Raw genomic sequence first — 144,179 nt, 5'->3', positions numbered from 1 at the left:
GTGCAAATGTCTCCTTAAAATGTTGATTTCAATTCCTTTGGATATGTAGCCATAGATGGGATTACTGAATGAGATGGTTGCTCTGTTTTCAGAATTTGAGGCAAGTCCATTCTGTCTTCCATAATGGCTATACAAATGAATAGTTCCATCAACAGCCTATAAGAGGCTGCTTTCTTGGGACTCACCCTGTGACTTTATCTTTTCCAGTTGGTAACTGATAACCTAATGAGTATGTAATGATGCATAATTCTCTATACAGATGCAGCCAAAATTTGAATATGTCATTAGTTGAAACACAGAAACTGTCTTTTACTTTGTATTTTTGATATTTTTACTAAGCATAATTTACATACACATGCACAAATGTCTATATTGTAATATATATTACATTAAATAAATATACTTTATATACATTTAGTTTTAATTCATTGGAGACAACCTTACTTATTCTTCAATTGCCAACTTTTCATCCTGTGGACTCTTTGTTTCCCTTAGTATGACCTGATTTTTCTTACTTATACTCACTTATTTTTTTATGTTATAATACTTGATACATTAATTTATCCTGGACATTTTCTTTATTGGGTTATAACTCACATGAAATAAAATGCAGCCATTCCATTGATAATAATATAGAATGCTTCTGAATTTCCCAAAAATGCTTCCTCTGTTTTTTCTAGGAAAAGCTATCATCTATCTCCCAGCTAAGTCAATGTGTGCTTTTTTTCTGTTACTGTAGAGCTGGATACTGTTTTTAAAATTTAAAAAGAAATAATAAAATTTAAGAACATTTGTGTTTGGATTTCATATTTATGAAATTTATTCCTATTGTATCACATAAGAAATTGTATGTTCATCTTTTGCTTATTATTTGAATTGTTCTCAGCTTGAGGTTACTCTGAAAAAAAAGAACCTGTTACAGACATTTTTGTACAAATCTGTATGCAGAAGCTTGTTTGCATTGGTCTTGTGAAAAAACAAAGTAGTAGAATTGAAAATAAATGCAAGCCCACACTTAGCTTTATAACAAACTACCAAATATTTGTCAAAATGACTGGATTAGTTTAAACCTCAACCACCAACATTTGAAAGCTCCAAGTACTCTCCAACTGTACATTTTCTAAATTCTAGCACTTTATGCTTAATATCACTTTCATGTAATTCTTTAGTTGTGTGTAATTATAATCTTTGTATTCCCTTGATAAATAACAATTGTCATCATTGATAATTATTTTCATGTTGATTATGTTTCTATGTGGTTAGTGAATATATGTATGTATATATGTATATATACATATATATGTATATATAATCAATTATATATATCATATATCATCAATTATGATATATATCATGAATTGTTAAATGTCAATCAAAATTACTATTTTTAAATTGGGTTATTTGTCTAATGACTAATAAGAGGCTTGTTAATTAATTGTTTTTCTGTTGTTATTTCGTTTTGTTTTTGTTGCTTTTATTCTAGAGAAAAGTCTTCTATCAGGCACATGTATTGTCACGTATTGTCAGTATTTGTTCTCATTTAAAACAACTTGGAACAGTATGGTCAGGCAGGGACACAGCTAAAGGAGATGCCTTATTTTCATTTCTATTTCTGTGACAAAATAACTTGACAAAAGCAATTTAGAAAGATGGAGCTTATTTTGCTCAGTATCAAGTTACAGTTCATAATATTGAGGAAGTTCATAGTAACAGAAATTTGATGGAGGTGGTCCTATCACACCCATATTTAGGAAGTGGAAGCAATGAATGCATTTGTTTGGGGGTTCAGCCTACTTTCTTCACACATATAATTTAGGGTCCATTGACTAGGCAGTGATGCCACCTACAGTGGGAAGATCTTACCTTCTGCTAGTTAGGATTTTGTCAATTTGATATAAGCTATGGTCATCTAGAAAAAGAGAAGATCAACTGAGAAAATGCCTCCATATATCACTGGCCTGAAAGGTAATCTGAAGGAGTATTTCTTGATTAATGATTAATGTTAGAGCGGCCGGCCATTGTGGACAGTGACATACCTATGCAGGTGGTTCTAGGGTGCATAAAAGATCAAGATAATTTTTTCATGGAACACAAGCTATCACAGAACATTTCTTCATGGATTCTGCATTAGTACTTGTCTGGGGTTCTTGCTTTGAGTTTCTGCCATGACGTTTCATTGTGATGGTAATCTATAAGATGAAACAGCAACAACATCATCATCGACAACAACAAAACCAACAACAAAACAACATTAAAAATCCAACACTCCCCTGGACTAGTTGTTATTGTTCATTATTATTCACTGTATTTATTACAACAGTGGGAAACAAAATAGGGCATATGTAAATTTACCTAAACAAGATAATATCACAACCTAATGCAGGCACTAATCTCATGGAGTCTCCCTTGGAAGGTGAGTCTACACTGTGTCAAGCTGAATACTAAAAGTATTCCTCACAAAAGCATACACTGATTATGATGAACCAAAGTCATGATCTGTAAGTCTTTTCACAAATGCTGAGTTTTAAAATCTGATAATTACTTTATAACCAGGAAGTGTTTGTGTGCTCATTAGTTCAGATGTTCTGGATCCTCTCTTAGCAACTCAGTTAATAACTGCATCTTGGCAAGCCTTGCAATGATATAACACAGGGCTCTAGTTCAAGTCCTTTGGGGTAGCCTATACTCATTCTTCACTATCACAAGGCTTTTTGATATAAATGTGTTGGCTCAGAGATGAAGGAAGAGTCTCCTTAGGGCTTGGGATATTATTTTGCTTTTTTATTTCAGAAGATTCAAAATATGAGAGATTTATTTGAGGAACTGAATCTATATCATATTGGTGGTCCCTTTTCTTCAGATGATCAGAGAATAGTGACACTACAGAAAGGATTCAAGTATCTGACCATTTAACACTATTATATCATTTTTGCCAAGTGAACAAAGATGATGTTCAAGCCACACACAGTTTATTTCCATGTCAGAGTAGTATGGCAATTTTTTTAAGCTAAAATTTTTTAGTCGAATCAGGATGCTAATATAGGAAAGAAAAAAGATAAAATCAAAAGTTAATAAAAAGATACCACATGCTAATTATGACAATAACAATACTAATGGACATGGGGAATGTGCTTGCTTGGTGTCACTGTATATTTCAAACTGAGACATTGTTGTATATTTGGCAGCTACAGTAAGAACTATTATTAAGACATTAATTATTAAGATGTTAATAATGTCATTATGTAGATATTATTCCTCTTAACCTTACCCTACCCCTGTTCAAAAATAGGAATTGAGTAATATTATAATTTTAATGTTACACATCAGGAATACGAGGCTCATCAAGGACCCACACCACATTTTTACAAATGAAGAATCAAGCTCCAGTGCTTAATTGGTATTCATTAATATCCAAAAATTGAGGGTATGGTTAACTGCCTCTTTAAAATTATTTTTCATTTATGTGTTAGTTGGAAGCCCTTTTGAACAAAATATTGGTCATGCTATTTTTTTAAAAGTTCTATGTGCATATCTACAAAACAAAACTCAGCTTTCCTGGGTTTGGAAGAGCCTCATGAGCTAAATCCCAGACACTTCTTTTAGCTTCTTTCTCAAATTTATTTCATTGATTCATCCCTCCATGCAGCAAACAATGGTAGAAAAGCTCTTAGATTTCATCATTGTTTAGAGAAGGACATAGAAAAATACACAGGGTATCTTTGTCTTCATGTCATTGACATTTGCTTATATATCAAGGAAACTGAGAAAGAAAAAGGAAGGAAGGAAGGAAGGAAGGAAGGAAGGAAGGAAGGAAGGAAGGAAGGAAGGAAGGAAGGAAACTTACATTTCATGGATAAGAGAATGCTTTGGTCTAAAGCTCTACCCTAATACCAAAGCTAGAATCATAAACATGGAATGTCCTCATTGATATCTGTTGAATGAAAAACTGGATATAGGTTAACTCTGTGCTACACTGGAACTAGAGAACTTGACACAGAAACTCACACATAGTTAGGAAAGGCCTCCTTGGATAAGGTGACAATAAGAAGGTTCTAACACCCTTTCTAAATTTCAGCCACTTATAACCTCTTTCAATTTAACAAAGATAAAACATCTATTTGAGCCCAGGGCTATTAAATATACTATTCATTTAACTAATGAATTATTTTTCTCACTAGCAGAGGTTGTGGTTTTGACTTAAATCATTAGATATTAAACCTATATTTCAACTCCTTGAAAATCTTATGACTATTTCTACCCTCTGAATGAGACTATGCATGCTGAACTTTGTATATTTAGCTTTGTAATATGTTTATGTTGAAATTTTTTTATTGTATCTCTAACCTAATACAGAAAGCTTTGCTGTCCACAGCTATGGCAAGTTTTTGTAACTAATGTATTCCATGACTCTGTGTCAGCTCAAACTAAAGTTGCAGTTGGTCTCTTGGAGCAGCCCTATGCTTTTCACAATACATTATTAATTAGTGGGATCTTCCCACCCAATTGCCTTGCTCAGACAAGTAACATCTTTTAAATTTTTTGACTCTTTTGGTACGTGGCCACCAGCTGGATCATGGATAACATACCAGAAGCTACATCCTTAAAGAAAACTAACTATCCTTCCCCGTGCACCTATACATTACCAATAGCTTCTCATCTGGAGTTGGAGACTAATGCCTATCTTCCTTCTCCCTACTGGCCCTTCGTCTTTAGCTTGTTTGAGACTTGTGCATGCTGTTTATTTAGTAGTGTACTTATTTATATCTAGCTTTGCTATAAGCTGTTTCTGACTTTGGTCAAATAAATGTCAGTTGTCATAAGTGCCTAAAAACAAAACTGCCACATCAATGGATTTAGAATTGATATTTCAGCCTTGGTGGTGAAAAGACTTCATCAATCTTCCCAGATGCATTTGGACCAGTTCGTTCATGAAGAAATTTTTCCTTTGTGAGTTTAAGATTATTCTATTTTTAAAAAGCACATTTCCTCCCATAAAGACATAAAAATTTACAGGCAATATCTAGGGACTGACACACCTCTAGAGCTGTTTAATGGATAGGTCTCGACCTTTCTACATAAAAGGCAAAGGGAACTTGTTTTTGAAAATCAGAGTCTTTAAAGAAGGAAGAAACTTTTAGAATGTGAAGGACATGATGTTGTCTTTCTGTTCTGATGGATAGTAAATCTTTCATGGACAGAACAGGTGAAGGGCGTATATACAGTCAGCCTAGCTTCATACCTCCAAGTGATGGGTGAAAGATAAAATAATATAGCTGTGTAAGATAGAAGGGATTCTCCTGATTCAGTTAGAGGAACAGGTAAAACAGTGCATGTTGAGGCTGAGAGAGCATCCTATAGGACCTGCTCAGAGTTGAGTCTGTGAGGATGAATTGCTTTGACTGCTGACCCAGTTGTCACATCACACTATATCTATTCATCCAGGCATAACGCAAAATAACAGTGTGAGTTTAAACTGGTCTGAAGTACATGAGAACCTGACACTACATTTACTAATGGTGATGATTTACAGTGTCACGTCTAACTGTGTTTTAGTCCCTGTAGCACCATTTATATTCATCTTCTTAGCATAAGATCAGAGAAGAGGTTTGTAACTAGAACTTAAAGTATTTTTTTTTTTTTTTTGTATTTGCCTTTGGTTGGAATTTTTAAAGTGGCTTTTCTCTGAGGAACATGAGAAGAAATGCACTTTTTATTAAGATTTTTGGGAAATAATTGCATTATTGGAACACAATCTTTTAAAGTCAGCACTTTGTCTCCAATTACCAGTGAGTGCAATGAATGGTTCCTCTGGCTTGTCATTTCTGCTCTGTAGGCACTTAAAATAATCCTTTGTAACTTTTCTGGTTAAAGAAGATTTTATTGCTGGCAAACATATTTCTGGAAATGGATGTTTCATCCAAACAAAGAACACAGTAAACATGCTGGCTGGAAATTATACTATTTTAAAATCAAGAAAAAATCAAAACAAAACAAAAAACTTTCTAGCACCTAGACACTCAGGGTGTTGTGAAAAGCTATATGTAAACCTCTTACCATAAAAAATTCCTAAAATGTTTAACATATATAAAAATAATTTAAATTGAGTCACTATACAGTATGGGGAGACAATGTCCCAAGTAGACATCTTATGCCACCGAGTAAAACCTCCAGTGCCAAGGGTTGCTTACATCTTGTTGAATGATTGGCCGTAGAGGTTCCATTGACCAAACCATCCTCAAAACACCACAGGCTATTGCCAAACAAAGAAAAATCACACTGGTTCCCAACTACAAGCTTTACCCCTGCTGACTAGCTTTCATGATGTTGGAAGGTACTTTATGCATTACTGGAGGAAAAAAACCCTATGACCTACAAGAGGAGGCACGACCGTAAGATATGCTATTCCAATAGTGGTACAAATGTTTGGGAGTGACCACTTTTTAAATTCGTTTTCTATAAGATAGAGCCCATACCTGACACTGCTAAATTGTCCAAGAACCTGAGAGTAGATAATTCCTGATCCCAAGGGGAAGGTCTACTACTGTTTTTCTACTATGAACATAGCAGTAAATGACTCCTATGGATGTATTTCTATATTCATCATTAAACTCTCAAAAGATAAGCTTTTATTATGGAAGTGGTAAATCTGCCCAATCTAGGCTTGCAGATTATATTCACAATTATTGAGTTGTGTTTTCTTTGACCGGTCATATTCAGATTGGGGATTTAAATATATCCCACTACATATTATAGTAGATAATAATTAACATAAACCAATAGGTAGATAATATGCAGAGCTTAAGAGACTGTGGACCATTCAGCACTAAATGAGATGTCTTTAAATAACCTAAAGAGGTTGACTGTGGAGTAAACTCTATGTTGAGACAATATTTTTTTCTCTTGAATCTAATCTTTTCAATGAAGGAATGCCCCCAAGAGAAATCTCTTTGTTGTAAGTCTTAATGTTTTATTTATTAAAAATTATTTTACTTTGAAGGGTTTATTCTTTAATATATAATGCCAGACATTTGTCAATTTAAATAACATTGAAGGTTAAGTACTAGGAAGACCAACATTTCAGGTAAAATCCAATTAATGATATACAGAATAATTTCTCTTTCTTCTTAACATACCTAATAATTTAAAGCAACGACTATATTCAGTTCTGTGTCAAATAGAGTTGAAGGTAAAGATGAAATTATTTGTTTATCAGATGGATGATTTTAACAATGGCAACATTCACAGCATTTCCCAGGAAATGTCTAAGTAATCACAAATATCTTTAAGACTAGATAAAGGGAAAAAAAGCACAAGTTCAAGTAATATTCTCTGAGAAAAACTAGATTCATTATCACTGTAATAAGCTGTAATGGTGAGAAGGAGAAAAATAAATCGTGAAAAAGGAAAACAAATTTCCACTAAAGTCTTGAAAAGTCTGAGAAACAAATTCTTCCCTGGATCCCCCCATAAAGAATGAAAGGTCAGGTAACCCCTTGATTTTAGTCCAGTGAGATATATATTTAGAGCTGGAAAAGAAATCAGAGTGTGATTCTGGAAGTTAAAGGCACAATCAAGAATAAAGGAAGAGGTAGAAGAAAGAAGTGATTAGGGAGTGGGTTATCAAACTAGAGGAAATGAAGACACCTATGTACTATGGTTCAGTAATTATACTGCAAGCTAATTTAAAGAGGCACATTTTATTTTTCATGTGAAAAGCAAGTGGTTTTTATTTTTTTTTACATTTTTAATGTTCTCTAAATAACTTAGCACATGCTTACAATGAATTTTGCTTCCTCTAATCAATGTCCTTCTTTCTCCATATCATTCTGGATTTGTTCATCCCATCCTTATCTACAGTTTTCTTTCTAACACTCATGTATTTTCATTTTGCCTTGTGACCCATTGAGCTTAACAAGGAATGAAGCACATTTTAAACAGGAGTTTGAATCGAAGTATCTTAGATGGACTATGCTGCTCCTACAAGAACAGTGGCATTAAATCTAGGTGCTAGGGACAAGATAACTCCATAATTATTTAGGAATTCTTCAGAGGCACCTAAACAACACGAGCTGCTAACATTGCTCTTAGTTGTTCACCATAATTAGATGGCAAGAAATTATTATCAGGAGATACTACAGGCTCTAGTTACTGGACAGAGAGAATCAATCTTGAACTTGCTAGGAAAGTCCCTCCCCACTGACATTCTTTCATAGCACTTGAGAGTGCTATGAAGGTTGCTAGGGGGGAAAAGTCATCAATGACCAGACCCTGCCTGCTACAGTATTGACTTGCCAGGCAAGATTCAACCACTGGTGCAATAATTGCATAGCTGTTATAGAGGTAACCACTGGCTTTCTGGTTAGAGTCCTGCTCCACAGGAAGAATTTTTATGACTGAAACAATAAACCTAGTCAAAATTGTGTGTCTGGGGAGCTCATGAGCCCTATGAACAAATTTATAGTATTCTTTTGCTAATGTGTAATGTCAAACTGTCTTCTAAGTATTTATATTTTTACCGATAGATGTGTGCTTGTCTTATGGTTTGGTCAGAGAAGCTATTTTTATATTGTATAATGGTTATTCCAGAAATTTGTAATGGATCAAAGTGCTGAGAATAAATAAATGTAAGTGCTCAGATGGAGAGGTTGTCTACATCTATCTCCCCCATCTAAACCTTAAGAAACATCAGTGGAGAGGGAGCAGAAAGACTCAGACAGAGGGTCAGAGAAGAGCTGTGAAATGCTATCATGCGGACACAACATAGCTGTTGGGATCAAGCACAGGATCAAACAGCTCAAAATTTCAGCATACATGGGTGTGAGGTATATTGCTATGTCAACCTTACATGGGCTGGAAGATCAGACTCAGAGACCTAGGGTAGAACCAAACAGAACTAGAAAAATAGAAGCAAGCAAGCAAGCAAGCAGAAGAAATAAACAAAAGAAAGAAAAATCAGTGAAATGATTCCTAATGATATTCTGCATTACTCATAGATTGTTATATATATATATATGTATATATATACATATATATATACATATATATACTATACACACATATGTGTGTGATATATATATACATATATATACTATACACACATATGTATATATATATATATAGTAATTATCAGAGTGGCTTCCTTCAGTTATAGAGACCCACAACCAGACATTATGTGGAGTCAAAATTGGAGGTCTGCCTCAGGTCCCTCCCCTGGAACTCCATAAATCCCATGGAAAATGGGAGAAAAGACTAAAAGATGCTGAGGAGATGGAGGACAACAGGAGAAGATGGCCCACAATTTTCTTAAGGGAAACTGCAGAAGGTGACTGGATCTTGGAAAAAGGGGGGTGTGGTGCTGGAAGGAGTGGAGGGAGAGAAAATTATGGTCAGGATATATTGTATGAGAGAAGAATATTTTCAATAAAAATATAAAGAATAAAAGATCAGGCTCTAGGCAAGCCTGGAGCCATTTTCTTAATTAGTTATTGATGATAAAAGACCTACCCCATGTGGGTTGCATCATCCCTGGGCTGGTGGTCCTGGGTTTTATAAAAAGCAGGCTAGAAAGCCATGTTAAATAAACCTATAAGCAGCACTATTCATGGCCTATAAATTAGCTCTTATCTCCAGGTTTCTACTCTGATTTCCTGTTCTGATTTCTTTCAATGATGGGCTATGATGTAGAAATGTAAGGCAAATAAATTCTTTCTTCTCTTAGTTGCTTTTAGTTATGGTGTTTTAACCCTAAGACAATTGGAGAAGGCTGTTTGAGTTGAGGATTATTGGCAGTTTATGGATGCTAATGAGGAAAGAATCATTTTTATTTGGGAGTTTAGCCACTGGTAGCATGCCTACATCTCAATTGATGGCTTTATATCTCTGTACATACAGGTAACTCTAAACGGTCTTCATGGATTATTTTGGAGTGTTAAGAAGGAAACATGCTGGGATTCTGAGGTTTCTAGGGAGAAGTACTGTGTTTTGAATGTGACAAAAATATGTTGTATAGATGTATGATTTTCTCAAAGAATAAATAAAATATTATATAATAAAAAGCTAAATAATTTGGATTGCTAGAGCCATTGTGTGGTAAGTCTGAAGAGCAGTAATAAGAAACTATTATAACAAGCAATAATTATAATTCTATCCTTGTTGTGTAAAGCTTGTTTACAGATGACTAATTTATAGATATACTTTCACACCTTGCCAGATACTTGGGGATACTCAGTATTCTCAACTTCAGTGGATGAAGCAATGGTACAGGGACTAGAACTACAGACACAAAGTGAAGGTAGTTTGAACCCAGTAAATAGTAAATAGTAAAAAATAGAAGCAAATGACTGTATAATAGACACCTGTCAAGTTAGGGCTGTCAGAGTTTGCTTGCAGATAGGACAGGATACAGGGAATAGACAAAATGAACGTGAATATAATTTTAATGTTTTATTTTTATTTTATATACATGGATATTTTGCTAGCATGTATATCTCTGTATTACATGTATGCAGCACTCACAGAAGCCAGAAAATGGTGATGGTTTCCTAGGGAACAGAGTCATAAACTGGGTTAGGCCATCTCCCATCAATCACCAATTTAAAAAAATGCCTTATAACTGGACCTCTTGGAAGCATTTTCACAACTGAGGTTCTCTCCTTTCAAATAACTCTAGTTTGTTTGTAAAGTTGACCTAGGATTAGCCAGCACACTATTTTAAATCAGTTTCAGGGATCACACATGTGAGAATGTGTGTACATACACACATATTTATAGTAAAAACAGATTGGCATATTTATATGGAAATGTACATCTGAATAAAAACAAATAAGCACTGTGACTCACACAAAAAAATAAAGTAACAAAATGCATATCATTAACATATAAGTTCAGAGATTTAATGAAAGGCTACATATTTTCAAATAGATAGCATACATATATATGTCAAAGGATGCCCCTAGTTGTGGCAATGAATAAAGCAAAGTTTATCTGGACTTTGCAAGTTTCTTTTGGAGACCACTGAGAACCACTGCTATTCATACATTAGAGCTTCTATTCTCATTTCTTTAGTCCCTGCCACTTTGGAAGCTTATATTGATGGCAGATGAAAATCCTTGGAGTTCACAGTGATAGTTTTCTATCAGGAAAGGTGAGAGTCATCAGTAGGAAGTCAGCAGCCTTTGTTCTAGGCAGATGGGAGAACCATCCTTTTTGTAGTTGAAGTGCCTTCACTGATAGCTTGATTGGCACCATTTTCTATCAGGGTATCTCTGCAGCACTTCTCCCAGAAACTAGCTCTACCATCCCTCAGGGTAGAATACAAATCCACTGGCTTGAAGTTTTTAGGCAAATGTCTAGACTCAGAAGTGCCTAATTAACTTTGTTTGCTTGGTATCTCTCTGCCTGGAGGACCAGAAACAGAAGCAATTTTGCAGACCAAAAAACTAATCTCCTAGCTAAGTAATTAGAGCTACCACAGTGGTACCCCACCCCATCAGCCACTCGGGTGGAACAAACTGACGACACAGCAGTCTTAAGAATCCTTGTCCATTGGCTTCTGCAAAGAATACAATGTAAAATAAAAATTAGAAGCAGATGCATCAGTAAGCATTTAGGCTCTGCAAAACTAGAAATCAAAGAAATCTGCTTATAAGCATAGAATATTGGATATAATGATGATAGTAAATTATGATGGATGTAATGGCAGTTATTCAGTTTACTTTGAAACTACCCATTGAGTCCCTCTTACATTGTTCTGTTCTTAGTTTTTAGTAATATTGTATTGTAATAAGGGAGCAAAGCAGCAAGCAGATACCTCGTGAAAAGATAAATACTAACATGAAAATCTAAGCAGGGAAGAGAGACATAAAATGTTGAAGTCATTGATGTTTTAATCAGGAACAAAATAGAAGCTAAGAAATAGCATCCCAGCCACAAGGAAAAAAATCCCATAGGATCATGAATTTATCAGTAGCAGACAAAATAGTGTGGTGCAGGAGTAGGGTTGGAGGGATGGTACATGGGCAAGAAGCATAAGAAGCTGAAATGTTACCAAGCAAATGGAAGGTCAGATGTGTTACACTTGAATCTCTTGCCACTCCATAGCAGAAACTTTGGCTTTCGTGCTGAGAAACATAGAAGTCAACACAAAATACTGAGCAGAGGCATGACTTAAGCAGACTTACATATTTATCATATGGTTATCATTGTTATATTTAGAATAGCTTATACCCAGGGAAGGAATAAAAGGAAGGAGGTGAGTATAGTGGAACATAGTGGAGCACGAGTCTTTGTGGTATGGTGAGGCATCTTTGGATATGTGCCCAAGAGTGGTATACCTGGGTCTTCAGGTAGCTCTATTTCCAAATTTCTGAGAAAACACAAGTTTGATTCCCAGAGTAGCTGTACCTGTTTGCAATCCTACCAGCAATGGAAGAGTGTTCCTTGCCAGTATATGATGTCATTCTGATTGGTGTAAAGTGGAATCTCAAAGTCCTTTTGACTTACATTTTCCAGATGACTAAGGACTTTGAACACTTCTTTAAGTGCATCTCAGCCATTCGAGATTCCTCTGTTGTGAATTCATTGTTTCATTCTGTATTTCATTTTTAAATTGAGTTATTTGGGGTTTTGGCGGTTACCTTCTTGAGTTCTTTATACATTTTGGATATTAGCCCTCTATTGGATGTGGGGTTAGTGAAGAATTTTTTCCCAATCTGTAGGCTGCCAATTTGTGCTATTGACTATGTCTTTCACCCTACAGAAGCTTTGCAGTTTCATGAGGTCCCATTTTTCAATTGTTGGTCTTAGAGCCTGAGTCATGGAGTTCTGTTCAGGAAATTTCCTCTAGGTCAATGAGTTCATGTTTTTTTCCCACTTTCTTCTTCTATTTGATTAAATACATCTGGTTTTATGTGAAGGTCCTTGATTCACTTAAATGGGAGCTTTGTGCAAAGTAATAAATATGGGTCTATTTTCATTTTTCTACATACAGACTACCAGTTAGACCAGCACCATTTATTTCAGAGGCGTTCTTTTTTCATTCTATTTCATTCTATTCCATTGATCAACCTGTCTGTTTCTGTACCAATACACTATTTTATCACTATTGCTTTGTAGTACAGCTTGAGGTCAAAGATTGTGATTCCTCCAGAAGTTCTTTTATTGTTAAGAATTATTTTTGCTATCCTGGGTTTTTGTTTTTTCATATGAAACTGAGAATTGCTCTTTCTATGTCTGTGAAGAATTATGTCAAAATTTTGATGGAGATTGCATTGACTCTGCAGATCGCTTTTTGTAGGACGGTCATTTTTACTGTGCTAATTCTATTGATCCATGAGCATGGGAGATATTTCCATATTCTGAAGTCTTCTTTTATTTCTTTCTTAAAAGACTTAAAGTTCTTGTCATGCTGATCTTTCACTTGTGTGAAAGAGTTACACCAAGATATTTTATAATATTTGTGAGTATTGTGAAGAGTGTTGTTTCCCTAATTTTTTCTCAATCCATTTATCATTTATATAAGGAAAGACTACTGATTTGTTTGAGTTAATATATCCTGCCACTTGGCTGAAGTTGTTTATCAGCAGTAGAAGTACTCTGGTAGATTTTGGGGTTTCTCATATCCATAGATAGTGATACCTTGAGTTGTTCCTTTCCAATTTGTATCCTCTTGATCTCCTTTTATTGTCTTATTGCTCTAGTTAGAACTTTGAGTACTATATCGGATAGATACAGAGAGAGTGGTCAGCTTTGTCTTGTCCTTGATTTTAGTGGAATTGCTTCAAGTATCTCTCCATTTAATTTGATATTGGCTGTTGGTTTGCTGTATATTGTTTTTTATTATGTTTAAGTATGGGTCTTGAATTCCTGATCTCTTCAATACATTTAACATAAAGGGGTGGTGTATTTTGTCAAATGCTTTTTAGCATCTAATGAGATGATTATGTAATTTTTTCTTTCAGTTTTTTTATATGTTGGGTTGTTAGTGGATTTTCATATAGTGAACCGTCCCTGAATCTCTTGGATGAAGCCTATTTGATTGTGGTGAATGATGGTTTTGATGTGTTCTTGGATTCAGCTTGTTAGAGTTTTGTTGCATCTTTTTGCATTAATATTCATAAGTGAAATTGGTCTGAAGTTCTCTTTCTATGTTGGGTCTTTGTGTGATTTAGGTGTCAGAGTAGCTGTGCTTCCTAGAATGAGTTAGACAATGTTCCTTCTGTTTCCATGTGCTCCACTATGTTCATAGTGGCCATATTTGTAATAGCCAGAAGCTAAAAACAACTCAGATGTCTTTCAAATGAAGAATGGATACAGAAAAATTGGTTAATTTACACAATGGAATACTATTCAGCTATTAAGAACAAAGATATCATGAGTTTTGTTCGCAAACTGATGGAATTAGAAAATAATCATCCTGAGGGAGGTAACCCAGACCCAAAAGGACATGCATGGTATGTACTCACTGATAAGTGGATATTAGCCAAAATTACAGAATACCTAGGATACAACCCACACATTTTAAGAAGTTTAACAAGCAGAAAATCCCAAGTGAGGATGCTTCAATCCCTCTTAGAAGGGAGAATAAAATAATCCTGGGAGGCAGAGGGATGGGGGACCTGTGTGAAAAGCAGGGAGCCAGAGAGGGAATGGGGAACAGGATTAAGTGTCAGTTGGAGTTGGGAGAGAGGCCCAAAGGGCCAACAAAATGAATGGAAATATGTAGCCTTGAGGGTGGAAGGTGGGGTGATCCTCTAGAAAGTACCAGAGACCTGGGAAGTGAGAGACTCTCAGGATGCGAAGGGAGTTACCTTTGATGAAATGCCAAGACTGGGGAGAGGGAACTCAGTGAGTACACACTCCAGTAGATAGACAAGGCTTCAAGTGGAGGGATAATGTTACCAACTCACCATTAAAATTTCTGACCCTGAATTATTCCTGTCTAAAAGAACTACAGGGACAAAAATGGAGAAAAGACTGAGGGAAGGGCAGTCCAATGATAGGCACAGTCTGGGATCCATCTCATGGAGAAGCACTTATTACAGTATTACAAATAGTATGGTGTGCTTACAGACAGGAGCCTAGCATGGCAGTTTTCTGAGAGGTTCTACCAGCAGCTGATTGAGACAGATGCAGATACTTACAGTCGAGCATTGGACTGAAGTTGGGGATGCCTAATGTTGAATTAAAGGAAGAATGGAAGAAGCTGAAGAGAAGAGAGACTGCATAGAAAAACCAGCAGTATCAACTAACCAGAGAGACCCCTAGGATCTCCCAGACACTGAGCCACCAACCAGGCAGCATGTAGGAGGTGGTCTGAGGCCCCTGATACATATATAGCAGAGGAGGTCTTCTTCCACTGGTCTGTCCTCAGTGGAAGAAGAGGAACATAATCCTTCATACCCCAGGGAGGGGGGAGGTTTGTGGTGGGAGCATCTTCTTGGAGACAGGTGGGAGGGGGAATGGAAAAGGAACTGTGGGTGGGTAGATGGGGAGAGAGGAACGGCTAGATTGTAAATAAATAAAATATTAATAAAGTTTTACAAAAAATGTAAGGAGACAAATTGTGTTTGTTCTGGAATACCAGGAGTGATGTGTTTGTTCTTGGCTTGAATGAGACTGGAAGCAATTAGGATCATAGGAGATAAGTAAATTGTGCATAGATTTTTTTTCAGGTAAATTAACAAGGGCAGAATGTAGGGTTTAGATGAAATCGAGATAAACTTTAAAAGTAGAATCCTGGACATTCCATTTGTTAAATGAGGGCTAATACAGAATATGTTTTAGAGAAATAACAAAGCAGACTTTGTTTTGGACATTTAAATAAAAACAAAATGCCAAGTAGGAAGCAACATAAGTAATGCACAGTGCAATGGAGAAGGCCAAGCTGGAGAAAGGTTTGTGAGTCATAAGCATAGAGATAATAATGACAAATTACTAGGTTCTATGCTCAGTCTGCTTAAGTTAGGCTCAAACTACAGAGTGTCAGGTCATTGCCACTGTATTTAAGTTCTGAACAAATTAAGAACCTGAAACAAAAATACAAGGCATAGAGTCAGTTCTTCCAATAAATTAATGACATCATAAAAGAGCAATGTGGTAATTATACATTCAAAACAGTTAAGAGACCTAACAGTCAAATATATAGATACTATTTAGAACCTGAATACAGTAAAAGCATTATTAGAAACAATAAGAGAATTTTTAAAAATAAATATTTAGGGATCTGTGCAAGTATTATAGATTTTGATGTTTTTTGGAATATATATATATATATATATATATATATATATATATGTGCATTTATGTATACATGCAAACACAAATACATAGAAATTATTCAGACTGTATATCTGGTTAATTGAAAATTGAAATCAGTGCAAATAAAGTGATAATATGACTTAAATTGTATTTTTAAATATTTTCAATTATTTGAGTGAGGGACTCAGAAACAGATAGATCCCTGGTAGTCAGGCAGGCAGGGAAATAAACAAGGTAGATTACTGTACATTAATATACATTCTCTCCCTAAGACAAAGGCTTGGTGGGTAACTTTTCCTAAGGTAGGGAACTCTCCATCAGGACTTTAAAATTTCCCTCCCAAAAAAGGCTCCTACGGTGGGAACAAAACAACCTGTCATTTTCTAGATTATCCAGTTCCTTGTGATAGGCCAAGTGAACCCTAATTCCAAGGGAGATTAAAAAAACATAAAAATATAGGAAAGTTACAACATTTAGGAAACACTCAGACATCAAACCTTTCCATTTAGGAAGCTTGTTTCTTTATGAGTATCTTTTTACTCTCCCTCCCTCCTTCCCTCTCTCCTTCCCTCCCTCCTTCCCTCCCTCATTCCCTCCCTCCATCCCTCCCTTCCTCCCTCCATTCTTCTTTCTTCATTTTGCCCCTCTACACATTCTGTGGATACATGAATGTAAACTTTTGCTTCAATAAAATTTGGCCTGACCAAGTGCTGAGACTTCACTTTTCCTGCTATTTAAATAAACTAGGGGAGAAAAAAAATATTCATTGCTGCAACCCTAGATGACTTCATCATCATGACAAAAGCTGACAACTATAAAGGATGAGTTACCAGAGCATAGAAGCCTTCCAATCCATTTTCTTTACTTCATTGTATGTTTGTAAATTTCTACAACAGTAAAGGCCATGCTAAAATGTAATCTACTTGTAAACAGGTGTTTTAATTTGTTTGTTTATAAATGCCTGCCAGGTATGACTACCGTATTTCAGTTACTTAATAAATATTCAAAACTGTCAAATGAAGTAAAAACACTACTCAAGAGAAATGAAAAGCTTGTAGGCATCTTGCACACCACCTTACTACTGATTTGTAATACATCCCGGCAAAGTATTGGTTAAAATTCAGACAGCTGTGGCATATTGTATATCATTCACTTGTACCATCCTTGTATAGCATTTCCAATGCTATAGTATAATCTCTATTATTCACATGACTTAGGTAAGTGATTGACCAAGTTCACACAGCTAGAGACAGATGGCAAGAAGCTCACCATGTCTTGATGCCCAGTTTTTTTCCACTTTTACATCTTGAACAATTCTGATAATATACTGTTCTTTTGCCAACCCAATCCAGAAAATTCCACTTTAGAACAAGTGATTCTAAAGAAATACTTTAATGTTCCATAATATTTCTTCCTATAAATTACATATTGATTCATTCTTGCTATGAAGTTTCTGCTGCTGGTCGGGGTTCAGGAAGTAACACATATACCATATGAACATCGATCATATGGCATGAGTTTCTTCTTAGGACAGGATCTTTATGGAAAAAAATATGTTTAGGAGTTCAAAAGGTAAGGATGGTGACAATACTATATCTGGTTAGCTAGACAAAATATTATCAGCTGACTTCTAAGCTGACTGGTCCTAAGTGAGAAAACAGAACATGAGCTATGAATAATTATTTCTGGGAAGTGGAATCTGAGAACCTGAACTTAGTTTCACCTTATGAACAAAATGGAGACTAAATACAAAATGGCTACAGTTATGTTAAAACGAGCAGGCCTCAAAGGACAGTGCAAGTCAATGATGTGCAATATGCTACAGTGGTCTTCAGTCTATCCAATAATGTTGGAAGATCAGAAACAGCAAAATGATTTGACCACTGTCATTAGTCTGGTTGTGATACTCTAGCATATGATCTAGTTTAAAAATGGCTATTTTCATGACATAAGCTTTAAATTGCCAACTGGTCTATGCAGGGCAGAAAGAGAGGTCAACTGCCTCTTAAAAGGTTGATTCTGCAGAACAGAAATACCAACACAACCAGGAATACAGAATCTTTTGAGCAGGGTTTGGTATAATATTTTCAGAATACAGTGCAAAATATGAGGGTCTTTGTCCAGAATGTAGACAAATGGTGCCATTTAAAGTGTTAAAATGTAGACACTTTGTATTACGTAATTTCTTTCTCATATTCTCTAAGTGGTTTTCCCTATTGTTTAAGGTCATTATAAGGAAAATGATTAAAAACTATCAGTATAAAATGTTCTATTTAATTTCAAAAGTGATAATTTAAATGCAAATATCAGAGCACTTATTTCATTTCCAGACTCATAAGATTATATAATTTTCTTTTTTGAATGCCCCCTTCATGTAGATCTGGAGAGGCAAACATAGGAAAGACGGAAGAATGCTGAAAGTAGCCAGATCTTATGGAAGATGCCAGGACTCATGATACAGGATGCAAAGGCAGGCCAGTCATGAGTTCATGACCATATGGTGGTACGTAGTGAGACAATAATTTAAAACAAAATAAAACAGAATTCTGGAAACTGAAATGTAATTTCTGCAAACCCACAGTTACGTGGTCCCAAAGACATTTTCTCTGAGGCACAAGAACGCTCATGATCTGTGGCACAAGAACACTTACTGGTACACAGTCCAAAAGATCCCTGCCAGTGCCTGGGGTCTTGTTCCTCAGGTGAAACATTATTGTGTACTTCAGGTTCTCAAACTGTTGATTTTCTACTCTCCTTCAGCTGTGAGACTGAATGTGGTTTTCCAGTGAAGGGCACATTTGGAGGCAGTTAAATCAATCATTTCTCCTTTCTGCAGATATATTGGACTGAACTATGGTTAAATAAGAAAATCCTAAGGATGTTGACACCAGCAGTTAGGTCTTACCACCTAGATTGTGCAGAAGCATGATAGTCAAGATAAGTTACCACTGGGTCACCCATCAACCAATTCTGTCAATCCAGGGTTGTAACAGACATCACCTGCCATATCCTGAAACAATGATGTTCTGGTTACCCAGTAGGATGTTACCCATGGCAGCACTCAGGCCCTTGACAGGAGGAGTTGATAGTATACTTGAGGTTAGAGAACAGACACCTAATATCCATTTTTGAAGAATCTGTAAATATGGAGTTTGCTGAGTAGGCTTCAGTCCCTCCATGAAGTTGTCTCACCAACTTTATTTAGAAAACACTAACTCAAAGGTGAAAGTTTTATAAATTTATAGTACTCATTAATATACAACCCATTCATGACAGAGCAATTTTTTTTAATCTCACTGGAAGATGAAGCTTACAGTAGGCTCATATTCCTAGTTCAACAAAGTCCAAGTAAATCAAATGGTCAAAAACTAAAAGCTGATTGTGGCAGCATGGAAAGCAGAAGCTGTTGTTCACTCAATTTCAAACTTCTACTCACCACTGGATCATGAAGTGCCCAGGTATATATAAATTAATGTGGGAAATGAAATCCTATAATTACAGATATTACCTCAAAATTTAATTGGTCTATAGAGTCATTCTGACTGATAAAAAATATTTGAAACATGAGGGGTGTATAATTTTGTGTTTAGGCTTTTTCAAGTATTTCCTCTAAAAGAATTGAAAATCAGGAATTCCCACTTTCCCCCACTCAGATAGGATCCCTGTTTCTATGATACAACATTATTATCAACAGCAAGTTTAGGAGAAAAATTTTGATTTAGCTTATACTTCCATATCATAGTCTATCATTGAAAGACATTAGAACAGAAACTCAAATAGGGAAGGAAGTTAGAAGCAGGAGCCACAAAGGAGTGTTGCTTATTGGCTTGTTCATCATGCCTTGCTCTGTTTTTCTTATAAAATCCAGAAAATCATCCCATTAATAGCACCAATTACTGTGGACTGGAATCACACACATTGCTCACTAATTTAAAAACTGTCGTACAGCTGAATTGTGGGACTGTGAAAGGGTAGCTTGGTTTCTGGTAGAGCACTGGCTAAAGATGGCCGGAGATCCAATTGGCGTTCATACCTACAGGGATGGCGTACATTTCACCACACTCCCAGACTCAAAGCTTCTAACATGTGGCCAAGACATCCATTGATCTGCACCTTTCAGTCACGGTAGAGCAACGCCCCTACAGCCCCTACTAAACAGAGGTTTGTGTCACCCATCATAGGTAGAGGGCATGACTCCAAGCCTCAACCTTAAGAGATCTCCATATTAATGAGATACCTAAAAGCCAGAAGGTGTAGCCAATTAAGCATTCCTTCCCAGATCCTCCTTCCTCCTCCCCACCTATTTAACTCAGGTCTGCCCTGAGAAATGGGGGGATGGGAGGGTACAACCAGATTCGTCCACTTTCCACCATGACAATAAGCCTTTTAAAACCATGGACTTCCTCCTGTCTTTGGGGCCTCACTGTGGGGAACCCTGGAGAAGGCCTTTGACTACAGAGCCGGTGCTTAATCTTCCACTAGAAGACTTCTCTACATTCCCACCATGGAGGCCTGCCAACTCAACCAAGCTAGCCAACCCAGCCAATCGAGTGCCATAACCAAAAGTATCCTACCCGTGGGCGCTGCCAGAGCTTCTCCCTCACCCCTCTCAGCTGTGGGCTGATCCAGCCCATATGCCCTCATGTCTCAGCTCTTCTACGGATCCCAGTGGTGTCAGGGAGCCCAAGGAGAGAGACCACTGGTCACCCAGTCAGCCACATTGGCCCAGAGACCCCCACTCAGGAACTCTAACCCTGCGGGACTTCAGCCTGAGACCTCTCAATGCTCCGGTGGAACCCCACAACTTCTCACATCTCAGCATGAAGTGAACTCAGACAAATTTTCATGCTTTTGCTTCCCAGAGCCGTGATTCCAGCCACCTGGGGTGGCAGATACACGGTAACCACAACAGCCCAAAAGGACCCAAGCCCATGCATGTGTGCTAACAGCCCCGCACTGAATCTTATGGAGACAATATTTTTTCAATTGATGTTCCTTTCTTTCAGATCACCTCAGTTTATGTGCATCTGACAAACTAGCCAAGACACCTACTTACCTGGGAGTACATTGGAAGATGGAATTTACTGGCCATCTCTGTTTTAGTCACTGTTCTACAATGATAGGTAGCATCACAGCATGAAAGCAGACATGGTTTTAGAGAAGAAGGTGAGAGTTCTACATCTGGATCTGCAGGCAATAGAAACAGAGACACGGGGCTTGGCTTAGCCATCCCTCATCATGGTGACTTACTTTCTCCAACTCATAACCCTTTAGAATGAACAGGATTCTGATTGATGAGCCTATGGAGACTATTCTTCAAGCCATAGCAATCTCCTACAGGTGGGCACCTCTCTTATTCCTCATTCCCTTGATTATCTCAAATCTTCATGTGACTCTTTTATGTATTATCATTTTTGTTCTTCATCACTAAGGTAACTATAATACTCAACAGGGCATATTCACATGCAACATATACCATATATTTGTGTTAGAATGGCTTGGTGTTCATTGGATATTCCACTTTTAGATAAACAGTAATTTTTGTTTTAACCTGTGGGAATTCTGTACATTTCCCGATTTGGAAACAGCAGTGTAGATATTGTGCATCTCAGATAAGATTGAATGACTTTTTGTTCTCAGTCATTCATACTTTCTTTAAATGTTATTGCCCATTTATCTGGGCATTTATATGAAGATGTGTATATGTATGTATGTAAGGAGAATAAAACATAACACCTAATAGCCAAGCTGTGGAAGAGTGTAAGAACAGTTTTTATTTTATTGAAATGGCTTCATGATTTTTTTTCTAAATAACTGCATAGTTGCTGCTTCTAGTATCAATAGTGTATCGGGCATACTACCAAACTGTTAGAAAGAAAAGTAATTTCTCTGCTCACATTAGTATGAAGTAAGACAGTGTGATCCATTGATCTGCCTAGCAAGCTTTGTGGTAACTCACTCAGTCATTTGTTCCTGTGACTTCATGGAGGAATGTGTCTGTTGATTGCAACAGGACGTAAGTAAATGTTGGACATGGACTTTTGCTTCAATTCTTTGAACAGGATGAGAGTCTTCACCTTAGTGATTGAGAAGGGCCAACTTCATACTACTTGCTAAGTTATTTCTTATGTTAAAAATGGAAATTGAAGCATTGAATTTAGAGAATAAAAAATTTTTTAAAGTTTTACATTTAATAATTTAACCATGAAAATGTCAACTTAGTATAAAGGGGCTTTTCTCTGATCAACACTGAATTTTTTTTAATATTAAGTCATAATGTCCCATCACTTCTGAGACCTTATAAAGTAGTCAGCAAACTTATGAACATAACTCACAATAAATATGAGAAACAGATTATCACACTACATTGGAGGATTGAAAAGCATGATTTGTATTATTACAAACCAACCCAAAGTGATCTGAAAGTTCAGATGGCTATGAAGCAATCTACAAGAAAGCCTGTTCACCCAGCACCCTGCTGTCTTATCATCATGACTTCTGATTTGACTGTCTTCTGGGGCTGTCACCCTGAAGCACCAGTCCATCAAATCCCTCCAATTATCGTTACAAGGATACAATTGGCAGTCATTTATTTTGCCAACCTTCACTTGTCTGGTTAGCTTGATTAATAGCATAAAGAAAATAAGACAAATTGTTATTAATGCATCACCATGTTCCCAGACACAGCATTCAGTCCATACAGCTTTGTATCTAATCTCTACAAGGTTGGCAACAAAATAAATCTTAAGCTTCTAAGAGTTATGGGTTGGCTTCTCTGAAATTTAATCTTTTTTGTTTTGTTTTATTAAACATGGTGAGGCAAGAGAGGATATGCTTTGGTTCAATCATTGAGAACTTCATTAAACCAAGATACTAAAAACAGCTGAAGAGTTGGGTGAAGCACTCCATCAGTATTCATGAGATGCCACAATCACAGGAATGAGATTGATTTTGTGTTGCTGCAGCTGCTTGGTTGATGGTCTTTCTGACTGTTGTAAGGTTACAAGAGTGAACTAATTCTATGTCCACTAAGCCAGTTTGCCATCCATGTTGTTAACCCAAAACTCAGAGCCCTCCAAACAGCTGGTAAGCAAGCTCAGTGCTTACATAACCCTCACCAGGCATCTGCTATGCTTTGTAAAATAAAAAGTGCACACACTTTTATTGTAGGTTGAGGATTCCGAACTGGAAGGGGTCCCACAATGCCATATCTTCTGGGGAAAACTAAAAGTTAATAGCTAATTATTTGAAGTGGATTGACTGTTATCACTCCTGAGTTTTTCCTAAGTCATAATTTCCATACTTTCTTTATAAGTCTTACAATGTTCCTGAAAAGAAGAACTAGAAAAAATTTTATTAGTAGATGTTAAGACATACTCATTCATGCCAAGATTTATGAGTACAAGACATACTACCCAAATTTGATCCACAGATATTTTTGATTTTGTTGCTTGCAAAAGAATGTATTTCAACTCATTTTATAAATGTCAGAAGGTTTCACATACCCACATGCATGCATATGTATATATTTAGAGATGGATGGATAGATTCAAATTTTAGCATCTCTTAAATAAGTTTTTGGATAAATTCAAATAAGTTTAAGAATCTGGACAGATGGGATTTACATTCCTGGATGGCTATCAACTACTCAGAACTGAAGGGTAGGTTCTACTTAAGCCTGAGGAGGGTGTTCCTCTTCAACAAAACTCTCTTGTCCTGGTGCTAAGACTGTATCAACTGTCACATAAATGTAAAATTACGCTAGAATACCTTTTCATCTTATGAAAAATATATTACAGACTTATATATAGAAACATATATTATATAACATATATGTATAATACATATGATGAAGAACATGCTTGGATGTTAGTGACACTGGTATTTATTCTATAACATGTGTTGAGAACTTACTTTGTTCCAGCTATTGACTATGATGAAGATGTCCTGATCCTGTGAGAGCAATACATACATTGGTGATCCTCTATTCCATCACTGTTGATATACAAAGCTCACTAAAGGGAAACAGAAATATTTTTAGAAATGGGAGAACTGGAAGCTTCACAGAAGAGTTTTATTTCAATAAAATGATTGAAGAGTAAGATTAGAAAGAACATTTTGTGTACACAAAAAGTTAAGTGTAGAGATAAATTTTGAACCTGTTATTTGTGGTTCTTCTGTAGAACACTGAAGGGAAGATTGAACAGTGATTTGTTGCCATCCAACTTTTGAGTGTTATGCTTAACAAGTTGTGAGTCACTATCAGTAATTATCAGAGTAATTACTTTTGCTAATATCTGAAATTCCTATGATTCTATATGTATTCATTTTCATATCTTACTGTGGTTTCCAAGAATTTTTCTCTCCTGAATAATATTTTTGTGTTTAAAAGTATTCATTTGGATAAAGTTCTTTCAAGATAATCTAATTTTATTTAACATTTTCAGGGTAGACCTATTTTTAATGTTTTAAATACTTTTTGAGTGTCCATGGTTCTGTGAAAAAAGAGTGTCATTGGTCTTCCTATATTATTATCCTAATGACTCAGATTATGGCATTAGTAACCTTTGGCCACAGTGTGAAACCAAGTAATATTTAAGCCATCTAGAATAGACTTACTATGAATGGAAAGGACTGAGTAGAGTGCTCGGAACTAACAGAAAATTAATGTTGGTAGTTATAGAATATTTAAATTACAAATGTACCAGTTCTCCAATAATATTCAGATTGAAATGATCTCCTTAATCATAACACCCTAGCCCTTTGACTAAGATCAACTGTCTAAATCATATCTATTATCTTTTGACTCAGCTTACTAACATTTTAGATACCCTCTAGTTTATAGATGTATTAAATTCATTAATAGCAAGAGAGAAATGCCAGATATTATGGAAACATATAACAGAAGATGACCTGTGTGGGAAAGTTTCAGACAGACTTTAAAAAGAAACAGTGATACTGAGAATAAGCCATATGGATCTGTGTTTTCTAAGCTAAGACAGAAAAGTATTCCAATCAGAAAGAATTTATATCAGACCCCTTGTTCAGAAGAAAAGTCAACACCTCCATGTGCTTATTTAAAGAAAAATCAATAAAGGAAGTCTTCTAAAAACAGTCATGGGAGTAGCTAAAATCAGGACTAGAGCATAAATTGCTTTTAAGTACCAATGAAGAATAAATGGGCCAGACAAAATAATTTAAGTATGTTATATCTCCGGTTTTGTTTTATTAGTAACATGTTTTTATACTATATATTTGCAATTCTTTTATTGCTGTGATAAAATACCATGACCAAGGTAACTTGTGAAAAAGGTTTAGGGGACTATAGCTTTAGAGGGAAAGTCAACAACCATCATGGTGGGGAATGAGGCCATTGGGAGGTAGACATGATATAGTGCTAAAGCAGAAAATATGAGTTTTTATATTATTCACAAGTAAGAGAGAGAGAGAGAGAGAGAGAGAGAGAGAGAGAGAGAGAGAGAGAGAGAGAGAGAGAGAGAGAATGATCTGGGCTTTAGAAAGCTTAAAGCCCACCCTTCAAGGCATATTTCTTTCAATAAGAACACACCTCTTAATTCTTCCTAAACCATTCTACCCACTAGAAATCAAGTATTTAGACCACTGGAGTGGAATAAGTATGATACCCATAAGTACATGTGTTTGAATGCTTAGTTATTAGAGAGTGGTACAACTTGGAAGGGATTACAGGAGGTGGGATTGAAGTTTCAAGGGCCCAAGCCAGACCTCACAACTCTCTCCCCATCCATTTCTGCTGCCTTCAGATTCAGACAGGGAACTTTCAGCTATTTCTCCAATAACATGTCTATCTGTGTGCTCCCATGTTTCCTATCATACAGATAATAAACTAAAACTCTAAAACTGTAAGCAAGCACTCACCTAAATGCTTCATTTATAAGCATTGCCATGATTATAATGTCCCATCATAGAAACAGAACACTGATTAAAGCAGACATATTGACTCAACATATTAAGTTATATCAAGAATAATTGGAATTGGAGAAATGGCTCAGATGAGTCTTTCAGAGGATAAGAGTTCAAGTACCAATACTGACATTTAGGCATTAACAACAATCTGAAACTCCAATGCCATAGGATGGGAAACCCTCTTTTGAACTCTATAGTCAAGCCCCCCAACCTTAACACACACACACACACACACACACACACACACACACACACACACACGTGCTTATACTACCCCAGCACACACCTGACACTGCTAGATTGACAAAGAACTTGAGATAGGTATGTTATGGTCCCCAAAGTAAAGCCTAATACTATTATTCTGCTAAATAAAGGTAGCAATAAAGTGATTCCTAAAGATACATCAGTACATTCACTGATAAGTACATCAGTCATCCTTCATCAAATAGGCTTCTTCTTTGGATAGACTAACAAACAGTTCTGCAAGTAGAAAATATAGAGAAGAGATTTGAGAATGCTTACCTTAAAATAGGGTATATTCATTATACTCCTTCTCTAGAGGCTCCAGGATCTATGTGGACGAAGAGAAAAAAAATTATATAGAGCAAGAGATGGTAGAAGATTTCAAGGAAACAGTGGCATCTAGACACAATAGGATTGATAACACATAGGAACTGACAAAGTTTTGGGAATACACACAAGACCTACACAAATTCAAATCAGATAAAACCCCAACAAATCCTAAGCATAACCAAGAAATTATTAGGAATTGATACCTGCTGGGAAAGTCTAAACCAGTTTGCTTTAATGAAGTTTCAGTGGGTATATCACCTCCACTCTATTACAGGCCCCATGTGTTCAACATAGAATAGATCCTATAGTTTGTGAGTGTGTTCCTATATGCCTATGTGACTTTTCCTCTCTGACTCTCTATCTTTGCCTCTGTCTCTGTCTGTCTTTCTGTGTCTGTCTTTCTCTCACTTGCTCGCTCACTCGCTCTAGCACTCATTCTCACTCTTGCTCTTGGTGTGTGTGTGTGTGTGTGTGTGTGTGTGTGTGTGTGTGTGTCTTGTTTTGGTAATTTTGTCATATTGCTTTCTGGGGGTTTTCGACCTTTGTTTTCTGTTTTGTGGCTTTATTTTGAGGGATATAACAACATAAATCTGGGTGGTTATGGAATTGGTGACAATCTGGGAGAACTTGGGAAAAGAATAAAGAATATGACTTAGACATATCGTATGTTAAATATTATGTGAACATAGATAAAACCTTTTCATGCTATTAAGGATTAAACTTAGAGACACATGTATGCTAAGTAAGCACTCTATACTTGAATTATACCATCATCCCTCCTGGTTTTATAAAATTTATTTGCAGCAGAATCTCACTTAGGCCTGATTGGCCTTGAATTCATTCTGTAACCCAGACAGGCCTGGATCATTTAATCCTTTTACCTGAGCATCCTTTGCAGCTTTGATTACAGGCTTATGCCAACAACCATACTTTTCTTTTTAAAATTGTTTTTGTAATTTATTTTAGTTACAGGTATGAAAAATTGTTACCAAAGAAAGAGAGATTTATATTATGCCTGAACCTGACCATGTGTATCTTAGACTTTCATAACTAACTGGCTTTGGTGAAGAATTTGGGAGATTTTAGATATTTGAAAATGCTAGATAGGAAAGTCTGGACTAAGATAAGTTAATGGGTGATTTTGTTGGGAATTCAGAAGATTAAAATACCAATTAGAATGTGGAAAATAAAGATTGTGCTCATAATAGGAATTCAAAATCTGCTGAGAGTTAGACTGACGACCATACAGGCTACATTCTGGCCAAACATTCATGTTTGTTCATATGTCAGAAGATTAAGTTTAAAGATGATACAGAGATTTCATGGAGAAAATTTTAAGACAGGAAATATTCAAGATCACTATGGCTATTGTTGGCTGTTTTAGCTAAATTGACAGTAATAATTATGAGCACAATGGGAAACAGAATAACTTGGAAAAAAGTCAGTACAGCCAAGAAGAAAGTGTGTTGAAACTGTAAACAAGGAAGGTAACATTGTTCAAGAAATTTGAGCTATTAGTAAGAAACAGCGTCTCTGAAGACTCATCTTTGACTCATAGAAGATAGAGAAATCAGATTACCAATGACCTAGATGTTTCATCCTTTATGGCTAGCCTTTAATAGTACTAGAAGATGGTATACATACTATCAGAGGAGAAAGTAGTCACGAATCACCCATCTGTGATTTCTACTATAATAATAGCTATAATAATGACTAGCTTAGCAAGACATACCCACCAGTGAGTTTGTCCTGTAAATGTCATTAGAGTAACCAGTGACATTTTCATTTCATCTAAGGCTATTTCTAGAAGATGAAACTCCTACCACTACTATCATGGCCAAGAACCTATGTCTAGGCAGATGACAGTCCCTAGGGCAAGCCATTACCAACACTGTCTGCTAAATGAGCAGCATTAGAAGTGGAAGGACTGGGGATGAGAAAATAAAGAAGGTAGAAAGCCGGGACCAGCTAACTTGAACTAGCTGATGACTTTTTCCAAGAAAGTTTATTAAGAAGTTCAGCATCATATGTACAGTTTTCCTGAAAGAATAAGTAGTACAGCGTCAGCAAAAACTATCATATAATTTAGCAAAGTCAGCAGGAAGCTAATCAAGCAATGTTGCACAAGAACACAGGATATCCCAAATGCATCAGAGAATAGGAACACAGCAGTCTTGGAACACGTTAAATCCAGTCTATTTAGGAGGAAAAGCCAAGTTCCCAGAAATGGAAACCTTAACTTCTTCAAGGCCCAGGCCCTTGACCTAGAACAGACCTTGCCAATTATGCTCCTGGGAGAGAAAAGATAACTAGGTTCCTTTTGTTCTTTTTTAAGGGTCTCTGAGAAAGCCCTGAATCAGCCTAGCTTTCAACACATCTGTCAATGCTCATAGGAGATATTTCCTTGTAAATATGTCGATTGATGGTGATCAAAATAGAGAACCCCAACTAATCACAGTGCAGTGCATAAGAGACTATGGGAGGCTCAACCCTAAATGAGAAACCTATGTCACACCTCTTTTTTTCAAGACACAGGGATCACTGCAGAAGAGAATGCTGAAAGATTATAATAGACAGACATGCTGGATGACAATAGGAAAGCAGTAGTTTCTGGGTAGAATGGGACAGTTTCACATATGAACTCACAGTTGCAGTAACACCAGGCATAAGACCTGTGCAGGCTCAAGGTGGGCAAAATTACAGCATATGTAAAGAGAAAGAGTGTGGTTTCCCACCCAAAGCTAAGGAGATACTGGCAGCTGAAAGCTGCTGGGAGAGGAGAAGTTTTCTTAAATTATGTGACCCCTTATGGGTGATTAAATCTTTGTAGTGGGCACACATCGAATAGTATCTCAATGACACAAATTGGACAATTTTTAAAAAATAAGGGCCACAAATTTTGCTGGAAGTTAAGGGGAATATGTATTTGGGAAGAGTTTGTGGAAGAGGATAAATATGATCAGAATACATAACATGAAATACTCAGAAAATTAAGTTTTTTAAAGTGAAAAAAAAAGAAAACCTAAGTAGTTCATACTTGGAGGGTAGGAAAATGTTTTTTAGGGTATCCTTGAAATTAGACAGACCTAAATTTTATAAACTCTTTGAAAGCTTTACCCTTGATTTAATAAAAAGCACTTATGTGGCTTTCTGTTCATACAGAATTGTCCAGGGAAGCATTTCCTGGCTTTAGTTGCCATGGGATTCATTAGCCTCTGGTAGTATGGGCCCAGATACTGCTCAAGAAGCTGAAAAAGGGTTGGCATCATCAACATAATGCTGATTCTGCATATGTGAAAAATGTACATCATTAGGCTTTTTACCAAGATCTCAAAGAAAGTCTTCAAAAGCAAGACACTGTGTAGTATGCCCTCATTTCTTTAGGTAGGACTCGACAATGCAGGAAGCAATGAGTTTGAAACCAAATCTCCAGTGGAGACCCAGGATATGTAAGATGCCAGGGTCACGTGGCATATATGCAATGAAAGCAAGAGACAACCAGCATAATCGAGATGTCATGTAGGCTACAGCCAGGAAGGACACAGAGTTAGGGTTAGCCAATTGAATTGAAGTTCATATCAAAAATCATGTCCCAGATGTTAGACATGGAACTCAGTGTTTCCCTGACAAGTTTCAGTCTTATTTTATTCTGAACTTTTCTCGTCCCCCCAAACCCCATATTCTTTTCTTCCGGAATTGTAACGCTTACTTTGTGCTTTTCTATAATGTAAGCAAGTAAATTATATTTTCTTTTCAAACATAATTATTTAATAGCTAAGAATTTGACTTAAATCCTAGAACAGACTTAGACTTTTGAAATATGGTGAAACAGTTAATTCTGTTGAGACTTTTGGAAAATAAAGTAAATTAATTTTGCATTATGAGATAGTGTGACTCTGTGGGAACCTGGAGTAGGTTATTACTTAAATAAGAAATGCCACATTATATTCATATTTTCAGTACTTGGCCCTAATTTATGCTGTTATTTTGGGAGGCTATGAAAACCTTAGGAAACAAAATCTAGCTATAGAAAGTGGCTTCTATGTGTGGAACCTTGATGGTATTTAATCTTTGTGACTTAATTCTTCTTCTCCTGTCCTCTAAAACCAGAAGAAGCTTGTCTATAAGACCACATAGTACTGCAATCATGATGTTCTGTTCAGGAACATAGAAGCAACAAACATGAAGGGATTTCACTGAAGCCAAAATCCTCAATAAACTCATTGTTCTTTATGTCCCTTCTGTAAGTATTTGCTCACAATGATGAAAAACCAAGTAATACATCCATGAAACCAAATGTAGGGCAGAAACAGTTCACAGCATCATTAGATTTCATGCACATTATACAAATTAGCTTTTGATTATATATTAATCAGATTATTCAGTGAGTTCAACTGGCATCAGAGTTACATCAAACAGAATAGAAAATTGAAAATAAATCATTCACTGCCATATTTCTTAAACTCAGCCATAATGTTAACTGAATATTTGCTTGGCTACAAAATATTTGACCATTTGCAAAAAAAAAAAAAAAGTATTTAAACATTGACCAGTGTATTTATTATGTTTGCCCCCATTTAGTTTACATTATGTAGTTCCTGCTGTGGTGCATAGCATTTTCTGGCAATATCCAATCCTCTATTTTTGCTCTATAATTATATTTTAAAGTTAATTAATTTGGAACATGTCCGGCTATTAATAAGGCACCTGTATAGACATTTGCCTGATCCAGTAGTGGGCACAATTTAAGCATCAATAAACCACCAAATAAACCATTAATCAGTGTGTTACCTGTCATTTTAAAATATTTTGGAATTTATTCCTTTAAAAAACAAAATGTTTTAGAGTCTACCTAAGGCATTTGCTGTTCTCTTTCATGATAATTTTAATTATATTTTGGCTCTACATCTTTTATATTTAATCATATTTTATAGGGTTTAATTACAAATCCATATGTATTTGATATGAATTGCCTGCTTGATATTTTTCAGTGACAACTACATTTTGTTCAGTGAAAAATATACATGAATAAAAATTGCAAGAGACTAACTTATTGTATATGATGATTAATTGAATTTTAAGCTTATATGCATTTTTGATGAATGATTTCGCATAGAAAAATGGCTTGAATTATATAACAGGGCACAATTATTCATTTTAATAGGTTTGCACAAAAAGCATATCACCATTATAATAGATTAACTGTGAAAACATGGATTTTTATTCCACTTTCATTCATTTTTTAAGTTTGACAAACTTTCTTCTAAGAACTTGATAGAAAAAAAAACTGTCCCAATACTACTGGGTTCTGAGGTTGGTTTTACCTAATGTTAGGCAAAAAAATTAATTATTTTAAATATGTTTATCTCTATTTTTGATTACTGTTATAAAGTGTAGACACTTGACACAAAATTAGAAATAAACTATCCTTCCATATCTTAAAGTTACATACTTATCAAATTACTGCTATGGTCTATCTACAGAAACACATAACCAAAAATGTTACAAAGAGCTGAATAAAATTTTTGTTATAGTCAACTTCAGGACCTGAAGGTATCTGAAAAACACACAAAAAATAATGTTAATGAAGTACATGTACAGTTACTTTGGGAAGAAGATATAAAAACAAGAGGATAATTTAGCAGGTATATTACTCACTTTTGTAGCATTGAGATGAAATACTAATAAAAATATCTTATATGAGAAATTGGGCTCATATTTTCCAAGAGTTTTCTGTTATTGTTATACAATACCATCATTAAGACAATTTACAGAAAAAAAAGTTTATTTTGGCCTATGATTCCAAAAACGTGAAGACAACGATAATAGGAAAAGCGTGTCAGTAGGTGGCAGGCAGGGTGGCAAAAACAGGAAACCAAGAGCTTGCATATTGAACAACAAGCACAAAACAGACAGATGGAGAGAGAGTGAGAGAGAGAGAGAGAGAGAGAGAGAGAGAGAGAGAGAGAGAGAGAGAGAGATGAAAATAGAGCTAAGCTGCTAAACCTCACAACTAACTACCAGTAACATGCTTCTACCAGCAAGGTCACATACCCTAAACCCCAAAGAGAGTCACTAATTAGGTACTATGTGTTCACCTGTCAGAGGTTTGGGGGAACCTATATTTCATCCAAACTTACTACACTATCTGTTATGTTTTTCTTTTTATCTAAAATTTTAGAATATAGGACACCTCCAGATACGGGAGTAGAACTACTGTTGTTGAGATTTCTTCACTTGCTCCCAATGTGAGCTGCATGCAATAAGAATCTGTTTAACACCCAAAAGACTGATCTCATTCTATTGTCTGCAGAATGCTGCATCTAGATAATGCAATCTACTTCTCAGGTCTATGGTATAAGGACTACCTAAGGACAAAAACAAACTACTGAAATGATCTATGTATTTATTTTCTATTTAAATCCCTTTGATTGGATTTTTTTCATTAGTTCTTAGAGAAGTTTTGACTTTCTACTGAATGAAATTTTTCATAGACCAAGTATACCAATCAACTCCTTAAAACTCTGAGTGAGATAAAATTGTGGTGTTGGCCTTTGGAACTAATACAAAGAGAATGAAATTTAGAGCCTGTGTTATAATTCAACAACATGCCTGACAAAAAAAGGTAAACACAGGAACCACCTAAATGAGGTTAAAGCCCATGTCATTTATTTATTTTTAAACTCTATCATCTATTGGTCTTATAGATTTCACAACTTAAAATCCTCTTAAATAGTTTATAGTAAATGTGTTGAACACAGGAATAAGAATGGAATTAGAATGCAAGAGGCATTCAACCGAGTTCTCTAATATTTTTTTTCCATAAATCAAAGCTTTGAGCTGAGGAAAGCTTGTATAGTTTGTTGACTGAGTAGAGTTGTGAAATGTGGAAACTTGAAGGCTTGAAAGAAAGACTCAGTGGTTATTTGAGTGAGAAGGTTCTCCATAGGTCCATATATTAGAATGCCTACTACCAACTTGGTAGGACTGTTTAAGAAGGATTAGAAGGCATTGCCTTGTTGGAGGGAATGTGTCACTAATGGTATGCTTTAAGATTTAAAAAACCCATTTCAGGCTAAAAGTCTTTCTTTGACTCCTTCTTGCAGATAGAATTTGAGCTCTCAGCTACTGTCCAGGGACATGTTTGCCTGCCTGACAGCAGCCATGCTCCTACCTCTTCTTTGTGGTGGTCATGGCCACACTATTTGAAACTATATATAAGCAACCAATTAAATATGTTGTATGTAACTTACTTTGATCATGGGATCTCTCATCAGAGTCAATAGAACAAGAACTAAGGCAAATGAAAAGCTTAGACAGAGGTGCATTTAAATGCTAAGCCTGTTTCCTTCAGAAGTATTATTTTAAAAACATAAATCCACAATTTCAGTTTCTCTAATTTCCAACTCTGAAAGTTTAGGTTAAATAACTATAAAATTATTATGAAAGTTCACCAAACACTTATGATGCAAATTAATTTTTAAACACTAAATATCAGAGAGATTTCAAAGCAGATATAGACTTTATGTCTATAGGAAAAATAAAGTTTATTTGAGTTAGGGTAGAATTTTACTTCAACCAAAGAAAATGTGTATTTTCAATCACTAACCAAAATTGTAGAACCATAAAGACCAGTAATAAGACAAATGATTCTCATCTACTCTCATGGAAAAACAGCACAGACATATATACCACTAAGCTTTCAAATAACCCTACAAAATGAAATTCTCATCTGCAAGTCTTCATAGAACACAAAAGCTATTTTAGCTGTAATTTTCAGGGACTGTCCCAATATATTGTTTTAGTTAACATCATTACCACAAACAACTCATGGAAGAACAGGTTTGTTTGGCTCATACTTCCACATCTGTATTCCATCATTAAAGTAAGTCAGGACAGGAACTCAAATAGAGTGACAATCTGGAGACAGGAGCTGACACAGAGGCCATGGAAGGCTGCTGCTTACTGGTTTGTTCCTCATAGGTTGCTCAGCCTGCTTTCTTATAGAATCCAGGACCACCAACCCAGAGTTGGCACCACCCCCAATAGGCTGGACCCTTCCTCATCAATCCCTAATTTAGAAAATTTTCTACAGGTTATTCTACAACTCAATCTTGTGAAGGCATTTTCTTGAGATTCCCTCTCTCAGATGACTTTAGTTTATACCAAGTTGGCATAAAATTATGCAGCACGTTATAACCCTATTTATAAACAAAATGATCCTTGACTAGAGCAAAGGATAAATTTTAGGAAGAAGGGAAGATGATCCTTTTTGTGGTTTTGTTCCTTGATTCAAACATAACATGTGAGATTTCTGCTCTTTTCAGTTAATGGACTCCAAGTTTAGGATTGTGTGAGGAATGAACACACTTTGGCAAATATTGATGGTACTATTTTATTCTTCAGTGTCCTTAGGAATTTCTACAGGAATTAACTGTGCTTTAGCAATTATTCCTTAACCCCTTTCATTTTCTCTCAGAATGGATGGAGGATACAGAGTTCATGTTCAGCTAAGGACTTCATTCTGAATAAGACCTCAGCACTGGGGTTCTACTGTTAACTTATAATAATTCAGGTCAGTGGAAATTTTCTCCTATCCCCTCTGTGAATAAAGCAGTTCTTGAACAATTGTGCAGACTAAAGAGAAAGAGGTTGATCTAATAGGTTTATCCTTAGCAAACTTTCCACTTGGTAGCATCAGTTACATGGTCAATCCACAAGATTCCCTATTACAGACAATTCTTTTCTCTCTTCTGCCAATTTGATTGTTATTATACATTGTTTTCCAAGCTGGCTTTCTCCATTTGTTTAAATGCTTTCTTGAAATGTCTGAATTCCTAAGGTTATATGTGCAGTGTTAAGTTAGAATTACTCTAGATATGTTAATTTTACATGATTATGGTTAAATATACCACTGTGCATTTCAGCAATATTTAAACTTATTAGCTGAATGCTTATGTGCACATGACAATCATTATTAGCTAGATCTTAATTATACCATAATCACTGAGTCTGAGAAACCTAATTACAGAATCAGAGAAATCAAAGACTGAAGGGAAAGATGCCAAAATGGCTGGATTCATTTTATAAAAATAAAATTTTAGTTTATTTTAGTGTGTGTGTGTGTGTGTGTGTGTGTGTGTGTGTGTGTATGAGTTGATATATGTGAAGGCATTCATGCCCATATGCGAGACCAGAAGCTAGAAGATGGCATTGTGTATCTTATTTTAGCACTCTTCCTTTGTTCACTTGAGACTGTCTCTCAGTAAATCTGGAACTAGGTCTGTAAGCAGCAAGTCCCAGGAATCCTCCTATTACTGCCCCTATTGCCTCAGAATTACAGGTGTTCCAGGCCTTTTCTTTCTTTGTGTGTTTGGGGAGGGGGGTTAGTATTTTTTAACTTCGTTCTTTCCTTTAATAAGTAAGTATTCATGATACAAATAATGTTGTGTATAAACTTACAATGAAAATCAGATATTAAAAACATATTTCATGTTAGAAAACCATGTTCTAAGATTAAGAGATCAAAGAAATACCTCCCTCTTCTTAATACTGTTTCTCAAACTGTCTACCACCCTGATTGCTCACAATGAACATGCACTTCGAGGCCTTTGGATTTTCTACAGATGGACTTGTCTAAGCACATATTTGTCATTGTTTCCTCTGCTGGTCATTGTGTTGAGGAGACATCTACACTGCTACCTACAAATCCTTGATATCTCTTTCTCAGTGCTATTTAGCATTTGATTGTGGGACTGAAATGGCCCCTTTTGATGCTTTAGTTCCTCTCTTAAGGTGTTCCACATTGAGGTGACAGGGTGTTAATTAAAGTGACCCTTGAACTTCAATTTTTGTCTCCTTAGCAGTGCAACCTATAAGAAAACATCAGAGTGTTTTAACAGGAGTTTAACAGTAGTGTTCTTTCTGGTTTCTTATCTGCTGCTTCAGCTCATGTTTCTGATGCCATGAGCTTGAAGTGTCACAGGTGGTTAGCCAGCTTCCTCTCCAATAAGTTCTACTATTGATGTACCCCAAACTTGGTCTTTTCCTTTAGTTCCAAGAATGATTAGAGTATCCACTGGTTTCTCACATTTTTTATGGTAGTCTACATATTGACTATTAATGCAAGTGCTAGGGCTTTTAACCTAGATCCTCATGCTTATGCAATAAGCATCTATGCTTTTTAATGTTTTCTAAAGGAACAAGACATTCATTCATGATGGAATGAATATAGATAGATAGATAAATAGATAGATAGATAGATAGATAGATAGATAGATAGATAGATAGTCTATATGTATATATATTCTATATGTAGTATATATATATATATGATGTACATATATATCATTCGTATACTAACATTGTGTATGTATGTGTGTGAGAGAAAGAGAAATTGAGAGAAAGAGGTCGAGAGAGAGAAAAAGAAAGGTCGAGAGAGAGAGAGAGAGAGAGAGAGAGAGAGAGAGAGAGAGAGAGTTAGGATTACTCTTTTAGTGCAATAAACTACCATGACTAAAGCAAATTGGAAAAGAAAAGATTTATTTATCTTAGATTTCCACCAAGAAGGAAGTCAGGATAGGAACTCAAACAGGAGAGGAACTTAGAGGTAGTAGTTTGTACGGAGGTGATGTGGCTGCATCATCATGGCTTGTTCAGCCTACACTGGTGTAGGACCTATGAATCTAGAAATGGAATCAGCCACAATGAATGGTCCCCCTTCTCCCACTGCTTTGTCATCAATCACTAAGAAAATGCCTTACAGCCAAATCATATGGAATCATTTTCTCTATTTAGCTTCTCTCTTTTTATCCAATAACTCAAGCTTGTGTCAAGCTGACATAAAACTAGCCACCAATATATGTATATTAAAATATATTTATTACAATGGCTTATGGGTTAGCAGTCTGTCTAATCTTTAAAGAAAAAGCCAAGAATTCAGTAGTTGTTTAGTCCATGAGATGGTTTCAGCTAGTCTTCAGTGCACATTGAAATCCTGAAGAAGGATCCCAGCAAAGAAATGCCTCGTTTCTTTGGATAGATGAACTTGCCAAAGAAGTTGAGGGCAAATCAGGCAAAAAGAAAAAGCTACTGTCATCCATGTCCTTTTTATGTAGACTGCCATCAGAATGTGTGACTCTTATATGAGGTGGATCTTCTCACATCAAATGATCTGTGGGAGAAACTCTCACAGCTGTCACCAGCTGCATAGGTTTTAGTTGATTCCAAATGTATTCAAGTTGATAACCAAGATTAGTCATTACACTATTCATACCTATTGAACTATCTGTTCTATTTAAACATTATTTATTATTGATCTGAACAAATTTATAAACTATTCTACTCTTTTTTTTGTTCCTAGAAGACACACAAAAGTATAGATACTTCACCAATGTTGATTGACTGAGAACTACAGCAACTATTCTGTCAGATGAGCCATGAGACTTCTCATGTAACTCTCTTTAACAACAACAACAAAACATTCTAATTTTATTCAGTAAGTATAGATGGTTTCATGCTTTGTTTGACTACATGACAGCTAGGCAGGATAATGCATGCCAACCTGACAGTTATCTTGCAGGTATTCTGATGTTATCAGCAGTTCCTTAAGTAGTCATCAATGCATTCATCATTATAGTCAACGTGCATTCTAAGACCCTTCTTTAGAAAGCCAGAATCAGCTTGTATTAAATGTAATAAAGGAAGAGAAAAGGATAATATGTTGTTTAAAGGAACCCGGACACATAAGCAAGGTGGCTGAATTCATCGAGTTTGAAACCACTGAAAGATCTAGAAATGGTCTTTTCCAAGAGAGTGAACAAAATTCATTGTACTGACTACAGAAATTTGTAATTTATTAGAGCAAAAAGATTAGGTCAAAATAGAGCAGACAGCATACTGGGAACATATGACTTTAAACTTTGTCTAATTTCAAAGAGAAATTGGGGTTTTAAATGGGGCATTGAACATAGAGATATTTATTTTCATTAATACATATAGTAAATATAGTTTGAATGTCAATTTGCCATTATAAAGGTGAAATTCAGCTAATTTTATATATATTTATAATTTTATTACTACAATCACCATATACAGTAGCTTCAGTTCTTAGAAGCCCCATGGTTCTTTGAATTGTAAAGTAGATATATAAGCAATCATTGGGATATTGTCAGTGACTCTTGCTTCTCTCATTTAGCATAATGTACTTGATCTCCATCCATATTTCTGACTGTGTTCATAATTTGTTTCTTTTTATTACTGAGGTCAACCTTTATCTGTGTGGAATCATGCTCTAGGACATATCTACTCTTGAGTCTTCCACAGTTTTTTTATTTCAAGTATAAGGAAGAATGATAGATATTGATATATATTTTTCCACAAATTCAGATTTTTATTTCCCTATATTAAATACCTAGAAGTAAGATTACTATGTCACTTGTTGTGTGTACTGTAATTGTAGAAGGAATTTCTGAACAAAATGGCCACACTATTAGCTAGTCTTACTTGCAAATTGGGAATTCCACTCTATCCCACTGCTTTGTCTTTGGGGGACAGCTGTTTTTCATATATATTTTATATTTGTGGTTCTAGTTGCTGAAAGGAAAGTGACAGTAATGGGCAGTAGTAAAAGACAGGAGAGCAAAACGTACTATGGTATAGACTTCAGCTGTTGAGGTAAATGACGATACTGATATCAATGTAGGTCTCACCAGGCACAATATGAACTGTAATATTCTTTGAATATGATTTTCAGCTGTTGAGGATTAAATACAGGGAAGATGATTTGCTGTGGAATTAGAGATGATGTGTAAGGGAAGAAATTGACAAATCCAGAGCAATGTGATAAGATGTGGTGCCTCATATTTTAAATGAGATTCATCCATACAGAAATTGTGAAAGGAAACCTAGAGGTTTTAGTCATATTATTTAGTGTTACTATTTAACCTGAAAGATGTAAATTAATCTACTGAATACATCAAAAACTAATCAATTAGATATACCAATCTGTTAGAATTGTGATATTAACATTTGAGAGTTAAATGTCTTTATGGTATGTAAAAGGATATGTATGGAATGATGTTCCCTAGAAAGGTGTCAAGATAAGTGAGCCTCTGTCATGTGACATCAGCATGTCACATAAGCATGGAACTTAGGAAGAGAAAGAGGAACCAGCATCGTGGCAAAGGTAGAAAATGGCCAATGAGATTAGAGATTTTAAAAAGTCAACTTCACAACACAGTTTATTTTGCTACAGAGTATTGTCTATTACCTGATATGTGAATAAAATATATACAAATAAAATTGACCAAAGTTTATGGTTCTCAATAATTGTTAAGCTTGGTAAAAGATAATCACCCTCTTCCTTCATATTTTTAATAGATTGTATTACTTCAAGTATAGATGGAAAAGTGTTTTCTACTACAAGATGAAACAAAATATATAAGCCCAAATTTGCTTGTACCAAGTTGGAAAACAATCATTAAATTGAGAACTAAATGAGTGTGGGGTTGTAGTTAGTGCATGGGCATGGGTCCTGTTGGGCTGAGTTGTGGGTCTGGGTGTCTGTTGCCCCAGGTGGCTGAAACTGCAGCTCAGAGGGCAAAAGCACTGGAATTTGACTGAGTTCACTTCATGCAGTGCTGCAGCAGTGCTGCGTTCATGCTGGGCTATGGGAAGCCACAGAGCTCCTCTCTGGGCATGGCGAGATCCCAGTCTGAGGTCTCACTTGGGCCAGAGCTCTTGCACTGGGGACAGGGTGGGAGGGGATTGACTGGTCTCAGACCCTTGGGCTCCCAGGCACTGCTGAGTGGCCATGGAAGAGTTGAGATGAGGTGTATGTTCTAGAGCAACCTGCAGCTAAAAGGAGAAAGGGGGGAAAGCTCTAGCAGTGACAGTAGAGACTCTTGGTCATGGTGACTCATGACTCTCTTGGCTGGGTCATGGCTGGCTCAGCTAGCTCCACTTGGGTTGGTGGCCTCTCCTGGCTGGAACATAAAGAAGTCCTTTAAGAGGGAATTAGACAGGAGCTCAGTAGTTGAAGACCTTCTCCATGGTCCCCCACAACAGGCCCCAAAGAAAAGTGGTAGTCCATGGTTTTAAAAGGTTTACTGTCGTGGCAGAAAGTAGATGAAGCTGTACCCTGAGTTCTCAGGGCAGGCCTGAGATTAAATACCTTTTGCTAGTAGGTCTAGGAAAGAATGCTTAATTGGCTATGCCCTTTGGCCTTTAAGTATCTCATGAATATGGAGATGTCTTGAGGCTCTGTGGCCTGTAGTTATGCCTTCTACCTGTGGAGGGGCTAGTAGGGGCGTTGTGCTACATGCCTGAAAGGTGCAAACTGATGGAGGCTTTCAGCCTCATATCAGGAGCCTGGAGTCTGGGAGCGTGGTAAAATATATCGCTGTCTTTTACAGGGAAAGCTGTGAGGTCTCCAACCTGCTGGGTCTCTGGCCATCTCTTGTTGGAACCTGGTCCTGCAGATGTCCCACGGCAATCTCCCAATCTCCCGGCTGGTGGCATGGCGTGAGTGGGGAGGGGGGGATTGCCTGCCCCTGCCGCTGCTTCTGGCATCTGTCTTGCTGGCTAATCTTCTCAAGGTGTTGCCCCTGCTACTCCATGCTGAACTGGTCCAGGCTCGGGCCAGGCCGATAAGGAGCCAGACTAGCTGACAGAAAGGCATCCAGGCATTCCAGGCAGGCTCCAGGGAGAACCAGTGGGTTGTCAAGCGGTATAGCTCTTTGTTTTGCCGGGGAATGTGGCTGTGAAGCGGTAAAGGGCAGAAGCTGAGAGCGCCAGGGGGCCAGGAACAGAGCCAAATGCTCTACTGTCCCTCAAAGGGTCTCCGGGGTTTGAAGCTCCTTCAACCAGACACCTGGTTGTCTCTCAGCTCAGTGCCCTACAATCTCTAGCCAGTGCTTGACCAGAACCATGTTGTCCTTTCAAAGCCCATTGCCCCACATATGAGGAGGTTGAGTGTGTAGTGAACACCTGACAGGAGAAATCTTCTTATCCATGTTAGATGTTTTCAGTACATTTACAAGGGTTTAAAAATGAAAGTATGTATAGGAGGTGGCTCAGCTCAGTGACTAAAATCTCAGCATCAGAACCAAGCAGGTTGGATTTGAATGCTCTATTCATTCCTTCTAGAGTCTTAATATAGCAGCAAGTTAATATTCCTATTCTATATTCTGATTCTATCACTCTTATGCTCAGACTCAGCTTCGACAAAAAAAAAAAAAAAAAAAAAAAAAAACCCTCCATTTTCTTCCTGACACCCTAGCCATCTGAAAGACTCCATTCCATTATCTTCAGTGAGTTTCACCTTTTACCCACTTTGCCAGTGGTAAATGAGCAGAATGTACCCCTTTAAGGTATCTGCATCGCTTATAACTCAAGTTCACCTAAGTCATTGTTCAAAACTTCTATCTCAGACATTCTACCCCAACCTCTTCTGTATCACAGCAATCTTCTCTTTTACACTGTCTTATTTTGCTCGGTATTTTCCATTGGCATACTACAAAGATACTTTTATCTATATTTGTTCATGATAATTCCTCTAATTATTTATTTGATATGTGATACCATTGATACAATAAATTATGTCTACCTTATATAATGCTGAAAGGCAGTAATTATTGGATGAATGTAGATTGAGTGAGTTGAATGGTGTATATCAATCACATACATCTAGATTTTATGAGAATATTACTAATGGTCCCATGGCTATTAGCAATTTTATTGCTGTTAATATTTAGTACAATTTTTAAATATTAATAATAATAAAATTCTGAGGCATCAGTGTACCAATCTAGTTTTTTCCAAAAGTGTGGTCATTAAACTGTTTTATTGAACTTCCTGGAAGCATGGAGGCAGAGCATCTTAGAGACACAGGAGAGCTGTGAAGCTGAGATCTGTACCTTCACTGCAGCCTGATTCATATTTAGATGCAGCTGTTACTAAAAGTCAAATTAATCTCTATATTGCATGATATTAGCTTGCAAAACATAGATATTATTTGTATAAATCTTCCAGAAAAATGAGTTGTCTTTCAATAGGAAGTTGAAGTGGAGGAACACATAAACTATTGACCATTAAGCTGGGCCTCTTAAGGCTTTTCTCTCAGTTCACCTATTTAGAGGTTCATACATCATGTTCTTCTCTCCTGGATCATAACATTCAACTGCACTGATTCAAAAATAATATACTCACAAAATAAATATAATTAATAAAATGGTGATATTTATAATGTTCTAAGACCTCTACTAATCACTTTTAATTGATATTTTTAATCTTGTAATTTCTCTCTGGAATATAATCTTGCCTCTCTCCTACAATAAGTCCTAAATATCTAGCACCTAGTGTAATGATTTACTACTTCTACCTCTGCACAGGAACTACAGAACCATAGACTTCACTAGACACATAAGGGACACACTCACATGGTAAGAATGTCCAGTCCCACTAGTAGTCCCATTTGCTTTCCTCTGTACCAATAACTGTATATAACAGATGTTACACCCAGACAGCTGAGTACAGAACTGGATCCATCACACTGAGAACTGCCCCTTAATCAGCAAAGCCTGATGGATCTCACCATGTGCCCTCCAAGGGTGATTTCCATCTACTCATCCACCAGCATCTCTCTTCTGCTTGTTCAGCAATACATTTCATTTAACCTCTAGTCCAGAGTAAATAATATTATTCTAAAACATAAAGAAATTAATAAACAAGTAAAGTGGAAATAGAATTCTTAAATATGGGATATAAATCTACCAAGAGAATTTGTTGTTTAGAAGCTGGCCAACTAATAACTAGGTGAAGTTCTATTTGAAAGGCTTTGGTGGTTAGTTTAATGACTAAAGGCTATTAGATTATAGTTACTCAGATATCAACAAGTACCTATGTAGTGGTAATTCAGTGCCATCAGGCGGGAGGCAAAACTAGACATTAATATAATGTCCTAGTGATAGACAACTGTGGTTGAAACACAGATAGTAGCATGTGACATACAAAGAAGTGCAGGGCTGGCATGACTAATTTACAGCTGCGTCTAATAGGTTTTGCTATGGCTGAGCTTGGAGGTTCTGGTAGTAGGGAGAGGTGAAGAGGAATGATCTGATTTTAAAATGGATTACTACTGATTTGACTAAGAATGATTACTTTTGACTATGAAATCCCATGAAAGTTTCAGACAAGTAATACTAGCTAAATTTATTCATCATTTACTTTCCTCTATTCTACCCACCTTCTCTTCTTCCTGTTCTCATCACCTACCCTCCTCTTCCTCTCTTGTGCTCTCTTCTCCCCTTCCTTCTCCTCTCCTCTTCTCTCCCCTCCTCTTTTCTCCCATTCACTTATACTTTTTCCTTTTCTGTTTCTTCTCTTCCACCCCTTTCCTTTCCCTTCCCCTTTCTTCTTTCCCTTCCCTTCCTTTTTCTTTCCTTTAAACTCTCTTCTTTTCAACTGGCATTAAATTTTTAAAATTACTCTCAATGTGTTCTGATTTTGAGGAACTTGAAAAACATCCCATTAGACTTGGGATTTTATATTTGAATTTTTATCAGGACAAGACATAAGTATCAACATTGCACATGTATTTTTTTGTATGTAACCTTTGACCTTGTTTTTCTTCAACTGTCAAAGACAATGCCTAGTTATCAATTTAATATGATATATTACAGATGAGAAGTGTCAAGACAGGGTTGGTATCTTTCTGGAATGTCTATCATATGACAGCTGCATAGATAACAAACACTTAAGCTCATTCACAGGGTAACATAGGGCCAAAAGAAGCTCTTCTGCTCACAAAAATTTTGTAAAAAGACAGCTATACCAGAATAGTAGATATTTATTATTAATGTCACCAAAAACATGCCATTCTCACAGGATACCTCCACACAAAAGCACAAAGGACCTCTGCTAACAGTAAGAAACTAATTGTGAAAAGATCAAATAAGGTGTCCAAATTTCAGTATTTTAAGATTTACTTTCTAATATTGTGGTCTAATGATACAAATTAAAAATTATTTACAAAGATTAGAATGGCAATAATACTTAGACAAATTATTCATGGCAAATGAGTAACACAACTATGTCTTATGGGTCAGTAAATGTCCACAAATACACAAAGGACCATATACCTCTGCCTAGCCTAAAAATAATGTCTCCAAGAAACAAGTACTGATCATACGTTCTCCCTTAACTTCATGACAGTATGCATCCCATGTAATTTTTACTTATAGCATTGTGAAACTTTTATATTCTATATTTTAAATGTCATGTAATAACCATTCCCTCATACATAAGTTGTATAAAATACTGATATATTAAGAGTAATGCCTTAAGTTTAAAAAGTGTATTCAGTTTTAACTGATCTTCGCATTCTTAATTACTTTGGGAATGTTTATCTTGAACTTTGCCATGGATGGTGATCTTCTTCTTTAGAGATTGTATAACTGATCACTGCACCCAGGAAAGAACTTGAGAAAAGTAAAAATTCATAGTTACTCACATTTATTTTCTTTTCTCTGGTGTCTTGATCTTTACCAAATCCCTGTCGAAATTTTGAAAAAGAATCTAACAGAAGCAAATCTAATTACCATGTTCCCCGTTCATCATGCATCACAGCTTTGGTGATCCAGAATGTCTTAAGAATTTACAAAACATTGGTTAATTTCAGTTTCAGCTGAAAATACTTTAAATTTACCATGTGCTGTGGATAATTTAAATGAAGACTGACCATTCCTCAATCTGTAGGTTTTAAATTAACATGGTGAGTATTTCTTGTTTATTAAATATATTGTGGTAAATTGATATTTTCTGGAAATGTGAGTCTAGGAGAAAAGAAGACTAATTCAGGATTGACCTTTGATTAATTTCCAAAAGTCCATTCTTCATAAACTTGGCTGTTTCTAGGCTTCTTATTCTGGATCTTTTGGACTGTATTTTCTGATCTTTCCAGACAGGACGGTAAGTCACCATTCTGTGTCTTTTATTTGGATTATGGTAGAAAAGATGAATATTGACTAACCAGAGAGCGAGTCCTCTATGTAAGATCACTGGTCCTTCCACTTACAAGGACGGGAAAAAATAAAGAGAAACAAAGAAACTCAAAATCATATATTTAATACCAAATCCTTAGAGTCCAGTGAGTGGGAAAAATTTTCAGATACATACTACCCAAATCAATCTATTTGTCATTATATGTTTATTGAACTAAACACTCACCCCCATAGAATTAAATATGTAAAGTTGCACTATATCCATAAACCTGTCTCTTTCCTGCTGTAAGAACTTCTGTGCTTTATGTGCTATTTGTCTGTGCCTTCTATAAGTGTAGTATACTGAACAGTCTGCATTTTCAAAGCACATTTCCAGATTTATAAAGACCAACTACTCCTGCACACCCTTAAGGTGCATCTGTAAAATATTTAAAAGCATTAAATGGAAGACTTTATCTTTTCCAGAGTAGGGAGAAATGAGACCAGTAGAGTTGTACAAAGAACAAAACTCAATACTTGTTTTTAAAGCTGAGTGATCATGCTAATAACATGATATTCATGCTTATTCAAGTGCTTGGAACATGCTTGGGACTTTTCTAGTCATATTTCATTAAAATACTAAAGATATTGCTATAAGATAGGTCTCTACTTCTGCTCTACCAACAAGTAGCTGAAAAATCATGTTTAAAGTATATGCCAATAATAAGGTCTTGGTGAATTTCAAATCATTTGGTCTCATGGATGTTTAACTTTGCCTATGAATACTATTCATATATTAAAATTGTCATTTGAGGAAGACACAGTTTTTAGAGACTATACAGTTGGGTATGGAAATACCCTACATACTACAGTCTCTCATATGCATTGTTATGCATTGATTTATGTAATCTTGATAGAGTATTTAAACTGTAAGAATAATAATTCCTAAAAGGAGATAAAAATGAGCACCAGTGGAGACAATTGGTAAAGTTGCTTAGGAGACATGGTTTGAATTAAAACTCAGGGGAATATGATTCTTGTGTCTATTCATTTGTTCTACTATGCTAATCTAGTTAGCATTGGGAATTCTTCATTTTTCATAAAGTAGATTTTCTCACATACAAAAATATTTAAACTGACTATTTAAAAAGTAATTAGAGAAGAGAAAGCCAAAATGATTAAGCAGGAAGAAATTGATTTGGATTTGAAACCCACTATGGTAAATATTTGAAACATATCTAAGGATAGATATAAGTTGGGTAGAATAGGATGATTTTTATCTGATTTATTACTGAGGTTTCTCTTTGCAGTTGTTGTCTACAAACATATTTTGGAAACAGCTAAATAGTGTAAACTTAAGAAGAATACCCACAAACTACAAACTGGAAGGCGGTCAGCTCAGGGTATAGTACACATGAGGCCATACGTTTGTATGAAATATGGAGAGGACAATGTTTGTTCTTGGCCTTATCCAAAGTATAGTATGGTCATAAAGAAGTCTTGTCTGGAACATAGACTGTCAAATTACATGTACAAATGGGGACTGGTATTTATTTTTTTTATTTTCAAGTTAACAGTTAACAGTGTGTTTTATATCTTAAAAGCATTGGAAAATGTAATGAAGAAGCAGGGCAAAAACTACTTGTGACCCAGAAAGCCCAAAATATTTACTGTCTGGCTGTTTTGTTTTGTTTTATAAATCATTTTTTAAAATCTCTTACACGGCTTCATTGCAACATTTCTGTTTTGTCCTTTCAATTAATTGGACAGTTATTGGTTTGTCACCGCACTCCAAACAACTTCTTTAATGTTGCATCTTTCTTTTCAAGCAAGTCAACATAGCCAGTGAAGAGTTCAGAACTACAATCAGACCAAAAGCAATAGTGTAGTTTCCACAAGAGAGGATTGTGAAAAGGGCTCAAGGTGGGGACCATGTTACTTAATGGATCTGCTTTATTATAAAGAATTCTGTGCCAAAATTGCAAATAGGACATCAGGTCTTTCTTAAATAGAAATAATTACATGACTATGTAAAATATGTCAAATGCTCCACACAGTGATAAACACATCTGTGGGGGTGAGGCAAGATTGGTTTTATAAGAATGGTGAACATGTGACAACAGACAACAGACAACAGACACTGGCCAAGTCTGAGAGATAAAAGTAGCCTATCTAAGGTGTAATCTTGCAAAAGACAAGGGAGAAAAAAGTCAGGATTGAACAAAAGTCTTCAAAGTAAAATAAATATGTGATAGCAGGGTAGAGTAAATAGAGTGGAGAGAAAATAAGACAGTCAGGGCAGGTGGCATCAGACCATGTACAGAACTGATAAATCTGAGCTGAATCAAAGGAGAGTTCCCAGAAAAGCTTGCATCTACAAGAGTACCCATCGAACAGGAATGTCCTTGGCCTAGTAACTCCCCATACAATTTGTCTTAATTAGTGTTGAATGCTGTGAACAAACAAAATGATCAAGGCAACTCTGGTAATGACAACATTTAATTGGGGCTGGTTCAGAGGTTCAGTTCATTATCATCAAGGTGGGGACACAGCAACATCCAAACAGGCATGGTATAGGCATCTTCATCTGAAGGTTTCTAGAAGAAGACTGGCTTACAGGCAGCTAGGAGGAGGGTCTTAAAACCCCACATCCAAAGTGACACACCTACTCCATCAAGTCCACCACCTTCTTTAACAGGGCCACACCTTCTAACAGTGTCACTCCCTGGGCTGAGCATATACAAACCATCACAGAAAGTTCCCGGGAAAGTTTGCATCTACAAAAGAGTCCCCACCAAACAGGATGTCTGTATCCTAGTAACTCCCCATACAGTCATTGATAGGTCCTTTTGAAAGAGAAGGTTTTCCCACTCAATGTCATGGCACATCCTGAGGGTGTTACTCATAACTCTAAATGCAGAATTCTTCATAGGAATCCTTGAGTGGATACAGGGTGAAAATTTGAAACAGAAGGTAAGAAATATTTGCATTTAAATATCATTTTTCTGATCAAATAGACAATAAGTTATTCTTTCCTTTGGGAATGTTGTTCAGTTTCCAAAAGGCTCTAACATGAAACTCTGAAATGAAACACATCTGGTCCTCAATATCCTACAAATCAATGAATTGATCATATTATTTTTTTCATATAGAAGAAAAAAATTTTGACATTGTTATTGGGACCATAATTGCATAGAAGAAGAAACTCACATAGACTCTACCTATATACACTTTCATCTCATGTCATGCAATTAAAAAAACCCAAAGATGAGTCACAGGTTGATATGATAAAATAACTTAAAAGTACTAAGCCAAATAGAAGGAGAGACATCACATATTTCCTCTTTATTAAGAATGTTAATTTTACTCTAGTTTCACAGGATAAGTAAGATATAGCTTGTCTCTACTGGTTCAACCTCCAATCATTTATCCCCTGATTCTGTGCTATTCCCAAAGTAGCAAATATGGGTGTGCCAAATTTTTCATCATATTATTTCATTCTTTTCCTACAAGTTCTTAATTCACTACTACTATATACAATGACCATCATCTCCTGTCCCCCACAATCCCCTAGACTCTATCTATGCCACAGAAACTTTTATATATGTTCTTCTCTGCCTTGAGGACTCATCTTCCACTATGCACCAATTTTACTTTCTGTTGTAAGACAATTTTAAACTTATGAAGATAGTATCAAGACTAAATATCAATTAGCTTCTCCTGGTATCAATTTATTATAAAACTGATTCTATAGTAAAACTAAAACATCTATACTGAGAAATTGTACAGAGGACTTGCAGATTTACCTAGTTGTTACTGGCTTATTTATTGAGACCTCTCATCTCCTGTTTCAATATACAGTCTAGCTTACAGTACTTCATTTAATTGTTGTGTTTTCTTAGGCTCCTTCAATTTTTAATAATTTTTTTGCAAGTCTTCTAGGAGTCTGGGAGCTTGAATACACTCCTAGATGATTCATGTCTTCCAGTGTGAAATATGTATAATATGTATTATTTTATAAGATGTAATTTAGCACCAGTGCCTGGTCCTTTTGACTGGGGCAGAAACTTAGCTGATCTGCTCCTGTGAAGACAACATATCCTGAGCCATCCTAGACAAGCCACTGCACACAGAACAGCAGACACCATACCCTGAGCCATTCTAGAGGAGTCACTCCACTCAGACAAGTGAACACCTAGTGGCTCAGCTCCTGTGAAGACACCATATCCTGAACCATCCTAGAGAAACCACTACACTCAGAGCAGCAGGATTTCAGGATCCCAGAGGCAGCCTGAGTTCCAGGAGTTCTTCCACCCAGGAGCTTAGGATCACAGGATCACAGAGACATCTGGGCACTGAGGAGTTCTGACACAAGCAAGATAACTGGAAAGACAGACTCTAGTCAGACACAGTGAGTGCAGATAACACTAGAGTTAACCAGATGGCAAAAGGCAAGCTCAAGAACATAAGCAACAGAAACCAAAGCTACTTGGCATCATCAGAACCCAGTTCTCCTACCATAGCAAGCCCTGGACGCTCCATCACACCGGATAAGCAAGATTCAGACTTAAAATCACTTCTCATGATGATGATACAGGACTTTAAGAAGGACATAAATAAATCCCGTAAAGAAGTACAGGAGAGCACAGGTAAACATGTAGAAGCTCTTAATGAAGATGTAATTTAGCAACTTATAGTTTTTAGTTTCTTGCTAAAACTATCTCATAGAAATATTTTCCAGGCATTTTATCTAAAATTCCTCCAAAAACATTCTCACATTTATATCTGTTTTATTTTTATCTACTTATAAAGATCAAATACTCGGTCTCTTCATTACTTTTTGTTGTCATTCTTCTCTTTAAAATGTCTATTCAATGAAGCAGAGATTTTTATATAACTTTCTTTGTTTATTAAATTTCTAGAAAACCACTGTTTATATAGAAGATCCCCAGTAAAGTTTTCTAGAAAAAAAATCAGAGTTTCAACTGGGTGTTTTGTTTCTTTTAAGGATACCAAAATAGGGGCTTACCTCAATATTTGAGATACTATCTAGTGGCCTTAATTCCAAAGATATTAGACTTATTCAGACAGTAGACATGATAGGGTTTCATGCAATCTCTCCACATGGTTATCAATTTTCTCTCTCTGGCCAGTTGGAACTATTATTTAAAATATATCATTCTTACTGAGATATGCATGTCCAAATTTATATGCTTGGATTTTTCTATTCCTTCTTTTAACAATTGATGAAATTATGGAAATGAACACCTCTTAGACTTTATGACTACTGTGGTTTGCTCAGTCAAACGGATTTCAGATGCAGAAACATTTTACCCTCAAATAGGGCCTTTCAAAATTATTCCCTGACATTTTCCCTCATGCAAGTGCAAATGCCTTCTGATTCATGGAGATTTGAAGCACATTAAAAACTCAGGCTGTTCTCAATTATGCTAGACTTGCTATGCCATTGGCAAATTTTACAAGACTATTTTTTGCTCATCTTTTTTTTAATCCCACTTTTAGGCCCAAAAATAGTATTAGAATTTCTACTCAAAGTGAGAAAAAGGTGAAATAAGTAATAGGTGAAACTTGAATCTAGTAGTTTTATTATTGCTGCCTATTGAAGAAGATATTAGAAAAGAGTGAGCCAGGGGACTTGAAAATTACTTAGGATCTCATTGTCTGGAACATGAAGAAAGAGTGATATGGAAAGACATGAAAAATGCTAGATTCTAATATTCAGAATCCATCTAACTTCCTAGAGCCTAATTTCATGTCAATTTACTAACTCATGAGTTCATTTAGCAGTCATTTTATCCTTACTCCTGGGAAGAGAATACAAACTTGGTGACAAAATCCATATCCTCAATGGTATCAAAGGTAGGTATACAGAAACCCACACAGAACTCACTTTACAGCTTAATACGTTCTGTAAAATAGAAATGGGAAGAAACACAGAGAGTGGAATCTGGAGACATGAGAAGGCTTTTCTGATGAGTGGTATTAATATCTGAGATAAGACATAAAAACAGAAACATCAGATAGGTGAAGGGAGCCAATGAATAACATAGGAGGCATTTAGAACAAATCAACTTATTTTAACAGATGTACTGCCATAGTTCATAGTACTAGACTGAAATGTATAAAACAGAATAGTAACAGAAAAGGACATAATTTGTTCTCACAAAGCTGATATTCTAACTGAGAAGAAGAACATTAAGTAATAACTTTCAAAATTAATTGTAATATAGCATCTTAGTTTTATTTGTGTTGCTGTAATTGAAAATCTTGGCCAATGAAACTTAAGTGAGAAAGGATTTAGCTGACTCACAATTCCAGATTATAGTCTATCATTGAAGGAATTTAAAGGTGCTAGTTACATTGCACATATAGTCAAGAATAGTGAGTAACGCACACAAGAGAGTGCTCAGCTCACTTTTTTTGTTCTATAATCCAGAATCCTTTGCCTATGGAATGTTGTGATCCACAGTCTGCTGGTGTTCCTTTATTAAAGATAATCCCCAACAGAGATGCCTACCCAATGCCAATATAATCTAGGCAATCTCTTTGAAACTTCCCTTTTGAGTCATTATAGATTGTGTTAAGTAAGTTGACAATTAGAACTTAACACTCGCATACCATTCTGATAAAAGGTGTATAGGAGTGTGTAGTTGTTAGTTGATTTAAAGGGTGTAAAGAAGTGACTGAGATTCAGAAATATTTAGGGTACGAAAATGCCATATATCCAATGCATATTGAAAGAAACCATTCTATGTAACTTGCTTTGGGTATGCATTTATAGGTCTATGATTGTGAGTTCAGCTGTGAATTTTCTGAATGTGAAGTATTTGTGAGATACATATTCTGTTTGAAGTAGGAACTTAAAGATGTATGTCTTCTCCGTAGAAAAGGAAGATCCAAAAGAAAATATGAACATTGAGGTATTGAAGGTTGTTACTTCTCAAGAAAAAAATATAAGATGAAAAGTAAACCAAGTTTTGGACTGGAATTGAACAACATGAATATTGAACAGTTATGCAAATGTTCTTAAAAAGAATCAGAAAAAGTATTCTGAAATATAGATGCAAAAGTATATTAAAAAAATACCAGGACAAGTAAAAAACCTTGTTTTGCCAAGAAACAGGTTACCATCATTAGAGATGGCAAAATACCTGTTGGGAATAAATAAACGTCCTAAGTTTCTGTCACAGAATCAGTCTAATCATGCACCTGGGCTGGGCATGAGATTGAAGAGAACACAAAACCAGATATTGAACAACAGGATGCTGATCATGTTGATGAAACACATTACAACATGATGATCTTCACGGGAATTTGGTACTGATATAAACATACATATATGAATTGACGAACTACACTTGAAATTCCAGAAGTAAACTAATAGGCTTTTCAGGGCATTCTATTTAAAACAGGTTCCCCAGAGTTCAATAATGCACATTTTAACTATAAATTAAGTAGTTTTAAAAGTCATCTCCATTTGACTATCCATTGTTTTTGTTGTCAGAGAAATAGTAGCAGTTTTTATTTTTATATATGTTTGCTTCTTGCATTTACATGAACAAATGTAATGTTGAAATTGTTTGTTACACCTCCTTGTTAAACTTTCAGACTTTGGGCAAATCCCTGGTTTCTTACTAATGAGGTTAATTTATGCTATCTTTCTTTGTGCTTATTTAGACGAGCTGACACTTTGCTTATTGTATTAATCTTTTCAAAGAATCAGTTTTAGGTTCTCAAAATCTGTTTTTATGGTTTCCTATTTTGATGGTTTGATTTCTGAATCCATATTTTCATTTCTTCAATTCATGTTTATTTCCCACCTTTTTCTGTAGTCTTAAAATTTTTAACCTTTTTCTAAGAAAATTTCCAACTGTCATTTAAACTCATAATTTTTCATATACTATTTCCCATGCATCGTTTCATTTTGTTCTTCCTACCTCATGTTGAAAGGTGGGGCAAGGTTGCAGCTCTTCTTTCCTTATAAATGGGCAGACCCAGTCTGACAGTGGTTAAAGGTCTACTCATAATTGGACTAGACCATCTACTAATTCATAAGACCAAGGGTTGAACCTAAGCCTTTTGATGTTAATCATCTTTTTATCACCTGAATCTGCCTCTCTGCAAAGTCACTTCACATCTTCAGGTGAGCTAGTCATTTTGATATTCACTCTTGATGATCCTTACAAAACAGTGCAGAGACAGTGGACATCCATGGAGTCTGTGCCATCTATTGTGTCTGCAATTGAAACTATACATGTGTCTCTAGAGAGAAGTCAGAGAGAAGACTGGGGCTTGCTTGTCTTTTCCTCTGGTGAACAATTTGTTCCACAGAACTCAAAATGTAAGGACACATTACACAATTGGGATTATACACTCCACAACATGAGAACCTTAAACAAAGAAGGGTAAAGGAAAGACTTTTGATAACACAACATGCACACAGAGGAACAATGACAATCCTTGTCACAATTCTAGATCTATGCAGCTTCAACTAGCATTATTTTAAAATTAAGATCTTTTCCATTCTACGAGACTGATTAAACCAAATCTTTTGACTTCTAAACAATATTGTAGTAACTTGTCTAAATTTTAAAATATCCCAACATTGAAATTTTGCAAGATTTTGAAAATTTTGGATAATAGAAACATAAAATACTTTCCTTGAGCAAAAATGTCCCTAAAACCAGATGGTTTTACAAATGGGATTTGTTTTATAAATGGTATTTGGTTTTTTTCCATGTCTGTATGTGAAACCCAGAACAGTAATCCATGTGGAACCTTTCAACCAAATTGTATGTACACATTTATGACTCCCTACTTTTAAATATTATAGGCATATACATAGTCATATACTTAGAAATAATTTTGCTTTTCAAAATTGAGATTTAAGAAATTGACAATATTCTTCTTAAGTTTCTTTTTGTCAGTGGATATGAGATAAAAAAAAAAACTGTTTTTCTAAAAATTGAGTGCTCTGAGAACAAATGGAATTAGCTATTAGGAGGCAACCTCTTAACTCTACACAGCAAATGACTTGACTCTTCAGATTTTGCCAGTTCAGATATCCCCTCAGTTCCTTCACTTAGTTATTCCTAGAAAGGCTGAAAGCAATGTCTTAAATTCTTCCTTGGAAATAAACCATAACTTCTTACTTCAAATAAGGCACTGATGGGAGAACAAAGAAATCATTCTATCTAAGATGTCTAAGTGACATAATGAGTCTATTAGAGTTATTTGCAGGACCATGAGTAAGCATATTATATGAGTAACAATGAAAGTTTACCTACTGGTTGATAGACTTGAAAGAAGCATTTATCACCAACTACCCCTCATAGGGATTATGACTCACAGTAATTTAATCTCCAGTCTTCCTGAATAATTTGGAGTCAACTCCATTGAGAAGACTCCCATCCCCAGTAATTTTCTATGCTTTGAGAGGCTTTGTGAATTCTGTAATTGTCACAATTTCCTGAGCCTTTTAAATTTTGTTGGCTCTTTAATCTTCTGGTCCTTCCTTATCCTTGCAAAAGGGAATATTTCAATTTAAATAAACCAAACATTAACAGAATAGGAGATAAATTGAATTGCTTTACAGTATAGTTTTAATTTATTAAAATATATTTAAAATTAACATGTACACGCATATATTTACTTTTTGTTAATTTTGATTAGTAACATTTATTACTATCTGTAAAATGTAGCAAGTACACATATTTATATGTACATCTGTTATATGTATATGTGAGATTAAGGGAATGTTTTATTTTCAACCTTTCTTTTTTGGTTAATTTATTTATTTATATATACACCTTATATCCCAATCGTTGCACCCTCCCTCCTCTCCTTCAAGTCCCACCACCTTGACCTTCTCTAAATAGGGGGAGCCCTATCCATAACCACCATCACCCCACCTGTCTCAAGTACCAACCTATCCTAGAACATCAAGTCACATCAGGACTAAGCACGTTTTCTCCCATTGAGGTCAGACAAATCATCCAGGTCAGGGGAAAGAAATCCAAAGACAGGCAACAGAGTCTGAGTCAGCCTCTGCTCCAATTGTTAGGGTACCCACATGACAATCAAGCTGCACACCTGCTACTTATGTGTGGAAGGGCTAGGTCCAGACTACACATGCTCTTTGGTTGGTGTTTCAGTCTCTGTGAGCCCAGGCTATTTGATTCTGTGGATCTTCTTGGGGGTATTCTTGACCCCTCTGACTCCCTTACCTCTTCATCAAGACTGTTTCCTCAAGTCTTTCCCCTATCTCTTCCATAAGACTCCCTGAGCTCTGCCTAATGTGTGACTGTGGGTCTCTGCATCTGTTTTCATCAGTTGATGGTTGATGGATGAAACCTTTCAGATGGCACTTATGCTAAATTACTTTCTGCATATATATTAGAGTATCATTAATAGTATCAGGGATTGTGTCTCTCTTATGGGGTGGGTCTGAAGTTGAGGCAGTCATTTAGTGGCCTTTATCTCAATCTCTGCCCCATCTTTATCTCTGAACATCTTATGGGCAGGGCAAATATTGAGTTGAAAGTTTTGTATGTGGTTGATGTTTTCATCTCTACAATGGAAGTCCTGCCTGGCCACAGGAGGTAGCCACTTCAGGCTTCATATTCCTGCCTGCATTCTTATATCCTACTGGGATCCTCCCCAGCCCAAGTCTCTGGCTTGTACCACAAATGTCCCCAACACAGACCTCCCTTTTTTCTTCAAGCACTTTTAACTGGTATCCTCTCTCTTCCCACACCTTATCTCCATATTCTCCTCCACATCCCCTCTTGTACTCAGCTTCCTCTCTCCATTCAATTCTTATGTCTATTTTATTTCCTCTTCTCAGTGAGACTCAATAATCCTTTCTTATTCCCTCCTTGTTACTTGCCTTCTTTGGGCCTGTGAATTGTAGAATGGTAATCCTGTACTTTATGCCTATTATTCACTTATAAATGAGTACATACCATCCCTGTTTTCATGTAAAAGGATGCAGATAAATCCTTATCACCCTGCACAAAATTCAAGTTCAAGTAGATCAAAGATCTCAATATAAAACCAGATACACTGAATCTAATAAAAGAGAAAGTAGAAAAGAGCTTTAAATTTATAAACACAGGGGGGAAGTTTCCTAAACAGAACTCTAATGGCTCAGGCACTAGGATCAACAATTAATAAATAGGACCTCATGAAACTGAAAAGCTTCTTTAAGCCAAAAGACAATGTCAATAGGACAAAACTGCGGCATACAGAATGGGAAAAAATCTTCTACAGCCCTAATTCAGATAGAGGGCTAACACCCAAAATGTATAAAGAATTCAAGAAATTTAACACCAATTTACCAAATAACCCAAATAAAAATGGGGTACAGAGCTAAACAGAATTCTCAATAGAGGAATCTCAAATGGCCAAGAAGCACTTAAAGAAAGATTGAATGCCCTTTGTCATCAAAAAAATGCAAATCAATTCTACACTGATATTTCATCTTATACCAGTCAGAATGGCTAAGTAAAAACTCAAGTGATAGCACATGCTGGCAATAATGTAGAGCTAGAGGCACACTCCTCCATTGCTAGCGGAAATGCAAACTTGTACAACCACTAAAGAAAGCAATTTGGTGGTTTCTCAGAAAATCAGGACTAGTTCTACTTCAAGACCCAGCATACCACTCCTGGGCATATAGCCAAAAGATGCTCTACTATACCACAAAAACACATGCTCCACTACATTCATAGAAACTTTATTCATGATAGCCAGAAACTGAAACAACCCAGATGCTTCTCAACTGAATACGGGCTATAGAAAATACGATACATTTACACAGTGGAATACTACTCAGCTATTAAGAACAAAGACATCATGAAATTTGTAGGCAAATAGATGGAAACTAGAAAATATCATTGTGAGTGAAATAACACAGACCCAGAAAGACATGTATAGTATATATTTGCTTAGTTTCCATTTTTTAATGATAACAATTTTCCTATTTTTGACAATAAAAATAGTCTTTTATATAGGATGAAATCTATTTTTCATTTAAAAACAAATCAGTAGAAGATTCAAATCTGAATCAGGTTTCTAAGTCAGGAGATAGTAAAAGAAAAGAACGATTTTCACAGCCTACATTAAACTGTGTTGAAATGGCAGGTAAAAAGGCGAAAGGCCTCTGGAATTAAGTGCTTTTTGTTCAGTCAGGACTCAAAGCAAGGTGTAAGTTTTCCTAAACCTCTGCCCTGAAGTCAGGTTATGCAAGGATTTTATATTGAGTTCACACCTGAGAACACTAGAATTTCTATAATCTAAGCACACCGTGGAGTGTGTATTTCTGGTTTCTTTGTAGACTCAGTTGTGTGATGTTTTTCTGGAAGTTATCTTATGAGAGGATGTTTTGCAGATACTAGAAAGAACAAGTGATGTTTAGAAAGAGTATAAGTATAATCAAACAGACAGTGAACGATGCTCTTGCATTTATTCTCTTTGCAATGCCTTCTTGGTGTTCACTGATTTCACTTTTAGTAGAGACCCATGCCAAGGTACTTCTTGTTCTGGCTGCTTCTTGCCACTTCTATGTACACCTGCTGATTCAGTGGAGCCTTGTGATTTTGTCTGGATCTGCTGCTACTAATTTATGTTTAGTGTTTGCTGCTTGGATTGGACAGCAGTTACCAGTTCATATTTGATATTTTAGACTGGACTGATGATACCCTGACAATGAATATTAAAATCACCCCCAAAGAACTACTTCTAAACAGGTCCACAACCCCTTGTTCTATTAGCTATTTTTCCTATACCATTGGTTGTTAAGCTAGATGGGAGGTTGAAGCATTTAAGAACCCTTATTAAAGTAGGTTTTGAAAAATCTAAGCCTACAAGTGGCACCTCAAGTGAGGCACCATTTTATAGATGTTAGCTCCTACTTCTTCCTCCTTGCACCGTGCTCCCAGGAATAAGACTCAGATTAAAAATACATTTATAATTACCTCGGCCATATAGCTAGGCTTGTCTCTGATTAGAATCATAACTTAAGATAACCCATTTATTTCAATTTATGTTCTGCCACATGACTGGTTACCTGTGTTCAGGTACCATGCATCGATCTCTTCACATCAACATGGGCAGGTCTTCCTGTGCCTGGCTCTATGCTCAAATTCTTTCTGCTTCCTGGATGTTTCACTTTTCATTTCCTGCCTAAGCCATAGGCCATAGACTTTTTAATTGACAACTGATGCATGCATACAATACACAAAATATTTTGTCGGCATACTGCCTCTGGATTTGAGAAGAAAATAAGAAGCTGTTAGGCCATCTGTCTCTTGGGAATGGCTGTCAATCAGCATCTATTGTCATAAGCACTGGAGCATCTTTCAGGCTCACTGGAACTTTCCTCCAAAGAGCACTGCAATTGTTTCTCAGTTCACAGTAGACTTCTTGCTAAGATGATTTTTTTCTGTGTGAAACCATCCTAGAACCAACCTTTGTTGCGTCTCATGTACTGCCAAATTTTCTCACATGAGGATGCAATTTTGTTGGAAATAGTTTGAAAATGTATTTGAAAAAAGAATACTATGATGCTTTACAGACTCTAAAACATTCAGATTAAATTATAATTAGTTAATTCATTTCAATTAACCTTAACAAATATTCTTTGAGAAACTACAGTGTATATGCACGTTCAGACCTGTTGAGGGACATGAAGCAATGATACCTTGTCTCTGAAGCTCCTACCCCTTATTGTTACCCAGATTAAATTTTTTGAGAACCCTGGGTTACAGAATTGTTAGTTATTTTATCATTACAAGAAATTTTCATTTTTCTCATCTAGCAAATACTCATTTCAATATCCCTTGAAACAACTCTGTTAGGTTTGCATGTTTGATGAAATGTCTGGAGGTATTGGTGCTGAGGGAACATTACCTCAGAAGAATTAGTAGTGATGGAACTCAGACTGGTTGATGCAATCCAACACTTTCTATCATTTTAAATTTTTTCATACTATACAACTTGATTATATTCTTTCATCTCTCTCTAAATCCTTCCAAGTGCACTTCCCTATGCACACAAGATCATGTTCTTTTTCTCTTTCAAAACAAAAACAAAACAACAGAATATCAATTAATAAATAAACAAACAAGCAAACAAACAAATGCTAAGGACCAGCCTCAGCTTGAAGAGGGGTTCTGAGGAAAGGGTGTCTGACAGCAGTAAAGTAAATGACTTGAAATCAAATTGTGGGTACAAGTTGATGGGCTTATATTCTGCTTGAGACAGCTTTTCAGATGGATTTTCCTATGTTTTGCCCAAGACAGAGCTTTCTCTTGCTATTCTAAAAACTCTGTGTAGCTCATCTTTTACAGAACAAAAGCATAGTTTTTTATTTACATATCGAATTCACTCATTTATTTTAGGTTCTTGAGCATCTCTTAAGTCAGCATTCCATGACCTTAGCCCCTTGACTCTTAGGAAAAGGACAGAAAGTAGGTGTTTTGTTTTGTTTTGTTTTGTTTTGTTTTAACATTGCAAAAGAATTCAGAGCTCTGCCTGCCTCTGTAAACTTAACTGGGAGGAATCTTGTCCTGAGATTACTATTCTGACTATGCCTGGACCAGGCTGACCTTGAACTCAGGAATCTGCCTGTCTTTGTGTATTTCTGACAAGCTCTCTCAAAGTGCAGCTGCCTCTGTTCTTTCAGATCTGTGAAATTTCTCCTAAAATTCAAATTGCATCCTTATATTTTGCATAGTTGAGAAACTATATATTTGTGAACTCATGTTTTTAGAGTTCTTTCCCACAGCCTTGAGGGCTGTTCTGAAGGTTTTGGAGTTTACCATTTTGCTAAGATATTAGCCACACCCTCACCTCCCAGATTTATGCTATTTCTAATTATCAGGGAATCATTAACTTTGGCCAGGAAAACATTTCCTGATAACCTTGGCAGGGAGAACATTTCCTGAAGGGGAAACATGACATTTATATACATATATGCATATATATATATATAAGCCAATATGTGTGTGTATAACTTATGCCAATAGCAATCTTTGACATTTGGTAAAGATTGGTATCTTTACCAATCAATAATTGGTAACTTATGCCAATAGCAATCTTTGACAGTTGGTAAAGACCAACACCCTGCTGGCTCTGGTTCAAAAATATAAACCATGTCATCCCAAAACATAATAACAATAGAAAAGTACACAAAAATATGAGGTATATTTTGTGTTGGTTAACTATTATTGAGTATGAGACCTGCTCTGAAGTATGGTTGATTTACCTAGTGTCACTTCTTTAGATAAAACTGATTTTCTCTCTTACAGTTGGTATCAATTGCAAATAGCTTCTTGGTTAACTAGTGAGACTTTTTTCTCATTTTGTTTCCTCTGTAAAGAGATTTTATCTCACTTGAGTTTGTGCAGGTTTTGTGCATATTATCACAGTCTCTTTGAGTTTATATGTACGTCAGCCCTGCTGTATCTGGAAAATATTATTTTTTTGGAATATTCCACCACTCTGACTTTTAGAATCTTCCTACCTTCTTTTACCATAGAGCTTTGAGCTTTGAGGAGAGGGTTTGATTTAGGCAACTTATTTAGAGCTAAGTGCTTCAAGGTCTCCTACTCTTGGCAAATTTGAGTCTTCATCTTAATGAGTATCTACTGCAAGTTAAAACTTCTCTGATGTGGACTGATCAATGCCCTTATCTATGGCTATTGTAATATGTCACTAGTAGTCATTTTTTTCTACATGAGCATGGTGTCTTCTTCAGTGTTTTAAAGTTTTCATTATGCAAAAGTTTCACTTCCTTGTGGGGGAAGTTATTTCAAGTTATTATTGAGGCTATTACAATACTATTATTATAGTACTATTTTATGATTTGTTTCTCAGTACACATACCATTTGTATATAGAATAACTACTGATTTGGTGTGCCTTTATTTTGTAACCTGCCACTTTGTTGAAAATGTTTGCTTTGAGAATTCAAAAAAAGTTAGTCAAAAGGAGGTAACCCATGAAGCAAGTAGGCATATTCCTAGGGCTTCTTAGTGGTGGTTATTTGCAGAATATCATGTTGGCAGAAGTACATCTTTCAAAGCCTGAATGAGTGTTTTCACTCACTCCATAGGGTGGTGTACACTCTGGTTTTTCTGGCTATGGAAAAATGTCAAGCTGATCCATTCCTTCTTTTTCCACACATCCTCTAATCTGTGCAGCACAATGTTTCCAATTTTCTCACATTATTCAGAGGAAGAGAATATCATCACGAAATAGGTTCTGAGCTTCTTGCAACTGCAGTGTGTTAATGTTTCTTCAGTAACAACTTCAACAAAAAAGGGAACACGATGTGACTGTGCTAACAAATGCATTCTGTGAAGGCACCAGATAGAAAAATAAGAAACTGCATATAAGCACAGAAGCAGATGTTGCCAGGACAGCTGTGCTATTTAGCTTTATAGAGAACCCCTTGCATAGAATGTTATTCACAGTGTTGCTGATGAATGTATAGAACTTATTAGATTTATAATTTTGCAACTTCTCATACAACTGCCAATGTGTATAGAAAAAAATTTATATCCATTTGTGAGAGTGACACTTCTCACAAATGCACTCACTGAGTCCTCTATTTATATACAGTTTTATCTATTTTCCTACTTTGATAATACTATAATGAATATTCTTTCATATAAATCTTTATACATTTTCTACTTATTTACTTCAGATAAGTACCCTGAATGAAAATCAATGGATAAAAATCCATTTACATCTAAAATTGATACATATTTCTTTTCTCCTACTTAAGTGATCAACAGCCTGTACTGCCTGTACTAGAAATATATATATATATATATATATATATATATATATATATATATATATATGGCTGACTTTGTTTTCCTTGTAAATATCATGGCCAAGTTTGTCCCTTCAAAGCAACCCTTTGTTAGCATGTGTCCCCATGCTTGTGTAAATGGCTTCTAGTGTGGAAACACTATCTAAATTGAAGCCATAATAAAATTGGGCTTTTAGCATGATACCATTTTTCTATCTTTCCTTGGAAGGACTAAGATCTGGGATAAGTGATATAGAAGAAAGAGAATATCATTCTGTTATCTGATTATAAAATTGCTCCTCAGGATCTGCAAGCTGTGTCTCTTTCTGTGTGTGTGCTGAGGTCAGAGTGAAGTGAGATCCTGGATTGTGGACAGAGTATAGTATTTCTTACATCAGCCCTTTGCATCTTCTAACTTGCTTTAGGTAGAGAGATATATGTGTTTCTGAGCCAGTCTTTTTGAGTTGACTTTTTCAAACCATATGGTAGATCACATGTGCGACAGTAATTCTCAGAGTTTTCACCAGGAAGAAGAATGCTGAGTGTGACAGCAGGAAGACACACATGCCTGAATTCTAGAGGAAATTCCCTGGAAATGTGGATTGTGGGTGGAGCCCTGAGAAACTTAGCAGTACCTATAAATACATGGATTTCACATCTTCTTGCCAAAACCCTGATTAGGGAAGATTTCTGGTACCAGAATTTTTGTTTATTTCTGTTCCAAAGCTTCCTCCAGTTATCAAAAGGCTAACCACAAGAATATTAACTTCTTGTTGACCAATTATTATATATTATGTATGTATAATATAGTGTTATATAGGGAAAAGTAGGTAGAGACATGGGAGAGTAAGGAACAAAATGGAATATGAGGATCAGCTAACACTAATGACTATTTTAAAAGTTATATAAAATCACTGTGCTAGAATTATTACATTTATTGTTTTACAAAATACTGAGAGGAAACTCAGAAGAGAGATTTATTAGCCTTACTTTAAACATGGTATAATGGAGAAATACTTTTTTCATATCCGTGCAACAAAAAAAAAAAAAAAAAAAAAAAAAAAAAAAAAAAAGAAAAAGGACTGAAGCTTGAGCCTACTTGAATACAAAAAAAAAAAAAAAAAAAAAAAAAAAAAAAAAAAAAAAAAAAAAAAAAAAAGAATGGACTCTCAAATAATCATCATGCCACACACATCAAAGCCTTATTTTGGGATTAGGTAGAATTATATTCACTACAATGTATGCTCTAATTCCTCACATTCAAATGGATACTTATTTAAGCATTCCTTAATGCTTAGTGAGTTTTTCATCTGTTACTTTTAAAAAGGAAGCCGCCTCAACAAATATGCGCTTTAATAATCTAGTCCCCAGCATTATTTTAAGACAAAGTCTCACATACCTCAGACTAACCTTGAGCTTGCTATGTAGCTGAGGCTGGTCTGAACTCCTGATCTTCTTGGCCTCCACATCCAAAGTACAAAAACTATAAGCAAGCACCACCCTTCCTGGATAGCATTTTCCTTCTTTGTATGTCAGTTTTAACGCAATGCACATTGATTTTACACTTGTAGATTTAACTGAATGCTGAATTTTACAAAAACATTTTTGCTAATCTATTGATCCCTATTCACTAGTCTTAATGTTGTTCAGAAATGGACATATTTCCAGTGACTACATTCACTTGTAACTTCATACATTAAGGTGATGCCTCAATTGAATGCATTATTGGAGAAATATAATACCCCCAAAGTATTTACCAGCTGAAGCTTTGATCCCATTCAAATAAAGTCCGAGAAGGAGTAGGAGACATCACCTTTGTTCCAGCAGGGCAGTACACATGCACAAACTAGACCACACAGTGCAAATCATCGGCAAAATTATGTTCTTATTTCTTCTATTGATGGTGAGTTGTTTGTTTTTATTTTAGGGTTTTTAAAACATTTAAAACGTTGATATAGGTCAATCTTTGCTCTTAGTGACCCATGGAATGATAAAAACAAAAATATCCACCACTTTCACATTATATTTTTCTGACCTGTTTGGATTACTAAACCAATGAATAAGAATTTCATGTCAAGCATTTCAAATGTTTTATGGCTCAATTCACAAATATTGACATTAAGAGTAAAATGTTGTGTTTGCAGAACACTTCTAATATGTTACACCTGTCATATAGCATTTACACAATTCCTTCTACCTTTGCTCAAACCCCTAAGAATTATGAGTACTATTACTGTTTATGTATGACTCTTACAAGGCTTGGAAAGCAGAGTAACCTGCCCATGGTGACCAAGACTGAATGGATATGTAAGCAATAGATCCAAGACTTGAGGCAAATTGATATAACTACAAACTTAGCTATGTTTTTAGTCACATAACATTCCACATGGAGTGGATTGGTGTGGAGACTATGCTTTTCCAAATGAGCTAGTTTACAATGTGTGCTCTCTTGTAGCTTTCCATGCCCAGAGAACATGCAATTTTCATACAACATGTTTTATATTTCTTTCTTACTAATAGAAATAGTAGTTTTTTCTCTCATCAAATATATTCTGCATTCTCTCTCTCTCTCTCTCTCTCTCTCTCTCTCTCTCTCTCTCTCTCTGTCTCTCTCTCTCTCTCTCTGTGTGTGTGTGTGTGTATGTATGTATGTATGTATGTATTTACCATCATCCATAAACAATCATTTTCAAGATCATTTCAAGAGTACCTTGAAAATCACTTCTGACTCCAAATACTCCTTGCTTTACTTTGCTTTCTATTGCCGTGATAAACACCATTACCAAAAGTAACTTGGGGGAAAAGGGGTTTATGTTGGCTTATAGCTTCCACTATATCATGAAGTAAGTTGGAGAAAGAACTCAAGGCAGAAACTGAAACAGAGACCATGAAGGAATGATATTTACTAGATTTTTCTTCATGGCTTGCTCAGATTGCTGTCTTATATATTGAGATCCACCTGCCCACTGGTAGTGCCAGGCTTTCCCATATCAAACAAAATCAAGAAAATGTTCCAGGGACTTACAGGCTCATATCATAGAAGCATCTTCTCAATTGAACTCTTCTCTTCCAAAAGTATTCTAGTGTGTGACAAGTTGTGGGAAAGTAACTGGAACACATTCCCAGGCAAAATTTTCAAAGCATGGCTTTTGCTGAGATTTTTAGTGTCTTTCACTTCCAAAGTTCTCTGATTATCACTCAACATTAACCATTCCCTTGGCTCTCATAGATAGGTAACTCATCATGAATGTTTCATTCAAGACAAGTATTCATACTCCATCCTTTTTATACCTTATGTTTTTTCTTTTAGTTTATTTATTTATTTATTTATTTATTTATTTGGTTTTTCAAGACAAGGTTTCTCTGTGTAGCCCTGGATGTCCTGGAACTCACTCGGTAGACCAGGCTGGCCTCAAACTCAGAAATCCGCCTGCCTCTACCTCTGCCTCCCAAGTGCTAGGATTAAAGGCATGTGCCACCACCACCTGGCTGTTTATTTTTTAAAATAGAATCTACTACTATGTATTCTCTTTGTGGTCTGACATATTCCTATTGATGTTGATTACCTTTGGAAAATAACTCAAAACCCTATATGCATTTATATGATAATTATGAATGTGTAATGCCAATTGAGCTTCTCCTGGAGCCTCTGCCTTTATGATGATCTCAATTTCCCAATCTCCCATTAAAATGTTTGCATTCTCTTAACCACTGCTTCATTATCAAACACAGGAATAATTAATTTGTTTTATTGAAATGGGTTGTAGGGAATTAAAATGTTTTGGCCCAGTGGTACTGGGGTTCAAGAAGAGAATAAATTTTGGTTGTATTTTCACTTCCTGTCTCTTTCTCTGTAAAATAAGGAAAAAACAAAGGAAGATTGGCTGAGAAGAGTTTATAAAAAGTTTTCTTATGAATGAATATGTAATTTTCATGTGTGATGTGAAGAGCACTATAAATTGACAAGTTGCCCACCCTTTACAGATTTATTTAGTTTTTGTTTTATTTATTCAAGACAGGGTTTCTTTGTGTACCTATGGTTGTCCCAGAACTCTCCCTGCAGACCAGGCTGGCCTCAAACTCAGAGATCTGCCTGTCCCTGCCTTCAGAATGCTGGGATTACAGATGTGGGCCACCACTACTTGGTCAGATTTGATTTAATTTGATTTTGTGTGTAGGAATGTTTCGCTTCCATGTATATGTGTGTACCATGGGTATACCTGGTACCCACAAGGGCCAGAAGAGAACATCAGAACCCCTAAAAGAAGAGTTACAGGGACAATTGTGACCTACCTTGTGGGTGTATGGAACTGAACCTGGGTCCTTGGTAAGACTGGCAGATGTTCTTACCACTGTCCAGTCCCATGTGGCACATTTTTAGCAGGAAATAAAACATTGCTGATTAGCAGCACCACTACCAACAACACAGCTTAGTGACAAAAGCCACTACAGAGTCTACCATCTATCCAAAGAATGCGATGTGAAAAGACAGAAGAGAGTAAGAAAAGATCAGTTAAAAACACATATATACTTATGCAAATGTGTTATACACTTGTCATGCTGATAGGCCTGAAGCTCACAATAATGAAAGAGACAACTTTTTATACATAGTATAAAACACACTTTTTATAATACTTCATATTATACAGAAAGTACTCCTAGTAACAATGATCTGAAAGTATTCTAGGAAGCTGTGGAAGTATAAATTTTATTAATAATGAGCAATTTATCCAAGTAGATGACTAGTTTTAAAATTGCCTAATGAAAGGTTCCTGGAGTATAATCAGTTATTAAGAAAAAGTAACAATTTCAGGATAATTTTTTCATATAGCCATGCTAATTATAATCTTGCTTTTTAATGAAAGTAATTGAGTTTGAATTAATTATTATCACCCATAACAGGAAGAGTCTTTTTTATTGTTCAATGTGTTAGAGAAAAGTTTACCTATTTCAAGTTGTATCATTTTTCTATCCTTAGATCAATACCTAGACTACAGCGAGTATAACTTTTCCTTAAACCTGGGTTAGATGCCACAGCTGAGAAAGAAGTAAGGGTAACGTGAGTCTCATTTGCCACTACAGATGGGTTACTGTGGTTTTACAGTTTGGAAATCAGTTCTCATAGAAAGAATGAGTAAGATCAATTTCTTAAAATGTACAACTGTGGAATATATAACATTAACATAATAAGTAGATATCCAAAGTTATATGCACATACTACTTACACACACACATTCATATTCAGCCATATCAATTCAAGCAAGATAGCTAAAGGCAAGACTTTAGCTATACCTTTGAGCTCAGAATTTATTCTGTCAGCTTCTGATATATCTATTCACCCACCCATCCATTCTCCCAGACACTTGTGAGTTTGTTCATCAAGCTGGTGCATGTTTATAAAGCATTCAGCACTTCAAAGCAATGAACAAACTTAAAACAAAATAATATGAGGTTCTCTCTTTAGGTTACTCATAATTAAATGGGTGTTTTGTGATCTCATAAACAAATGGGGACGAAAAACACAATAATAATATAAAATAAATAATAAACTATGTATGTTTCTAACACAAAGTGAAAATTACTCATGGAAGTTAATGTATTGTAGAAGAACTGAGTTTTATATAGACTTAAGGAACACTAGCAGATCTCAACATGAAGTAGACTGTAAAGGACCAAAGATCATGGAAGTATGGATCTTCCCAACAGTGGGAGAAGATAATAGAGAGAATGTAGAGGCCACACACAGACTGCCAGGGCTATTTGGACACCACAGATTAGCAGGATGGTACTATTTGGAAGAAAATTTTCTGAGGAACTTATTCTCCAGACTAAGGAATATTTAGTGGTTTTAAAGAACTGTTCAAGCCACTGAAATTTGGTGGCAAGAATTTTACCTTCTCTAAGATAACATCTGTTTTATAAAATAGCTCAGAGAAGTGCCATGGGCTCCAAAATTGGCCTGGCTTTCCTGACCTTTCCATTTGGCTTTTACATTTTACCTTTCTGGGAATTTGAGAAGAAATTGGGCATTTTAAATATTTAAAGCCATTTCTCAGAAGAAAACAGAAGTTCATTGAGTACAGTTCTTTCTTTCTTTCTTTCTTTCTTTCTTTCTTTCTTTCTTTTTTCTTTCCTTCTTTCCTTCTTTCTTTCTTTTTTTCTTTCTTTCTTTATTTCATAAATCCAGCTTCAGGGATTCCTTTGCCTTTTTCACTTTCGTTTACTTGTTGTTGAGCAGTGTGGCAAGGTCACAAAATGAAGAAACATAAAAACTTTTGGGTTTAAACCTAATGCCTCTGTGAAAAGTCTTTAGACCCTTTTAGCACTCTGTGAACATCTACAGCTGTTCAATAGAGCATCATCTTAGCAGTCAGACTGGGAATATGTCTGCTCTATTTCCTTCTCTGTTAATCACATGTCATTCATACTACCATTGTCAAGAATGGAGAGAAATGCCATGGAATGTTACATCCCATGTACAGGAATAAACCCACTTGTACTTTGAAAGCAAGTAAGGAAATAGTTACTTATAGATTTCTTCTCCCATCTAGGAGAAAATAATTCCAAAGATAAGCATACAGCTGTGAATTGGTATGTGGCAGGCAGAAGACAGAGTCATTGGAACCATAAACTCAGAAAGAGTGGCATTTCTCCATCTGTACTGACATGTTTCAGAGAATCACACCACCCCTTCCCAAAGACGCAAGTGGCCCACATGTGGGCAGTAAGCCTGCACACTGACAGTATGTGACTGAGAAGCCCTTTGAAATGAAACTTCAATTCTCACTTTAGAAGGTCTGGCCTACACATCCCCCTCAGAAAATCCCACACAACCTCACCATTAGCATAAGGAGAAAACTCTCAGGAAGTTAAGATGAGAAGAAACTTTGTTTTTCTCGAGGAAAAAAATAAAATCACAGAAAGATATCATTCACTGAAGGTTACTATTGATAGTAAAATTATTAAAGCTGAAGTTCTCCCTCCCTTGTATGTAAGTAGAACTGTGTAGTTCATTAGATCCTCTTTATGCCTAGTCAGTTCTCACAGAAAGTCAATGAAGTATAATGTTTCTATTGTATTGATGAGAAAAACAAAGCTCAAAAAGGACACTGTAACTTATCTAAATCTAGAGATAACATAGAGGTTAAGGACGAGGTCAAAAGGTGTGATGTTCCACATATTAGATCATAGCTTACCTTCTATTACATTGTTCCTCAAAATATTGCTACCAGGGTTCAGTGGGTAAAGATTCTTGCTTTTGCTGCCTAGTTTATTGACCTCAGTTTGATTTACAGGTTTCACATGTTTGACAGGGAAATTTGACTTCCAAAACTTGTTCTCTGATGTGCAGAAAAATGTCCAAAAACACATATATCCTATAAACACACAGACACACACACACACACACACACACACACACACAGAGAGAGAGAGAGAGAGACAGAGAGACAGAGAGACAGAGAGACAGAGAGACAGAGAGAGACAGAGACAGAAAGTCAGGGACAGAGACAGAGAAGACAGAGATGGAGATAAAAGCAGAGAGGCAGAGCAACATATAAATTATATACATAATGTAAATATAAATAAATGATAAGTAACTGTTTATTAAAATTATAAAATAAAAGCTCTATCAAGAAGCTCTTTGTGTGGAATTTGTTAATATGAACATACTTTGAATCAAAGATGGCATCTGAAATGTAAATAAAATATAAAATAAAACTTAAAAAAAGAAAAAAAAGAGAATCACAAATGATTTCTCTCAGCTCCTAGGTAATCAGCAATACAGTGTTTCTATTACTAAGCATAAAACTCACAGGCATTAGCATTGTATATCTAAAAGTACCGTCCCATCAGAGAAGAGTTGTTAACATAATTGGAGAAACCAAACAAGAATACAATAAGTATGCAGACAATAAAACTACAATTAAGTACTACTACATAGATGGTACAGTATCTAAAAACCAGTTCTGAGAGATGAACAGTGAGGAAATCAATTACTTAACAGGATGATGAAAGCTAGCTCATAAGCACTAACATAGAAGCCAAGGACTACCTTTTACTACATGGAATTTTGGATTAGACATCAGAATCCCTCCAAACTTCCTCTTCTGGGTTATGCAGCATCTTGTATCTGTGGTAAACAAAATAAGTTACAATATTTGATATCTGAAAGTTATTAATATTTTACAAGCATTCAATAAGGATTTTTGACTTATAGGGTCTTCTGGGCTAAAAAGTATTTAGGTAGCTTTCATTTTATGCATGTGCTTATTAAGCAAAGCACACCAGGACTCTGATGCCTTGTTTTGGAATTCTGCTTGGCCACACTTTCTTTAAGTCTGACTTTGGTAGTTTTAGAGGACATTGACCATAACGTGTGAAAAGCTCTCGGCTGCCTGTCACTCTGAGGACATCAATATCTGTAAATGGGTGTTTTAGAGCTTAGGAAGAACCCAAGTCTACATTGGTAAAGGAAAATACTAGAGTGTTTCAAGGCTAGACTGAGGTCAATACTCTTTAATCATCTGTATCAAGAAACAGAAAGTCACCTGGTTATTACAAAAGTACCAAAAATATTTTGGAAGTGTGAAAAACCACTGAAATCAATGTTTTCTTTTCTTATAAATGATTTCTAGGTGTCTTATTGGTCAAAACATTAAAATTCAAATATTTACTTGAGATTAACTAGTTTAGTTAGAGATAGAGGAAGTAAAATAAAATCTTCAAAGGCTTAGGATAGTGGAGTGTCATAAAGGAATGTTTTATATACAATAGTGAAGTGATTAAAGGAAAACTGACAGAGGTAAGAGAAGAGGTTATAGAACTTAAAAGAGAATTTAATGGACACAGATGAATTATCTCACTTGATGGTTCATATGCTGTGACAATTTTCTGACCAAGTAATAAACTGTAAGAAGTGGGATGGAAATCAGGGCAGAGGAATGGGTTGGGAGAAGGATCATGAGTATTAATGATGATTGAAAAGCCTTATGAAAACTTACTATCATATAAACTTCTACATATGCATATATGAATATATTCATGTAAAATAGTTAGTTGGAATTACTGTATGTGAATTGTATGCTTATCCAATAAACCATAATTTGCCAAATAGGAGTTTCGTTGACAAATCAAAGATAATTGTTGGTCAGTGTTTTCTCAGAACTTGGAGAAATCAAATTAGTGATAGCCAGAAATCTCTTTACTCATTGACTAGATTTCATATTACTTAAAAGAGATATATATGCTATTTTGGAATATTTGTCAACAGTTTTATCCAAACATCAACCCTATGAACTATTATAATGGCCCACATGGGAGATATGGGTACAGTAATGGCACAAATATTATGGGGGTAACCCACCACTTTCTGATGAGATTTAAAGCCCACTAATCATGAGGTAACATATATCTGGTATTGTAAATCTGGCCAAGAGACCAGGGTTGAGGAATTTATAAGCTCAAGGAGTGAACCTATTACAACTTTGTTAAGTAAGAAAAATTGAACTACACTCTAAATTTATATCTCTGTACTCGTAGATTACTTTTTGCCCTCATCAGAGAAATTTGTGTAGTGCATAGTGGTTAACACAGAAACACACTACTGATAAAATTACAAAGAATAAGTGTCCACAGGCATATCTGCAATAAACAGAGCATCTATTTCACATATCACCCCCAATAATCAGTGACCATCAGAGAAAAAGGGGTGGAAATATTGTAAGAGCCAGAGGTTAGGGAGTACTGGAGAAAGCCAGTATCTTCTAGACATGACAGGACCACTGTACTCATGAGCTCATAGCACCTGTTGCCTGCACAAGATACAGTGAACCAACACCCTAACATGAAACAAACAAGAGATCAGAGCCCTCATCTATAACTGAAGAGCTATTGACTATTGATAGCTTCTGGAGAAGAAAAGACAGTTTACTTAAGGTATGACCCCTGATAGATCAACCATGGTCTATCAGATGGCCCCACACTCAAGTGTATATGAGCAGCATAAAGAGGACTTGATAAATTATTTTTTTCATTTTCTTAAGATGATAGGAAGTTATGAATAGAGAGGTGGTGGCAGATGTAGAACAAATTAGAAGGAGAAGAGGATAAATATGATCAAAATACATTGAATTTCCCAAGTAATTAATAAGAAAATATTTTTAATTTATAGAATACTTTAGAAAAAGATAGAAACATCCTCCACAAAGAAAGCCTACTTCATCCTTCAATCATTTTCAGTTGTTATAGTTGTGGCAAATAAGAGAACATGAGGAGCAGAAGGAATTCTGAATGAGTGAAGTCCTGAGGGAAGCAAATTATTGATGTAACCAAGCCATGTCAAGAACCCTCAGAGCCACGGGGGAGTGGCAAACCGTGTGTGTGTGTGTGTGTGTGTGTGTGTGTGTGTGTGTGTGTGTACGCGTGCATTTGTCATAAGGATGGCAACATCTTTTGGGGGGGGACTGAGAGAAATTGTTGACAATGTTTGCAGAAAATATCCACCATAACCTTCTTCTTCTAAATATTTACAGCATAAATCTCCCCAACAGAGACTGATTCTCCCAAGATTAGCTTGATCTGTTTTCTTGTATACAGTAAAACCTGCCTTCATTTTCATTTGTTTGTTTTTTAGCTATCTGTATATGATACCCACCTCCTTGCTCAGTAGTGTGTAATAAGTTTGCCTTCCCTGTTCAATTCTATATAATAGAACGCATTGAGCTTCCAAGGTGCTGTGGTTTCTTTTGCTAGGAGCCTAAACCAATCTTGGCTTTCTGTCTGTCTTTTCTTCATTCTCTGGTCACATCAGTCATGTCTGTTCTTTGAGCCCTGCTGGACTCGGAAAGAAAGATAGACTTCCTGGTAGTATATTATCTATCTGCTCATTTAAGAGATATTTGTTAATTAAGTGAACATCTTAATATGTGTAGCTTTGACCATCACTCAGTGAATGCGCACATAATGCTACAGTATAGTACTGGGTGAAAAAAACAGTCTTGTCCTCCAGTGTTCAGGCACGGGGGTGGAGTTTGGGGTGAGAATAGGCATGATATAGATACTTACTAGAAAAAACTAGACTGGATGACATCTCTATAGCTGGTAACCAAGAGACATAGTCTGGACAGGAAAGTTGAAGGAAAGTATATGGAAAAACAGAAGTTGAACAATGCAGGAAGAAGAGCCAATGCCCATAAAATTAAAGGCAATTTCAACCAAAAGGAAACAATGACTGAAGACTGAAAATGAAGCATGCCACAGACAGCAGCTTAAAATTACATAGATACTTCGATATTCTCGTCCCACAAAGGACTTCACTGGAGCAGAAATAAAACTACCAGGTCAGGAGATGTGGAGGAAAGAGGAGACTGAACAGAATGTTCAGTTCTTGAAGGCAACAGGACTTTTTTCATGTGATCTGAAGATACCAGAGGTTGTGAGCAGTAGGAAGATAGGTATTGGGAAGAGGTAAAAGTAAGTGAGGGACCTAGTTAGGAAGGGTCTTAGTCTTAGAAGGGTGTGAAAACAACAAACTCAGTAACTGCAGATTTTGCCTAGAGAGAAGAGAAATCCAAGAGATCTCTGAGCAGGTGGGCTGACTCTCAAACATCCACTCCTTTGCTGGATGTAAAACATAGGTGGTTTCATGTATTCACTTGGACATAATTCTTTGTTTTGAAGACAAGTATTATCATTTATATCTCTCATAAATAGTACTTATCTAAACAGCAATGTCATCATCTTTTCAACTGATATGCACAGACAAGATCTATGTGCTGAAGACCTTGTTGTGGATCTAAACTTAGTATGAATTTCTATTAACTTGTGCCTCCAAGTATACATCTCCACCCCTAAAGGCTAAGAAAATTTTTTAAAAAAATGATTTTTTGGAGAAGCAAACGGGAACTAGGAAGATAAAATCATTACTTGCTTTGAAATCTCCCTATATCAAACATTCCATTATCTGCCATAGGTTATTTGGTGAACAGTATGCACTCAACCCCTGTGCATAATAATGTGGGACATACATATTAACTAATAAAAATTGAACATAAAATTTTAAGAAGCAGTGCTCAATGAAGCAAAAATTATTTCTCTTTTTTTGTTTCTTATGATCAGAGAATTGGTGATTTCTGAATGCAGAAGCAGAAAGAGGTCCAGCAGAAACTCTAAGCACAGGGACACATTCATTCTGAACGGGCACAGTCTGTTGGCATCTCCCCTGGAGACGGTATGAGAAAGTGATACTAACATTAGATCTAAGGTTGAGACAGAAGCATGAAATCATACGGACATTCAAGAATTATCTCCCCCAAAGAGTTTCATTTTTATATAAACTACAGAAAACCTGACATGCATTTTAAAATTTACTGTGGTTGAGTAACAGTGAGGAAAACTGTATATATATACTAGAGACAGACCAGATTCCCTCCAATAATAATAATATCTATTGTTGCCTGATCAATGTTTTAGTCTGTTGGTATATTTTCCTACATGGATATTCATATCTAGTCAAAATATCTCATTTTTATGGGAATACAGGAAACATAAAGAAGATTATGTCTAAAATAAAGGAAAAAATCTTCTTCCTTTTCTTCTTTCCTCCCCCCTCCTCTCTCTGTCTCCGCCTCCCTCTCACTCTTTCTGTCTCTCTGTCTATCTATCAGTCTGTCTCTGTCTCTCCTTCTGTCTTATGTGTTTTTATAAATACCATCAGCTCTATGAAGACAGATCTGCAATGGCAACATTTACAGTTTCTACTTTGTGAAAGAACCTTAGAATTTGTTGTTTATTAAACTGAAAAAGCTTAAGACAGCCAACAAAAATCTCTTTACATTCTACAAGGACAGCTGTCAGAGATCATAGTGGCCCTAAATGTAACCCAGTGTTGAACAGTTAGAATTTACTGCCTAGCATAAATTTGCACAGTCATTTCTAACTTGTGCCTAAGATTCTATGTATAAAAGCTCAAAATGACAGTTGATGGACTGCTGAGCTCAAATGCTGGTTTAGGAAACACAAACTGGCATGTCCTATGTTGACATACATCAAAACAATAAAAATGCCTGACTCTACTATTTCTATCCTACAGCAAGCAAACCTAAATTCTGTTGAAGATAATAACAAATTTAAATAATTATTTGCTACATAGTCCTGTTACTGATGCTATGTTAAGTACCTTATTAACAAAATTTTTCAAAGGTTAATTCCATAAAGAAATAGGCTTAAAAGAGAAAGGGAAGATGCTACCCCATACTCAGTTAAGATAATTTATATTTTAAATTTTATATGTATAGTCATAATATCTATCAATGGCAAGAACAAGATAAAGTTTTGAAAAACAAACTCAGTACAAAAATTCTTTGTTTCATTATTATTATATTCCAGATACTGCCACCCTTCCCTGTCCCCCTCTCTGAATTCTTCATTCCATTCTCCCTTTACTTTGCCTCTGAGAGGGTGCCCACCCTAGGCATCCCCCTTCCCTGGGGAATCAAGTCCCTACAGAACTAGGTGTATCCTCTCAAACTAAGGCCTGACAAGGCAGTCCTCTGCTACTTATATGACAGGGACCACTGACCAGCCTGTCTATGATTTTTGGTTGGTGGTTTAGTCTCTGGGGGCTCCCAGAAGTCTGGGTTAGTTGATACTGTTGGTCTTCCTGTGGGGTTGACATTCCTTCAGCTCATTAAGTCCTTGTCCTAACTCTTATATAGGGGTCCCTAACCTCAGTTCAATGTTTGGCTGTATGTATCTGCATCTGTCTAAGTCAGCTGCTGGTAAAACCTCTCAGAGAACATCCATGCTACGATTCTATCTGCAAGAACATCATAGCATTAGTAGTATGCTATGTTAAGGCATCCCCTGGGTGTCTGCCCAGGGGATGGATTCCAAGTTGGGCCTGTCACTGAACAGCCTTTTCTTCAGTCTCTGATGCATTTTATCCCTATATTTCTTTTAGATAGAAACAATTCTGGATCAGAAATTTTGAAGGTGGGTTGGTAAGCCCATCCCTACTCTAAGGGCCTTGTCTATCTACTGGAGGTGGTTCCTTTGGGTTTCCTCTCCCCATTGTTGGGCATTTTGGCTAAGGTCACTCCCATTGTATCCTGGGAGCTTCTCAGATTCCAGGGCTCTGGGACTTTCTGGAGATTCCCTACACCCCAACCCCCAGAAGCTGCATATTTTCTTTCCTTATCCTGGCCCTCTAGGACCGTTCTCTTCTGTTTCCCTCTATACCTGGCCCTGCCCCTTTTCCCTACTCCCTTCCCTCTCCTACCCTGGTCCCTCACTATTTCTGCCTCCCCTAATTATTTTGTTTCCCATTCTAAGTGGGATTGAAACATCTACACTTGAGCCTTCCTTCTTGTTAAGCTTAAGTTCTGTGGGTTGCATCATGGGTATTCTGTACTTTATGGTCAATGTCCACTCATCAATGAGTATATAGCGTTTATGTTCTTTTAGCTCTGAATTACTTCATTGAGGATATTTTCTAGTTCTATCCATTTGCCTGCAAAATTCATGATGTCCTTGTTTTAAATAGCTGAATAGTACTCTATTGTGTATTCCACATTTTCTATACCCATTCTTTGGTTGATGGAGATCTGTGTTGCTTCCAGTTTCTGACTATTATGAGTATGACTTATATGAACATAGTGGACCAGTGTCTTTGTGATATAGTGGAGTATCTTTTGGATCCCTAGAGCTCTATAGCTGGGTCTTCAACTGAAACTATTTCCAATTTTCTGACCAAGCACCAGATTGATTTCTACAGTGGTTGTACCAGTTCACAATTACACCAGCAATGGAGAAGTGTTCCTTTTTCTCCACATCCTTGCCAGCATGTAGTGTCAGTTGAGTTTTTAATCTTAACCATTCTGGTTGGTATAAGGTGGGATCTCATTGTTATTTTGATTACATTTCCCTGATCACTAAGGATATCAAATGTTTCTTGAGGTGCTCCTTTGCCATTTGAGGATCTCTGTTGAGAACTCTGTTTCATTCTGTACCCCATTTTTTAATTGAGTTATTCTTTTGGAGGTTCACTTCTTGAATTCTTTATATATTTTGGATATAAGTCCTGTATTGGATCTAGGTTAGTGAAGATCTTTTCCCAATCTGTAGATTGCTGTTTTGTTCTATTGGCAGTTCCTTTACCTTACATAAGCTTTTCAGTTTCATGAGGTCCTATTTATCAATTGTTGATCTTAGAGTCTGACCCATTCACTTTCTGTTCAGAAAATGTTCCCCTGTGCCTATGCATTGAGGCTCTTTCGCACTGTCTTTGCTATTAGATTCAGTATATCTGGTTTTATGTGGAGGTCCTTGATCCACTTGGGCATGGGCTTTGTAGAAGTTGAAAAATATAGATCTATATTTATTCTTCTACATGCAGACTGCGAGTTACACCAGTACCAGTTATTACAGATGTCTTTGCTTGTTTCCACTGGATGTTTTTGGCTTCTATGCCAAAGATCAAATGTTCATAGGTATGTGGGTTTAGTTCTGGGTCTTCAGTTTTCCTCTGTTGATCAACCTGTCTGTCTCATACAGTTTTCACTATAGCTCTGTAGTACAGCTTGAGGTCAGGGATGGAGATTCCCCCAAAAGTTCTTTTATTGTTGAGAATTGTTTTGGCTATCCTTATTATTTTGTTTTCAATATGAAACTGAGAATTACTCTTTCTATGTCTGTGAAGAATTGTGTTGGCCTTTTAATGGGAATTTTATTGAATCTAAAGATTGCTTTTCATTGTAAAAATATATAGAAGATTGATTTGGAATGATTTTAGCTCCTACTTCTAATTCTCTGAATTTCATTTATTGTTTAGGAGAAATTAGCTCTATTTTGTTACTTGCATTTTTTTAAATTAAAATATACTTACATTACTATTCTCCTTCCCATTTTTCCCTCCAACTACTTCCATGCCTCACTCCTTATTTATGGTCTCTTTTTCTGTGCTTAGTATTGTTTTACACACACACACACACACACACACACACTCTACTGACTCCAGTTTAGGTTCTTGTGTGTCTATAATTTCATGGGTGACCACTTTGTTTGGATAACCAATTCATCCCTGGGGGCATCTAATTATTTTTTTTCCAGAAGTCATTAGTTTCCCATAGTACTTTGTTTAAAATTGGGATTAGTATTATTGCTCAAGTCTTGTTTAGGCAGCCTTTTTGCTGAGTTATCATGGATGTAGTTTTCCTAATTCTAGATTTTTCTAATTTCACACGTGACTTCCTAGTCCCTAGCCTCTTACTGTCTTTCCACGGTCTCTTTCTTGATGTTCTCTGAGCTTTACATAAAAGAGTTGCATTGAACATATATCTGTTAGATCTGGAGTCTTTATGATCTATTGACCTCTGAATTGTAACCAGATATGGTATTCTGTTACACACACACAGGCACACACACACACACACACACACACACACACACACACACACTTCTTTGATTAAGGGTAAGGGCTACATTTATCTATGTGTTTAAGGATTAATATGAGAATAAAATTAATGAGGTCTAGTGAAGTCATAATAGTAGATCTGAGATCCATGACCTCAGTAGCTCCAGGTTGTTAGCTAAACTTCTTGTGCCAGGAGTGATTTCTATTATGTTTAGTAGTTCTTAGGTCTATTTACAGTGCTGATGGCTACCACCAACTTGTAAGTGCCTCTAGTACACCTTTAGGGCTATCTTGTCAAGTTTCTTATTGTTGTGGTTTATAGGTATCAAAGATAAATAGGACTGTGAATTGTTTCCCTCCCTACTTTTTCATAGAGAGAGCTAGATCATAAAAAGAAGGCTTTCAAGTTAGATCTTTCTCAAAGCTTCAGCATCTTGTGTCTAAAGGGACTTACCTTTCATCCTCTGAGAGGCAATCAAGGGCAACAACAATAACAGATGATTTGGGATTCATTTGAACAAACCTGACCAAAACTAAAATAGAGAGCTCTCATGTCTGGTGTGTGTGTGTGTGTGTGTGTGTGTGTGTGTGTGTGTGTGTGTGTGTAAAACAGTAGTAGGCACAGAATGGCAAGGATCAATAAAGCAACTGAAGAATGATGGAGAAGATATGAGGAAAGGGAAATCATTATTCACCAGTTTGGGATTAGAAACTGGTGTACCTTCTTTGGAAACTAGTTTGGAGAATTCTTACAAAGGTAAAAATAATTCAGAGGATAGCCTTGTCTGGTATCAAAGGGAGGGGAGGCCCTTGGTTCTGTGAAGGCTTGGTGCCCCAGTATAGGGGAATGCTATGACAGTGCAGTGCAGCAGGAGTGGTTGGGTGGGTGGAGAAACACCCTTGTGGAGGCAGGGGTGAGATGGGGGATTTTTTGGAGAGAAAACCAGAAAGGGGAATAACATTTGAAATGTGAATAAACAAAATAACCAATTAAAAAATTCTATCATATGACCTAGGTATGTGGGATATTACCAAAAGATTCAACATCCTACACTACAGAAAGAAGTGGGGAATCTGTGGAGGGAACTGAAGGCCAATAGAGAAGTTAGAAAATGAGGAGAAACATACAAACCTTAAGGAATAATATTATTCTATAATATACCTAAATTATATATAATACCTATAGGTATGTGTGTGTGTGTGTGTGTATATATATATATATATATATATATATATATATATATGTATGTATCAGATACAGATATTCTGAATTAAGGAGAAATTGAAATGATTTGTTCAAATTTACTGTCACTAATCCTTTAGCTAGTGTTGCAATGCAGCCATTTTCTACCTTGGATTTTGCATGCCACAATGAATAAGCAGAAAGTTCTTCAGATTACTTCTTGAGTGCCAATGCTAGCTCCTCTTTACCACTGTTAAGTGATTGAAGACCATGTAGGGTCAATTCCAACAAAATTTCATTGCCACCTTTTTTCTAGGTCTTGATCTTAGTTGCATTCTCAAAGCTCAGCTCATGTCCAGTTGGTTTTCTACTGTAGAAAGCTCTCAGCAGGAGCAGGTTGCTAAAGTAGCAGAAGGCAGGCTGCATTGAGCACAAATTTCCAGTGAAATGCGTCCTGAAAATTGTCTTGGTTTCAAAGAATAAAAGCATAATTTTAAGAGTAATGATTGTGCCAATTTCAAGATCATTATCTGCCTCTCAATACGTTTAGTGCCTCCTGTGTTAATTCTATAGACTTCATATAAAACATTCTTGGATAAATATTGCCATCATTCCTATTTTAAAGATGATCAGACAGGTCTGAGGATATTAACAACTGATTCAGAGGACACCCAGCTAGGATACATGGAAATGAGTTCTCAAATATAATACATTTCCCCTCTAGACAGATTGGCAACAATGATGTTATGCCAGGTTGACTGTCCAGCCTCTTCCTCTCTACTTTCTTTTTCCCAACATAGCAACTGACAGAAAGATTGGATAACCACAAAATACTTGATTAATTAATAAATTACTCAATGACACAAAATCTGTAATTACAGAACTACAGCAAATATCAAAACCTATCAAAGCATAGTGGTACAAAACACACAATTTGTCTCAAAATTTCCAGGTGCCAATAATCCAATATTAATGACTAAGTGGATGATCTACTTTGTGATCTATCACTTGAGTATACTCACATTGTTAGTTTAGGCTATAGTTAGGTCAAATTTCAAACAAAATTTATCTATTTTTAAGCCAACTCACAAGAATTTGGCTGGATTAAGTTCCTCTCTGAGATGATTTTCAGTACGCTTTCAATGGGTTTGTTTAATAAGGGAGCTCCCAATATAATATCTATATACCTAAGGGGAAATAAATGAGACTATTCTAGTGTTATTGAGGGAGAGAAGGAGGAAGGTGGAGGAAGTGAGGGAGGGAGGGAAAGAGAGATATAGAGAGAGACAGAGACAGAGAGAAACAGCGATTCTCTACCATTTTTTAAGTTAATCTCAACAGTGGTATACTATGACTTTTGCTAAATTCTCATTAGAAGTAAGTTGCAAGGTCCTTTCTACACACAAGAGGAGGAATGATACAGTGATAAACCATTCATCAGAGATGACCAGCCACCTACTCACAAAATTTTCTACCTCAAATTTATGCTGTCAATAAGAAATGCAGGCAAAGAAAATGGAGCAGAGACTGACAAAATGGCCAACAAATCACTGGCCCAACTTGAGACCTATCCCATGTGCAAGAACCAATCCCTAACACTATTAATGTTACACTGTTATGCTTGCAGACAGGAGCATGTTGTCCTCTGAGAGGCTCCACCTAGTAGCAGACTCAGACAGATACAGACACCACAAATAACAGTGGATGGTACTTGGGACTTTTATAGAAAAATAAGAGGAAGAATTGTGGGCCCCCACAAAAGTGATAGGAACTCCACAGGAATACCAATAGAGTCAACTAACCTGGACTTTTGGGGCTCTCACAGTCTGAACCACCAACCAAAGAACATACAAAGGGCTGGACCTAGGTTTCCCACAACATATGTAGTAGATGTGCAGTGTAGTCTTCACATGAGTCTCTATCAACTGGAGTGGGGGCTATCCCAAAAGCTGTTGTTCTTCTAGCTGGACTGCCTTGCCGAGCCTCTGTGCGAGAGGATGAGCCTAGCCTCGCAAAAACTTGAAGTGCCAGGGGGGTGCCGTGAGCAAGATGTAAAGTGAATAAGTTAAAAAAAAAGTTAAATTTAAAAATATAAAGATAATAAATGGGTGTCCCCTCAAAAAAGAAGAAAATATGAAGTTATGTGGGAGGTGGGTTTTAGGATTTCTAAAAGAAGTTAGACCCTATGGAGCAGGTATGATCTTGTATATAATATTCTAAGAATAAAGAAAAATTGAATATGTAAAAAGAATGAATCACATAATAAAGTACTAGAATATCTAATTAAAGAGTGTTTCTCATAATGGTGGTCATAAAGAATATATGGCATTGGCGCTGGAGATGAAAATTTTAAGAATGACTTGTATTTATGAGTTTAACTTTTAAATTCCACATACAACTGAGATCATATACTATTTAATTTTCTGTCTGCTGTATCTCACATAGTATTGTGTCTTCAGAATTCATCCATGTTTTTACATTGGGAACATTCCTCATTTTGAAGCCAGATTTTTTTTACTGTTTATACATAGCATAAGTTATCTTTCTTTCTGGTGATGCTGGAAATTGAACTCAGGACCTGTGAAAATGCTTGACAACTGCTCTCACACAGAGTCGTGTTTCCAATAATGAACACATAGGTTGTTTCCATATCTTGGCTATTGTAGAGTCCTACAGTCACTTCAGTGTTCTGATAATACCCTGAGATACTGGTTGTATTTATTTTTTAGTGCATTGGGAGATAAAGAAGAGGATCTACATAACATATAAAGTGTACAAACAAAAAACCAAATGAATGGAATGATCTTAATGTCAAATATCTGTTTATAAGTAGATGTTCATGTGGAGGAGTGCACAGAGTTTGTATCAATTAAGAACTGTACAGAGTCTCAATCATAGGAGAAATGTGTTAAAAAAAAATAGTTGAGAAAATGCTGAAATACTTTTCCTATTGGTACTTCATACACACAAAAAACTATTAAATGTTCATATCATTAAACATCTGAGCCTATACTTTAAGTAGCCAGGAGTCATGTCACTTTCTGACACCCACAGCCAAATAGATTCTTTCAGATTTCTAAGACTGAAGGTGGATGGTAATAGAACAACCACAGAGGACCTTCCTATGTCCAGATTGGTTCAACGGTTTGGGGCAGAGCCAGACCTAGGGAAAACAAGGTTGAATATATGTATTATGAATATAAGCAAAGAGAGACATCTTGTAATAATTTGCTTTTTCTCTATAAACTGAGAAAGAAGCTGTTTTGGGGCACATGTATACACATGGGAAGTCCAGTGTACACACATACTGTACACACATACTCATGACTTACTTTCTCCTGGGATGGAAGGTTGAAGTTTATTGAGGGACTATGCTAGCAAGAGATAACTCTTGCTGTGAAGTCAGTTACTTATGAACTGTGTTTCATACGGTACTAACAATGGTGGACAGTGAAGGAAAAAGAGCCAGGGTCCATAGAACTTCTTGACTCTGAAATTTACAGAGAATATCTCCTATTCTCAACTGATGACCCAGAACACATCCAGGAAAATGCAATACTCCATGCTATTGTTAAATGCCTTTATAAAAAAGACAGAATAGCTTTAACACCATGCCACACAAACACAGAGTATGTCTAAATTAGTAAGTAAAATCTGTATATACATAAATCCTGAGCCCAATAGGATATCATTGGCAGTTACGTCAAAGTGGTTTTCCCCCTCAATTTTCTTTCTATGAAGGGCATGGAGGCACCCCTACAAGGACTACAACTTTCCTGCCTTTTATTCTTTAAAAAAATCTATTCACTGTTAGTATTATTTTTTCATGTTCTGTATTTTCTCTCATCTATTCCAGAATGAAGCACAGCATTGTGCTGCATGGAAGAAATGTAAAGCTGCTGCAAGCTCAACATGCTATTTGTTTCTAGGGAGCCCAGAGCTTTGGGACTATAGAATTCAATATGTTACATCTGAGGTTTACTAGCAGGTTGCAGAATGCCTCCCTGTGCTTTAGATTCCTTATCAGCATGGTTAGTTGATTTAGAGAGGTTAACAAAAACTCCTTTAAAAAACTGCAACATTTTTTTCAGTTTCTGCTTATGCTACTTACTAAATCTAGGGAGTTTCTTTTCTATAGTTTGAGGAAACTGTGACTATATCTGATTAAATTCAAGATGCAGCACTGGCTTTATCTTTTGCTTTTAAAATGAACCAAGTTTTCAAATTATCTCCTTTATCTTTCTTTCCCATTACCTTATGGGCCTATGAGGGTCGTAAGTGGGGACATGCTGTACTCAGAATTGAAGAGGTTTGCATGCAATAACTGCTCTGTTCACTCGAGCCAAGAACACAAGACTCCAGGGATTTGACTCCAAAACCAAAAGTAATTCTAGTCAGGATTATACAAGGAATAGCTAAAAGTTCATAGTAAGCAGATTATGGAAAGATAGTTATTTTGTACTGCCTACATATATGTGTGTGGATATATATATATATATATATATATATATATATATATATATATATATAGTACATATATATACATATATTATAATTAGTATTTTAATGCGTTCTTGTAAATATGCATGACTGATTCTTTGCCTCCCTATTTCTTGTCTTCCCTTCCACTCTGTATTCATCCCTTTCTCTTTTCAAAAACAACTATAAATTTGAAAGAATATACTGATATATATGAAATCAATTTGGAAGTTGGAATTTTTCCTGAGCATGGATCTGATACAGATAATAGTTTAGTGCTAATCATTTGTGTGTAAAGTTCTATAAAAAGGCTTAGGCATCTAAAATTTATAGTGTTTACAGGGAGGTAATAAATGGCCAAATTAGCTATTTTATTACATCTTTTGTTTTTTAGATCAATATAATTATATCATTTCCCCTTTTTATTTCTTCTCTACCATGAACCCTTCCTGGTTTTCTTTCAATCTGATGGCCTCTTTTTAGTAAGTACAGAATTCTAAGCTAGAAAACAATCATGTCAACTGTGATTCAGAACCTGAAACTTAAACACTGGCTGATATCCTGATTTGAAAACATCTTGGAGTTTCCTCTCATGTTATTTCTTTTCAGGAACCAGTCCTTGACACACTAGATAGATATGAACTTTGTTATGAAGTTTCTCTTCTGTCTATTATCTTGCTTTCTTATCATCCATCACAATTTATTTCTTTATGACTCTCTATGAAAGGTTAGTAACTCTCTCCATTATGAGGCTGAAAGCTTTAGAAGGAAAGATGTGGCTGTCTATAATATGTTAGCATAGACCCAGTATGTAGTCTGATAAGGAGATGCAAAGATAAATGACTATATCATATAGGAAAATAGCTATCCTTTATTAGACATTACTACCTACTGAGCTAAAAAATATTATTCAGTTCTCTCAAAATTCTATAAAGTGGACATTTGTTGTATGACACTATTCCTGTGGAGAAGAGACATGAATACGTATCCTATTGTTCAATGACAGACCAAATATGGATACCATATCATCAATGTCAAGTTGGCAAACCAATGAATTTCATTTGAACTACTTATAGTAGTATGTGTGAAAGGTCAGTTATATGAGCAGAAATGACTCAAAGGTAGCCATATCTCTAAAGCCCACCCTAACATGGATGACAGTACATGAAAGCTGGGAACCTACAGTGTACTACACAGCCTGCAGGAAGCTAACAAGGTTAGAGAGTGTTCTTTCCAGGTGTCAGTTGGGCCTCCTCCAGACAGCTTATCTTGTCTGAGAAGGTATGTTAGCAGTTTTTACTGCTTATATATGCCTAGTTCAGTTTCAGGGACTTCCTGAATCTACTGTGTTGTTTACTTCCCAAAATTAAAGAGTCCCCTATAGGTTGGAATGCTTCACCTGTATTTAAGACATCTTATTGTTTCACCTTTTTATAATCATCTTGTGTTTTCATGAGCTTCCCTCCAAGATGGAAGGTATTAACCTCTGAGGAAACAGCTATCTAAAGGTTATTTTAATTTAGGTCAAAAGAAGACTGGCAAGGCCTCAATTAATAAGATTTCAATCTCAAATATGTTCTCTTTATTTTCTCCCTCAGATGTCTAGGTTTTTCCCACCATTCTTTGCTGTAAATCTCTCTCTTTTTCTTATTTGAAAAGTATTTTATACATACAAGGAATTCATAAAAGAGTAGAGTACCACTTTAATAAACACTGGATATTATATCACCATAGTTAAGAATATTAGCTTTGGAATAACCATCTTCCCTTTATCACAGTTGACTTTTATATTTTAAATATTAATCATGTTCTTGTACTTATTAATATTATCACTGAATTCTGAAGTGTTATTATTTTTAAATGGTTGCTATTGTCATCTTGTTAAATTAAAAGTTATTAATACCATTTTTATTTTTTCATATTATTTCTTTCTATTTTGTGTGTTTGTGTGTGTGTGTGTGTGTGTGTGTGTGTGTGTGTGTGTGTGTGTTTTCTCTTGTATAAAGAAGCTTCAAATCAGCAACCTCCAGATTGGGAAAAAAAAAAAAAAACTTAAGTAACCTAACATCTGATAAGGAGCTAGTATCTAAGTTATATAATGAACTTAAGAAGATTACCTCCAAAACACCAAACAACCCAATCAAAAATGGGATATAGAGCTAAACTGAGAATTTACAACAGAGGAATCTCAAATGGCCAAGAAGCACTTAAAGAAATGTTCAAAGTCCTTAGTCTTCAGGGAAATACAAATCAAAATGACTCTGAGATTCTACCTTACACCAATCAGAATGGCTAAGATCAAAAACTCAAGTGACATCACAAGCTGGCAAGGACATGGAGAAAGAGGAACATCCCTCCATTGCTGCTGGGATTGGAAACTGGCATCCTCTATTCTTAGTGCTAGCTAAGAACCCAAAAATTAAGTGTGAATCCCTCACTTGATTTGAGTTAGGTTTCAACATGAAAGGAGAGATAATAGAGGCTGTACTACTGGAGGAGGAAGTTGCTCCATACTGTGGGTTTCCACAGCCTTGAGTTCGGTGCCACCTGGCTAGTCTTTCAAGCATTGTCAGGAATGAAGAGTAGTCTACATGGCATGGAGCTGACTTCCTAAACAGTCTTCACCATGGGTGATGGCTGCTCTTGAGGGTTTTGTGGAAACCCTCTAGCAATTGTCATGGTATTTTGCATGCTTTGGTAAACCTCTACCATTGCTCAGAGGTCTGAATTGCATGTCTACAGAGCCTCTCTTCTACCTTTTCTCCTTTTCTTGTTCATTTTCCTGGCAGTGTTACAGACGAAAGCTGCTACTATGGGGTTTAGTTTAGAACTGCATGGCTGAAAAATTTTCAATTTTCATCTTAATTTCCTGTTAGCTCTAGCTGTAATTTATAATTATTTTCTTTAAATGGACTGTTTTTTTATTATTAAGTATAATTAATTTTATATGTTCAGTAGATATAGTGTAAATGCTGACTGATAAGATATGTAGGTTCTGGTTGTTCTATCTGCTTGTCTGTGTATCTGGGGTCATTTCCATGATCTCCTTGTGAATAACACAGTATCAAAACTCTGGCTGACATTATCAATTTGTTTTGACTTTTGAAGTTATGTTAGATATATGTACTTAGATTTATTATGTTTTTTGAGGAACAGACTATTTTAACATTATGCTTATTCTTCAATATTTTATATTTAATGGTATTTTGTTTTAGAGAACTCTGTCCAATTTATATTAGCATAGCAGCCTGATTTGGGTCACTATTTACTTGCTCTATCTCTCCACATTCTGCTCTAAATCTATCTGCATTCTTAATTTTTAGGCCTCTTTTCTCTTAAAATTATGAATCCTTTGATATATAAGCTAAAACAACATTTATCCAATAGATGCATTTAATTATGCCACTTTGTTTACATTATTACTTTACTTAGAATTACTTAGTTAAGATAATTTATAAAAGGTAACAGGAATTGGGGTGTATAAGTAAGTAAGGGTAGCTACTTGTTTATTAATTCTCAAAAAACCTGACTTTTCCTTCCAATTGGTGCCAAGAAAAGTTTCCATGTTTCCTTCTTATAGGGTGTGAGCTTATCTATTGCTTTCTTTGACATATGTCCTTTCGATTCACAGAATAATATTAGGATTTCCTTGTATGTTACTGCCTATTATTGGCCACAGTATTTATTTCTATCTTCTTGTGCCCTGTATGTCTGTTAAGTCAAATCCCAAAGGATAGCAAAGTTGATTATATACCTTCAAGGTATATTTATTTTAAATGCTAGCTTACCTCCCAAGGGTGTGCAGCTGTGTGTGTGTGTGTGTGTCTGTGTGTCTGTGTGTGTGTCTGTGTATGTATGTATGAGTGTGTATGTTTGTAGATAGCTTTTATTCCTATAAAACAATAATGGCCTCAGTGGGAGAGGATTTGCAAAACCCTGAAGTGACTTGATGTGCTGAGGGTGCAGGGTGGAAGGGTAGGTGGATGCAAGGGTTGGGGTAATAGCCAGAGGGGAGCTCCCCATTCTCAGAGGAGAAAGAGACAGGGGATGAATGGAGGACCTTAATGAGGAAGTACTGGGAGGAAAGGTGAAGATGATATTGGGATGTAAAATAAATAAATAAATAAATAAATAAATAAATAAATAAATAAATTTTTAAAAAGTAAAATGAAAAATTAAAAAAATAAATAGCCAATCTATTGGGCAGAAATATTAGTTTGTTTTAGTTTTTGTTGTTGTTTGCGGTTTTAAAGTTCTCTAGGTCAATCAATGCCTCAAAGATCCAGAAGGAACAGTCCTCTGGGTTTTCACTTGTGCTTAGAAAATGCTGTGCTCTGCATACCTCAGACTTCCTGCATCCTGTCTGTCATTAGGGAAATGGATGGCTGAATAAGGGATGTCCAATGCCTCACGAAAACACACTTCTATTCCAGGCTTTACCTGGGAAGTAAAAGTGCTGTGTTGTAAAGAGCCTTCCTCGTGGACGACTCTTAGACAGCATGTACGACCCTTAATAGAGCAGAGCTTTTGTGATGGTTTTTCTGCAGGCTTATCAAAATATTCAATCTGCAGAAATGAACCTCAGGCCTATTCTGATAATCAGTTATGGAGGAAGTCTCTATAATCAAACCTTTTGAACGTTAAAACTAATGAGTTTTCCTAAATTAATAACGTGCAGTGTGAAATGACTGAAATGCAGTACCGAAGTGTATTGATGTTTTTAAAGCTGCCCTATCTTTGAAATGGTATACAAGCCTTTTGGTTAAAGCAAGTTTAGCTTATAACCCAAGGAAAGTATAAGAAAGACATTCTTTAAACAAGTGATAGAGAACACATTGTTGGTATTACATTGAAAATCTCAAAAAAAAAAAAAAAAAAAAAAATCACCAGCCTGATTTCACATTCCATAGAAGACAGACTCTTTTTCAAGGAGGAGGCAAAGAAAGGAGAAATAGACCTAATGCCAGCTGCCAGTCTCCCTTGTTAAGATCCAAATATTACTTTTAAATTTATGAAACTAGAACATCAAAAGATAGCTGCTAAAGATATTCAGGTGGAGTGGAAAATTTGATATAAACTTGGTGACTTATGTTTTGCCCTGAAGAAGTGAGTGAATATTTTGCCAGCTGTACTTTGGGACTCAATTTACATAGAGACTCATTTACTTAGGGAACAGTCAAGAAACAGTCTAACAAAAAGAGCACCCCTGTCAGATGTTCTTGGGTGCCGTAGCTCTGGTTTCTGTCCTCATGCTTTCAAAAGCTTGCAAGGTACAGATTCCCCCAGAGGCTTCCTAAAAGAAGTAAGAGATGCAGGTACCTTAACCATCACCAAGGAGGAGACTGTATACTTTTCTGAAATATTTTCTATCTGTGTATCTGAAGTCTATCAAGCCTGGGACAGACGTGGCTTTTCTAACAGAGCCTGTAAAGAGTTTAACATGCAAATTCTATCACAAGAGTTCTAGTAGAACATCATATAGAAAGCATATATATGCACAGAAAATGCCACAGAGTAGGTATATGAATTTATATATTGTAGACGTGATGTTAGAACTATTTGTGTCACTGTGGTTGAATTCTTAGATAAAGTATTAATTGGAAGCCTTCACCTTAGCAACAACAGTTGTGAATCAATAATATTTCAAATAAAAGTTATAGAATACCAAAATGTAATTGCATTTTGTTTGTGTTTAATTTTTACTATAGGCCGATGTAGTAATAAAATATGGTAGCCAGGAGCCTAGATGATGTTTCAGGATGATTATCTTGAGAATTCCAAAAAGAGGGCACATGAATTTTTCCTTATTTATAATATTTCTTATATTTTTTTTAAGTTCAGAGCAGGTTTTATTCAATAAGCTATTTATGAGTTCAAAGCAACAGTTTCACATGGCCTTGCTTTATCATAGTGCACACTTGTCTTCATCCTTGGACTTAACCTAGAAGGAATGTTTTTCCTTGATCACAAATTTCTCTTAAGCCTATTTCTATCCTTAGTGTAATTTATAAAAGCTTATTGTATTTCTTATTTGGCAGCCTTTACTTACTATTCTATGAGGAGGGGACACATTCTATTTTTTTTTAATTTCTTTTCCTTTAAATTAGATATTTTATTTACTTGCATTCCAAATGTTATCCTCTTTCCCATTTTCCCCTCTGCAACCTCTTATCCCATCCCCCTTACCCTGCCTCTGTTAGGATGCTGCCCCACCCACCTACCCACTCCCACCTCACTGCCCTAACATTCCTCTACACTGGGGCATCAAGCCTTCACATGTCCAAGGATCTCCCCTCCCATTGATGCCAGATAAGGCCGCTTTAGCTCCTTTATTCTTTCCCCTAACTCCTCCATTGGTGTCCCTGTACTGACTATTTACAATAAATTCTACAATCTTGCTACTACTTCTCTGTTTAATATGACTTGTCAAAGCTTCACAATCCAAAAAATGGTCTTTCAGAATGTCTTTGTCTCAGGATCTTATGGGTGCTATAGTTCCTTCTCTGCTCTGTCCAGTGTAACAACCATTAGTCATATGTTCTCAGGATTTGGAGTGTGGTGGACACATGTGAAGAACCTAGTTGTAAATGTAATTTAATTTAATTTCAAATTTAATAATCTTATTTGAGTAATGGCTATGGTATCTTTGATGTCTGAAGACATCAAAGGAAAATCTAACTCACTCTAAACGTCTTCTATCTCACATTTAAAACACAGACCCCTTTTGACTCCAAACACTTTATCTTACACATGAATCAGGCAGTTCTACAGTGGAAAATATCACCTGTCTCCACCCACCCACCCACCAAGTTAAATTAGGAGCTATCTCCTAATTTATCTCCTAATAATAATAGGAGTTATAACATTAGCATTCTGGTTTAAGATGCTGGACCTCACAAATGAAGTCCCTGAGAATCCCCTCTCTATTTTAAATACCAGTCATAACCCAAAAGTTGTTTAATCTGTGCTTTTGTGTGATTGAATAAAAATGTGGGTAACAACACCCCATTTATAAAGGCCAAAATGAAAAGATGCATAGAGTGAGGTCTGGGAGAGGTTTGTGTGTCCTCTAGGAGTGCTAACCTCCAGGAATGCCCAACTGTCCAGCTATCCAGAACTGTCCAGCTAACCAAACGTTTAGCTTTAAAGTTTTTAAGGAGAGCTTATTGCACAGACAGGATAGAAGCAGGAATAGCCTTGTAGAAATATAACTGGGCAAAAGTATATAATGTAATGACCACAGACTGAGTGGGCAAAGTCAACAAGGTCTGTCTTCGCACTCTTCTTTGCAGAATCCCTCTATGCAGAATCCCCTCTCTAAAATATCATCAGGGCACCTACAGAATGATGAGGTTCTCATAATTTATTATTAGACATGGTGGTAATCAGTAACTACGGATGAAAACATAGATAAGATAGATAGATAGATAGATAGATAGATAGATAGATAGATAGATAGATAGATAGACAATGGTTACTAACACAAGTCAGGAGTATATAACTTCATTATTTGTAATAGTAGTCAGGTTCCACCATAAGCAGGTACTCCAGGTATGTAATTAATCCCAGTGCATACACTCTATTTTCCTCCTGTGATTTGGTTGATGTATACATGGAACCAAAAATACAAAACAATATTTTGCCATCCTTTTTAACACATCTATTTTTATTAGACTACATTGCTTATTATGCTTCAATTTATATTTCACCTTCTTTCTCTTCCTACTGTTTTGCTGTGCTTTATACTTTCTGATATTATCAGTTAGATATGTTATAGCTAACAGTGTATGAAATATCTAAATGACAAATCCTTAGAAGATTATAAATTATCCAGGCATTTCCAAGACATGAGCTTCTGCAATATAATAATAAAGATAAATAAATGTTTATCAGATAGGATATATATATGTGTGTGTGTGTGTGTGTAATATATATATGTATATTATATATATTTGAACTGATCTAAAAATATAGAAATCAGATCACAAAATACTTTCTAAAAATTTAAATGCAAATATAAAATGTAGATTTTATTTTTAGGTAAGGAAAAAAGAAATTAGAGCATATATGTATAAAGAAGAAGATTATGTTCTTACTCTTCCATTTTGATTTTCCTTCAAATTATTATCAATGAGAATAAATTTCATATTAATTAAATGTACCTTAAAACAGAAAAGAGTATGAAAACTCTTACATGTAAGAAGATTGGCTCAAGTGAAATAGAAATCAGAAGAAGAAAGGAGACAGTATTGTCTCAAGTGGAAGAATTTCCTTTTGATTCCATGAAAAATAGGATAAAAACACATTAAGTAAAATAAAAAGTTGTCTGTCTCCAAGATGGAAAATTGAAAGAATAAAAACTGCTAGGAAGAGTGTAATTTATCTTCCACTTCATCTTTGACAAAAGTGGGTGGAGAGCAGAGAGGAAGATCTCAACAGATGAGAAAAAGATTTGAGAGTCATGGACACAGGCAAGTTTCTGATATGTCTGGATCAATATGGAAGTATTAAAGTGACATTATTTATGGATGCACAGAAGCTGCCGAGGCAGAGTTTTCTCAGAAAAAAAACATCTGCTAATTGGGAGTAAACCCCATTAACACAAGGAGCAACTGGAAAAGGAGTAGTAACAGAATTTAAGAGGTCCAGCAAAGTCAACAAAGAAAAAAACACAAGCAAAATGTCTGGTTCCATAGCTCTCCCAAGCCATTTTCAATCAACTGTCAGGAATCATTATATATATATATTATATTATCAGTTAGATATGTTATAGCTAATGGTGTATGAAATATCTCAATGACATTCCTTAGAAGATTATAAATTTTCCAGGCATTTCCAGGATATGAGATTTTGCAATACAATAATAAAGATTAAATAAATGATTATCAAATAGATCGATACACACACACATATTTGATCTGATCTAAAAATATAGAAATCAGTTCACAAAATACTTTCTAAAAATTTAAATGCAAATATGAAATGTAAATTTTATTGTTAGGTAAGGAAATATAAACATCAGCTTTATGGCCCCATACATATGAACATACACTCATATTTACTTGCATACACACACACAAAATATATATATATACATATATATGTATATATGTATATATGTATATATATATACATGTATATGTTTGGAGACAAAATTTCCCAAAGGGATCATGACCCACCACTGTTTGAGAATCTATCAATCTCATGTACATTCACATAATGTCATGTATTGTTTGATTATACATATATATATGACACACATTCTATATAAGTATTGCAAAGTTGTTAAAGAAGTTCAGAAAATAAATATTAATGTCTCTGGACCTGGGGAGACAACTCCCTGAATAAAGTGCTTTCTGTGCAGGCCCTGAGTTTGCTTGTACTCATGTAAAAGCTGGGCAGTGTGGCATGTACCAGTAATTCCAGTGTTGTGGAAATAGAGACAGGAATATCCCAGGTGCCTCTGGAACAAGCAGTCTAGTCAAATCAGTGAGCTTTAAGTTCAGGAAGAGACTTTGAAACTTGAAAGTCTTTGAAGAGACTTGAAAGCATAAGACTGGGGAAGACATCTTGACATCAGCTTTGTGGCCCCATACATTTGCACACACACTCATGTTTACTTGAATACACAAATATACACTCACAATGACATATATTAGATACACAAACACACAAACAAATGGCCCAATGACATATACACATTTTAAAACTGTTTAAAATCCAAGTTTATCAATAAACAAAAATCGCCAGTTCTAAAATAAAGAAAAATAAATAAGGCATACAAATAATAATATTTAGCCCACCTGTCAAGAAGCAATTCACTAAATACTGATTTGCTTTAGCTCTCAAATTTCTAATCTTTGAAATATGTCAAAACTTAAGCTGTTAAATATTCAAAGAAATAGACAATTTTAACCTTAAGTGAGTATTAATAACAATTGCCTTTGGAGTGGATATGGGACAATTATCTTTTGTCATCTGTAACAATATTATCAAAACATACTATTTTCTAAGAAAATTCCCTTCTAATTTCATGTGTAAAAAAAAAGACATAAATGTAGAAATTTAGCCATAAGGATATTAACTACAGAGCTAATTTAAAAATTAAAATATATGGAAATAATATAAATCTTCAACAATATGAAAATCTGAAATATAAAAACCAAATACAATAAAATATTCTGTGGGTATTGAAGCTACTACATTCTTTAGAAATATTAGGAAAATGGGAAAATATATATACATTTTTAAATAAAAAGCAATGTGTAATATAGATGTGCCTCCTGGTTTCAATTTATATTCATGTTTATGCATCATGTATTCATACGTATTCTGTGCTATGAATTTGTCAATACAGACATTAAAATGTCAGCAACTTCATGCAAGAAAATGTCAACAGTGTTTAAGTAATAAGGTTATAAATGATTGGGACTTCCAGATAAGATGGCTTCCACATGCTCTGTTAAAGAATAATCTGAATAAGAAAAAAAATATGCTTCATTCCAAAAAGAGAATAAGCTTTGAAAATTCATGAAGGTAGTAAGGCTGTGTGGGAAGGGAAGGGAAAGAAATAGACATCAAGCCCCAAAGAGCTCAAAGGTAAGAAAGTAAGAAAAGCTAAACACATCCCTGGCCATTTGTTCTCTGACTGCAGCTGAGGAAGGAGCCTAGTGGGTAGCGTAGTTGTGAATTTTGGTGAGACAGTGAGTAAGTCAGCAATGGAGAGAAGCCTGTCTTATCACTTTATAGGACAGTGTCTAGCCATGATCTTACAAAAGATCCTGCTGTTAAAACTGGAAGACATTGGGTCCTCAGCGACAATGAAAGCCAGGGAGTGTAAAATCGAGCTGCAACAGTGCTGAGGTAAGAAGCAGACAGCACTGGGCACCATTGTAAAACAGGGGAATTGGACTTCAAGAAGCTGAAGAAATTAGACAACTAGAAGCCCAGTGGAGGCAATGGGATGCATGGGTCAACACAGCCCTTCACTGAAACTGGAGGCAGATCTCATCAACTGAGTATCCCAGGAAGTTGATGGTACTGTAGCTAAGCACAGTCTGTGTATTAAGAGCCATTGACTGGTGTTTACTGCTATAGAGTTGGAGAAATATGATGTGCCAGTGGTCTTCCATTTATGACTGCACCCCTCCAGCAGTGTAGTTAATATATTGATGAGGTCTGAAAGCTTTTATATCATATATGTGCTTTCTTCCAACAATCTCCATGCATTTGGAAGATATGCACCCCCCTACTACACCCCATCAAGAACATTAGTAAACAGATAGGTAGTACCATCTAGAAAGTCCCAGGAAGAGGAGAGAGTCAGAGAACCAGCCCAGCCAACAGATTGCAAAACTAAGTACGGGCTGTGGAAACCCTTAAAATACAAAGAAGAAATCCAGAGACGTGAAGACATCCAATATGTCCACTACTAGGTTAGCATGAACATAAACCACAGCAGAGTCCAGATATTTAACTGACCCTTCCCCTCTGGTGTGTACTACTTAGTCTCCAAGTATTTGTGCTTCTTCTTTCCATTTATGACATTTTGAGCAGTATTTAAGTTTTACATTACTTCTTTAAATAAGCATTTTTATTTCTCTTCATATAGTTGTCTATTTTTTAAAATATATTTCTCCTTTTGTACTAATCTTCCTTTCCTTTTTTTCTTTTTTTCCTCCCTTTTCACTGTTTTCATACACACACTCACATTTTTCTTTCCATTACATTTTTAGTACAGTTTTACTTTATCTTAGTTTTTAAATGATGCTATGTTTTCGCCTTCATTGCCCTTTTTAGATTTATGTAATTTTGATTTTGAAGCTTCCTTGGTTCTTATATTGCCTCAAGTATATGTGTATGTTTAATAATAAATGTAATATATTGAATTATTTTTACCTTATTACATAATAAGTCTGATTGCAGATGAAGACAAGAATCAAAGACAATCACTACCGAAGCCATGTTTCATGGAAAAATCACTTTCACTTTGAGAACCCAGAATGTTGACTAGGAAGCAGAGCATAAAGGCAGCATGAAGGAAAGCTACAGTACAAGAGAACAACATGAACAAAAATAAAACAGTATGAAGTGGGACTGAGAAAAGATTGTGCAAAAAGATGACTGCAACGGAGTCCTAGATTTGAAGGTTCCTTGAAATGGAGCCAATGCAAAACCTATGTTAATGAAGAAGGAACATTGGGCAAACAGATTCCAATGGAGACTGTTGCTGAGATGGTCTACACTCTTCTTTAGCTCATTGATTCATCCATTTAGAATGTATTTCCCACATCTTACTCTACCAGGTCTTGTTTTAGGTACTAGAATGTAAAAATTAACAAGTCCAGAGTCTCTGCTTTTAGAGGCTTTGCACCTAGAAAAAAAAAAATACCCTTGAGTTTATTCAATCATAGCTTTCTCTGGTTTTCATTGAAAACCATAGAGAACTGAGATCTTATTCTGTAAATAATAGTAATGGAAAATGTCCATTTACTTAATGAAAGACAATGTATAGTTATGGTTAACCTCTCATTTGACTAGTCCCACTGTATCTTTTTATCTACTATTAAATAATCTCATTTTCACTGGTCTTTCAAACAGACTACTCCATTGGGAACAGCCTTTGTCCTGTCTTAGTGTCAAAACTGTTACTGGCTCTCTATACCGTATCAGATTCTGCTCTTCTACAAGCCCGCACAGACAAAATTTCTTTCATCCTTTGTCATTTTATTTTCAGAGTTTTTCTACATTTCTCCCAAGAGCTTTGTAGACTTCTATATTTTCACAAATTAATATATCATAAAATTCTTCCCAAAAAGTACAATAGAGAATAAATTAAGAAAACTTAAGTGATCAGATGAGACCCTTAATGATTCTATAAGTATAAAATAAAAATAGTTTATAATGCCAATTAAACAAATTCTACTGGACTACTGCCAAAGCAGCAGCAGTATTTTTGAACCTGGAGTCAAAAAATATAAGTTAATCATAAACTCATTATAATAACACCCATCAGAATTTTAAGAAAGTAATGGAAAATAAAAAATAATAAGGAAAATTTTAATGCATATGATAGCTAGTATTGTGGTTTTGACATTTGAACATTTATTGGATTGTGAAAAGAGCAATTTCTTACATGTGTCATGAATAAAAACAGTTGAAAGCTATCTATTTAAAATACACATACATGTCATATCTAAGCTAAAAAGGAATGTGGCATGCTATCTCTTGAACTACTCAAGTTTGCTATGTCCTATAGATAGTCACTTTATCATCATGTGCATTACAAGTTGGATTTCTGTTGAGATATAATTTTATCATGATGTAGGTCATAAGCATATGGACTGGGCTAACATAAGTGCTGGAGACATTGCCTTTGTGAAGCCATGAGACCATTCATCTGCTGATTTTGGCTCAAAGGCTGAGCAATTCAAGCCATACTCACAGGACACACACAAAAAAATAGTCCTGGTATTTGAATCGTCAGTGTTTTTCTTGGACATAGATGCAATCACAAATACTGTACTTGTAGAAGTGTAAAGGACTTTCGAATTATATTTATAATATAGCTACATGGGTTGACAATTAAATGGTTCAGGATAAAGGCTATGTCCTTTTGCTGCTTAAATCACTGCCCATGACCAGCACTGGCTTGATTTAATGGATTTGTTTGAGAGACCTTAATGGGAAGATATATTTAAAATCTCTCTATGTCCATTTTTAGCCTAAGGTCTAGTCATTGTGATTGTTTTGAAGACTTCTGAATAACTACTGGCAGGCTCTTGACTATGACACTTATAGCCTGTGAATCAGATTTGGAAACTTCTTAGCCTCCCCTGTCTATTTAATTCTATCACTCTAACCATCTCTTCTTTTCCTCAAATCCTCCAACCTCGCTAACATAAGAGGCCTCTGAAACATTTTCTTCTACAGATTGGTGTCTTAGAACTATTTCATCAATCCTCTCCAAAAACAAATGGTCTTTTATTTAGGGTAGAGAAAGTTATCCTGCAGCACAAGGTAAGCTGCCACAAATCAAGGTATGATGGTGCTTCAGTGTTAAACTCCCAGAATACAGCTATTACTGAATAGGACTAAAGATTCAGATAAACTAGGTTTAGATTCTACCTGACTATCTTTGCCAACCATGTGACTTTTGGAGTAAGTGCTTCAGCTATGTGAAGGAATTCATGAAAGGATGAAACAAAATATACATAAAAGTTTATAGGCATATTTGCCACCACATAGAAATGATTCAGCATACTGTCATTCATATTGGTCATTATTATTGTTACTGGGCTGAGAATTTAGTGGTGATCCTAGAATTATTTTTCACTCATACCTTGAAAGACAAATATAAAACTTTTGCATTAAAAACTCAAATGCTAGCATTTATGAAGATTCTTTTCAAATATGGGAAGAGAAGACAGCTCACTCAAAAATGTGCTTGCTGTGCAACATAATGACCTGAGTTTGATCTTAGAACCACATAAAAACCCGAGGATGGTATGAAATGTTTATAATCTCAGCCCTGAGAAGGCAGAGACAGGAAGATCCAGGTGCTACTGGCCAGTCACCCTTATAATATCAATTAGTCCCAGACAATAAAAGACAGTGCCTCAAGGGCCAAAAAAAAAAAAAGGATGTCTCCTGATGAACAATACTTAAGGCTGTCCTCTGATCTTACCAGAGTGTAACACCTGACTTCCTTACAGAGAACTCTTCAAGTCACAGATGCAGTGCAAGAGGGTGTAACTATATCTAAAGAGGCCAGGCTCAGAAGAGGCAGAAGATGCAGAAGATGGAAATCCTCCTTCGAGACTATTCACTGTATCCTCACTACATGAACTCTTTTTTCACTTTCCTTGCTCAAAACATACAGAGGGCATCATTAGCAAGCTTTTTTAGCTTACTAAGAAGCCACATGACAATGGCTCATGTGATGAAGATACCTGCTGGGAAGTCATACAACCTGTGTTCCTTCCATCCCTGGGAAGCACACCATAGAAGGAAAGAACTAACTCCCCCAAATTATATGTGTCATGTCACATTTACCTACCTTCTCCCCACATGTACATATACAACATGAGCAGAAAATAATAAATGTAAAGATTTTTTTTAAAGGAAACATTGAGATAAAAAAAATTTATCAAGAAAATTTGTTCTCTGGTCAGAACATTTGCTTCAGATGGAATCATTTCAAAATCAAATGCAAAGGAATTCAAATAATCTTACAGAAAAATATTCATGGACATAGAGTTAGGGCTAAGGAAAATCGATTTAAAGTAGGCTCAGATTTAAGGAATGGCCCCAATAAAAACCAGTACAGTTAAGCTGGGAGATGTCCTATTAATCAAATTGAGACCTTTAGAGGAATTGGAGACATGGAGGAGTGGTTTAGCTGTGAACATGTAGTAAACATTGCATTCTCTCACGTCCCATGTTCCAGGAGCCTGTCATTGCTTGCCACTGATCCACTCAACCATGAACCAAAAGGCAAAAGAGCAATGGTCCTGGAATCTGAAGAGCTAAGTCTTCATGGGAAAGGGCAAAAAGGGAAAGGGTAAGACATACCTGGTACTTTAGAAGCAAACAGAAAAGCCTGCCACACTTCTGTGTCAGTGATTTGCCCATCACTATTCCAAGCACCTGAGATTTATCAACTCAAACATAGAAAAGGTCTGTTCCACACACAGTGTTCTAGGTTTCACTCATGGATTAATTGGCTCTGATATAAATCTGTAATGAGGCACCATAAATGCAAGGGGGTTAGGATTGAGGAAACTATTCACTTAATAGTTGTGGAATAGAAATGGACCAAGAAGAGACTAGACTCACAATATGACCTTCAAAGTCATCTAGAGACCAGAAGACATCCCACCGGCTCTATCAAAGTTTTGGCTACTTTGTGTGACCTGGGAGCTGAGCTTTCAACACATGGGTCTTTGGAGGAATTTTTCCAAGTCACAGGTGCCATCAAATATCCTGTCTGTGAGTTCCACAAGAATTAGAGCCATCTAAATGTCATTTATACCTTCAGTGAATCAAGAGACTAGTCCATCACATGAAGATGGACTGACAGGTTCATACTGGGTTAAGTCTATCATGTTGGTGAACTCACAGGCATTTGGCTTTCAAACATGTATTGAGCTGGTTGTGTTGGTGATTTATTGATTATTCTTGTGATATTCCCCTAGAATATCACACTCACATTCACTGTGTCTTCATATTTTCCAAGATATTGTGAGATTTACAATCCAACCATTCATCTGGACTCCTGGGCATTTCTTCTAAAGAAACATGTTGCTTTCAAAATAGAATGCAGGAGTTAAAGGCTCTGAATTGCTGTAACCTATTTCGTCAGTCTAGTATGTGACTTTCCTGTTAATTAGTGCCTGGATGTAAATTAGATTAAAACACACAGAGAGATATAGACACACCACAGACAGACAGACAGACAGACAGACAGAGAAGTGTGTGCGCGCACGCACACACAAACACACACACACACACACACACACACACACACTATGCACTTCCATGTGGCAATATGGCAGAGGAAAAAATCAAGAAGGAAATGCAGGAAAGAAGGGACAGAGGAGGGAGGGAGAGAAAAATGGAGAGATGACTACTTAAGCAAGAGGAACTGCAGTTGCACACACTAAAAGATAAATGGTTGCTGTGAACAGGATTTCTGCAACTGTAGTATGCTAAAATTAAAGCAAAATATAAAACTAGGGAGCAGAGGAGTCTAGTTCCCATTTAAAGTTGCTATCACTGGAAGATGTACAGTATTCTTTGTCATACCTGCAGGTGATGGACCTGCAGTGCTACCAAGCTGTGGCCATTCAAAGGAGGCCAGGGGCAAAAGAAACATAAAACTTGCATCTGCTGAGAGACAAGTGAGCAGGGAGCTGGCCAGAGAAGCATGTCAGGAGAGTGGCAGGGTGCTGCGGTGATGAGGTCATCCACTGCAATTAATGGCACCTTCCTGGGAAATAAGAAACATGGAGGGAGGAGGTTTCTTTGGGCTTTTCTCTGAGGAGAGCTGTGGGTGGCTGGAGCTGAGTACTGACTGTTCAATGCTTTTCTTTTTCTTTTTTTTTTTATCCTTGTAAAGTCAGAAAAGAGCTCTGCCTCTCACGTTTCAAAAGAATAATTATGTTCAATTGTAGTCTAAGTAGAAAATATACAGCTTTGCCCTGTGATGTTAACATTAACTAAACATTTTCATTTCTGTTGTTTTTATATGAGACCATGGTATTTATTCATTTGTTGGCTATGATGGTTTGTTTTTCCTAGCATAAAGACAGAGAGCACTGCCCTGGAAGTAAGAGGACTTCATGTCTCTCTTGTCTTGACAAGGGGCATGAGGATCAGGCAGAGAACACAAGGTCCTTCAGCACATAAAACTTCATCTGGGAAGAGGGCCGGTTGGGTCATCATCTCAAACTGCTCTCAGGAAATGGACCACTGTCTCTGTGACAAGATGGGTCCTAGTTTGTGCCTTTTTCATTATAAATGTGACCTTTTGTGGTTCTTGGTGTACAGACCTGACAGCATCCCCTGCTTCTCCCTCTACCTTCAGAGGAAAAAATTAAATGTTCTTTGGCAACTCACAATCTTTGAGAGATTTAGTTCTAAAAATCTGAGAAGTACAGAAAATTATACAGGCCAATGAGAAAGTTAAATGTATTAAAGGCAACCCAAGGGACACAAATTCTGAAAAAAATCTATAAATCAAATTATATTGAAATTAAAGATGTCATTTTTTGAAAGACTTTTGGAAAAGGAAAAGACACAGATGGTAACAACGTTTTAAAAGCATCAGTTGACAACATCATTTTGTGTAGAAGCCACAAAGTATGGTTACAATTCAATAAAACAAGATAATAGTAACTGCAAAGAATCCTCACCACAAAATATATGAGTTGCTCACAAACATCTAAGGCATGTTTGGCTCCACTAACCATCAAGGGGTTGCAGATTAAAGCCACAATGAGAAGCATCCACACCCATGAGTCTATCTCTGTAATAAAATGTCAGGAGGCAGAAAGTACTGATGAAGATGTGGAGAACTGAAACTCTAAAATGTAATCAACTAGTCCATATCATTATGCAAACACTACAAAGAAACACTGGGAATTCCTTGAAAATTTAAAGATAAGTTTATTACACATCTAACAAATTCCACCTCTGGGTGTCTACATCAGAGAAAATGAAAACACACAGCATGCCTTGTTTGTGGATATTCACTGAGGTTTAATGTGTGTGGCCAAATTCTGGGACTAGCCAAAATATCCATTAATAGATGGATAATAATATAATAATATAGCTTATCCATAAGATGAAAAACTACTGGTCTGTGGAAATAGAAAATCTGATGGGTGAAATGTGATAGGACAACTCAAAAATTGCAATTTCTTTTCTCAAAAAATCATAATTCTGAAGGAAAAAGTCATATGCAAAGAACATAAAATGTATTACTTCATTAACACATGTTAAAAAAGCAAACTAATTTAGAATAGCAAAGAGTAGAACCTGGTTTCCTGAGAAAAACCCAAAGTACAGAATGGAATGCATTTCCAATGAGCAATCTGAGGGCTCTTCTTGGGATCATGAAACACCCTCTGTTGATCAATGTAGCACTTTCCCAGATGCACATGGGTCTCATGATTCACTGTGTGCACAGAATAGGTGGGCAGGGCTCAATGCAGGTAAAGAGCACCCAGACAGTGTTCACATTATAAAAAAGTAAGAGGCTGGGATTCCAGGACAGCTCAAAGTTGCAAACATTCTAAAACTATTTGAGTATTATTATTTTACTATGGTTATTGTTATTATCACACCATTGATATCTGAGTCAGTCTTTTGCATATTTTATAACATATCTTTTTTTCTCGATTATACAAAATAGAATAGCTTTGTGACAAAGGTAGTACTTTCTGAACACTTAACAAAACTTCTCATCTGAGGGGATAAGTGGCTGGATTGAGTGACATTATTTGGGGAAATAAAGTGTAAGTATTAAGTCTAGTCATTCTGCCATTACTCTTTTTTAACTAATGTAACCCTCAGCACAAATCTGGCCTTGCTGACAATGAGGAAAATAAAACCATAGAGCCTAGACATCTTCTCTGTTCTTATAGTTCCATCTGCTAAGAGCATCTTAAAAGTGGTTGGTCAGACAGTTCTTAAAGGGACTTGGAATCAAAGTCTCAGATTAACACTCACCTATGTTCAGTCTTCAACAGGTACACAGCACCTCACAGACTCTGGATTAAATGGAACAGTCATTAGGATACTGTTGCTGTGAGACTATATAAGCAAATTGTCAGAAAATGAACTGAATAGCGCCTTGGATCTAGGAACTGCCAGGAGCTAGGAGCTGACCTTATGCTTTCTACTCTCCAGCATAACACTGAATTGGCCACAGTAAGAAGCAAATTGTGGAGCAATGGACCCATTTACAACAGGAAAACTGACTGGTCTCCTCTGTCCATATCTAAGTCTTCTCACATTTTGCTTGGGGTGTTGTGTGTTGAAATGTGTTCATGGCGGAACAGGATGTTTGCCCTTTCTACATCACCATGCACTGCACTTGCTACAGGCAATTTCATCTGTGTAAGTGCTGTTGTTGATGTGATTATCAGATCTGGTGACTGATCATGTCACCCGATCATAATACAACATCACTTTCAATGCATCTGAACACTTCCAGATGGCAGAAATTTAAAACTTGAGAGAGAGAGAGAGAGAGAGAGAGAGAGAGAGAGAGAGAGAGAGAGAGACTTTTCCATTACTTGAATAGCAATAATAACAATTTAGAATTTAGAATCTTCTCCATATCTATAATGAAGACTCAGGATCATGAAGAAAATGCATAATAATTAGCCATTTTCCTGATGAAGAACGTGTCGAAAGGTATCTAGTAAGGAAACTTGAAATACCTCTTCAAAGACAAGTTTGTTAAGGAAGAAGTATAAGATCATTTGTGATGTCGATGCAGAGAAGCAGGCACTGTGACAATATTAATACAGAAAATGGGCCAGCTTGATGACTCAAAATCACCCTAAATATAGGGAACTAAAGGACAAAGCTATTTTCTTTCTGTAATGTGAAGATGGCAAAGCATCCTCTATATGACACAGGTAAGACTACAATCAAGTAAAAAGCCATGAGAGTATGAGGTTTTTAATAAAAAGAATCAAGTTTTCCCTTTACACTGCTTAATCTGCAGACACATCAACATTCCACCTTGAAACACTCAGTCTTTCAATTAGCTGTGACAAAACAAATGGTACTGTTGCTCCAGGAGAACTAAAATGATCGGAGATGTATCCTGCTACTGGCAGAGCTCAGGTCTTGATGGATGTCCTGCAGAGTTTCAGATGTGCCTATCTTGAAATGGCCCATGGTATGTGTAGACACATTAACCAAGCAAATAATAATTGATTCCTTTTAGTCACAGGAAAACCTCTAAGAAAAATGGGATTGGGACTAACCAGTTGAGTTTTATCAGGCTCTTGCCATGCCCAAATCAAAATTGTATCATTCTTACAAAATATGTTACTAATATGGCCAAGGAGAACAGGATAATTGTGTTAGTATCAAATGAGCTCACTCTTCATAGAAATCACCCACATATGAAAAATGTAGAGTTCTTCACAAGAATTCTCATGTTTTGTGCATCACAGTACATCTGAGACCTCAAAAAACATTTACTTAATTAAAAACAGTAGTCTAATGATAAAACTTTACTGTTTGTAAAATGGAATGGTAATTTTTCTGTGTTATCATGATTCCCCAAACTACTTTTAAAATAATAGTTGTATGAGGTTACACACTTCCAATGCCAGTATTCTAGAAGCTAAGGCAGGAGATTTCCCATGAATCTCAGACCAGTTTAAGCTCTACACTGATATAAAGACAGGGCATCAAGTGAGGGTTGTGGTTACCATACAACAGTCAAAACTGTGACCCATAATTGTTCCTGTCTGAAAGAACTGCAGGAATGGAAATGGAGAAAAGCCCGAGGTAAAGAATGTTCAGAGACAGATCCACAGTGGGATCCATCTCAAGGGGAGGTCCCAAGGGCTGACACTATTACTGAGGCTATGGTGCACTCATAAAAAGGGACCTATCATGACTGTCCTCCAAAAGACACAACAAGCAGCTGAAAAAGTTAGATGCAGATATTTGTACAAAACCAATAAACAGAAGCTGCTGAACCCTGTGGATAAATTAGAGAAAGGCTGAAAGAAGTTGAGGAAGAGGGTGTCCCTGTAGGAGGACCAGCAGTCTCAATTAACCTGGATTCCCAAGAGCTCTCAAACAGTGGACCACTAACCAGGCAGCATACATCAGCTGACTTGAGGCCCCCAACACATATATGGCAGAGGACTGCCAAGTCTGGACTTAGTCAGAGAAGATACACCCAACCTTCAGGAGACTGGAGGCCCCAGGGAGTTTAGGGGTCTGGTGTATGTGGGGGACATCCTAGTGAAGACGGGGGTGGGGGGGCTGGGAGGTGGTATGGGATGTAGAACAGCTGGAGAGTGGAACAGGAGGGAAATAAAATCTGGAGTATAAAAAAATCAATAATAATAATAAAAACAACAATAATAATAATACTATCTCAAATAATAACAAATTAATTCCATAGGAAATTTTATAAGTTTCAACTTTTTGTTGTTCTTTACTCTGACTATAAAGCCTGGTCTTTCTATGAACTCAACACTTCTCAGTTCTATGTATGGTGTCTTAGAAGTGGAGGGACTCAAATCCACTCCCTCATACCTTGTGAATGGGCAAGTACAGCACTACATTCTTAGGCCTCAAACAAACAAACAAACAAACCACATATACATTTAAAATCCTGCAAAATCTGCAATGATTTTGCAAGCAGACCCCAGTGGTAGGAAGAGGGGTTCTGATGCTCTGCATAAGCTCCTGGATGCAGAGCATCCTAGATTCTCACCACAGGGCTCTATGTTTTCTTTACATTATATTATCTTCTTCTGATCCTATGTTTCCTTGTGTGTGTGTGTGTGTGTGTGTGTGTGTGTGTGTGTGTGTGTTTGTTTTTCCCATGCCAGCTACATTCTGTTGATTTCTGTTACTTAAAATGGCAAGTCCTGGCTACTGTAGAAATGTAATTCTCATGTTTGAAAGCTGGATGTCATGGCTATCTAATCTAGTAAGGGATGACCAGGTTTTTTTGTACTGTCTGCAAAACTACATCCAGAATTTTACAAAAGGTTGTGAAACATGGAGAGAAAAAGGAAAGGAGAGTCATGAGAAGTGAAGTTAATGAGTTAGTAATGATCAAGGACTAGAGAGTTCAAAGGACCAAATGATTTTGAAGTCTGAGACATGTTCAAGGAAATGTGTTAGACCCAGAAGCAAGATAACTTGGAAAAGTTTATTGCTGATAAAATCCTGCTGAGTTTCTATAAGCTCAGTTGGAAAGAAAAGAAAAGCACACATTCCATTGCAGGAATAAAAGTTGCATAAAAAATAAAGAGATAATATTTATGTGTTTCTTAATGATATCATTATGACCACTGATACCCTTCCTCTACCCATGGGTACTTACAGAAAGGCAGTAATTTACTGGAACCTAAAATTGTGCAGTATATTTGATTAAAGGTCATGCAAACATTAAAACGTTTCTCCACAAAATCTGTCTGAGACAGAGGAAGGAAGATGACTGGCCCTTCTCAGAAGCGCTCAAGTGTTCTTACATTATAGCTTTATTAATGACTCTGGTGATTCTCCTTTTCCCTTAAGCACATGTGGGAAATATATAGCAAGGTGGTGAAAGCTGAGAAGTATTATTTTTGGCATCCATCATTGCTTTACAGGCTGTCAAAAAGAGCCCTGGCAGTAAAAGCACACACAGCAGCACACTACCCAATACCTGAGTCAGATAGAAAAAGAAAACAAGAATGTTGCGTGACTCTATTGCCAGTTTGACCCTTGCCTAGCTCTCTATGTCCACCAGCCTAGTCTCTTATGCCTAACTACCAACATATTGAATTACATGTGGTTCTTCAAAAGACCTAGCTGCTTCTCTCCTCCATGTGTTTCCCTTATTTCTGCAAAGACATTTTTATAATCCCTATATACCCAGAAAATGCAGGACTGTGCTGTCTAGCCAACATCTTTATGCCTTCCTCTAAGAAGCCTTAGGGGAAAAAAAACAAAACATATGTTGGATAAGCATCCCCAAGACCCCATTGATTTTTAGGTCTCTCTCTCTCTCTCTCTCTCTCTCTCTCTCTCTCTCTCTCTCTCTCTCTCTCTCTCTCTCTTTCTCTCTCAGTATTGCATCACTGGTCCTTAGAAGATAGTAGATGCTCAATGATGTATCTTACTTATTTACTGTATGTGTTCTTACATAATTATTTTCAAGGCCATTCATTGGTATGTAGTTACTCTCATACATAGACCAAATATGACCCTCAAATTGGCTACTCCATGTTAAAAATTGAATAACCAAATGGAGAACACATGGAATACCCAGCCTTACCCTTTGGGGGAAATAGGTAGAAGTCAAAGTCATAGTAGAGTCAAGGTCACCCTCCAATGTGTGCTATGCCTTAATTTATGAGCTTGAGAGCCATGAGTTTATTATAATCAATCCTAAATTCTAGAGCTGGATTGCTGATATATCTTTACTGATGATATATCACCATTTTAATAATATGTAATAGTTTAAACAATAGAAACAAATTTACAGAATAATTCCTGTCCTAATTAGGGTTTCCACTGTTGTGAAAAGACATCATTACCAAGTAAACTCTTATAAAGAACAACTTTAACTGGGGATAGTTTACACTTGCAGAGGTTCAGTTTGTTATCATCAATGCAGGAAGCATGGCAATGATGTAGGTAGGCATGGTGCTGTAGGAGCAAAGAGTTGTATATCTTCATCTAAAGGAAGTCAGGAGCAGACTGTCTCCCACATAGCTAGGAGGAGAGTCTCAAGGCCCATCCCCCAGAAACATATTTTTCCTAATAAGGCCACACTTACCCCTAACAAGATCACACCTCATAGTGGCATTCCCTGTGCCAAGTGTATTCAAACCACCACAGTTCCTGAAAGCATCAGGAACTGGAAACCTTAGGTATTTTTTTTTTAAACAAAACCAATGAAAAATCTCTTCTGGATTCCTTCTCACAACAGCACCACTGTTAATCTTCTGGTTTCTCCACTCAGGATGAAAAATCTTGGGCAGACATTGATTGCTTTATTTTTTTTTTTTTTATATCCATGATGAGTTTTATCCCAGCAAAAATCATTTTAACCAAAAGGTTGGGAATGAAGTTTTGCTAAAGTAAGAGAAACTCAGATATGTCCCTTACACAATTCAAGGAAGGAATATGCAGCAAGAGCAAGAAAAAAAAGCTAAATTTCATTGTAGGCATAAAGGAAATCCTGTAGTATTTCTGTCTCAGTTAACTCTTTAGCCTAGGGGTGGAATATGCTTACCTGACTCAAAATTCAAACTGGCAGCCTTTAGAAATTTATACTTCAGTTAATTCTTAATGGTAAGCTCTTAGGAAAGGAAAAATAGCATTGTATCACTGGAAAGAATTTTAATTCGGTGTGTTTCTAGTGCTTAAGGGAGAAGAGTGATAGTTGTGAAGTCATTGGAAGAAACCCTTGATGTTTCCTTTGATAGATGCTTCAGGATTCAAGCCCTCCACCTCTACCACAGGGTGCTACACTGTTAGTGGAGGACATGACTGGTCCATCACGACTTCTGCAACTGGTTGAAACTGAATGACATCCGTTATGTTCAGTGGACCCTCTGAGGCCATGCTGTAAGCACTGACATCTACACAGTGAGCAGAGCCAAGAACCAGAAAAACAGCTGGATTTTGTCTGGAGAGGAACAAGCCATGGATAGGAACCCTACTCTGGTCAGAAATCAACAGCATGACGGGACAGTGTGGATGAGTTTCCTACTTTAAAGGTTTCTGATGTGCAGGGCTTTAAAGAACAAGGGAAATATGCCACTTTTAAATCTACCTATTTTTTAGATGAGTTACTTTTCATATTAATTATAGTGTCAGTTGTATAATTTCACCTTAAATTTCTCAAGAAGGAACTATTCAGATAATTTGATAGAATCTGGCTTAAATGCAATAAATATTTATTATATAGTTTCTAACTGCCATGTGAAGAAGACATATGAGTTTGACAGTTCCATGGAGTTCACAGACTCTATTGAGAGAAAAATTAACAATAAATAAAGAATTTTAGATAGCAGTAAATGCTAGGGGAATACAACCAGCTTTGTGAGATTAATGAGGAAGGGGATTGTCTAGAGAAGCCAAAGGCCACCTCTCTGACATGAAGACAATTCATCTGAGATATAAAGGAACAGAAGGTATGACTCTGAGGGAAAACTTTGCAGGCAGTTGACACCATGAGCATGACAGCCCAGGGCTAGGGGAAAACTCAGCTTGCAAACTCAGAGAAATCTGATGGATCAGGAGGAAGGCAGGCTGAGCAGGCATAGACTTGCAGAGTAAGAGAAGGGCTGTGAATTTCATTCTAGTTATGATGAAAGGCCATGAGAATGCTTAAAACTGGACAAGTCCAGTGTGATGTTACACCTCAGTAATTACTGGCTGCTGCAGGGGAGATTAATTGAAGTGCTGTATCAGAAACAGGAGGACCAGTGAGAAGACTACATGAAAAACCCACGTGAGATGAGGTGCTGGCTTTGAATAAAATGACAGTGGTAATCGAGCAAAAAGCAAAGCATTAGAGATACATTTTGGAGGCAGAGCAAAGTACTTTCCTTAAGAGAATAAATGTTGTTGGATTGGATAAGAAGTAGAAAATGAGAAGTGTTGGGAGAAGGAAAAGACAGGGAGAAGTCCTCAACTTTCTGTTTTAAAATAGAGAATTAATAGTAGAATGTGTTGGGATGGGAAAGTATGAAGAGCACATTCAAGAAGAGCTTTCAAGGAGATAGCTCAGTAGAAAGGTTAAGAATGAAATGAACCTGCCAGCTTGAATTTACTCTTTAAAAGGTAGCATGATATCTCAGGAGGTGGTTCTGTAGACACAGTCCTTGCCTTGTAAGCTTGAGGACCAGAGTTTGGTTCCTAAGGACCCACATACAAAGCCAGCCAGGCAAGCCAACTGTCTAAAAATCCCAGCATGTTTCCAGACAGAAACAGGGGACCTCATAAAGACTAAACTAGCCAGCATCCATGAGTTTCTGGTTCAGCAAGAAACCCTGTGTCAATAAAGAAGAGATTGATTAAGACATACTACATTGACTTTGGGCTTCTGCATGCACAGGCATGCATATGCAAACACATGTGCCTGAATACATACATGTTAACATGCATACACACAAATGTGTGTGTGTGTGTATGCATGAGAAAGAGAAGAGAGAGAAAGACAGAGAGAGAGAGAGAGAGAGAGAGAGAGAGAGAGAGAGAGAGAGAGAGACAGAAACAGGGACACAGAGGGAAGGAAAGAGAGAGGAAAAAAATAAAAGCAAACGTGGAGTAGGAAGCCTCAAGAGCAGCACGGGATATTTTTAGAACAGCTGCTGTAATTGCTATGCCTCTATTGCTCTGCAGATACTCTCTAGAATCACCTAGAAAGCACTAAAATTTCTCAAGTACTGGAAAGACACTTATTGGATGAGAATCACCAGGATGGGACCATGCAGGCAAGTATCTAACATTGCCTGGGGTGATTTCCCTGACTCAGTTGTGAAAAGCCCATGTTGTGGGGTCTTGTTGCCGGGATGCTCTTCTTTTTAATCACTCTCTCCATCAAGTCAAAGAAATTTCATGGAAATTTTTGTAGGTAACCTCAGCTTAGCTCTGTGAGTGCCTGAGAAGCCACATGACTGTGGCTAGTTTGCAGCCCTGTGGATTCTCTACCACTGCCACTGGTTAATGTGTGGCTCCTTACCTATTATAGCAGGGCTCATTTGGAAGAGGTAAATGATAATTTCAGTGATGATTTCTTTTTTCCTTCTTCCTTCCTTCTGTTCTTTTTCTCTTCCTTCCTTTTTTTGTTCTAAAATTTCTACACAAGACAAGATTTTGTTTTATTACAGTTCACTTCATCAAATATATGGAACTTCGATAAACCATTAGCAATTTAGAAAAAAACATTGAAAATAGCAATAATGATTCAACCAACAGAATCTCAGCTCTATAGCTCTGGTTTGCATCCTGTCTACAGTAGTTAACTCTGGCCCTGGAAAACTTTTCTGCTTTGTGATCATGGTGAGGTCAAAGAGTTACAGTGAGGGTACAATAAATAATAGCAATAAATAATAATGATGATAGAAAGAAGGAAGAGAAGGAGGAGAAAAAGGAGAAGGAGGGAGAGGAGAAGAAAGAACAGGATGGGGAAGAGGAGGAGGAGAAGAAGACTGGTCTAAGCTACTTAGAATCATGAAGGGATATCATTTTAAAGCCTGAAGTGATAATGAATTCCATCCAATGAGCCCACACCATAAGCAAGGAAACTAAGATTTGCCTTGGCTCCTGATGGCAAAAGAGAAGGTTTGGGCTGAAAGAATCCCACCACTATAGGTGGTTGCATAAAATGTTTGATTTCACACAGTATCAACTTCTTCGTATAAACCAGGTCAGGAGACTTACAGTTTACTGATGTTTATTTATAAGTTGTTAAAAACTAAACTTCCCTGCTAGTGCTGAGAGACAGGGAATGATTTCAAAATATGCCTGGTTCACTGCACCAAAGTCTCTTTGCGAGTGAAACATCTGTCTGCTGTGATGTCGGGCCAAATCCTCCATCACAGAACTTGGCCCAACGCATTTTAGGACAGGCCCCGTAAACAGGTATATAAGCATATGGGCATGTGTATTTGCATCAGGCTAGGCTGCCAATCAAACAGTTCTGATTCCACTTACTGTGTGAAATCTCAAGAAGACACAAGCCCCACGCCCCTCAAATGGTGAGCAGCACCCAGTCCCACACTGCTGTACTTCCGTGCCCTGGGCTGGTTTTGTAGGATCCTATCTGGAGGCCATTTTTCTTTCCTTAGATCAGGCTTGCTTATGAATCCTGGAGAACTCCCATTTTGGGAACAGAACCTATAAGAATGGAAATTGGTTTCTAAGCAGCCTCTGAATGCGGGCCATGTAATAAATGTCACTGGTGTTGCCGCTGTCGCCTGATGGACTGCTGGTGCCTTCCATCTGACAGCTAATGAGCTCCGCTAATCAAAACACTGCGGCAAATGCTATTTCCCGCCTTCCCTCGCCTACCTGAGAGGGTGAGGCGTTTTAACCTTAGCCCCTGCAAACTGACAGCACTGAATGGAACCAGAATAGGAGGGGGAGCTGGAAGGTTAATTAAGGTAGTACCCAAAAGTTGTTTTAAATCAATTTAATTAACCTATGATCTCTGAAAATTAGAATATGTTACAACTAGAATGAAGGCAAATTTTATTCTACTTTTAAAAAATCTCATAAAGAAATTCAGAGTACTAGAGACTCTGGGTAAAATCACAGAAGGGGGAAGACTGTTAATTATCACTTGAACTTCTAGAATTAATCTTTGTTCCATGTGTATCACAGAAGGAATGTTTCCCGTTCTTGGAGGGATAGTCTATAACATTAATACCTGATGCTGCTGTCAATCATTCATGTTTCTGGTCGTATGTCCCTTCACTAAATAAATCTACGATTTGCTCATCATCAGGATTCAGGACGAGTAACGCCACAAAGACAATAACAGCATGCTTAAGAGGTTGGGTCTGACAGCTATGAAAAGACTGGGCTTGACAGCCAGAGTCTAAAACCTACTGCTCTAACTTCTTAGCATTTTGACCTCCACCAATTACTGAGGCTCTCTCCATCTCAGCGTTCTGCTTTTGAAACACGGTATTAATGACACTGTGCAGCACATGGGACTGAGTCAGAGGACATAATCTATGTGAGTCACTGGATAAAGGGTTGAGAACACATGAAGCTCTTGATAAAGGCCAATCATTTGACAGAATTTTTGAATATATATACAGTTTTTAAGTACAAAATCCTTCACCCCTGGGAATAGAGTTCCACTGATAATATTCAAAGCTTTCATTAGCTTTTAAAATGTGCTAATTTTTGTTCTTCCTGTAGCACAGAGGCTTGAAAACCACTCTTTCTGAGGAAGGAAGCAGTGTTTGAGAGATTTTTGGTAGAGGCCCTAGACTGCAGGATGGTTCAGAAGGCTCTCCTGAGGCATCCTTCAATGTCTCCTCAATGGATACCACAGAGTCAGCTTCCTGAAACCCAGTCTGAGCAGCAGATCTGCACAGTGCAGCCACTGTAGGAATTTGCTAACTCTGATGTGTTAAATGTGTAATGTCTCCTGCCATTGTGTCAATGGCTGCTGAGATCTATTTTCCAGAGAGCATAATACTAATGACCAGAACTCTACATGAGACTTGAAAATCACCAGGCTCCAATATAAGAAACCGCTTCAACTGAAACGAATTGGGTGGGAGTGACAGGGGTATACTGGGATTCCTAAGTAAAGTGGATGAAGATAAGGTATTGTATCCATACATAGCCTTTGGTACCACAGGATGTAGTTTTGTAGTTTTGATGAAAATAGAGGTGTTTGTTATTTTTCAAATGTATATTTTAATATATATTGAAAAAATACAAATAGAATATTTAACATAGTATATTAGAGACATTACCATTTAGTATATGTCTCTAGCAGATATTTAAACTTTATGAAAGTTTCTGTGTGTGTGTGTGTGTGTATGTGTGTGTGTATGTGTGTGTGTGTGTGTGTGTTTGTGTGTGCCTGAATGAATTTATGTGTGCTCAGAAGCCTATGAGAGGCAGAATAGGATTTCTGGTGCCCTGGAGCTGGAGTAAACTGCCTGTTGCGGGTCCTGGAAAACAAACACAGGCGCTTACAAGAGCAGTAAGTACTTTTAAATGTTGCCCCAACTCTGGATTTCTGGTATCTATTTGTTTAAGTATCTGGTATCTATTTGGTATCTATTCTGGTATCTATTAAGTGTCTGGTATCTATTTGTTTATAGTCATCAGACATATGATTATATGTTAAAGACTAATATAGCTAGCTATACTTCAAATATGAGAAAGTAATGTAGGTTGAATACCTACACTTGAACTTTTAGAAGAGTCTTTGCAAGGACAAATTGTTGCCCAGACACACTTGTGAGAGTACAATGTTTGGGTGGTTGAGGAATTTTTTTTTCTCTGAATCAGTCAACAAACTCCATCATTTACTAACAGCCCTTACTTAGCATTGTTAGTGCACAGGTACAAGCCTGGTCCAGGAGAGGCTCACCAGCTTTAGGAACAGACACTGGCACTGTTAAGGCTTGGTATATTATAGCTGTAAAACAGCAGCATGTTCGTTTTTAGATAATGTCATTGAAAGTGGTTCACATCACTCTGAGGTAAATTTTTCTTCCATTCTTCACAGGTCTAACTCCTCATGTATTAGGTTTCAACAATCATGTTTCTTTAAAGGAGCCACTATCCACACTTCAGGAGGAAGCCTCTTTACTCATATCCTCATTACAAGTTCTAATTAGGTGCCTTTTGTATACTCCTGTAGATCCAGTCAGTTATAATTAAAATTGTATTTCTTGGACCAAGTACAAATAGGATCTCTGTTAAGATGCCTTCGATGACGTAAGTGAGGGGCTTCCCAAAGGACCTGTATCTAATGTATGAGGAAAGGGTCATTAACTGTAGGAAAAAGGCACTCTTTGGCAAAATTCTACTTAAGCACACAGCAATTTGCTGCCTGAGTGAGAAAAATAGGACTCAGCTCCATGTACATCTGAAAACTCTGTAAAATAAAATGTCAAACACTATTTTCACTGGTTTCAATAAAGCCACAGATTAAGACCACAAATGAAAAACAACATTGATCTGTCTTACATCTTTTTATCTATATAACCAATTGTATGGCACTCCTTATTTTGAGGAAGGGTCTTCTTGCCCCCATCAAGCCCTTATGTAAAAATACTCACAGAATTACCAAGAGCCATGTCTCTTACTTGATTCAAGACCCTGTCAAATGGACAAGCAAAGTTAGCCATCACAGATATTTTACCTATTCAAGCATCTGTGAGCCCAACCAATGCATTTCAGTTGTTTTTATTGTACCTTCCACTGGTAACGTTGTAGACAAGCTGAGTGTTTAAGTGGAAAATCCTGAAAGGCAAGATGAAACATAACAGGAATCATGCCAGTCATTTTGAATAGGATACCTAAAATTAGGTAGAATAACAGAAGAATTCTTTCAAAATTAACACAAGGCAAAGATATTTGGTGTTTTTTTTAAAGTGGCACAAACCCCTGTTTTTCATGTTAAAATTAACTAGTGATTATTTTTAAAAAAAAAAAAAAGAGTCAAAGAATGTTGAAAGTGACCTTTATTCTGTAATCTCGAAACCAACTCTTACAGGCAGGAAATAGATTCATCAATAGACAGCAACAATCTGAGAAAATTCACAATTTTTATACCCACTGCAAACAAACAATACAGCACTCTCCATTCCCTGTTCAGACTATGGACAGATGGAGGTTTGAATTACAGCTTCCTGGGAATATCTTATACTCTACTCCTAAACATGTTGGCAATGATTACCAAGCATCTTTAAAAGTTCACTCCACTAATCCTGTTCTAGAAGTATTCCCCAAGGAAATAACCAAGCCATATGCTAGAAAGAATAGTCTTTTGTTTCTATCTATAAGAGTTACAACTCTGAAACAATGTTAATTGATATTTAAATATAAAAAGTTACATAGAATATAGTGCATTTAGAAGGAAATTCTTAAAAGCCACCAGTTCAATAATCTTTCTACTATTTATTCGTTGAAAAAAAAACAATCATCCATCTACAAAGTCAAAATTTGGAACAATAGGGAACACACACACGGAGACACACGTACACAACATTTTTTGAAACATTTAAAAGTTATCAGGGCTGAAGGTGTGGTTCAGTGGTTAAGAACATTTGTTGCCCTTCTACAGAACCCAAGTGTGGTTCACAGCACCCATGTGGGATGGGGCACATCTACCCCCAAGGGATCTGACAATCTTGGCTCTTGAGGACACCTGCAGATATATTTCATACACAAAGAGAGATACACACATCTATACAAAAACAAAAGTATGAGCTATGTTTGAAAAATAATTCTAAATTGCCCATTTTATTTCTCTTTGATATATAGGCAACTGCTGTTATCTTGAATTTATTAGGCTGGGTACTGTTTCGGAAAGAGAGGCTTGCCCTTTGGGGAAAAGTTTAAAGAGTGGCTGCAGGGATCTCAGCTTCATCTGATGCCAGAAGAAAGTCATCCATGACAAAGCAGCTTAGAAGGAGTCAAGACAAGGCTTCTTGAACAAAATGTGTACCTTCTTGAACAATCCAGATGAAGCGTCATTTTCTAGAGTACTAGTTCATTAATGCCTATACAGTTATGATTTACATTTTCCTTTAATTAAAGTAAAAGTTATTCTCTTTTCCTTGATGTATATGTTGAACATTCTACACTGTATGCATGTATGTAAATAATACATTGCACACCATAAATATGTAAGATTATTTTTTATCACTTCAAGTTAAACCTCAGCAAGAATTAATGCTATAAATTGGATTGTGTTGCTATCATGATTATATTGTGAAGAAATTGTTTTATTCACAATATAAATTAATTTAATTTAAATTTAATTAATTTAACAATTTATTAATTGTTTTATTGTTTGGAATTGTTATATGTAGAAAAACAGTTCCAAAATACCAGTATCATGGCAACTATGTTGTGTTGCTTTTAGTAGTCATTACTAATATTTACTTTCCCCCTTTTCTCAAAAATGAATGCTTTAGGGAGTTTTGTTGTTTATTTGTTTGCTTCTGTTAATCTTCATGATAATCACTATGGTCAGGGGTATGAATCAGTGGTGAATTACACAGTTATCAGTTTTTATCAAACACCCACTGTGTGCAGCAAATTGGATATACAAGGACTATGTCTTGATTGTGGTTTTCTTTTTTCATAGAAACTATCTGTCCAAATGCAGCATTAATTTAAATTATACTGCCTTAGCATGCCAATGTGGAAAAGAGGAGACTAGAAGCAAAATGGGTAAAATTCCAGTTGCAGGAAAAATGCAGGTTCCCCGATGAAATTACTACTCTTTTGGCTCTGTCTAGTAATGCAATTGTTGCAGAAAAATCCTAAAGTAAAATTATTCCTGAAAAAATTGTTATTTACCAAGAAAAGAAAAATGCAAAACATGGCTCAAGGACAGGTATATATTATACCTGGGGATATTGAGTGTGCAGTGGTGCATTGCTGAAATTCAGTGTGCATTCAGAGCCTCAAAAAGAGGAGACTCCTAGAGAGTATAAAGCCCTGCCTCTTTGCAAAGGCCTGTTGCAATCTGACTTTAAACCATCCTTTCTAAAATGACTTTAAGATTGGAGCACACACAGGTCCTAAAATAAACCTTTTCTATCCCACCATGAATACACTAACACTTGACCTAGTTATTGACTGTCTGGGGCTTTTCTATTTATAAAAATCCCATACAAACCCTATTTCTTTTGAAAACAAGTTTTGAGACCCTCTGCTCTCTGATTGTTTTTGCCCTATAATTTATTAATAGTGACCTGCGTTTTGTATTAAATCTCTATTCAGTCCTATCTTACTTGTGTATTGTTGTATTAGTAATTGTTATTTTCTGTCCAAACAAATTTCTTCCTTACTGGATTTGAACCTTGTGAAAATTATCTGTGTTATATATATTCTACATTCTAGTCCTTGCTGGCACGTTTGTCTGTATCACTACAACTTTTTATTATTTACAGAGAAAGGGAAATTCTGATTCATTTATATAGGAATAAATGACTAAGTGAGAAAGGGGGTGAAAATATCATAGTATCCCCTTCATTTATAGTTTAAAATTCACCTCTACTGTAGATCTACACATATCCCATTATTTATGTCCACAATGGCATTGGATGCTTGGATGTCAAAAGTGTTTCTTCACATTCTTGTAGCCAAAAATGTTTTTTTCTCTACTTCAGTAGTTCTCAATCTGTGGTTTGCAATGCTTTGAGGGACACATGGCTGGTGCCTAAGACGATTAAAAACACCGGTAATTACATGACAATTCATAGCAGTAGCAACATTAGTGTTATAAAGTAACAACAAAAATAATTTTATGGCTTTTAGTCAATGCGACACAAAGAACTGTATTAAAGGGTTTCAGCATTAGGAAGACTGAGACCCAGTAAGAAATTGTAATCTTACTCAGCATAGATGGTGGGAGAGGGGCACTGTATAGTTTACAAACTCCAATAGATTATACATACATACATACATACATACATACATACATACATGCATTCATACATACATACATACATTCATAGTCTGCAAACAAATATTCTGATCACAACATGGAAAAACACAGTTACTCATACAACAGAGAGCAAGAAAGTTCTATGCTTTACTAAATCCTGGGAACAGGGGATAAAGAATAGGTGGTTGTACTATTAGAAAATATGGGGCCAGCCAACTGACAGTGTGATTTGTTCCTAATGTGTAGATTTTCTCATTGAGTTTTCATAATAAAAATAAAACAGAACAAGAACAACAGCAGCAACAACAAAACCATCTCTAAGCATCTTCCCATATTGGTGAATTAGGATAATACAACACATACGCTACTACTGAGAACTACTGTGGGAGAAAGAAGGGGGCAGGGTGTTTTCTCTTTAATAATTGAAAATAGATTCTTCTCTCATATAATACATACCAAACACAGTTTTCCCTCTGTCCACTCCCCCCAGCCACACCCTGGCTTCCCTCTACTAATACATTCTCCCTCCATTTCAACTTCAGAAAAGGGTGAGACAATAGCCAAACAGGATAAAATAAGGTATAATAAGACAAGATAAAAGCCATGATCTTGAGACAGAACAAGGTAACCCAATAGGGAGAAAAAAAGTTTCACAAGCAGACAAAGGAGTCAGAAACAGGTCTGGCCCACTGCTAGGAGTCCCACCAAATAACCAGGCTAAGGGTCATAATATGTATGTAGAGACCTGGTGCAGATCAGTGCAGGCTTTGTGCTTGTTGCTTCAGTCTCTGTGAGCCCACGCGAGCTGGTGTTCTGCATTTCCTCTGATTTTTATACTCTTTCCTCCCCTAAAATGTTCCTTTGCTGCTGTCAGAGGAAGCCTCTCTGATGACAACTGGATAAGACCCCAATCTAATAGAATAGGAGAATATCATTAAAAATTACTGCAATGATTTTTTTTCTATTAGCTAGTTCTACCCTAGTACTCTGGGCTAGCCAGTCTCGGATTCCTGGTCATCTAGGCATTGTGGGACATGTCTTATAGAGTGGGCCTCAAGTTAAACCATACATTTTTGGCACAAGTTCTGTATCACTATTTTCCCAGCACATCTTGCATACAGGACAAACTGTAAGTCAAGGGGTTTTGGCTGGTTTGTTGTCCAGGTTTCCTTTTCCATAGCTTACAAAGTACTTTCTTATGCCCAAGAAATTAAAAGGTAGTGGGGAAGGCTCTATGCAGGCAGTCACCTGCTCAATCTCTCTACATCCAATGAGCAGTGTGCATGTTTTCTCAGCAACAGAGCCCTGCTGTCAGTTTTTAGAGAGCAGCCATCTATCCTAGCATCAGTCTGGATTGTCTAGGGATCTCCACAGGACCTCCTTGGTCAACAACTCTACTGAATGCAACAAAGACCAACCACTAGAAGTCTTGCCTGACTACAAAAGATGGCCAGTTTAGACTCCTTATCCACCATTATCGTGAGTCCTCAATAAGGTCAGGAATAAGTCCTCAATAGGTTCCAGGAAGTTTCCACTACAGTGTTTCCACACATACTGCAAAGCTCTTCAGTTCCAATCTCTCCCTATGCTCTCCCTCATCCCTTTCCCCTCAATGCCCGAGCCCTCTTGTTCCCATCTCTCCCCAAGATGAGTCCACCCACAAAATTTATTCTCTTTAGACAGAGTGAGTAGACCATCAGAGACTGTGTGCATGAAAGAATGATGCAGACAAGGCAGGTCATTGATTATTTTTCCACTTTTCTCTCAATAATATCCCCTATCATTAAGCGTCATTCTTGAAGAATTAGAACTGGGTCAGGGAATTAGAATTAAAATAAGAAAACAATTAAAGATAAAAAGAACAATTAACATTAGATGGCATAACACTACTTAATTTTACTAAACATTGATTTTTGTATAATTATTTTGATAAAAGTAACAAGATACTAGAAACATTGTATTTAGAGTTTATGAAAAATATATATTAATTCAGGATAACAGCCACACTGAGCCCCAATGTTCTCAGCCCTGAGATGGAAATATTTTATTTAAATTACATAGCTCAAGAGTTAACCTGAGGAAAAAAGACATGCAAGTACTTTGGAATTTATTAAACACCATCCCTACTTAGAAATAAAGTTGACTTCAGGTAAGTGTTTCTTAACTGTACATTTTTGTAGAATCTACCTGTCTCTGACATTGCAGATGACTCTTGCTTATGCCTGGCACTGAATTTATTAAAAGGCTAATACAACCCAAACTCTAAATTCTATTTTCATGTTTCTAATCTAAATTGTAGTAAAATTGAAATAATAATTCCATTACATATTTCTCTATCTATCTATCGATCTATCTATCTATTTATCTATATTTCTTTCTCTCTTCTTCCCTCCCTCTCTCCCTCTCCCTCCCTCCATGCTCTCCCCAACCATCCTGTGATTGAAATGAACCAGTCTCAGGATCAAACTGATTCCATGGGAGACAGAGAGATGAAAAGAATGGAAATTGAGCTGACCCTTTTGAGTCACTTTCAAACTCCTTTATAAAACTTCTACCTTTGAACACCATGGATACAGAATATGCTTAAGCAGAAGGACAATAAAGTTTCCATTTCACTGTTGAAAAACATCCTTAAAAAGGAGAATGCTAGGGATTTTGGGAGGTGCACATATCCTAATAAAGCTTACATAATATAGAAAGTTCATTTAAATACCTCATTTAAAGAAATTATACTAGTCTGGGAATCACTAATTGTTTAGCTTTGAGTGTATAAAAATGTTACTTGATCATACTTAATAATATAATTAAAAAGGAAGGAAAAAGCTCAGATGGATTTATTGATTATTGTTGGTGTGCTGAGCTGGTAGCTTGAGTGTTCAAGTGCATTGCAAGAAAGACTCTACATTATATTTTAAGGTGCCACAATTTACATTTCATAAATTATAGTCCATAAAAATTGTACAGTTAAGAAGATGTGACTTGGGTGAATATTTCCACAGTAACTTTTGATACAAATAAAGAAAGTCTTATGACATGAAAAACAAGTGCCCTAGACAAAATGGCCATCATTTCCCCTGAAAAGTTATTAGAAAAATCTAAAACTTGGTTCTCATGAGGACAAAAATAATGCAGTATAGTTCACTTGAGAGCCAGATACAGGGACATACACCTGCAATCTCTGTTTCTTGGGAGTTTAAGTCAGGACAATATTAAGTTCAAAGCCCATCTGCAATGCCACAACATTACAGTGGGATGCCCTATCTATCCTTCTCAGTATCAGACTCTTGGGTTAGAAATGCTAAGCTCACCAGTTACTATGTGATTCCAGAAACTTCCTTATGTGCCATAGGCATCCATCTTCCAAAATAATAGCTCAAATTAAATAACATGCTTACATAATACATGATTTAAATCCATATGCTTAAATTAATAAATGAAAGGTCACAGAAAATATTTATTAATTTGAGACACCGTAGACTGTGTGTTCATATTCCTCTTGCCGTTTGGATGTTTTTTTCTGAGTATTATAGTACCTCAGCTCTGTGACAGCCACACAGAAGAGAGGTAGTACTGAGGCCATCATTGCAGTGGAACGGAGGACACCTTATCCTCATTGATATCAGAATCTGGGGTTAGAAGTATTAACTGTACTAGTCACTATGTGATTTCAGAAATTTCTTTTGTGTTGTAACAATCCATCTACAAATAGGGTTAGTTCCAGCATGGATTTCATAAACAGTTACAAAGATTAAACCAGATGACAACAGTGATTATTAAAGCCTGAGTTAGATAACGTGGTTTAAACAACAAATGGGGAAATGGATGCTAAGTGAATGGAGAAGTGAGACACAGTTGTAACGACTAGACACAACTTCCCACACATTCTTCATATGTAAAAGAGGGCCCCATGGAGCTCAACCTTGGAATTCCTGGTAGAGTTACTGGCAAAATTTATCACATCTGCCTTGTATCTGAGCCTCTGCCATGGCTTCCAAGTGTCTCATTGGAATACTGTTTCTGAATTTTTTTAAATTGCTGTATATTTTCTAGTCATGACTAAAATTGGTATAGCAATAACTCAGAGAGATGTTTAGTTGATGACTGAGTCTTTACAGAACTTTGTATAAAAAAAGTCTCTCCAACTGTATGTTATTATGATAAATATTCTTTAAGTGCATTGCTAATTTTGAAACTTCTTTATTTTATACTGTACTAATAGGAATTTTGAATAAAAATGTATAACCTTTTTTTAAACTTCCAAAAATCAGTTTCCTTTTGATTACATTTTTTTCACTTCTGTAAAAATCCTCTGAATTAAGAATATATAAAATGTTTAAAATAAACACAACCATGCCTAAACTTGAGGAATTCAACACTCCTTTGGAGTCATATCTACTACATTGTTGAAGTCTTGATATTATTTTGCAAGGAAGAAACTTAAAGGAGCATATAATAAAATGGTAGCTAACATTTATTAGTGTTTCATGGTATACTAAGGGTTATGAAAACCATTTCTACATATTACCTCAGTTAAATACACAATAGCTCCATTAGGCAACATTTTATTATTCTCATTTTATGAATATAAAAACCCGTTTAGAGGGTTATTAAGTGACAAACCTAACATCACACAGTGAAGCTCAAAGTCTTCAGACTCCACTCATGGCCCCTACACTGCATGGGCTTTACTACTTAGTAGACCACAAGGGCTTTGTGGGTGAGCTTACGCTCCAAATTTAGAGAACCTGGAAATGCACCTGAAAAATCTCTTTATCTTCTGTATTCCAATTTTTGCACCAAATATCTGATTTTCTTTTTTATCCTTGTCCCTTCCTCCCATTCCCATAGCACCCACTTCATGCCAGGTACAGTATCAAATGAAATGTTTCAGAAATGGGCAAGACAGTGCCTCTATTCTCTGATGCATCCACTCAGGGGAAGAAACCAGTAAGCTGCATATACATGATTTGTATCAACTGTTAAGATTTAAAAAAAAAAAATCAGATGTGCTTCCAAGAGTGTTATCCTGAGCCAGCAGCATTGGCAATAGGTGGAAACTTCCTAAAATTAAAAAAAAAAATGCAGGTTCTTAAGCCCCACCTCAGAAATGTCAATCAGTCATCTTGTTACAATGGTTGTGTCTTCACAACAGCCATGCTTTAAGTGCTGTTTCTGCTGTTGTGATTAAATATGATGATAAAACCAACTTAAGGGGGAATTTATTGATAGGGCTCACAGTTCTCATGAAAAGAAACTGAAGGGAGCCAGTGATTGAAGCATCTGGTCCCCTGGTATTCACAATCAAGAAGAGAGATCACTGAACACACGCTGTTGTGTAGCTCCAGTTCTCTACCTATGTAGTCAAGGATGCCAACCAGGAGATGGCCTGTCCTGCCAAAGTGAAACCATTCCAGTAGAGGACTCAAACACAGCTCTTCAAATGTTCAGGTATTAAGGAGCCTGATAATCCTTTATCTCCTTCTTCTGCAGGATTCCTGAACTTCACCTAATGAGTTTCTGTATCTGTTTCCATCAGTATCTGGATGGATACTCTCTGGTGGTAATTATGCTAAGCTCCTATCTATGAGTATAACAGTGTATGTTTATGAATCACTTCTTTACTTTTCCCCCAAGGTGTATTTGTTTCAATCTTAGATGTCTGGGTTATCTGGCCTCTGGTTTCTGGCTCTCCAGGCAGTGTCACAGGTGAGCTCACACTCATGGAACGGGTCTCAAAATGCACCACTCATTGGTTGGCCACTCAAACAAATTCAGTGCTGCCTTTACCCCAGCACATCATGCTGACCAAACAAATCGTAGGTTTAAGGTCTTATTGTTGGGTTTGTGTTCCATTTCCCACACCAGAAGTCTTGCCTGGTTATAGAAGATGGCCAGTTTAGGTTCCATATGCTCCATTACCAGGAATCTTAGCTAGAGTGACCATCATGGCTTCCTGGGAGTTTCCATTGTACTAGGTACTGGGTTTCTACTTTGCCCTTGAATTGTTCCCCAATTCCAGTTCTCTCCCAGTACCCTTCCCCAACTTGATCTCTCCTATTTCCAGACACACCTGCCTCCAGTCCACCCAAAATATCTATTCTATTTTCCCTTCCCAGGAAGATCCATGTATTTCTCCTTGAGCCCTCTTTGTTTAATTAGTCTCTCTGTGTCTGTATATTAGACCATAATTATCCTTTACTTCACAGTTAATATCTACTTATAAATGAGTACAAATAATGTGTGTATTTCTAGGTCCAGATTACTTCATTCAGGATGATAATTTTTCTAGTTAAATCCAAGGGCTCTACAAGAAAACTCCAAAGAATCAACACACCTGAACTCATAGAGGCTCACTGAGATTGAACTTACAACCAGGGAGTCTGCATAGGTCTAACCTAGGCACTCTTCATACATGCTATAGTTGTATACCTTGGTGTTTTTTGGGACTCCAATCAGAAAGAATGGGAGCTGTTTCTCATGCTTTTGCCTGCTTTTGGGAACCTTGTCCTCCTACTGCATTGTCTTGTCCAGCCTTAATATAAGGGGAGGTACCTAGTCTTATTGCAATTGGATATTCCATGTTTGGTTGAGACCCATGAGAGTTCTGCTCTTTTCTTTAAGGAAATGAAGGAGGAATAGATAGGAAGAGGAGAGGTGAGGGAGGGACTGGAAGGAGAAGAGAGAGGGGAAATTGGGGTCAGTTTGTAATATATGAAAGAATGATTAATTTTAAGATATTATAAGCTGTTGGTCATGGTGGCACATGTCTTTAGTTGCAGAACTTGGGAGGCAAAAACAAGCAGATTTCTGTGAGTTTAAGGCCAGCTTGGTATACATAGTGAGTTCCATGACAACCAGAACCTTAAAGTAAGACCCTGTCTCAACAAACTAAAAAGAAAAATGAAAAGTCTTACAAGGCTGAGAAATTAGGTGATAGTCCATCTTAAAACAAACAAATACATAACAAATAAATAAATAAATAAATAAATAAATGTTTGTAGATTTTGTATCAGGAAAATAAATCAGGTAAGGCTGGATGACAGGAGATTATACTATTAACAAAAGTGAAAACAGTGATACCTTTATATTTTAAAAGAGAAGTGAGGTAGAGGTAAAAATAACAGGTATTTAAAGGTTGTCTTGATAAATTTATACTTTATGTTAATGAGAGGAAGAGGACTGGTTGGGAGGAATTCAGAACAAGCCCCAGGCATACCTTGAGCATCCCCCTGATGTATAGGCCTTCATTCTATATGGCTCTTGCTTTTTCTTCAGAGCTCCTTATATTGACTCTGCTATTGGGAAGCCACAGAAACCTCACCTGAGTAATGGAAGTTAAGAGGTGTTAGCCCCCACAGGCAGCCCACTGAGAAGAGGAAGTCAGAGACAAATAGCTCTGTTTCCTTTCTGGAGAGATGGTGTTAGGATTTATTGTAAATAACATCTCAAAGATAGATCTTGAGGTCACACACTTGTATTGGCTCTCTTCCTCACTGTGTAATATTTGATTCTTACTCATAACCCAGGCAATTATACTTCCTAAGAAAGTAATAGGAATAATCCTTTGCACAGTCTCTTTCTTCTGATGATCTTGAGAAGATTTGCCAATGCCGACTTGAGCCTTTTGTGATCTTTCTGCTCCATGCAAGATCATGCATCAGGTGTCACAAGCAAACTGGCAAACTTAGTGTCCTGATGGGCAGTGCGACTGCTATGGCAAAAAGAGACAAGACATGGAAAAGACATCTCAGAAGATGAGTTGAACTGCAGACCTTTGTCTGTAGAGGTTTAAGAGACTTATAAAATTTGTGCTAGAGAAATTATTGGGATCCACGAGTTAAAATACAGTCATAGAAGTCATGTGAATGCATGAGAAGATGAACAACTAGAGGAAGACAGTGAGGTAGCATTGTAGGATGGGTAGAGCAAGCTATAGAAAGTTTCAGAAGCATAGATAAGACCATACTATATGATAGTGACCCATTATCACAGAGCTACACCCTGCTGAGCTCTTGTTTCTACGTTTCTAATAAATCTTGTTTTTATTTTGATTAAAGCTTTTCCCTCTTCACTGGCTTTTTTTTTTCTCATTGACTAGCAGTTGTATTTCAGAGAGTAGATGAGGGAATTCTAGAGAATGCACAAAATGTATCTATTTCAATTTATATTCTACAAACTACATGCAAAACAAAAGTGAAATGCTACTTTCGGCTGGGTTGCAGATAAAAGGCATGTGTGATAATGTATACTAGAAGCCTTCTTGGTATCACATTTTCTCTCCACTGCACATGTGGAATAAATACACCCTGACATGAAAGAAACAGCTTATGTAATAGCAAGCAAAAGCAAAGAACTCTGACTTTCTGATTCCCAAATGATCTGCAAAACACATTCTTTTCTAGGTCAGAAGAAACCTTGCATAATTGTGCAAAGCAGTGTTTTTGTTGTTGTTGTTTGTTTGTTTGTTTTGTTTTTGTTGTTTGTTTTTTTCCAGCTCTCCAAAGTCTCTCAGAGTATGTGACCAAGTCATTATAGGTCCCATGTAGCCATACCTCCAAAAGCTACTTTCTTTACACTAAGACCAATCAGAGACTTCCAGAGATGGAAAGCCAGACCACTCTCATCACTCTATCTTGTCATGATCAAGAAGAGCCCCCATCCTGCTTGTTTCTTTCACTGTGGTAGTGGATCAGTGATCAGCAAAGCACCAGAGCAGAAGGGAAGCCTACACTGCAGCCATCAAAACAGGTGAATAAAACAGTGACTTAGATCAGTGCTTGTCATATGCCAGCAGTACTCGGGGAATTTATGAAATCAATATGCTGAAACTATAGGTCTGAGGTGCAGTGGTGTACATGGCTCTCATAGAGAAAATTGCTGTGTATTCCCAAGCCTAGAACCATTCATCTCTTATAGGGAATTTGCCATGATAAGATGAAGAGAATACTTGAAATATGAAAGTCAGAAATCACTACCTACTGCCTCTCTTATACACACACACCAACAGACATACACACACACACACAAACACATACACACACATCTATTTAAGAACGTCATGAAAGACCAAGTCTAAGATTCATTCTGGAATTTGAAAAGGCTCCCATGTAATGCATATGTTGCCAGTTTCAGAAGCATATTTTGAAGAGAAATAGATTTTTGGTGCACTGGTTCTAGGAATAAATGGCTCTGATTATATTTTGATTTTCTTTTAATAAAAGGAGTGTGGCTTTTAAAACATCTGCAGGGTAGCTACTGAGGTGTGACATCCCACCTCATGTGTTTGGCAATTTGATGTGAAACGTTCTACACTATTTCTACAGGCTTAGTTTTTCTGTCTATAAAATGGGAAAGGGAAATAGTTTCCTACTTCTTAATAGTCTACCAAGCAGAACAACAAACACTATGTTTTAAAAACATTACCTTGCCGGGCAGTGGTGGCGCATGCCTTTAATCCCAGCACTTGGGAGACAGAGGCAGGTGGATTTCTGAGTTTGAGGCCAGCCTGGTCTACAGAGTGAATTCCAGGCAGCCCAGGCTACACAGAGAAACCTTGTCTCAAAAAAAAAAAAAAAAAAAAGAAAATAAAAGAAAAAAAACAAACAAAAAAAAAAAAAAAAACCCCAAATTGAAAAGTTCACTTCCCAAACATAATCCTATAAAATTCAACTCAAGGAAATGAAAGACAAATAGTTTGTTAGCGTGAATAAATAAATATTGTGTGTATTTTCACTGTGTGTTTTATTCATTTCATTTCAGCTTTTTAAACAAGCTCTACATCTGTGCCTGTGTGTATATGTGTAATTTGTGTGCATGCTTGTATGTATGTCTATGTGTGCTTATGTATGTGTGTATGTAAACTGTGTGTGTGGTGTGTGCATGTGAGTCTATGTGTGTGTTTGTGTCTTTGTGTGTGCTTTTATGTGTATATGTGTATGTGTGTGTATACTGTGGTGTGTGTGTATGTGTGTGTGTGTGTGTGTGTGTGTGTGTGTGTGTAAGTACATGCACTTGTGTGTGTGCATGAATATGGAGCTTATTGGTCTACATTGAATATTTAGACAGGATTTTCCTATTGTCACCCAGGACTGTCCTGAAACTTACTATGTAGTTCAGGCTTGTGTTAAACCCCTGATCCCCCACCTCAGGCCCCTGACCCCCCACCTCAGGTCCCTGACCCCCCACCTCAGGGTCCTGATCCCCCACCTCAAGCTTCTGAGTGCTGAACTTGAAAGTATATACCACCAAACCTGACTAAAATGGATATACATCTTCAACATCTCTATCTCTCATTTAATTCTTTCTTTTAAAAGTCTAACTTCAAAATAGCAGGATCTGCAGATATTTGCAGATGAAGGTGAAAGTTAGGGGGTGGAGGAAGAAAAAAATCTAATTTTGTACTATGTGTGTCATGGAAAATACGAAAGTTTTATTATATTTTTTTAAAAAAAAAAACATTCTTTCTGTTCTCTCTTTCATGAAGATAAAAGTGTTTCCCCCTTGACACGGAGACAACATCAGGCATTTTATATTTCTGAAGCCCATCATATGCCTTTCATCCCTAAGCTCATGAATAACTTACATTCTGGAGGGAGGGGGTTCTCTTGACTTGACTTCCTATGATGCAAAGTTTGCAGTTGCAGAAGCAACTTTTCCTCCAATCTCCTGCATGCCTCCAGGACACCTGGGTGACAGTCACCTGAGAGGATAAGGAAGTGTTTGAGTTTCCTGCTGTTTTTCAGCTCTGGTAGCAAGTTCTCCCAGGACAAAGCTAGATAGAGCATGAATCATAACATACAGGAAAGCATGGTTTTCATTCAGGATGTGATAAAATTAGCAACAAATATAGCCCATGTTCTTTAAAGGAGAAAAGAAAAACAGACAGAATGGTACACATTTTAAAGAAAGAAATCCACATAGACACCATTTTTTCCTAACTCGCCTGAATAGATAATAACCAAGAAAAGTCCATGCATGGCATGCTCGTTAAGGCAAATAATACTAGCAGGCAATGAGTGTTTACAGAGTTATTTGTTAGCCACAACAATAACTGTCAATGGTTTGGGGTTTTATTTTTAGCATCAGCACACTGGAAGAAAGAGAAGTACTGTGGTTAGTGACAAAGGCCTTGGCAATGCCAGTTCCTAGGGAGGTTAGAATGTGTCTTTCAGGGGTGGTGCAAGCCAGCAGGATATTGATCTAATTATCCCTCCTGTCATTACATTTCTGTTGGCAATGAAATGAACACACATCCAATATCTATCACTGATCTATGCTATGTCTATCTCTGTCATCTACCTGTTCTGCATACTACTTTCTTTGTATGAATGAAGGGGTTCTTTTTCTTTTTCTTCTAAGATTTACTCTTTTTTGGTACCTGGGTATATATATGTGTGTGTGTGTGTGTGTGTGTGTGTGTGTGTGTGTGTGTGTGTGTGTGTGTTACCTGGGTGATTTTTCATATATATATTGTGTGTGTGTGTGTGTGTGTGTGTGTGTGTGTGTGTGTGTGTGTGTGTGCCATGTGCATGCCTGGTGTCTGTAAGAGCCAGGAGAGGGCATCAGATCCTTTGGAACTAGATTTACAGATGGTTGTGAACTGACATCTGCATGTTGGGAACCAAAATGGGTTCTCTGTAAGAACAGCATGCCTTTTAAATTTTGAGATACCTCTTCAAGCCCTTAACTGAAAGAATTATTAAACAGAGCTCAAAAAATATCGTCAAAATATTTCTGTAGTCTACTTTAAGACTTAAAATTATTTTATGTATACCCCCAGAAATCTTTGTCCCTTAATCTCTTAATTATATCACTCTATTGAAAAGAATCTACAATTCTCAATCATGAAGTTTCCATTTCAGTTTGTGTCTGTCAGATACCAGAGCTGCAAAGATTCCTTTACTACATTTTCAATTCTCTTTCTCCCTCATGGGTAAGACTGAGATAGCTCTAACCTCACAGAGTTCCTGTAAAACTGAAGCAACCTGTAAGAAAACATACAACAGAGTTGTTGGATCCACAAGAGGCTCAGTACCTGCCAGGTCCCTGACAGATGAGACTCAGATATTCCTCTTAAGAAAGGAAACCAGACCTAGGCTCATAGCAGAGTGGTAGAGAGCTCTCCTCACATGTATTGAAGCCTGGGTCTGATCACATGTGCAGTACTAACAATACTAAGAAGAAAATGAAAAAAAAAAAAATAGTGTAACGGAGGGAGAAGGGAGATACACCACTTCCCTCTCTTTAGGACGATAGAATGGGTTACATTTTGAAATCATTTGCCTTCTGCTGGGCTGTATGGGTCCTGCAGACTCAGCTCTGTCTCTCTCAGAACTGTCCCAGTAGCTGTGGCATTTTCTAGCTGCCCTCTCACTTGACACGTTTCTCTTCAAGGCTCTTTTGCTTCCACAAAAGTTAAACATCGGAGTGAAAGTGGCCCAAGCACTTGGTTGTTAGAATCACTTGGCTGAACTGAAGTCCCTCTGGCTTCATTTCTTTCAAAGCAGAGGATTTTTTGTTTGTTTTGTTTGATCCCCAAACTGTTACATGCTTCATTTTACTCCCTGCAGAACAGCAAGAGATTACTGTTGAACTCAGTTAACTTTGGCTTTGTTTAAGCACATAGGGAAATTTGGAAGCGAAGGAAGACACTGGGGAGCACCAAGCCAGCAAGCTGAGGGTTGAAGAAGCCTTAACCCACAGTTAGCAGTGCCCTGTAAATGACTCCCAACAACCCACTGAGCAAATCAAAGAGAGAAAACAGAGCAGCCAGGAAAGCAGAATGTGGCCAGGGAGAACATTCTAGCTATGTATCAAATGGAAGCACTGCCCAGGAATCTTTTATGGTACAGTGACACTAATTTCTGAGGAGCAATACAAGTAAGGTGGCAGACAGACTGATAGCAGCATGCAGATGCAGGCAGATTACTAGCCTCAAAGAGAAGAACAAAATCCAAGCTGGGAACAGCTGCAGAGAGAAATATGCTGGAGACTGGGTAAACATGGGGGAGGACACAAGATTTTATATGCAAATGGTCAGCTGTAGACTGTAGGCCATTCTTTAGCTTAGAACAGTATGGGTAGGCCTGGTGAGTTGGGGCATGAGGGAGTAGAGACAACCTTGTGAAGATGGGGTTGGTGAGAGGAGGTATGGGATGTGCAACACTCAAAAAGTGGATAGGGAGAGGGATAAAATCTGGAGTGCAGGAAAAAAAGATGAAATAAATTTTTTTTTAAAAAGAAATATATTTCCTGTTAGCTTATTTTAACTCAGGAACTACCCAACATAGAGAAATGAAAACACTTAGAGTGTCATGATGTCATTCCACTGTGCCATTGCTCAGTGCTCATTAGTATAAAATAAAGCATTCCCTAATGACATTTACACCATCGTCTCTTCCCAAACTGTATTTACTATCAAAACTTTAAATCCTTGTTACTGAATTGTATCTCAATAAAAGCTGCAAGAACAGTATGATGACTGAAGCATAAATGAGAATATAGACTACTTAATCTGATTTAAACATTAGACAATGTGTACACATGTCCATATGTTACACTTTGTCCCAATTTGCATGATTTTGTGTCAAATAAACAAGTAAGCAATTACATAAATAAAGTTGAGAAGATTCCTTTCACAGGAGACTCTACTGTTTTCTAAGTTACTCTATATGTCCATAATGATTAGTAAAATAAATGTGAAAATTGGTATAAGTTTTATTATATCAGGTCTCAAAGTGGTAATAACCAAATGCACAGCACTTGTTTCTGGGTGATGAGGCAACTAACGGTTCCTTCTACACTCCAGTACTTTCCTCAAATGTCCCTTTGTAATGGTAGACATGAGCTGTCTGCTGATCTGGAGGAGATCACACTAGGCAGCTGCAGTTCACTCTGATTCACAGTCCGTTCTAGTCTGATGTTTTCCACTATACTTCATATTATAAAAGACCATCTCCCAACCTTGTTCCTCGGAACACTTGTTCTTTGGATACTACTAGAAAAGGGAGTTTCAGTGCTCAAATTACAAAACCATTACCAATTACTGTCTTTTTATAGCAACCTGGCATCCACTGACACACAGCACACACTCACATGCTGGTGTGAGCATTCTATCACAGAAATCTTCCTGGCTTAGTACTCATGTTTCTCTTAATTCTTTGAAGCAGTGATTCTCAACTTTCCTAATGTTGCAACTCTTTAATTCAGTTCCTCATATTGGAGTAAACCCAACTATAAAATTATCTCACTGCTACTTCATAATTTCCCTACTGTTATGAATTGTAATGTATCTGATATGCAGGGTATCTGTTATGCAACCCCTGTGAAATGGTCATTCAACTCTCAAAGGGGTTATGACACACCTGTTGAGAACCACTGCATTTAAGGAATACTTTAGAAAGAATAGAATTTATACAAGCTTATCTAAGGTATCAAAATCCAAACACATGCATACATAAATTTAGATATATAGGATATGGTTCAGTTCCGTGAAACCTTTAGCACAAAGCACAGATAACCTTATTTGTTAAAAACACTCCCATGAGATAAAAACAGTGGGTTTATAAGAGCTATTGCACAAGCTAATCACAGGTAATAAAAATATATTAGATTCTTGAAAAGTATGAGCATAAATTTTAAATATCATCACAAAAATAGTATTCATATGTGAAGCACACATGTTACTCAATTGAGCCATTCTATGATATATGCATATTTGAAAGCATCATATTATATAGGCTAAATATGTACAGTTATTATTTGTCAATTAAAGTTAATGGACTAAATTCTTATTGATAATTTCTAGTAGATAGTTAAAGTTCTCCTTTCTTTATGTTTAGTAGCATCTAATTTATGAAGTGCAAATTTCTTCACTGCTTGCAATAATCTTAAGTTCTGTGAACAACCCTGCTAATGCATTTGGACGTGTGTACTATGCTGAAATGTTTGTACAACAGCCACCACCATTAATCTAAAATCTTCTTGAGGCCAGAAATGCTTTATTAGGCATGTTCATATTGCTGGCACTTTAGAGGTACTCAAGAAACATGTATAGAATACATAAACAGGAAATTATGTAATTTAAGGTGAATCAGACTCTAGGAGCAAGAAACAAAACACTGGAGCATAGCCAGTGTGCTTTGGGGAAAAAAATTAAGTTTTATTTTTCTAGAGTTAGAGGAATAACAGAGAACTCTCATCCTATAAAGAATTCATAGTTGAATCAAATTAACCTAGTAAAAGTTCTATACAAAAATGAAACTGACAGGGCAGGTCTTCCAAATTAGCTCTAACACTTCTTGAACCAAGTTTGTACTAAAATGTAATAAAAATATTTGGGACAGGAAAGACAGCTGTATCTTCAAGAAACGTGTATTCTAAGACACAGTGAAATACATGATCTGTCCCTTAGGATGAGAAGTGCTGAAGGCACCGGGGAAAGGGATGTAAGTTGAAAGACTGTAAAGGAAAGTGTGGCCTGCAGGGACATACATGACCCTGAGGTCAGCAAGTTGATTGTTCTGTTCTTACTTATGCCTCACAAGCTCTCCTCTGGGAAAAACAAACTTCATTGCAGCTCATTGTGATACAATCTGAATACATTACTACAAATGGAGATTCTATGGGCCTTGGAGTTCAATGGCTCTGCTTTGGATATCAAAACAATAAACATAAAAGTAGGAAGGGGAGCTGGGATTCAGTGTGCCTTCCGGTTGGTCTTACATCTCTGTGCTCTTGTCATCTTTAGGTTTGATAAAGGGGTGTGTGAATAACTATCTGTACCCACTGACTTTCATCATACCTGCAGACATTTTTCTGCCTATGGCACAGCTGATCTAAGTATTATGAACTGATGGATAGAAATCATTACACCAAAGACACACTGTCTGGGTACAATGCCTTATTTTGCATTGTGCTTTCAGATGCCTCGGGATAGAACATATCACAGGACAGGAATATAAGCAGTACTCTCCTTTAACAAGTGAGATATCCATAGTCTTTATGACTGATTGCAGACTAAAAATCCCACTCAACCAGTTAACTACCTAAGGTGGTCAAATATCAATATGATAAAAAATACAAAAGCTACCATCACTTCTTAAGCACCTCTTTATGATTTCTAAATGCTCAAATATTAACATTGTATGTCACTGTATGTAGCTGTTAAATTGCCAACCATGAGATTCAATAATCTGCCCATGGTCAACTTTTGGCACTGGGACATACACAAATCATAACTTGAAATCCTAGCTTGCTTTCTGGTACTGCGATTGACTTGTATGGTTCAAGTTCACTGAAGTGTTCTAATTTAGTTTAAAGTTTCTTTTTTTTCCTTATTAAAAAAAATAAAAACCTCATCTGTGTGTGGTGGCATGTACCTGCAGTCTTAGCCCTCACTCAGAAAGCAGAACCAGGAATATCATTGAGCTCAAATCAGCCTGTGCTGCCTACTAAGACTCAAAACCAAACAAATAAAAGAACAAATAAGAAAGTATCAAATTAGTTCTTTATAGAGACGATATCTTGAAGTTTCACAGAGTTTTAGTAAACTTTACATAATTTGCTACCTGACTCCTGAAATTTTGACCTGTTTTCTTGGGCATCTTACTTCAGTAAACTATAACAGATTATGTTTTTCTTACTTATTGAGATAGAAACTTCTTACAGAACTTCGTTGGGTTTGGCTTTTTCAAGCAACTGACACCTACTCCTCTGAAATACAATTACCAAGTTCAGGATCTGTATGGCCCCATAAGCCTCTCTTAGTCAGCTTGGACTTCTAAACATAATTCTGTAAATGAAGTGGCTTAAAATGGGAGAAATTTATTATATGAAGCTCTGATTCTGAGATCAGAGTGCCAGACAATGGGATTCTAGTGAGGGTTCTCTTCTGGGTTGCCTACTGCTAGTAAGCTTTCCTTCTGGTTATATCCTTATATGACAGAAAGCAGACAAATACTAGCTTTCTAGAGACTGATGAGGGCACTAATTTCAGTTACCAGAGCCCTACTCTCATTACCGTATCTAGTACTGATTATTGCTAAAGACTTATCCTCCCAATTCATCACCCTGGGAGTTGGAGAAGGCTTTAATATATGAATTTTGAGGGCACAAACACAGTTTACAAGAGCCTAACATCCTAAGTGACAACCAACAAGCTCAGATGCCACCATACCAACCATCCTATTTACTATCTATCATTCCTAAATGTTTTCTTTAATCTCAGTGCCTCAACCCTCTGTTTTCTACCAGTGTACGTGAACTAAAGCTCTCCTCTGTATTTAAGGCCAAGTGGGATCTTGTGCTTTCTTTAATCATCTAGTACAATTTTTGACAAATGCTAATGATTCATTGGTTTTGAAAGGGGGGATAGCTTCATGCTGTCTCAAAATCTTGCTCACTTAGCTAAATGCATATGAACGACAGATAGTATTTGTGCAGAGATTTTTCACAAAATATTGCATATCCTTTTTTCCTCCCATCAGTGTTTTTTCTTCAGGAGAATAAGTTTCAGCTTTGCATCCATGATTCTTCATAAATCTGTTCTGTATAACTGTTCTTAGCTTCTTGTCTGCCTAACAGGAAATGAGCAGTAGAAGCAGGTCACAGTGCATGTCACCATTGAGCCTTATAAACACCACTCTTGCTGTTGGAATGCTCTCTGTCCTGCAAGCTCTGCTGCATTTCCACTCTCCTCTTCTAGGCCGGTTATTTTTCATGTTCTTTGACTATTTTTCATACCTCTCCCCAAACTCCTCCCAGATTCTCCATACATCAATACCCACAACTCCCCTGCTCCCCATTGTGCATGTGTGTCTGTCTATCTCTATCTCTTTTTGTCTCTGCCTCTCTGTCTCTCTCTGTCTCTGTATCTCTCTCTTCCTCTCTCTCACACACACAGGGACAGACAGATAGATAGAAGGAAACAGAAAGAAAGAGAGAGAGAATCAAAACAAAGTGATTAAAAACAAGGAACCAATAAGAGAAACATACCAAGAAAAAAAAACATATAGCACAAAAACATAAAATCATAAAATCTGTTTTGTCAAGTACCCCTGCATACAGGGCCTTCCCTGGAGTGTAGTTGATTATGTGTCACTCCACTCGAGAAAACTGATTTCCCATTTTGAGCAACTGTCTCCTTCAAGACAACTGTGCTTGGAAAGTAACTTTTGTCTACTCCTGTCCAAAATGCTAATACATATGGCTCTGAGAGCCTGCTGAGAATACTGGTTTCTTGGTTTTTCCTCACCTACCAGTAATGCATACCCTAGAAACAACCCCTTTGCATCACCCATATCTAGACACTAAAAATAGACATTAAACCAATCTTAGCTGAATAAACAATAAATTGGGAAGTCATTATACTTGCTTTTCCATATATATATATATATATATATATATATATATATATATATTACACATTATATATATAATGTGTGTATACGTTATATATATAATATATATATATATATATACACACACACATTTCTTAACAAAGTGTTTTACTTATTTTTGGTGGCTCTACTGGACAATAACAACAAGATCTCTCAGTAGAAAAAAATAATAGGAAGTTATTTGATGTTAAGTATGTGGCCTTCATAGTATACAAGCACTAGGCTCGACTCTGAATCTCAGTTCTGTACTTGAGATGAAGGCAACTCTCATAAAGTATACTAGCATTTTCTGCTTGGTTTCCTTCTTGCTAGAATGGGGGTGAAATTACTTTTCATGGCTTTATTGTCAAGTTTAAATGATTGTATTCCATTCCTCTTGCTAATCTAAAAATTTACCATAAATGTGGTAATTCCAAACAGCAGAAATGTGTTCTCTCTCAGTAATGTAGACTCTAAGTCTGAAAGCATTGGCAAAACTGGTTCCTTCTGGAGGCTTTGTGGGAGACCCACCCTGCTTCTTCCTCAACTTTGGTTGATTCTCCATAAATCATAAACCATTGAGACTAATGACATGTACATCTATGCCTCCGTGTAGTCTTGAGCTCTGAGTTTGTGTCTCCAGTCTTGATCTTTTTTCTCTTGAAAGAACACCAATTAGTAGATTTGGGGTCTAATCTAAAGCCGGTAAATGCATCTAAATATATTTTTTCTTATTTTATTGGATATTTTATTTATTTACATTTCAAATGCTATCCCCTTTCCCCATTTCTTCCCAAAAACCCCTTATCCCATACCCTTCCACCACTGCTTTATGAGGGTGCTTTCCCACTTACCCACCTACTCACACCTCCCTGCCCTGGCATCTCCATACACTAGGACATGGAGCCTTCACAGGATCAAGAGATTTTCCTCCCACTGATGCCTGACAAGGCCACCCTCTGTGACATATGTAGCTGGAGCCATGGGTCACTCCATGTGCACTCTTTGGTTGGTGGTTTAGTCTCTAGGAGCTCTGGGGAGTCTGGTTGGTTGATATTGTTGTTCTTCCTATGGGGTTGCAAACCCCTTCAGCTTCTTCAGTCCTTTCTTTAACTCCCCCACTGGGGACACCATGCTCAGTCCAAGGATTGTCTGCAAGCATCTGCCTCTGTATTTGTCAGGCTCTGGTAGAACCTCTCAAGAGTCAGCTGTATCAGGCTCCTGTCAGTATGTACTTCTTGGCATCCACAATAGTGTCTGGGATGGGTCCCCAGGCAGGGCAGCCTCTGGATGGCCTTTCCTTCAGTCTCTGCTCCACATTTTGTTTCTATATTTTTCTCCCATGAGTATTTTGTTTCCCCATCTACAAAGCACTGAAGAATCCACACTTTTTTCCCTTCTTCTTGAGTTTCATGTGGTCTGTGAATTGTATCTTGGGTATTCCAAGCTTTTGGGCTAATATCCACTTATCAGTAAGCGCATATCATGTGTATTCTTCTGTGACTAGGTTACCTCACTCAGGATGATATTTTCTAGTTCCACTCATTTGACTAAGAATTTCATGAAGTTATTGTTTTTAATAGCTGAGTAGTACTCCATTGTGTAAATGTACCACATTTTCTGTATCCATTCCACAGTTGAAGGACATCTGGGTTCTTTCCAGCTTCTGTCTATTTTATATAAGACTGGTATGAATATAGTGGAGCATGTGTCTTTGTTATATGTTAGAGCATCTTTTAGGTATATGCCCAGGAGTGGTATAGCTGGGTCCCCAGGTAATACTATGTCCAATTTTCTGAGGAACTACAAGACTGATATTCAGAGTGGTTGCACCAGCATGTAATCCCACCAGCAATGAAGGAGTGTTTCTCTTTTTCCACATTCTCGCCAGCATTTGCTGTCACCTGAGTTTTTGATCTTAGCCATTCTGACAGGTATGAGGTGGAATCTCAGTTTCGATTTGCATTTCCCTAATGACTAAGGATGTTGAACATTTCTTTAGGTGATTCTCAGCCATTCAAGTTTCTTCAGTTGAGAATTCTTTGCTTAGCTCTGTACCCCCTTTTTAGAAGGGTTATTTGGTTCTCTAGAGTCTAACTTTTTTAATTATTTGTATATGTTGTATATATATTAGCCCTCTGTCAGATATAGGATGGGTAAGGATCTTTTTCCAATCTGTTGTTTGCAGTTTTTTTCCTATTGCCACATCTAAATATCTTAAATTGTAGTTTTCATTAGCTTTGAAAGTGACAGTAATGGTGTACAACTAAGTAGGGCCTTAGACAATATAAATTTGCTTTCTAAAAATTTTGAAGACTGCAGACTTAGGTTTTCTTTTTATAAACTTGACAGTCATCTGGGCAGAAGAAGCCTTAATTGAAGAATTGCCTTCATCAGATTGGCCAATAAGAAAATAAATCTGACACATTTCCTTGAGAGGTATTGAAGAATCCAGCTTACTGTGGGTGGTCCTGGATTCTATGTGGCAGGAGGTTGAGCAAGCCAAGGATAGTAAGCCAGAAAGAAGAACTCCTCTCAGGTCTCTTCTTTAATTCTTGACTCTGGGTACCTTGAATTTCCTTAATAATGAACCATATAGTGAAATAAACCCTTTCTTCCCCTCAGCCACTCTTGGTCAGTGTTTGCTTACAGTTTTACAGTAAGCAAACTAGGACAGACGCCACAGACCTGAAACAGAGCTCTTTTCACAGATATCCCTCCAAAGCTCCTGGGAAAGAATCCTTCCTTAACTGTTCAGTTGCCAGAAAATGCCTGCTTGTGGCAGGGCATTTGTCTTCATATGTCCTCTTTATTCTGTTTATTTATGTCTCTGTATCTCTCTTTTTACAAGGACATAGGTCTTTTGACTTAGATCTATCCTGACCCAGAAGGTGCTACTGTTCTCTTTAATTTGTTATCATTCGTATTATATTTGTAAAATTCACTAATTGCATTTTCATATATTTATTTTTGAAATTAGTTAAATTCTGAACTCCCAGGTAGACATGAATTGTGAAGAACACTTTTCTATATACTATGCATCTGTGAAAGTCTATCTCAAGATAGATATATGCTCATAGACACCAGGAATTATAACTTGGTCATATTACTTTTGGAAGACATCATTTTCAAAGGCAAGCACAGTTCAATACTGTACCTAAATAAAAGTTAAGCCATAGGCACAAGACAAACATGTTAGTACAGTACTGTATTAGTGGTAGCATGATATTGGTGGTAGGTATTCTTTAACTACATGCTATAATGAGTGTGCAGTGATGCATACTAAGGGAGAGAATGTAATGGGGTCCAGACTCAAACTCAGAATTTAACTACCCTACTAAAGAGGAAATTCAATGCACTATGAGCCTCTCATTTTTCTGTTCTCAAAGAGCTATACATCTTTTCCCAATGTCTGTTTTCTGCAACTTGTTACAACATAATCCACATGCTGTCCCGAGGAAATAGCAAAATATCCCAAACTATTTATTCTTAGGTGAGTTTAGTCAAAGACTAAGTGGTCTGGGATGGCTCTGGAGGCTTTTTTTCAATATGAAATACCTCAAAATGACCAAGCCATGAACCACAACTGGAACAGAGCAGCATCTGTGAAGGGGAGACATGTCCCTTTTCTAGTTAATTACTCACTTCTCTACATAGATGCCTGTCTGTGAATCAGGAACAAACTATAACGATACACCCCACTATGTGTGTCAGAAATCTTGAGTCTTAAATGCCCTTTGACTGGTAATTTATTAATATATGGATTTGTATTGTTTGTCTCAAGGATATGAATAATTCATATTTTATCTTCTACATCTTCTAAGCAAGATGCCTCATGCTTTGTATTTTTTTGGCTTCTTGCCTCGGGCCAGTTTTGCAGGGTGGAAAGCAAAGAAAAAGCTGCTTGATATTAATAGATCTTGGTTTTGTCAAGAGCCTCAAAATATTAAAATAATGTTATTATGTTTGCTATTCTAGAAAAGGAAGGAAGGAGAGTAACACTCTCACTGAGAAGTGGCAGATATGTGCAAACAACATTACCAATAGATGCACAAGAGAATCTGGGCCATTAGCATGTGGACCTGGACCTTGGCAAGTGTTCCAATGTTCCTAGTGAGGCATTCCCAAAGTAATACTGTGAATAGTACACCTTAGAACTGCTTCAGTTGGGAGATCACCCAAATAACTGAGAATGTCTTTTCTCTCAGTCCAGTGGGATGAGAGTAAGGAGCAAAATTTTCCTGAGTTTAATTAAACAGTGGTACTTGATTTCTTCACACCTTAATTGATGTGCAAGGAATCTTCTAATATACATGTGTACCTGTTTTTCTATTACCCTTAGGACACATACTACAGGGCATTGTTTTATCACCTTCAGCCAATGTAGTAACTGAAGATGCGAGGTGATTAAACTAAGCCCATAGAGACCAATGTGCAGTGAAACAAAGCCCAGAAAACTTAACTCCTAGTTCAGTGTTCCTTCCACCACATCCAAATATAATGCTCAGCGTAGAAGAGAAAACAGGTGTGTCAACACTGTGTTACTATTGCCTTTGTGGTGACTATTGTTCCATATGCTGCATTTTGGGAGATATATTAGGCAATTTCAAATACCTATTCCTCTTAGCAAATTGCTGGGATACTCTGTTGTGGTTAACCTTTGATGATTTGTGTTAGACAGTGGAGGTGAGTAAGGACTAATTGCTACCATTGCTGCAATTATCATCCCATATGTGGAGCTCACATCCAGAACAAGTACCATGTCTGCCAGGCTCATCTCTGCATGCCCAGGATCTAGCCTACAATTAGGTCTGTTAAAGGGCTTACTAAATATTTACTGTGGATAAAAAAGAGAAGACAGGAAAATAATTCCAACAATGGAAGAGACAGACCTAAAATGTGGAGTGAGGCTACAGACACTCCTAGTAATATGTGCAATAGCAACTTGATTACATTCAAGGAGAGTTCCTTGACTATAACTAGTTATCTGTTTCAAGAACATTGTTCATATCACTGAATGAATTGAGGGTAGCTTTTATCCAGGTAAATAAACATTGTGAAGTTGTAATCAGGGCAGATGGGGTGGACACAACTGGGCTGGCGGTTGAACATGGGACAAGATCCCAGAGAGGTGCTTGAAATATTTCAACTTTTGCAACATTTGTTGAAGTTTTCTTTGCTCATCTAATGCTTATGTCTCTATGAATTATCCTTGACTTGGCTAGGATTCTTATATCTATAAATCCATCATAGCCCAAAATATCACTGATTGAATACAAGAATTTTGTGGCATTTGAAGCAAAAAAAAAAAAAAAAAAAAAAAAAAAAAAAAAAAAAAAAAACCTGTGCAGTAAAGCAAAATAAACAGAATATTGCACATCCCATACCAAGTCTTTCAAATAATAAAACTCTTCACAAGGTTAATGAGTTTTCCTGTTTTTCCCCACAGTCTCCTCTTTCCATCAATATCTCCCAAAACCCCACCTAGGCTATACCTAGTGCCCTGACACAGAATCTCAGTCTCTGAACCACAAAGTCCTTTTCCCACCTATCAGCTTGCCTCTGGACCCCAAATAGACCCAGGATATCAGGCAGGCCCTGAAATTTTGGCATACAGTTTAATAATAAGTACATTTCATAATTAGTAACACCTATTTCTCAGAACAACACTATTTTCTAGCAAAAAGCTCATCTTAGAAGACTGAGCCTAGAAGATAAAACTAGGTAGTGAGCTGCAGTTTGACCCAAAGGATACCTTAGCATGCCCCACAGCCCATCTTAAGCTTAACTGTATCTAGCCTGGCAGCCTGTACATACCAGAAAGTCTGTCCATTAACAAACAAATTACCCTGAATAGAGAAGAAAACAATCCTCATGGAGAGGACGTGAATATGGCTGACAGCAGGTTGCAGAGGCCATGTGCAAACACATAACCACATCCTCAAAATACGACTACTCCAGTTCTGCGTCATAGAGGTAGGCCTGACACATGCTACCTGTATAACTTTATCCTCTGCTTTAGGCTTATATACTCTTTATCTATCTTTATTGTCATATTTGGTTAATATTTTAATTTTGTTTAGTAAATTTTGTTCAAGTGTCCCAAGGCCTTAAAACACAAGGTGCCAAAAAATTAAACATTATTAAAATCATAGTTATTAATATAAACATTGCCAACAGACAATTTGAAAGGATGGAAGAAATGTGGAGTATTGATATCGTCTCTGCCAAATACATATCATTCTTTATTCCTTTCTCTTAATTTCCTCTTTCCTGTCCCTCAGAGATACACACAGGAGAACATTAAAATTAAGATTCCATTTCAAGAGCTTACAAAGAGTGAGATACATAGATACATGATTAACTGTGAATGTTAGAGCCTAGTTAGAATACCAAAGACAAACTGATAAGTTATTGTGTTCCACTGCTATCTTCAAAGACATTCTTATTAATTATGTCTTCATAGCTAAACAAAATATTTCTTCTAAAATACATGTCTTTAATAGCTCAATTGCTATATATATGTATATATATGTATATGTATATATATAATTTCAAAAGTTGTGATCGTTTGTAGTTACCAAATTTACAAAAAAAAAAAAAAAAACCATGAAGCATCCTCAAAGAAGCATGGAGAAGACTTCAAGGGTCTTTGATGGTTCTCTTCCTTCCCAGAAATACAACTTTAGAAGGGACAGGAAGAAATCTCTTTTTGTATCAATACTCTGTGATGTTTCTCTCTCTTTTTTATTATGACTTA

This window comes from Arvicanthis niloticus, chromosome 14, assembly GCF_011762505.2.
Source record: "Arvicanthis niloticus isolate mArvNil1 chromosome 14, mArvNil1.pat.X, whole genome shotgun sequence".
Lineage (NCBI taxonomy): Eukaryota > Metazoa > Chordata > Mammalia > Rodentia > Muridae > Arvicanthis > Arvicanthis niloticus.
The sequence above is the reverse complement of the archived record's forward strand: the minus strand, read 5'-3'. Positions refer to the sequence as shown.